Source organism: Elaeis guineensis, chromosome 8 (assembly GCF_000442705.2).
Source record: "Elaeis guineensis isolate ETL-2024a chromosome 8, EG11, whole genome shotgun sequence".
NCBI lineage: Eukaryota > Viridiplantae > Streptophyta > Magnoliopsida > Arecales > Arecaceae > Elaeis > Elaeis guineensis.
In genome coordinates, this window is record NC_026000.2 from 131,608,933 (window position 1) to 131,712,072 (window position 103,140).

At 38.0% G+C, this 103,140-nt stretch overlaps 2 protein-coding genes across 11 annotated transcripts; one reads left to right on the forward strand and one right to left on the reverse strand.

Annotated features, from left to right (window-relative positions):
• Positions 1 to 14,817: 14,817 nt before the first annotated feature.
• LOC105049603 (protein PELOTA 1) lies at positions 14,818 to 60,428 on the forward strand. 5 transcript variants are annotated; one of them, XR_012143208.1, is made up of 17 exons: positions 14,818 to 15,006; positions 15,100 to 15,182; positions 19,556 to 19,631; positions 26,114 to 26,188; positions 26,279 to 26,335; positions 32,103 to 32,148; positions 35,801 to 35,876; positions 38,729 to 38,804; positions 38,900 to 38,932; positions 39,022 to 39,090; positions 47,641 to 47,747; positions 53,098 to 53,170; positions 53,312 to 53,350; positions 56,505 to 56,599; positions 58,748 to 58,854; positions 59,539 to 59,640; positions 59,703 to 60,428. XR_012143208.1 is itself a non-coding variant. In XM_073261641.1 (16 exons), the coding sequence occupies exons 1-16, from the start codon at positions 14,956 to 14,958 to the stop codon at positions 59,541 to 59,543; spliced, it is 1,068 nt and encodes a 355-aa protein (XP_073117742.1). In that variant the 5' UTR covers positions 14,818 to 14,955; the 3' UTR covers positions 59,544 to 60,428. The 5 variants fall into 5 exon arrangements, 3 of the variants coding, with proteins under 3 accessions (XP_073117742.1, XP_010927613.1, XP_073117741.1); XR_012143209.1 differs by having other exon boundaries at positions 59,728 to 60,428; XM_073261641.1 differs by having other exon boundaries at positions 59,539 to 60,428.
• A 7,574-nt stretch (positions 60,429 to 68,002) lies between these two features.
• On the reverse strand, positions 68,003 to 87,118 carry LOC105049606 (uncharacterized). 6 transcript variants are annotated; one of them, XM_010929315.4, is made up of 6 exons: positions 86,661 to 87,100; positions 86,354 to 86,446; positions 72,463 to 73,804; positions 71,599 to 71,868; positions 69,451 to 69,606; positions 68,003 to 68,351 (listed from the first exon to the last, which is right to left on the reverse strand). In XM_010929315.4, exons 2-6 carry the CDS (start codon positions 86,359 to 86,361, stop codon positions 68,232 to 68,234), a joined length of 1,896 nt encoding a protein of 631 aa, XP_010927617.1. In that variant the 5' UTR covers positions 86,362 to 86,446; positions 86,661 to 87,100; the 3' UTR covers positions 68,003 to 68,231. The 6 variants fall into 6 exon arrangements, with proteins under 6 accessions (XP_010927617.1, XP_010927618.1, XP_073117859.1 ...); XM_010929316.4 differs by lacking the exon at positions 68,003 to 68,351 and adding an exon at positions 68,464 to 68,780 and having other exon boundaries at positions 86,661 to 87,111; XM_073261759.1 differs by lacking the exons at positions 68,003 to 68,351; positions 69,451 to 69,606 and adding exons at positions 70,415 to 70,583; positions 70,672 to 70,706 and having other exon boundaries at positions 86,661 to 87,118.
• Between the last annotated feature and the right edge of the window lie 16,022 nt (positions 87,119 to 103,140).

Sequence of the window (103,140 nt, forward strand, 5' to 3'; positions counted from 1 at the left end):
AGCACTCTGCTATCAAGCATTGCTTTGATGAGATATGGGTATAAGTGTCTCTCTGATCTGAGGCCGTCTCGGTGACTTGCAGGCAACTCATTGTGCTCTGGGGCCAGACTATCCGAATATCTAATTTGGTGATGAAAAATTTTTAGGTACAGTCAAGTACTTGTGAAGTTTGAGTGCAAGTCAATATGAAATGGATCACTCCAAGTAAAATTAGAGATGATATATCACTGTATTTCAATTCAATAAAATTTTGACCAAAATAATCTTAGTGAGGAGTCATAAGATTTTCGAGATTGAGACACAACGTGGATCACTCATCCAGGATTGACAGTTTTGCCTTAAATCATTCTTGAGCATCGAGAGTCATAGGGATGAATTATACGGTAACTATATCCATATAGGTTCTAGAGTGTTACTGGGCATACATTCGGCCTATCCGGACGTCGGATCCCATTGCTAGATGGTTACAACGATTGGTACAAGAATTATTCTTATACTACCGACTTAGGTTTGAACCTATGAAATCACACACATAGAAGTACCTATCTGATCAAATGATTGATCGATGATTATGAATCGTTAAAGGATTTAATCATCAATGTGATTGATGATTAATCCTGTGCAAAGATTGTAATAAATTATTTACTAATGGTTGGTAAATTAGAAGAATAATTAATTAACAATTTGGATTCCACGTAAGCTGTGGGAGGGGTGGGTTGACTAGGCATAAAATGTCATTTGGAATGATATTTTCTCAGATAGAAAATGTCATTCCAAATAATGCTTTTACTTTTTATATTAGTTTGATAAATAAGTTCAAAGATGCACTATTTTGATAAAAAAATTTTAAAAATACGTTAGTTTGGTAAAACTCTCTTACTCCTAATTTTTTGAAATTAAAAAAATTAAAAAACTAGTTTAATGAAGAAAAAAAAAAAGAGAGAGGGATACCCCTCCCTTTCCCTTCCTCAAAAATTAGTATCCCCTCTCCCTCGCTTTTCCTTGCTCTTTCTCAAAAACTAGTTAAAGACCTATGCATTGCACGGGGCCAGATGTACGAAAATAATTTTTCAAATATTGTTATCCTAATTTTCAGATATTACTGTATTCTTATTATTATTTAAATTATTATTAATAATAAATTAATATTTTAAAAATAATATTTTATTAATATTTTTAAAAATAATATTTTTAAAAATAATATTTTATTATTAATTTTTAAAATTATTTTTTAAAAAATAATATATAATTATATAAATAATATTTTTAATTAATAATAAAATATTATTTTTTAAAATAATAATAATATTATTATTTTGAAATTAATATTTTTTATTTTTAATTACTATTAATAATAAAATAATAATATTTTTTTCCTCCTTTCAAATATTTTTTCTTCTTTTCTCTTCCTCCCATCTCCCCCACCTACGTCCCCACAGTGTGAGACTCAGGTCACGGCCATCTGTGCTACCCCCATCGCAGCCCCACCCCACCGCCGTCTGTGTCAGATACATGAAATTTTTTTTTTGATGCTGCTATTTCTTATTATTATTTAAATTATTATTAATAATAAATTAATATTTTAAAAATAATATATTTATTATTATTTAAAAATAATTTTTTAAAATAATATTTATTATCAATTTTTATAATATTCTATTATTAATAATATTTTAAAAAATAATATTTTTATTATTATTTTAAAATTAATATTTTTCTTCTACTTCAAATTATTATTAATAATAAAATAATATTTTTTTTACCTTTTTCTTTTTTCTCCCCCTCTCTAAATATTTTTTAAATTAATATCTTAAAAAAATAATATTTTAAATTATTATTAATAATAAAATAATAATATATTTTTTCTCTCTCTTTCTAAATATTTTTTTCTTTTTTTTCATCCCTTCCCTTCCTCCCACCCTCCCCCTCTCCAAATATATTTTTTTAAAATTAATATTCTAAAAAAATAATATATTAAATTATTATTAATAATAAAATAATAATAGTTTTCTTCTTTTTTTCCTCCCTTTCCCAAATATTTTTTTTTCTCTCGACATGTGGCTTGTTGGGAGGGTTTTGACTTCTTAAGTTGGCAACACTATAATACTCTTCCATAGTATATTATACATATATGGATAAGAGTTATCCACTCATCGGTTGACCCATCATCAATAACTGTTAGGTGAGGTGATGAGCCAGTCGATGAGACCGCACCACCCACTAAAAATTACTGATCACGGAGATTTTTACATTTCTACCAAGGGAGTGTAGGGATCTGAAAAAATAGTGGGAGCCTAATTTACTTAAAAATAAAAATCCTAAATAAATTGGTTGAGTCTAATTACAAAATTTAAGTAAAAACTTTTGACTCTCTATAGGAAACATGTCTGCCTCAAACCCCCTGACCAAAATTTTAGACACCCATAGACTGACTGGATCCAATTTCAAGGACTGGTTGAGGAACTACAGAATTATTCTGAGTTTCAAAAAATTGACTCATGTCTTGGATCAGGACCCACCTGCCATACCAGGATCCAATTGATTTGGATTAGATCCAATTAGGTTCAAGAAAATCGTGCTAGCACACGATTGAGCCTAACTTTATCCTCGTATAATCTTTTCTGTCTCTACTGAGCCAAATGTGATTTGACTCATCCAGAGAACCTTGAAAAAAAATTTTTCAGTCTAAATAAAGCTTGTCCAGCTCAGAAAAGGCTTGTCTTAATTCATAAGATGAATTTAAGACAACACCTGCTAATTTCTAGCACCTGCCAATTTCATTTTAGGACATCTGTCAAAAGTTGACATATGGGTCTTAAACTGAAGAGGATTCATTGGAGGATTTTTGTGGAGTATCCACATGCTAAAACCTAATTAAATTAGGTGTCATAATCAGATTATGGCATGAGCCCAATTGGATTTAAGTGGGTGCCCCAAATGGATAAGAACCAAAGAGTCTCGATAAACATGGACTCTTTGGGGCCACCTTGATTGAGCTTATCCAATGTTGGTGCCAACTTAGGAGAGAGGGTGGGGGTTCTTATCTGATATGATCAGATGACATCACTCCATCAATTAATTTTTTTTAAATTTATTAAAATTTTCTGATTGGTTGAATGATGTGGCACTGCGCAGCATACAGGGTTTATATAAACCCTACCGTGCCTAGGGTTTCGTAGAAGAAATTGTCTTATGCACAAAACCCAATAGCTGCCACTCCCTCCCCTCTTTTCTATATCCTCCCTGCTCTCCTTCCTCCCCTCTTCACGTCCAAAGAGTTGGACGTCCATCTGGCAAAGATCCAAGGCATGGTGATGCCTGGAACAAAAGGCTGCAGGACATCTTCAACAGGCTGCTGCTCCAACTTCAAAAGGAGTTCTAAAGTACTTTCAAATCAGATAAAGATCTAATTTTTGGAGCATAGATTCATAAGAAAAAGATATTCCAGATCCTGCCTAAGTGAATACTGATAGAGATCAGGTGCTTGCGTGGCTACATCAGAACCTCGGGCTGTGCAGAGATCATCTACAGGGTAATTAGATTACCCTTGAGGTACTTCTTCTTTCATCATAGTTTTAGATTTAATTTTAGATTTTAAATATTAGATAATAAAATTAAATCTAGAGAGTTAGATCTAAAATATATAGGATAAATTTTTAAAAATTATTCCACTCCAGATTTGATGAAATCTGGAAGATCCTACGAGGAAAAGCGGTTTTCCCTCCCTTCAAGTGGTATCAGAGCCAGGTTGTTGGCTCTATTTCAGATCTATTTTAGATCTAATTTTAATTTATCTGATATTAAAAAAATTCAAATATCATATTAGATATGATAGGATCTAAAATTAAAATATTTAAAATTAAATCTAAGAAGATCTAACATGCATAAGATGCATGACTAGACTAGGATTAGTTGAATCCATGAATGATCTTAAGTTTAATATTTTAATGAGATTAAAATATGAATTAAATCTAATTTATTTTCTATTTTTTTAATATTATAAGTATTATAATTAGATCAAAAAATAAAAAATAAAATTTTAATTTTTTCATAAAATTGATCTGCAGCATGCCTAGACTAGTTGTAGAATTATTCTAGTAACTTGTCTAGAATAGATTTAATTTTGAATAGTTCAATTTAAATCTTATTTTTTAGATATTACATGTGCTATATTAGATCTGAAAGTATGTTAATTAGATTGATTTTTGATACATGAGATGTATGCAAAGCATGTATTAGTTAGATCTTAAATTGTATATGTAATATGTTAATTTAGATCTAACTAGTTTTGTAGTTAAATTTATATTTTTGATTAAGGTGTTCCTCATGGCTGTCCGGTCATAACAACAAAGTAAAGTTTTAAGACCCTCTCTTCCCATTCAATGGGATGTTCATATGACGTGTAGGGATGTCGCGCGTTCATCCTTAATCAGAAATCAAAACTTACTTTTCTGCAAAACCCTAGATCCTGAAATCCTATGATTTATTTTACATGCTTTGTTTATGAATCCAAACTTAATTAGTGAATTAAGCTTATGAAATTAAATTAGGTCTAAAATTGAGAATTTCAGATCTAAGATATTTTCATAAAATTGGATTCGGATTTGGGTAGCTCAATTAGGTCTAGCGGTTGATCAAACCGAATCAAGAGTTGGTTAGATGGGATTATGAAAGCTAATAATTGATCAGCCTAATAGGATTATGTCTGGGTCAAGATCGAATCACATTTAGATGTGACTCGATCAAGTTAAGACCTAATTTGGCTCAATGGTTAGAGTCTGGATTGTAGGCTAACCCAATTAGTTCTGGTTCGATAATTTGATGTCTAAGGTAAGTTGGAGAGTGTGACCGACTGATTTTTAATTGGGAGCTACTCGACTCGAATGCATTCTTGTCGAGTTAATGGCATATCCCTCCCATCGGTCTCACTTACCTAGCCATATGTGTCGACTTAGTTCTGATTAGAGGTGGCTAACAATTCGAGCTAATCCATGCCACTAGGTTAGTCATAATTGATATGACTATGTCAAGTCAAGTTTAATGAGACCTAAATAAATCTTTCTAAGAAAATATTAAGTCTAGATCTTCCACCATTGTGGATGTGCGGGCCCTTCCCGGGGTTGATTGTTCTCGGCTGGTTACAGTGGCTCAGTTACACTGGGAAGATGCAACCATGTCCATTAGGTATTGGATGCTACGGATTAGAGGATGGGTTGGGCTCAATATTTCGGATACAGTGAGGGACCCAATCAGGAATCTAGTTCGTGCAAATGGTGGGTTTGACTTAACTAAGGATTGGAGCAATATCCCAGACACAGTGAGCTTCATGAATTAGAGACCAAGTTTTGGGTGCACCATGATTAGAGAATCATTGGATAAGAGTTGTCCACTCATCGGTTGATCTATCATCAATAACTGTTAGGTGAGGTGATGAGCCAGTCGGTGAGACCGCACCACCCATTAAAAATCACTGATCACGGAGATTTTCACATCTCTACTAAGGGAGTGTAGGGATCTGAGAAAATAGTGGGAGCCTAATTTATTTAAAAATAAAAATTTTAAATAAATTGGTTGAGTCTGATTACAAAATCTAACTATAAACTTTTGACTCTCTATAGGAAACATGTCTGCCTCAAACCCCCTGACCAAAATTCTAGACACCCATAGACTGACTGGACCTAATTTCAAGGACTGATTGAGAAACTATAAAATTATTCTAGGTTTCAAAAAATTGACTCATGTCTTGGACCAGGATCCACCTGCCATACCAGCACGTCCGACTGCTGAACAGAGAGCATCTCTGAAAAAGTGGACGGATGATGATAACAAAGTAAGATACTACATGTTGAGTGCAATGTCTGATGACTTGCAGTGCCAATATGAGAATATTTTGACTACCCGCCAAATATTGGCTCACCTACAAGAGTTATTTGGTGAATAGAGTCGTGCGGCCAAGTATCAAGTCTGTCAAAGACTTTTCAAGGCCAAGATGCGTGATGGACAGTCAGTCCAAGATCATTGTTTAACAATGATCAAGGATCTTGAGGAGCTTGAGAAGCTCGGTATCATCTTAGATAAGGATTTTTAGATTGATGTGATCCTTCAGTCCTTGTTCGATGCATATGGTCAGTTCATCATGAACTTTCATATGCATAAGATGCAGTGTACCTTGGCCGAATTAATGAACATGCTGGTTATGGCTTAGCTTTCTATGAAGTGTTTAAAAGGCTCAGTTCTTACTGTGGAGTGGACTTCTTCCAAGAGAAAGTCTTTTGAAAAGAAAAAGAAGTCTGCGAAAAAGCAGAAGGTGGATGGAAAGAAGAGGAAGCGGAACTGTCCTCAGTACCTGGTCACCCTGAAGAACAAGAAGGATTGTCCTTCTGGAGGTATGCTCATTTTAGAATCTAATCTTACGGTTTCTTCTGCATCCAGTTGGGTGCTTGACTCTGGTTCTAGTGCTCATTTGTGTACTTTTATGCAGGGTCTTGAGGAGAGCAGGAGGTTGAGGGATGGGAAAATGATCCTACGCGTCGCGAATGGAGCAAGAGTTGCTGCTGTGGCCGTGAAAACCTACCCTCTGCGATTATCGTTAGGATTAGATTTTATTTTAAGAGACTGTTATTATGTGCCTGCAGCAAGCAGGAATTTGATTTCTGTTTCATGTTTAGCACAAGAAGGCCATGTGATTAGCTTTCATAAGGACCATTGTAATACTTTTTATGAAAATAATAAAGTTGCGGATGATTTTCTTATTAACAGTCTCTATCAGCTACATATTGATGTATCTGTATTTAATATTGAGCAAAATATGAATGCCATAGAAATTAAAAGGTCTAGAGATAGTCTAAATGATAAGTATCTGTGGTACCTAAGGCTAGGTCATATAGTAGAAGACAGAGTTAACAAATTGAAGAAATCTGGACTATTGAGTCCGTTGACTTTCGAGTCATATCCAGTTTGTGAATCATGCCTTCAAGGTAAAATGACCAAGCTTCCTTTTGTGCGACATGGAGAAAGGGCCACAGACCTACTTGCCCTAGTACATACGGATGTGTGCGGCCTATTTGATATGCCGGTTAGAGGCAACTACATCTACTTCATTACCTTTACCGATGATATGTCTAGGTACGGGTATGTGTTTATAATGAAACACAAGTCTGAAGCTTTTGAAAGGTTCAAAGAATTCAGACATGAGGTAGAAAAATAAACAGGAAAGCCTATTAAGGTTCTTCGATCAGATCGAGGAAGTGAATATCTTAGTCGGGAGTTCCTAAACTATCTTAAGGACAATGACATAGTCTCTCAATGGACTTCACCTGGAATGCCTCAACTCAACGAGATTTCAGAACGGAGAAATCGGACCCTATTAGATATGGTCCGTTCCATGATGAGCTTCACAAACCTCCTTGAGTTTCTTTGGGGACATTGTCTCATGATAGCAATTTATGTATTGAATAGGGTTTCTTCTAAAACCGTTCCTACCATACCATATGAGATATGGCATGGTAAGAAGCCAAGTCTGAATCATCTCAGAATTTGGGGTTGTCCAGCTCATATCAAGAGATAGCAGGCGGACAAGTTAGAGTTCAGATCTTTTAGATCTCGATTCATAGGATATCCTAAAGAGTCATTAGGATACTATTTCTATATTCTGGAAGATCACAATATGATTGTGAGTCAAAATACTATTTTTCTTGAAAAATAGTTTATTCAAGATGGTGGCATCGGAATAATAGTTAAGCTCAAGGAGAATGTCTCCCAAGAGCAACGAGCTCAAGAACCTGAGGAACCTAATCAATCAGAACCAGTCCCAACACAACCTCTTCCACCTCGTAGATCGACTAAAATTTTTCATCCTCTTGAAAGGTACTTAGGTACCATATAAGAGGAAGTAGAAGAAATATTCCTCACGAAAAATGGGGCTCATGGTGATGATCCCAAGATCTATGACGAGGCGATATCAGATATCGACTTCGAGAAATGGTTAGAGGCAATGAGATCAGAAATTGACTCGATGCACTCAAACCAAGTCTGGACCTTGGTAGATCCACCTGAAGGTATTGTACCTATTAAGTGTAAATGGATCTTCAAGAGAAAGATAGGTGCAGATGAGAATGTGGAGACATTCAAGGTTAGGCTCGTAGCGAAAGGTTATAGTTAATGCGAAGGCATTGACTATCAGGATACCTTTTCGCCCGTAGCCATACTAAAATCCATCCGCACATTGCTTGTTGTTACAGCCTATTTCGATTATGAAATATGATAGATGGATGTGAAAACGACGTTCTTAAATAGACATCTTGAGGAAGATATCTATATGGATCAGCCACTTGGTTTCACATCCAGTGATAATGATCACAAGATCTGTAAGCTGCAAAGGTCCATTTATGGACTTAAGCAAGTATCTCAGAGTTGGAATACTCGTTTCAATGATGTGATCAAAATATTTAGTTTCATCAAGAACGAGGAGGAACCATGTGTGTTCAAAAAGGTCAGTGGGAGCGCAGTTATCTTCCTCGTATTGTATGTAGATGACATCCTCCTAATTGGAAATGACATTCCCATGTTGACCTCAGTCAAAGTATGGTTGTCTAAGGAGTTCTCTATGAAAAATTTAGGAGAGGTATCCTTTATACTGGGTATTAAGGTCTATAGAGATAGACCAAATAGGATGCTCAGACTTTCACAGAAGATGTACATAGAGGAGGTGCTAAAAAGGTTTAGCATGGAAAACTCCAAAAGAGGTTTATTACCTTTTAGACATAGCATTCATCTCTCCAAGAAGATGTGCCCTAGCACACCTGAAGAGATTGAACGCATGAGCAAGATTCCTTATGCTTCGGCAATAGGGAGCCTCATGTATGCCATACTGTGTACACGACCTGATATAGCCCATGCTGTGAGTGTCACAAGCAGATATCAGTCGAATCCAGGCAAAGAGCACTGGACTTTTGTGAAATGTATCCTTAAGTACTTGAGAAGGACTAAGGATATGTTTCTAGTCTTTGAGAAGGAGAACTCCAGATTCAAGGATATACAGACTCAGACTTTATGTCTGATATAGATGATCAAAAGTCGACATCTGTGAGTCTGTTCATTTACAATAGTGGTGCAGTTAGCTGGAAGCATTTCAAACAGACGGTGATTGCTGATTCCACTATGTAGGCAGAATATATTACTGCATCGAAAGCTGCGAAGGAGGCATTCTGGTACAAGAAGTTTGCCGTAGAGCTTGGAGTGATGTCATCGGATGCCATACCTCTTTACTGCGACAATAATGATGCCATAGCTCTAGCTAAGGAGCCAAGGTCTCACCAGAAGTCCAAGCACATCGAGCGGCGATTCCATTTGATCCGTAATTACCTTAAAAAGGGTTATGTCGAGGTCATAAGAGTCAACTCCACAGATAATATGGCAGACCCACTGACTAAGCCATTGGGCCAATAGAAGATCGAAGCCCATCTTGAGAAGATGGGACTTAGATATGTAGCCAATTGGCATTAGGTCAAGTGGGAGTTTGTTAGATGTATGCCCTAGATGCCAGATTAGCTGACACATTCCTGTACAGATCTAAGGGTAAATTTATAATTTTTACTATAAATGAATAAAAGGATTGTTCTTCTATCACATTGTGTACATTGTGTCTGTGATACATCCTTTGAGTTAGTGGGAATGTAAATTCGTATTTTCAAATGTTGAAAATTTAAGGCATGAATTTACATAACTAACTCATAAACAACTCCTGACCATAGGATCATCACGAAGATGGTGATCGATCTGGAAGGTTGGTGTACGATCGCTTTCTTATGGTAGATGTGTCTTGAGTCTACGGTGTGGAGAGATCGGAGTGAGAGTACAGGTATTCATTGAGAACGAGAGTACTGAGCGTGACCATATCAAGCAGTCATAAGAAAGTCTACCTTCTCGTCGATGACTAGCTCGATGCTGCAGTTGTGTGTCTAGTTCTTTGATCTGAGGTGCATCGACAGTTCACCTTGAGTGTGTTATAGTTTGACTACACTATAACTCGGTCTCATAGTCATTCGAAATCCTGAGGTGTATGTTGGCTGTAGTATATTCATTGTAGGAACTAGGTTGCACCAAGATGGGATCTATCAACCTCGGTAGATGAGAGAAGTAGTCTTATGATAATTGAAAGATCGAGTTCTTAAGCCCATGGCCATGACAGAGTAAAATAATGAAAAAGAGTTTTCCATTAAGGTTTCACATCGGACTCGGATCGATCGATTAACTCATATGACTGATGTTGGGTTTGATGAGTTCACCTTAACCCTAATTCAGTCGGGACTCATGATAGAGGAACTCAATCACATAGATAACTGCATCGAGAGGTTCGTCTTCAGTTCTGATGGATTGCCATCACATACTGCTAGATGTCACTGATGGATTTTGAGAGCAATTAGAATGATATTGATGATCGATCATTCTAATTGTCTGAATCAGAAGAGTTCTGGTCCATCGAAAGGAGCTTCGATGATGTCGATGATGAGATCACGATATATCTCATTACCATACAGAATTAAACCTAACTGGCTCACACAAATAAGGGTTAGGATTTGGATGTCATCAATTGGGCTAACTCAATTGATTTGGATTAGATCCAATTAGGTTCAAAGAAATTATGCTAGCACACGATTGAGCCTTTCTCCTCGTGTAATCTTTTCTGTCTCTACTGAGCCAAATATGATTTGACTCATCCAGAGAATCTTGGAAAGATTTTTTTCAGTCTAAATAAAGCTTGTCCAGCTCAGAAAAGGCTTGTCTTAATTCATGAGATGAATTTAAGACAACACCTGCTAATTTCTAGCACCTGTCAATTTCATTTTATGACATCTATCAAAAGTTGACATATGGGTCTTAAACTGAAGAGGATTCATTGGAGGATTTTTGTGGAGTGTCCACATACCAAAACTCAATTAAATTGGATGCCATAATCAGATTATGGCATGAGTCCAATTGGATTTAAGTGGGTGCCCCAAATGGATAAGAACCAAAGAGTCCTGATAAACATGGACTCTTTAGCGCCACCTTGATTGAGCTTATCCAATGTTGGCACCAACTTAGGAGAGAGGATGGAAGTTCTTATCTGATGTGATCAGATGACATCACTCTACCAATCAAAAATTTTTCAAAATTTATTAGAATTTTCTGATTGGTTGAATGATGTGGCACTGTGCAGCATACAGGGTCTATATAAACCGTGCTGTGCCTAGGGTTTCGTGGAAGAAATTATTTTATGCACAAAACCCAATAGCTATTGCCCTCTCCTCTCTTTTCCATGTCCTCTCCTCTTCATGAGAGTTGGACATCCATCTGGCAAAGATCCAAGGCGTGGTGACACCTGGAACAGAAGGCTGCAGGACATCTTCGACAGGTTGCTGCTCCAACTTCAGAAGGAGTTTTGAAGCACTTTCAAATCAGATAAAGATCTAATTTTTAGAGCGTAGATTTACAAGAAGAAGATGTTTCAGATTCTGTCTGAGTGGATACCGGTAGAGGTCAAGCACTTGCGTGGCTACATCAGAACCTCGGGCTGTGTAGAGATCATCTACAGGGTAATTTGATTACCCTTGAGGTATTTCTTCTTTCATCATAGTTTTAGATTTAATTTTAGATTTTAAATATCAGATAATAAAATTAGATCTAGAGAATTAGATCTGAAATATGTAAGATAAATTTTTAAAAATTATTCCATCCCAGATTTGATGAAATCTGAAAGATCCTACGAGGAAAAATAGTTTTTCCTCCCTTCAGTAAGCGCATATCATCTCTGACCATTGGCGTGATGGCTCAGACATGGTATCGACCGATGGGGAGGGAGATGGGGGCGTGCTCAACCTATCAATATATGCCTGGTTTCTATCTTAAGAAACTCTTAATCGACCCCTACCTCTGGTCCTCCCATACTGATCGATGTGCTGTTCATCAGGTCGGTACGATGTGTCTCCTGGCTCATTCATCCTCTGTGATATAGACGCATCATCTATGGAGAGGTTGAAGTCCGAGAAGCCAGAGTATGAGGTGTACTGGGAATATGAAAAGATACTCAGATTATTTGTCGATGGCATATTCTAAAGTCATCTATCCTCTAAGACGACTCGCATAATATCGATAAGGCCATCCATGATATTGACAATTGCTCAGTCCTTGCATCCAACAGTGACCGAATGGAAGCCGCTCCTTACCGTATGATATAGTGACATGATCCTTTGAAATTGTCAGTATGAAAAAGAAAATAAATATTATTCATAAGTATACCAATAACAACATAACAAAATGAAACAAAAGTAAAATATACTTACGACAATGTCTATCATGCTATCCGAAGGACGGAACCTCATCTCGGGCCGCTCACTCATCAACTGCGAGATGAATCGCTTAGTGATGCTCTTGTACCATTGCAGATATAGATCATAATAATTCATTATGAAAAGCATGAGTGGACCAGCTACAATCAAATCCTCCCACTGCTCTTATGCATTAATATGCTCCCGATGTTCTCGAATCCAATTGCGGCGATGCCGCCCTTATCAATCCAAACGGTAGAGAGCGTCATGAGTGTCGCATGGTGGAGGACGTCTTGATGCATACTAAACTGTTGCATCATGTGCTCCGAATAATAGATCTCTACGATGTTGAAACAAATGAGAGGTGCGTATGTCCTCCATACATGCTAATCTAATCGGCATACTTCAGGCAATGCGGTCAATATCACTAGTGTGTAAGGCACCCACAGCATCTGATCGTCACGCTGCTGATTTAATAGATTCCTATATTATATGACTGTGTGCGGCACCGAATTGCTAATATCAGTCAGTTGAGTTATCCATTTGTCTAAAGTAAAGTCACTATATTATTGTGTAAAAACATGCAGTCATTTATCATATAAAATTAGTGCTACTAATTATATACCTACATTTCAATGGATCAGCCTGATCGTGCTGTACGCTACCAAATGGACCCTCAAAACTAGCATCATCCATATCTAATGGGACGTTCTGCTACATCACCTTTCACTATCGGCTAGTGGGCTTCTACTTTAGAAAGTACTCATTCTGACCGTCCGACATGTAATGCTCTCAGATCCAAAACTGAAGCAACACCAACAACCTTACTAATTTTTAACATAAATAATGTTCACTTATAAATAAATTATCAAAATAATTTTCTACTTGTGACTTGTTTGATTGGCTGGACCCAAAATCTTATGGGATTCGTGGCTCAACCACCAGAAGTATTGGATTATAAGCCGGTTAAGCTTATGTTTTCAAGCATCCGGGGCCACCTTTTGAGTGAGCTGGCCTAAATCTCATAAGAAAAAAAAATAATCTACTGAGATCATTTTTTTCTTCCTATAGGATTCAGACCAGCCCACTCAAAAGATGGCCCTGGATGCTTGAAAGCATAGACTTAACAGATTTGTAATCCAATACTTATGGTGGTTGGGCCATGAATCCCATTAGATTTTGGGCCCAGCCAACCAAATAAGCCCAAAATAAAAAATTATTTTAATAATTTATTTATAAATAAATATTATTTACATTAAATTGTCTTCCTCCTATACAAATTATCTTCTGTTATAAAAATATAAATTTATAATAAACATAAATTTATAATTCATATAAACATAAATTTATAAAAATATAAACATAAATTTATAAACATAAAAACATAAACATAAATTTATATTTATAAACATAAAAATATAATAAACATAAATTTATGTTTATAAACATAAATTTATAAACATAAAAATATAAAAATATAAATAAATATTATAAAAATAAATTTATAATTCATATAAAAAATTAAATCATAAAAATAAAAAAATACCTTCGTTTGTCTCTCTGGATAGGGGTGGGGTGGTGCACCGAGGACCACCGAGGACCGCCGATGGCGGTACATCAAGGAGGAGGAGGGGGGCAGGCCAAGAGAAGGAGGGAGGGTCGCTGGAGACCGAGAGGGAGAGGGAGGGGGGTTCTCACACCACGGACCGTCGAGAGGAGAAGTGAGGGGTGGCGGTACATCAGGGAGGAGGAGGAGAACGGGCCGAGAGGAGGAGGAGCAGCCGTCGGAGACGGAGAGGGAGAGAGGGGGTTCTCGCACCGAGAGGAGGGATGGCCATCGGGGACCGGCAGGGAGGGGGTTCGTTTGAGCCGAAGACCGAGAGGGAGAAGGGGGGTTCTAGCATTGAGATGGAGCGGGAGGCATTTGTGCCTGGGACCAAGAGGGAGCTAAGGGCATCTGTGTCAGGAATCGAGAGGGAGAGGCGGGGATCACGTGGGGAGGAAAGGGTGGGACCAAGAATTAGTTGGTTTTGATTTTTTTTTTCCTAAGTCACGAAGAGAAGAGGGGAGGGAGAGAGGGTGTTATGTGGGGCACTCTATGAGTCATCCTTCGGTAAGGTGACTCTATAAGTCGCTCTTCCATAAGGCGACTCTGTGAGTTATTTTTTGGTCAGGCGACTCTCATTGCTGACTCATCTCTCCATATGGCGTGGAAGGTGGTGAGTTGGTATCTAAAGTCGTTCTATCATAGGATAATTTTCTTCTAAACAATATTTTGATAAATATTTTTTAAAAAATATTATTTTAATATTTTAAAAAATAATTATATTTTAATAAAAAAATTATTATTTTTTTTAAATCCCATGATCCAAGCAAAGCGTAAGGACCACGACCAGTGGTTCGGCTCGGGTCGGTCCGGGCTATGGGTCAACTTTCAAAGCCGGTTCGAATCAAGCCGGTTTTAGGCCTAGTTTCTTTTTTTTAGGTAACAATTTTAGGCCCGGTTCAGCTCGGCACGGACTCGCGTCTCCGGCTTGAGGGTAGCGTTGTTCTTCCGGTACCTCCTCACCCTTCTCTCTTAACCCACCACTTGTAGTTCTCGATTTCTCTTGTTAGCATCAGGAGCGATTCTAAGAGACTTCTAGCGATGAAGCTCGTCCGCCGGGACCTAGTCCCCAATGGACCCGGCAGCGTTAAGGTAAATTAATATGTTATTCTTCTCTTCTCTTCGTCAAATCGAATTCTTAGTCGATTGATTATTTTCGGGAAAACGTAATTCTTGGGAATACAGGTCATCCCTGAGGAAGATGATGATATGTGGCATGCCTACAATCTGATTTGCGTTGGTGACAGTGTTCTAGCTGTTACGATCAGGTAGAATCTTGTCCACTTATTTATTTGTTTATTTTTTAAGATTTTATATTATATTGATTTGAAATGAGCAGTGCTCTGATTCTTGGTGGAGTGGATTATAGTAGTTCGTTATTGTTCTTGAAAAGTTTGGGTTTTTCTGATGTAATTGGTGATGAATTAGAGGAAAGTAGTTTGTCTTTAAAGCCCTAGCCCTAAGTTTCCTATGGTATTTTGCTTCAGTATCTAATTATTTCGATACAAGAGCCATGTGAAGAAATGTTACTCAATTTTTTTTTTTTTTGAAGCCTTAGATTTGATCCTACCTTGTGAGTGAGAATTTGTCAACGAACAACACGATGTACATCAGATTTTGTGAAAAAAATGTTCTAGGCGCATGACTTATCATGGACACGGAGAGGAGAATGGTCTATCCAGTCTTTGCTACTTCACCTTACGCATGAATTTGACAGGTAATCACAGGCAAAAATTGTTAGCAAGGCCAGGAGACTAAAAACTTTAAGAGCATTAGCAGTCTTATGCTTTGTTAAATCACCGAAGGGAGTTTTGAGAACTATAACTGAAATTTAACTCATAAGGGTTTTCTTAAGGTTGCTTTTGGTAAATGGCAGTCCATCCAGATTGCTGGTAATTTAAGGTGGTCATCTGGATTACTGCGTTTGGTATGCATTTTGGGTTGGTAATCCAGATTGCCTTCCATGAGGTAATCTGGATTATCAAGAGGAGGGGTGGCTATCCAGATTACCACTTCTTTGATAATTTTGTTATAAACTTTTTGGATGAAATTACCCTCATAAAAAAAAATCAAACAAAACCCAAAACCTCTTTTCCTTCGCGTGAAGCCGCTCCCTTCTCCCCTCAACCCCTTGCGTCACAAACCCTAGCCATCCAATCTTCGCCTCTCACATCGCCTCTGGTCAAGTCACTGCTGCTCAACTCGTCACTGGTGACCACTCTTTGGTTGGTAAGTCATATTTTTTCTTTTTTTTTTTTTGTATCACTATAGGCGGTAATCGCTTTGGCGTGGGTTGTCTCCATGAGCCACCGGATGGTGGAGCTGGATGAGGTGGTGCTGAGTGTGAGCCCGAGGATGCTGTGGCGGCTCTCACGGGTGGCGGACAAGAACGTCACCTCGACGAATCCCGCGATGAGCTCTTCTGTCGGTGAAATCCATGAGGCAGCGGGTGGTGCTACTGGTTGTCGACGGCCCCTAGGTTGTTGAAGGCGCGGCCGGTGGTCTTGTGGCGGGTTGTGATGAGCTTGCCGCAGGGATGCGGTGGAGTTCTGCCCAAAAGAGGTACTCGAGGAGGACGCGGTAGCGGAGGATGTCGGCGATGTCGGTAGTGGAGTGGCCGAGGTCGCCAGAGTGAAGGAGGTAGGCGTTGGGGACAGGGTGAGTGATGACCACCGAGAGAGGTCACCGGCCACCTGGGCTCGAGCTCTGTTTGAAGTCAGAGAGGTCTAGGTGTGGTGCGATGCTTTGGATTGGGAATTGTATAAGGGGAACGATGGGGAGAGATGATGATGGGGATATTATAATATATAATATATTTTTATTCTTTTATTATGAAAAATTAGAAATTTTGTGCATGGGTTGTGATCTGATTACTATGTGTCCCGAATAAATGCGACTCCAGCTGCATCAATCAAACCAAGCTGATGAATATATTTTAATTAAAAAGAACAAAAAATTGTGGTCCGTCGGCAGCGGCGAGGGCAGCGGTCTACGACGGTGGGGGGGCAGCGGTCGGCGGTGGGGGCTATGAGGGTGCCAGTCTGCGGTGGCGGCGGCGGCGGCGGCGATGACGGTCGGCAGCAAGGGCGGCAGTGGTAGTGGTCGATGGCCGGCGGGTAGGCACGTTGCTGTCCGGTAGCCACAATGCCAGGATGATGTTGAGTACAAGTCATAGTATATGGATTTTTAATAGATTTGACTTAGAGGTATTTTGGGAATTTGAATTCACATTACCAGTAATCTGGTTGTCATACCAACATGTCAATCAAGATTTTCAGTAATTTTATTGCAATATTATTTGTGCTTGCCAAACACAGTAATCAACATTACTGGCAATTTAATGATGGCAATCTATCTTAAAGACAATCTAGATTACCTTTCAAGATTGCCTGGCAATGCACCAAATGCGACCTTAGACTTAACATCTTGAAATTGACATGCTATATTTACAATAGGAAGCAGAGTTGCATTAGCAGGAGCCCAGATTTGTGACATTTGTCACATATGGGTCATTTAAGTTGTTCGTTGTTGGTGGCTCTAAAATTTCTCTTAGTTTTGATGGGTTACATCATTTCTTGGACATCAATCCACACCTGAAGTGACAAGCGTCACATCTCTGATACTTATGTTGATGTTTGTTTAAAACTTTAATCAGGATTAACCAAGATATGGATATTTTGCATCCAATAATGTTAATCCATTGATGCTAGGTTATTCCCAAATCCTCTTAAAGAACAAAATTCAACTTAAAAGCAAAAATTCCACTTCCCAAGAGTCTACATCTAATAAGTGCGATCAGTTGTTCCTAGGAACTAGGTAGGAGTAATAATGATACCCAAAATTCACATGGCCATTGTTATGATACTTTCAAGTTGCAACTCAACAGTGACTAACAACTCTTTTGTAGGACAGCTTAAAATACATCATGGTGTTCCAAGCACCATGTCTCATGTTTCTTTCGTTCAAATTTGAGAAATTTTTGCTTTAGAGTCTTTTACAGGGTCAATTTGAAACAGAGAGCTTCAGTTCTGATCTAATATGAACCTGAACTATCCTGAAATGCCTCATATACTAAGAGGTTACTTATGTGGTCTACTTAGTGGAAAAAGTCCACCTCATTGGTAACCTCAAGCACAAAAATGAACCCTGTAGTATCTTGAAGCATAAGCATGTGTGATGTTGCCTTAGATAAGATGATCTGCCAAATACTTGAGTTTGAATTGCCCAAGTAACACAAACCTAAAGTTTCACTTGGAAGTTCTAATTTGAGCTTCTACTTTGCAGAATGAACTCAACAAAAGAAAGCAGCAGAGAATATATTTAATTGCACAAACAAAACTTCATCATAGGAGCACATCTTTAATAAAAGGAAAAAAATCAAAGTCGTAAAATAGATAAAAGGAATCTGGCACAAGTCATTTATTTCTAGGACTTACTTAATGGAAATTAACATTTGATTAAAAACTCTAGATTGGATTATCGGTCCAAGTATAGAAGCAATATTAACTCTTGATGTTTAGTGCATTCTTATCTTATTTTACTGGGTAGTATCTATGTCCTTTTATATGGGGTCCATTACTATAATGTTAGGGAGTAAAAAAATGAAAGAAACAACATGAAAGAAAATACAGCGGACAATGTGCAGTGAAATAAAATGGAAATTGATGAAAAATATGGAAAACATAGTAAGAAATAGGAATCATATGTGATGAAAGTTTGTAGTTTTTGAAAAAGTTAAGGACGCTCTTGTCACATATAAGTGGCAGATTCTTGATAAAAAGGAAATAGGTTGTGCAAAAGCATGTTAACTAACAGGAAGCAGCATTTTCGGTACCAGACCATACCGATCGGTACTGGGTATCTGCACCAAGAACTTGTCTATATGGATATTGTACTGGTTGGGTATTGCCGTATTGGTACGGATGTTAAAATTGGTAGTGAAGAATTTGACATGAAGCTTACCTGAGAAAAGGATATAGCTGATGACAAATTTAAGCAGATTCCTGTTACTATATTTAGTAGATAAAAGTGCACTAACCTCAACATACTTCTTAAGTTCAAATCCAACCTTTATTATGGGAACTTACCATGTCAGATATGCAATTTCCTCTCTAAATTCTCATAACTTAGTTTGGTATGTATGTATACACACACACAATATAGCATGAGACCTAGGAACTTTTTTGCCTTAGATTCTACTTGACCTTTCTAGGGCTTATAGATTAGGAAGGGCTCTTAGGCTTCAGTCTTTGGGAACTCCTACCCTAATTTTTTATTTTTAGTTTACCACCAAATGGCTTTAATGGTCTGAACACTGATGAATGGAGCACTAGTGCTAACTTTACCATTGTTTAGGGTTTTAAACAATTTTGGAGTTGTTTTAAACGTTTCTACATGATTGTCTTCATATAATATAATGGTTGAATATTACTTATAGAAAGATGGCTGAAGTTCTGAAGCTTAAACAAACTTTAATGCCTAATGCCTGCTTCTTTGGAGTGTTGGATGTGCTGCTGTGGATTGCTTCCTATTATTTTAATATCTTGATAGCTTTAATTACTTTATTAGTGCTCAGTATATATGTGGAATGAATATGCCAAGTTCTTGTTTATATTCATCCATTTGTTCAACTATATGACAGAAAAGTTCTAAGAGAGAAAGCTTCTGGAGGGCGGGATGCTGAACGTGTTAAATTAAAACTGGAAATTAAAGTTGAGGTGAGATTAATATTATGCCTTTGAATAATTAAACATTACACAAGCAATGCATGGCCTGTTATGTATAAAAGTTAAAATTAATGTGCAAACAGTTGAGATTAGCTCATGGGAATTGGGGAAAGTGATTTTTACATATCATAATATAGGAGAATCAGAAGGGCTAAACTTTTAAGTACGTACAATGCACTGGACATATAATAAATAAAAGATAAAGATATTTTAAGAAATGTAGTTGATGCTTAAACTTATGAATTAACTAAAGGGGTTAATTTAGACATACTATCATAATTCATAACTCTAAGTCAATGAATCTTTGTGATGGGGATCTTTCCTACCTAAGGTCCATAGTCTCGGGACAAGGTATGGTTAGTATGGTAGGTTATGTACTCCATATCAAGACAAATTCTCGCATCCTTTTTTCTCACTTTTTATCATGGTACTTCCGAAAACTGGGTGGTACGGATAGGTAGTGAGTGCAATTGAGTAGTTGTGCTAAGTTCGAACTGGTATGGATTGTCTTCAGTACTTAAGCAGCAAATCAATCAGATTTCGCATTGGCTTGGCACAATATGCCTCAAACCAGGTAGTCTGGGTTGATTTCGTGGTCCTTATTCCTACAAATGATAGGAGTACTCTATTGGTTTAAATTGAGGTTTTAAATCCTATGGGACAGGGCTGTCCTAGTTTTCCTATGAAATGAGATGCACCACCGTTTCGTCCTGTCCCGATACTTGGGATAGAGGATGTCCCAAGATATCCCGATCGGGACACTGAGACAGTAGTAGGATGGCCCTATCTCGATGCATGGCATGGTATCTCATCCCGATATCCCGTGGGATGTCCTGCTGGGACTTGAATCCTTAGTTTAAATAGAGGGCTCAGGAGGGCCTTTGCTATGCAAGCTATGTGATGATGATATCGCTTGGTTAGAGGACAATTTGTCGATCATGGTTTCATGGATTAATAGCTTGACCTCGTTGTATAATGATGCTCATTTGGCGGTCCTTTGAGATGTTGCTAAAAGCTACACCTTCTTCAACTGGTCTAATATTTGTTGTAAGGGTGATCGGATTGTTGTTTAGTATGCCAATTATACTTGCTACTAGGTTGTTTTACCCAAGGATTTGGATTGTAGATATCTCGGGGGCATCAACCTAAGTTCCTTGGCTGATATTTGTGATTGTAGTTTTGAATGGATGAATTAGGGCGTGTGACCCTTTGTCTGCTATATATGTATATGTCGCATGTATGTGATTACATAACTATATTTCTATATCTACACTTTTTTTGCAGATTTATCCCTAAAATACTCTATGTTGCATATAAGTCCGATATTTTTGATATTTATGTAGAAGTCCTTGTAAAGATCTCTATTTGCAAACCCATCCTTCCACTAGTTTCTCTTGATCCAATCTTTGTTAAGACTAACTAGGGTTGTGTAATGACATAAATGCCCTTGACTTAAGAAGGTAAGGAGGCGCAAGACTTATTCTTCCTCGATCGGACATGTGTCTTGAGGCAAGCGAACTTCCCTTAGGTTAACCCTAGGGTTAGCAGGGGAAGAAGGAAGGGGTGGAGGAGCTAAGCATTGACATGGAGAAGCTGGGCTACGAGTTATTCTCCATTTCAAGAGAAAGTTCCTCTTTCACTACAACGACTACAAGCTCTGGGTCACCAAACCCTTCCCTACCATCCTTTACATTATTGTCACTGCCATGACCTTCAAGTACTAGAGGTGCAACGTCTGCATTCTTTGCATCAACGACAATGAGGATGGCAGCATGTGGGTGTTCTCCTAGGCAAGGCCTCGACAAATGTAGAGTAGGCCCTCCAGGTGCAAGTTCGGCATCCTTGACAACGACAGCTTTGACTACTTAGACATCCTCATCCATTGTCATGCCCATCTACAAGTGGCTTGATACAGAAATGAGATAGTGTCATTGGCTGATTGGATTGTTTTTTTGACAATTTTGATAATTTCTTTGTTATTTGTTAGTGTATGTGTGTTTGGATCAGGAAAGATGGTTCCTTTGATTTCTTTGTTGATTTTTGTTGGGTATTGCTTTGGGAATATAGGATTAGAGCTATAGGGAGAGCTAGCGTAGGACATATTGGTTCAATCAAAACCAAAACATTGTAGACTAGCTGGGAAAGATGTCTTTCATAATTTGTTTGTGCTTGGAACATGGAGGATGCTGGGGTGGTGGTAGTGGTGGTGTTCATGGACCCCAAAGACTGGCATCGCAGGGTAGTGTGGTTTTTGGTGGGGTCAGGGATGGCATCGAGTAGAGTGCAAGTGGGGATGGTCTATCGAGATCGGGGTCTTGAGAATGCTAGGGTGGGTGAGTATCGACAGGTTGGAGCAATTGAACATAGCGAAGGTGGTAGCGAATAGGATAATGTAAATGATGGAACCATAGGTAGAGGGGCTCAAGTTATGGGTTCATGGTTTAAGGATGGAGAAGTGAGGGTTAAGGGCAAAAATATCTTAAAGAAATGAAATTAGCACCTTTATGGAATAAAAGCAAAATACTCCATTTTCATCTAGTTAACTTGAGGGACGTATAAACAATAGGTTATAGGCAAGGTTTTTCGTATCGTGTCGAACCGACCGGTACATCCCGTATCGTACTGGATCGGCAGGGAACTGGCACGGTTTGGTTGGTAAATTTAGTACACCGGTGGTACCGAGAGAGAAAGAGAGAAAGTGAGAAAGAAAAAGAGAGGAGAGGGAGGGAGGCGGAAGCCGTCGGAGATCGACGGTGGCCCGTTGCGGTCGTCGGAGGACTTTCGAGCTCTGTATCGCCCGATAGGGCTTTCAAGAGAGCGAAAAAGAGAGAGAGTACTCGTGGGGGGGTGGGCGACCTACCGGATGGATGCTGCCTCTATCGCGAGGCCCTGGATGGTCGGCGAGCCCACGTCGACGGGCCTGAGGGCGGTCGAGCAGGAGGAGGGCCTTCGTGGCTCTGCCAGTCCGCCTCCTTCGAAACAAAACTGGGCCCATGGGAGGTTTTTTCTTTTTTGATTTAAAGACGTGAAGTCGGCAACCCAGTTGCTGACTTCACGATTTTTTTTTAAAAAAAAAAATTAGTGAAGTCGACAAGTGGTTGCCGACTTCACCTGTTGACAGATTTTTTTAAAAAAATCCGTGAAACAAGGGTCGATGACCCTGTTTTACGCCCGCGGCACTGTTCGTGTGGACTGCGTCGTCAGACGGCCACGGCGGCCAGTCGGACGTCGTCCGACGGCCCCTTCCCCTCCCTCCTTTTCTTTTTTCCTCCCTCTCTCTCTATTTGTCTCTCTTTCTTCCTTTTTCTTCTCCTGGTTCGGCTCCCGCTTCCTTCATCGGTTCGCCTCCGTTCGACATGGTATGAAACTGTACCGCTAGCTGGACGATACGGTCGGTGGTACCGGTTCAGCAAACCTTGGTTATAGGACTTCAAGGATCAAAATACAAAAATGAAAAAGAAATGGGCTAATATACAAATACAAAAGACTTCAAGGATGAATCTACAAAAAACCCTATATACATGTATTTATACATATGTATATGTGTATATATATTTTATCTATGTATATCTATATATGTATGTAAACATTTCAAGAAACTTCGGGTCATCCCTCAGGAATGACAAATCAAGTTAGGAATTGTGCAGTGGTGTTCTTTGCTAAAAACAAAAACGAGTCTTATATACTATTACATGTTTATCATCTCATTGATGGTTCGAGATTCCCTTATCAAATTATCTTATTGATACTTGGGGGCTAGGGTTGGTGAAAATTGACCTGACATGAAACACCAGCACTCAAGGTTTGCGGACTTGGTACCGAAATCCATATCGGTTGTCAATCGGTACCGTACCATACCGTATCGGATATAAAAAATAAAAAAAATCCATCTAACAGCAAAAAAAAAAAAAAAAAACGATCCTGAACCGTACCGAACTGGACCAAACCACCGGTATCAGGTTGTTCAGGCCGATACCATATCGAACCAACTGGTTCGGTCCGGTTCAGGCCATTTTTCGAAAATTCGATTTAAATCGGATCGGTTCCTTGTCGGTATAGTATGGTACAGGGTGTATCGGCCGGTTCGGATTGGTACGGAATATCATGCTTGTACTAATATGATCTAACTTAATTTTATTGGGGTTCGAGTCCCGGTTTTTTTAGTTTGGGGGTTAATTTTTTTCCACCTAGAAAATTTAAATTTGTTAGTTGAGTAAAAGCTTTGACTTGGCTTGGACATGAGGATAGAGTTTTATTTTGATTGGGAGGCCCAACTTGATGTCAAGTTCATTCGATTATGGGTCAAGGTTTCATTGTTATTCTCCTAGCTTGACCTAATCTGACCTAATTTATCACCATCACTACTAAAGTCTACCTTATCATCTTATCTTCAGGATTATGCTTATCATGTCAATGGTGGTTACATGTACCATGTTTCTCTTGGCCTGTACCATGCTTCTCTTGGCCTGTACCATGCTGATCTTGAGGGAGGGGGAGAAGGAGAAAATGAGAGAGGAAGAGAGAGAGAGAGAGGGAGGGCATACTGAATGGCCGTCACGATGATATAGGGGATGGAACTAATCCACCTCTTAGGAGACCATTCGAACTTGAGATCCTCTACTTGGATGGGGGGATTTGGGTGGTGAAGTCCGTTGGTGAGTGGGTGTGGCGCAGTTCCCAATCCCAATTTTAGGGTTTTGAATAGAAAGAGGAAAAGAGAGGCTAAGTTTTTGGATGGAGAGCGAGAGAGAGAGAGAGAAAGAGAGAGAGAGATGGGAGGAGCGAACCATCACTAGCGGAGATTAACGGAGCGAACCATTTTTATAACAAACCGGCCTAGTTTTATAATTGATTTGGGCTATAACTAAATCGAAGTGAATCCTTGAACCATTCCGACCTGGAATCAGTTTGGTAGGATATGGGCCGAACCGCCTGGTTCGGGATGGTTTGGCAAACCATGGTTTGCATGCCTTGTAAGCGATCACACGTGCCTTAGTGCCACCCATCCCTTGCTGCCATATAAGCACATGTACCTGAGCACGCGGTCCTTTTCCATGAACTTTGTATTATCTAAATTGATCTAAAGTGGAAACAAATATTGATCATCTTTTCTATTTGGCTATTTTATGTTGCCTTATGGGCAGCCACCAAATCACTTTTTGCATCACTTTTTGCTCCTCATCTCTAGTTTTAATGCCTTTCCTCTCTATTGTGGTGACTTTCTTTCCTTCCTAACTCTCCTCATTAGTTCCTTATATCTAATTGTTGGCTTTTTATTTTGCCTATTTGTCTACTTTCTGCAGACTGGCCCTATTACAATCCTAGTTGTGACATAATCTTCTACTATCTCTTTATTTTTTCCCTAAAAGATCTCTTTGCTCTCTTTTTTCTTGTTCCCCATCCAAGTCATATGTTGTATCCCATAGATTGTGAAAAGACATGTATGATTGGCTCAAAGTGTTATAGTTAGCTTATATTAGATTGTTTCTTTTTATAGACATGTTGTAGTTGCATTCCTTGGTGTTAAATAGGTAATACCGTAATAAAACCCAAGAGGGAAACTAAGGCTGATGCAAAACTAAACAAGAAAGAGTTGATAGAAACAATTGCGAAGGAATATTCCAAAATTCAAACCTCCCTTTTTACAGTATAAATTATGTTTGACTAATTCCTTTCCTTCTGTTTTTTTTTGATGAAAGGGAGGGGTTTACCCCCCACCGCCGAATGACCTTACCAACTCGACAAATTGACACCCATGACTAAATCCAGATTATTCGCAGTCCTTTATTACCATCAATGAAATATTTAAGCAAGTCTTATTTCATTACTTTTGGGTTGCACAAGCATAGACAAAACACACACGTGCGTCCATGGATATGTGCACAACCCTAAACCCTGTAGGGCCTATACACATGCACACACACATAAATATATTTTGAGTGCATTATGTTAAAGTTTATTGTATGATATATATATATATATATATATAGTTTAATTAAATCTATGATATAAGAGGCCTTTTATTACTTCTTATATGGTACTACCAAAGAAATTATTCCATTAATTTAACTTTCCTTAGCTAATCTTGCTTCTCTTATCTCTCTTATCTAAAATTGTCAATAACTTCCCCAACTTCAATCCATTTTTTCTTTAGGCTGTTTTTGTTTAGTTGCTGAAAGTAAAAACTGTATGTGCATTCTCTATCATTTTGCCTCTGCCTTGTTATGAATGCCGCATTTTTTGATTATGATCTCCATCCATTTGTTCTCATTCAGTTATTCCATCTTTTATATGATCAGTGACTGCATCACTAAGGAAGCTCCTGTTTATATTTTTCATTCTCAGATTAGCTTTCTAATTTCGTATGGCTATCCAAGCACATATTTTCCTTTTCTACATCCCATTATTTTTTTTCTTATCAATAACCATTTCTTGACAATTAAATATTGGCTCTAATTCATTGCACTTCTCAGTCTGTTGATTATGACAAGGAAGGGCCAGTATTGCGTATCCGAGGAAAGAATATTTTGGAGAATGAACATGTGAAGGTCAGTTAAGTTCTATATAAATTAAATGTAGTTACTTATGTAGGCACCATTAAGAAGAAGTGCCAGCAACTTTGTTTGTCCTAAATGCAGATTGGACAATTTCATACTCTAGAGATTGAGCCACATAGGCCTTTTGTGCTAAGGAAGGTAAACTCTCAATCATTAATCTCTCTGTCCAATAATCTTATTCAGCAAAGAGATATTATGAAATATAATGTTCTCTCTGCACCAAAGATAGTATTCTTTTTTTTTTTTTCTAGAAAAAATTCCACTTTTGTTTTCTTTAATCTATCCACTAAATTGAAATTCCATCTTTTTTTCTGACCTTTAACTTGACATTCACATTGCTCATTTAGCAATCTTCTTGATGTATTAATGTTAGAGCATCTTGCCATTGGAATGGATAAGCTATTAATCAAATGCAGTTGTTATTGCTTATTGCTTAAAGGACAAGATTCATTAACATTTGACAAAAAGATGAGCTGAAACATGTTCAGAGTTCAAATAGTGTTAAATGTCATAGTCTTTGGGGTCCATACTGTATTTTTTAATTAATATAAAATTATAAACTTAGACAGTAACTAATGAACTTCTAATGCCTAAATACATAACTGACTGCCATGAAGAAAATGATCCACATATATAATGTTCTTTTGTTGATATAAATTAATTTTACACTTTACACTTATTTATAATGGTTCATTATAAAAATACCTTGTATGGAATTACTTTAATTGCCAAAGTTTTTTCCTCGCGGAGTTAATTTCCAACAAATGTTAGTATGCAGATCATGTACTTGTGATCAAGCAACATCAGAGGCAAGTGGTAATTAGTCTTGGTCCAAGTTGCCTATCATGTTTGGATTCTAAGCATTTTTTCAAAGTTGATGAATGGGTGTTGAAGCTACCAAGCTTCTAGTTACAGTTTTGCTTGTTCTAACTTCCTCAAACCATTTTACTCTCTGATTTGGTATATTGAATGACCATTGAAATCTGGTCATGATATTTCATATGTTTTTTCTAGAATGATAACATCATTTTCAGCTGCACATATTCAATGGCATGGTTATATTCACATTTGCTTCGCACCTTGGTAAAACATTGATCTTAGGACAAGAATACTTTTAATCACATTGTTCCATACATTTATATGCCATGGTTTGATAATTATTTACCAATCTCCACTCAATCAGCGAACTACACGGTAAACGCCATAATGGCCTTTCTCTTTTAACTGTCTAGATAACCATTCTTCTAATGCTGGTATCTACTTATTGCAGCATGACATAGATATTCAATCTGGATAACTATTCTACTAATGTTTGTATCTACTTATTGGAGCATGACATAGATATTCTGGAATACATACTAATTTAGGAGGGTGACCTTCTTCATGAACAAGAATTTGATATCAAACCAAACAAATTGAGCAGGCAAGATGGGAGAAACAAACTACAAAACACTCAACTATACATAGTTACACACTAATTTAGGAGGGTGACCTTCTCGATGAACAAAACTTTGAAATCACCCAAACAATTTGAGTAGGCAAGTAGGAGGAAAAAACAACAAAACACTTAACCATGGCTGTGAATATGGCCACAGTCCTTGGCAGTGGCCCCTTGAAATGCCCAGGTAGAAATTCTAGGTGGCCTTGCAGGTGCCTGTAGTTAAAAAATTTTAGTAAATTAGTAAAATTTATATTATGACCTTATATAATGATGTATTGTATACTGTAATAAGCTTATTGTATAGGGTATGGGGAATCGATAGTTGGAGACACTCTCCGCATTGAGTGTTGATAATGAAGACTATACTATTTCTATACTGTAGGTATTAGTATGTGTATCAAATCTGTACTTAAAACCTTGATCAGAAAGACATGCATTTGGTTCATAGAAATCACATGAAAAACATCATATTCATTTATTACTACCCTAAATCACTTGAGAGTCGATAAATTCTGTAGTATACATGAAGAAACATGGCTAGAATTTGACGTGATAAATAATACATAGGTGCTTGCCTTGTAAAAACGGGTCGAACAGTGGTTAGATGCGCTTGTTTAGGTACCAATCTATGGGCTGGAAGGCATTAGGTGCCTATAGGGATGGAATTGGGCCCGGGCCGGCTGGAGGCCCATCGAGTGAGGTTGTCTTCGTGCGGGCTATGAATTAGGCCTGAAAGATTCTGGACCGGGTTTGGGCTTAAATATGGAGCGCACATGTTTTTCGTGTTGGGCTCAGGTGTATCATTGGTCTAGCTTGGGTCCAGCCCGAGTTCGAGCTCAGACGAGGCCTAGAATGGAGCCTGAATTTAGGTACTTATTTATGAACTGGTTAGAAAATAAGAATGTCATTTCCAATTATGCTATCAATTTTCTTTTCTGGTAAACATGTTTTTGATCATTAGATGTTTGTTAATATGAAGCTACCGCATTTCATCAAAAAAAAAAAAAAGGTGAAGCTACAGTATGAAAAATTCAAAGATTAAGCTTCAATTGGGTTTGCACTAGTCTAATTTTTAGCTTAGACGTGGGCTAGTTGAATCAGGTTCGATTTGGCCCAGGCTTGGGTTGGGGCCGGGCTCGGGCTGGAATTTGCCAGAAGTTTTGGGTCTAAGCTCCATCTCGAAGCCCCCCAAAAAAAATTTGGGCCAGGCTTGGGTAGGGGAGTAGCCTGGCCAATTTCTAGCCTAGATGCGAGGGTGTAGGAGTTGCCCAAGCTCCTAAGCGGGACTGCCTAGATGGTTGCTTGTTATGACGCTGCACCTAACCCATAGAATAGTTTAGGGACGTATTGCTTTCATTCAACTTGTTCACCGAAGGGTCCAATTCATGGGTTATTTATAGTAAGCGAGCCTAACACCTTCCTAAAAGAGACCAATTATACATTTTCATATTTTTTTGATTCATGAGATTATTACACAAAAATGAACAAAATTATTAGTTCAAGAGAAATATTTGATCTTGGATGATATGCCCCTCCTTGCCTTCCATATCAAGCTCTATGTCATATTGCAAATATAGCCCAATGGGTTAACAAGAGATCATGATAATGGAGATATTTAGATTCTCAAAAAATGGTTTTGATTTTTTACAACCTCTATAGTCTCTAGTTTAGGCAACCACTTGCCAAGGAAAAATCACAGACATTTTCAGTGGCTGCACATCAGGTTATTTAGCAATGATAGAGACCTCTAAAGTATCGGAGATATATATGATATGTCATAGAAGACGCCAAAAATATGCTAAGAACAAGATGCTAGTTAAAAGACGGTGACGTGATTGTTAAATCTTCAATAAGAAAGTGAAAGGAATTCAATTGAACGTGCATGTATGTGTGAATGCCTTTTAGTTTTTTTTCCCTCAATTGGTCTATACTGCTCTAAGACCTGGTAAGCTTTGCGGATGGTTAAGTCTTCAATAAGAAAATGAATGGAATAAAATTGAAGATGCATGTATATGGGCATGCCTTTTAGTTTTTTTCCTCGACTGCCATGAAATCGGGTAAGCTTTGTGGATCGGTTGTGTTTGATGGCAAGCCTTTATTTTTCCTAGCCAGGTTTAGTATAAATGGTTGGAATTTTATCTCTTTTTCCTTTAAAGATGCAAGTCTGCTTTGAGTTGGCACTTCAGTATATAAATTGAGGTTCAAGGATGGGTTAAATTCCTTGGATTAAATCTTGACTTCTTCCTTCTTTGTCTACTCTTTTCATGCCTGGTGGAAACTTGGAGGTTGCTCCCTGGTTGCATGAGTTTGAAACATGGAATTGATAAGGTAGCTGTTCAGAAACCCACCAATTAACCCACTGTCATTCGTATTAATGACCTCTCTGGCCCAAGTTTACCTTTGCTGGGAATTTGGCTCCATTTCATTGAGGATTTGTCAAGTCGACTATCAATTGTATTATATTCTGAACCTTTCATGGATCACACATTGATCTATCAATGGGCCTATATACTTGCTGGTTAAGGGTTTTCTGGTGCAGTGCATAACTGTGTATGTCAATCTTCCTTACTAATTAAATGAAGATGTATTGTGGTAAGGAGATTGTAAAGTTCTTAGAGTGGCCTGCGAACTTGTCATGGGAAAATATCCTGATTTTAGCTGTCTTCTAGTCCTCCATAGCAAAGTGCCGCGGCATTTGAATCTTCATAAGCACAAGTTTTTTCTTAAAACTTCATAATTCAAACCACTTAATTTAAAGATTATAAAGAATGCTAAAATAGTGGTTTTCATAGTATGGTGCTATGCTAAACGTGATAACTGAAATGTTTTTCGGTATACATGTAAATTTTATATGATGATTTCATTATAGTTTATTTTAAACCATCCCATGCTGTACCGTACCGGTAGAAAACTGGTCTGGTTCATGCGTGCAAAATGGCACGATGGAGTCTCAGAGGGAAGGAGAAGAAATAGAGGAAGAGGGAGAGGGGGGAGGGGACAGAGAGCAAGAGAGGGCCTCCGACAGTTGTCGGAGGCCATCTGAGCTCTGTCGAGCTCGATAATGGCGGAGGGAGGGAAGGAGAAAGAGAGGGAGACTAGGAGATCGGATTTGTCGAATCATCGGAGGGATGTCGACACTGATGCGACTTCTCCGACGGCTAGTGAGTGAGCGTCAAGGGTGCCCGAGACTAGCGAGCTAAGGACGGCCTCCGCCCTCCTCTCGTGCGGAATAGGGGTTCGTCCCTGTTTCATATTTTTTTTGGTTTTTAACGGACGAAGTCGACAACTTAATTGCGGACTTCACCTTATTTTTTTTAAAAAAAATTTGATTGAAATTAGTAAATTGTTGACAATTCAGTCGATTTTTTTATAAAAAGAAAATAAGATGAAATCGGTAACGTAGTTGTCGACTTCGCCCATTATGACCCCCCAAAAAAAAATCAAAAATCGAAATAGGGGCGAACCCTTGTTTCGAATCCTCCCTCCTTTGGCCTTGTCGCCCTTGGCTCTCTCGAGTTGGCTCGCCGGCCATTAGAGAGCTTGTGGCGGCATCGCCGTCGGTCCAGAGGCCTCGGAGGGCCTCTGATGATCTAGTGAGTTCTTCGTCTCTCTCTTCTTTCCTCCCTCTAGCCTTATCGAGCTCGGAAAGAGCTCCGATGCCCTCCATCGGAGGTCCTCTCTTCCTCTCCCTCTTCCCCTCCTCTCTTCCTCTCCTTCTCCCCCCTCTCTCTTCCTCTCTTTCATCTCCCTCTCCCCTTCTCTGTCATGTCTGTTCGCACCAGTCTGGTCTGATCCGAATCCATACCATCTCGTACCGTCGGTCGGCCGGCACGGATCCCAGTTCCAGCTCTGGGAACCTTGATATTAGGTGAATATGAAGTATACCAAATTGCTTAGTGACAAAATTATTGACCGGAAAAGAAAATTGTAATGAGAATTGAGATGGATTTTTTGCTTCCCATATTTGGTTTCTATGTCTGTCAGATTCTTAAATCTAATCTGCTTATTCTTTTGCCTAGTGCTACCCTAGAGAACGGAAACATGAGTTAATAATGCAACTTTGCTTGCTCTTTGGCAGATATATTCCAAGTGGTTTGTAATAACTTTCTAATTTTGTATTTGTTCCTTCTTCATTGTTTTTCGTATTGTTTCATCGAGCGGCTTGAGTGTAGAGTTTAAGTGCACCAATTGAGAGGAGAAAGAATATTCACATATTTCTAGAAGGAAACTTTCTTCAAATCCAGTCTTTATATAGGATTGAAGTGAAGGTTCTTTTTAGTTGTACTAGTCTATTGGCACTTGTTAATTGTTACTTGTTTACACTATTGCTTAGTGCATTCTTTTTTTTTAAGATTATCATTTGGACATTAATATGCAGATTAAGTGCCTTTGTTCTTTGTTTATCATGCTATACCTGAATTGCATTCCTTAATATAATTTTTATTTTTTCGATAAATCATCTAGGACATCTGGGATTCGATGGCACTTGATGTTCTCCAACAAGCATGTGGTATGCTATCTTTTAGTTAAATAAATGCCTCATGTATTTATGGATTTTCTCATTAAAGCTACTGTTCTTTCTTATGGTTTTCCCTTCATTGCTGTAAATAGGAGTACTAGCTGAATATACTTGATTGATTCACTGACATAATATTTCTATAGATTATGTAGCCTCACACTTAATTATTTATTTACACTTAAAGGTTGTTGGTTATTTCCCAGGTTCACAGCATGGAAGGTGATACCATCCTGAATCGCCCAGTTTGGGGCATATGGAACCATACTAAAGGTGGACTGGTGTGGTTTTGTCCAAGGTTGGGTGTGTCGGTACTAGGGCCCATACTGGTTGGCTAATGGTACAGTTTAGTATACCCCCATACCGTTCTGTGTCGGGCTTGAACTGACACAGCAGAGATAGTGGGGGAGAGGGAGAATCGGAGAGAGGAAAAGAAAGAGAGAGAGAAAGAGGGATGGGAGGGAGTGGGAGGGAAGGAGAGGGAGAGGGTGGGGAGGCCGGCGGTAGCTACCGGAGGACCATGGAGGCCCCTAGATGATCGAAGGAGCACCTCCACCCTCCTTCGGATCGAAACATGGGCGACTCACCCCTATTTTGATCTTTTTTATTTTTACTGGATTGAAATAGGTTGCTGACTTCGTAGTGAGTCAGCAAAAAATAAAAAAGATCAAATCGGGGGTGAGTCGCCCTTGTTTTGATTCGGAGGAGGGCGAAGCTGTTCTTCAATCATTCGGAGGCCTCCACGGCCCTCCAGTGGTCACCGCTGGCCTTTCAGCCCTCTTCCTCTCCCTTCCTCCCTCTCTCTCACTTTCTCCCTCTCTCCGAAAGAGGGCGGAGCTTCAGAGGCCTCGCTAGCCCTTCGGCATCCTCTGATGACCTCCTCAACCTTTCCTTCTCCTTTCGTCCCACTCTCCATCTCCTTTTTCCTCTCTTTCCTTCTTCCTCCCCCGATCCTTGCCGGTGCTTTGTCTCGAATGCTAGAATCATCCTGGTCAACCGTCTATATGGTTTGGCATGTCCTGAATTAGATAGTTTGGGATAGTTTCGTTGTCTATGGTTCCATCCCTCAATTCAAGAAATCCAGTGAGGAAGGGGGAGAGAGAGAAGGAAAGAAAGGAAAATAGAGAGGTAGGGAGAGGAGGGGAGAGAGAGGGAGGGGGAGAGAGAGGCTTTCGAGCTCCCATCTCCTTCAGCTGCATGAAAACAGGGACTCTGCCCTTGTTTCAAAATGAATTAAGAGCTCTACCCCTATTTTTCGATGTCAAAGCTCATGAGTAGAGGCTAGGTTTACTGAAATGGTACTAGAGATTAATACTGGTTGGTGGCTAGTCTAGTATGGTGCAGACCTGTACACTGCTGATCTGATGTGTATTGAATCAGAGAGAGGGAGAGGGAGTGGGGGAGAGGGAGGAAAGGGAGTGGGGGAGAGGGACCTATGGAGAGGGAGGAAGAGGGGGAGAGAGAGAGAAGAGGGGTCGATGATCACCGATGGAGAGGGGAGAGAGGGAGGAGAAAGAGAGGAGGGGGGTGGGCACTTGTCTCATCAGCAATGGTTGGTGTCGAAAGGAGGGGGGCTTGTCTCATCATCATCGGAACTTTGAGATTAGAACACGATCGAGAGAACTTGTAGGTGGAGAGAGAGAGAGAGACCAGGAGGGCTTACGTTGTTGGCGGCAGTCGGCGCTAAAAGAGATAGAGAGAAGGCAGGGGGACGCTCATTGTTCAAGAGAAATCGCCATGGGAGAGGACTTTTATAGGTTGAAATGATTTGCATGGTTGAACCATCCTGGGTTGGTGTTAGTTCGTTTCAATATGGTCTGAACTGCTTTGGTTTGGATCTCTTTCACATTTCCTGGGAGAGGCACGAACTATTGAATCTCATGGGGATGGTGGTGGTGGTGGTACCATGTGAGTGAAGGAGAGGGATATTGGAGAGGGCAAGAGAGGAGGTTGGAGAAGGATCTGAAGGGATGGCTGGAGTAGGATGGTCGGATTTAGGATTTGGAGATGAAGGGGAATGTGGATATCTAGAAAAGGGATATTTAGCTGGTCGACTTGCTGTTGACCTGCGGTTGAGCTGAAAACCCATGACTTGGTGACCAAGGTGGTTCAGTTGGAGTCACCGGGTTCAGCACATTGTGCCAATCTGATCTGCTGTTACACTGCTTATAAGTTATTACAGTGTCTTATCTCCACTGTTTGCACCCCTTATAACAGTGTCTACATCTCCACTTGCTTCGCAATTTCATTTAACTCTTTTTGCCTTTTGCAAGGATTAGTTCTCCATTATGATCTCTCGTAATCAATGGTAGTCTTGCTTTTAGTTATTAGTCCTTGAAGGATCCAGCATTGTTTTGTGCATGCCATCTAATCTCTACTCTCTAGTTTCTGTTGCTTAAGCTATTGGCGGTATATGTTTTTGTGGAATTATCAGGCCTATTTTCTTTTCAAAAGAGAATACAATCATAATCTCTAGTATCATATTTTATTCACTTTAGCTTGTGTAGGATAAGTTCAAAATTTTGGACGAGGATGAGCTAAATTTTCTTTGTTTATGATAAGCTAAATATCAATGAGGCTTATAGCTTGTACATGGGATTTTTGATTGTTGGTACATACCTAGATCATCTAGGAATGCTTTCTTGCATAAGTATTATAACTCTGGGAGTAGATAATGCAATTACATATGCATGCACCTACTTCGGGAAAAAAACAGAATTATGCCCTCTTTGAGACATGCAGGGTCCACTTGTAATGTGTCAATGAAGTGGGTGCGAACATATCTATTGTTGGAAGTTGGTGTGCCAATCATACTCACAAAATAATGTTTGCATGGGAAAGGTTGAAGAAACTTGAGGATGTGATGCTAAAATATGCATCAGTGGAAGTTGGCAGAGCTATGCACTAAAACTATCTTAGGTTGACATTGTTTCTGGGATAAAGCTACGACATGCAAGCTCTGAAGACTCTGAACTCTGAAGTTTGCTTTCGGTTTCAGTTCTGTTCAGGACTCAAGTTTCAATTTCAGCAGATTTGGTTTAAAAAAGGGAAAAATGAGAAAAAGTGAAGCAGTAGAAAAATATAGCATAATTATTGGATACATGGTTTTAATTATTGTATAGATGATTTTTATGTTATCAGGTGAAAGTATGAGACATTTAAATTTTTTTATTAATTATATAAAAATTCACTGAGAGTGTTAAAGAATGATGTTATGCCTCAATTTAAACTGTAATATGTTATTTAATTGTTGGAGGACAATCTAACTATATATGAATACACAAAGAAATTTGAAAGTAAAATTTACAGAATACAAGCACAAAAGTGCGTACAGAGATGAACTTTATATGAAGATTGCCATTATACCAAGTAGTGATTACCCAAACTAGCTTATAATCTATATAAAGTCTGCTCACAACATAACTGGTCAAAGGCCAAATCATGTCTTGGTGAATGTCTAGTTTGATCAAGCCTGTTGATGTTAGACTACTGATGACTTTTGATCGAAATTGATCAACCGTAGCTACTTTCCTTTTTCTTTTTTTGTGCTATTTGTGTTCAAAATCCTTTTTTGTGGCTTGTTTCTTTTGAGTAGCAAAGCAGATGCATGTTTACCTTCTAATAAATGTCATGGAACCAAATTTAGATCCTTCTGCAAGTGCTGATCTGGCTGTCATTTTGATGCAAGAAGGGCTGGCTCACTTGTTTCTCATTGGCAAAAGGTACTTGGTATCATAAGATACTTGTCATGAATTTAAAAAATAATACTTTAATATTTAATGGTTGTTACTCAATTTGGACATTCTGCAAGAAGTTTCTGCTCTCTATTTAATGGATTATGGCGTCATTGAGAATATGAGCAATCATTATTGAAAAGTTGTAAGATGTCATTTATTCCAGTGGCATCCAATTATTCTATGTTAATTCCATATTTTAATCAATGGTTTCTGTTATATGGTTGATCACAGTGCAAAACTGTTTGACAACATGTTACATATTGTAAATCTTCCTTGTGAAATTTGTATGTGGTTCATTCAATTTTGTTTGTTAAAACTATAGCTTTCCTTTGTCATGTTGTGCTAATCATGGTTAGGATTGTCTTCTAAATTTGCAACAACCTAAGACCTCACCCAAAAAGGCTACTTGAAAAATATTATTTGGGTTCCTTGGCCTTATGAAAGTACCCAAGATTACCTAGGGCATAGCCCATGTGGGACTAAACGTATGCCCTCATTGGTCCGCACATCCACCCCTCTATTTAAACCCTAGCATCCTTGCCAAGTAAGGATCAAAATTTATTCAAATCCAATCATAAGTACCATAAATCTAATTACAAATACCACGATCAACCCGTGGTCAACTCAAATGAGCCCATGCTGCAATATCCCCTAATTCATATGGGCCATGGGTTGGGTCTTAGTTTTGATACCATTTATAACAACCTAGGACCTCCCCCAAAAAGTCTCGCAGGAAAGACTTATTTGGGTTTTTTGGCCCTATGTAAGCATTCAAGATCTACTTAGCGCATAGCCAATGTGGGAACAAACACATGCCCGCATGGGTCCTCACAAAATTTTTGCTCTTTTAATGTGGCATCCCTACTGTAACTTTGTGTATCTTGTTTTATCTTCTGAGGTAGTATTGCCGCATCTTATGATGTAGAATACTTGGCAAAAACCCTTGTATCTGTAACTCAACTTGCAGACAACATAGGATGAACATGAGTAAATTACTGGGCATTTCATTCTTGCAAGTGTACTTTTATTCATTGGCATTTGTAAAGGAATTATGAGAACTATGATGTTTAGGAGATGTATTCAGAAGCCCAGTCCTGCTAGCTTTGGACTCCATCCTTGCTGCACATAGTTGATCAAATGCCACTCAAATTTCTCTAGGAATATAAGATGATCTCCATCCCATCCAAAGTGATATGAAAGAAATTGGGTAGTGCTGGGTGTTTAGTTTGTCCAGAACCCCAACCCATATGGCTTTGATAATGCACCTTAGAAACAGATGGTCACATCATCCACCAAAGTCTCCGTCTGTCTTCCTGTTCAGATATTCTCTAGTTTTGAGTCGGATCTTGAAGCTTAAATGTGGAAAGCTTTTGACTTTTAGAGGCATTGCCATTTTCCATAGAGCTTCTGCAAAGGGACATTGTAAGCCTTTGGAGCTTAAGAAGTTTCACAGAAAAGAAGTTGAGAACTTTTTGGAAACACTGTCCTTCCAGAGAATTGTATTAGAGTTTGTTAATTGTTTATGGTGTTCAGGAAGATCAAGCAGTTTGTTCAATTCCAAAGTAGCTTCAAATGGTAGAGGATGAATGACTTGGACTTTCCAAGTAGAGTGTCTCCTGTTACATTGTGAGGCAGAAGTGACCCAGTTCTTCTTTCAGCAATCATAGAGTTTGATGAAGAAATAGCAGAGGGTTAATTCTTCCAGTGAGGTATCTTCCCAGAATTTAACAAGGTTTTGATTACTGGTGTGACAGTGCAGCATCCCACTGACCCAAGTGTCAGGATAGAACCAGCCGAGAAATGTACTGGTAAGGGACATGACATCAACTGTTTTGAGTTGGATGGGACTCAGGGCATCTTGCTCCATGGAAAAACCAGGATGATGCCATCTCATGGTATTTAAAACCTTGGAATTTAACATCCAGCGTGTTAACCTGTTTGACACCGGATTCTGTTCTAGAAATGAGTCAAAGTGGAGACGGTGTTTTTCTATGTAAAAAAGTTTTTCTTGTAGGACCTTGCACCTATCTTGATTTTTTTTTTTTTTGGGGCATGCCAAGAGGATCTGGTTCTTCCAACTTGCGTTTACCAAGTGTCAGATTTGTCCACATTCCACAATCACTTACCATCAGAGACTGATTCGCTAGGACAAGGTCTTTGATTCCCAGATGACCATCTACTTTTCTTGTACAAGCTAACTTCTGGTTGACTAGGCAGGCCAGTCCAGTGGCTGAAATCCCAAAGTTATACACACCCCCTTCATATCTGATTTATAAATTATTTCTCTCTATTAATTTGTATTGAGGCCGTACTTTACAAGAAGACAAAAGATTCTGTAACTGAAATTTTCATGGAAGAGTGGTTAATTAGTTCTATTCCTTGCTTTTAGCTAGATTAAAAGTGGAACCTCCTAGTTTGAATATTGTTACCTGAGTATAATTCATTTAGGTTTTAAGTAGGAGTAATTATTTGATTTATGGCAACATTTTACTAATTGCTTCTTTGTAGTGCTTCGCGTCCCCCTCCACCCCCCCCACCCAAAAAAAAACAACCAAAAAATGTTCCATTGATGAAAATTTTATGAGAAATAATTTGATTGGTAACATTTCCAGATTTATATTGTGTCCATACGTACATCTTTACATTTATATATATGTGTGTCTACTTACACATTCATTGACATATGTGTACATACATCCACACACGTATACCATATTTATAGGCTCTACATAAATGATCTAGAAAAATTGGAGTAATATAGAGTAATTACTTTTTCATTATAATGTTTCTGTGCATTATAAATATTTCCTTATACAGTAATTATTGCCTTTGAACAGCATAACCACAACTCGCTCTCGCATAGAGACCTCGATTCCAAGGAAGCATGGTCCTGCTATTGCTGGTTATGAGTCGGTATGCTAGAACTTGTGTTTTCAGTTGTAGGCTGAAATTGTATGCTTGATACCATTAGAATCGCTTATCAAGTAAATTGACTGGTTCATTTATAGGCTTTGAAGAAATTTTTTGAGAATGTTTTACAGGTGAGTTTGGCTGAAAATACTTTTTTTCCTTTTACAAATTCTCATGTGCACAGCTTTTTGAGAACTGACATAAGAGGCATGATTCTTAGGCTTTGCTGAAGCATATTGATTTTAAAGTTGTTCGGTGTGTGGTAATTGCAAGCCCAGGCTTCACAAAGGTTCAATCCACTAACCTCTAAAGAACAGTTTTGTAACCTTTATTTACAATTACCTTGTTACTTATGGTTTCACAGTCTTAAGTGAATGTATGAAAACTTGAGCTGAATTTTATTACCTTTGCTCTCTGGAAATTCTTCCATCTGCTCATAAGAAGTGCAAAAGATAAGGTTTTGTGGTTGAGATGAATATGATGATTCTGCATGGTAATAGGATTATTGTCAAAATTATTCAGAATTATTCTTAGTTAAGGATGTTAGCATAGTCTGTAGCCTGTACGCTTAATATGATTTTCATTGCTTCATTTGCTGTTTGTTTATGTCCCTGCTGCTGGCAACCATTGAAACGCCCACGTATGTAGCAGTCACCTGGGATCTCAGAAACTTCAGTGCAGCATGAGCCAAATATACTAGTTAATGCACTGGTGACAATTTGGTATTCAGAAATTATCGAATATATTATGCCATGCATGATTTTATTGTTTAAACCAAGATATCTTGGTTCCTATTTCAAATTTGGATAGGAAAACTTTCTATTAGACTTTGACTTATCATTTGCTTTGGGAAAAAAAATCCCATTATTTTTGAGATGGATAACAATGCTATGTAGCTAAAAATGGAACAAAATTCATGACCTTACCAGGAAATATCTAAATAATAAAAAAAATACACTTAACTGTTGTCTTCAGCCATTATTAATTCTGTAAAAACATGTGGAGAGAACTGATGAATTGTTATCGTACCCTTTTTCCTTAATCTGAAGCATAATGAGTAATTTGATGGAAAAAAGTTGCGATACCTTTAGAATCGAAAGCATATTTAATTTTGTAAGCTTTTCAGCTGGGACAAGATACAAAAATGTTAGTATGGGTGCATCTGTGAATGGGATTATGGTCCATCAATTTTGAAAGTGGTAAATGGTCGATGGGAGCATGGGATTGTCCATGGCTAAGGAACTTAATGTAAAATTCTTAAAGATTAGAAAACCATATTTTTTGCAAGGATCTGCATGGAAAATGTATTTTTTGTTTTTACAATTTTTTTATATTTGCTGGTTCTATATGGAATCATAATATAACATGTTAAATTGCTCCAATACCACTTGATTTATCATGCCCCTGCCTGCAAGAATGGGCCAGAGACATGGCAAAGGACATTGCCTACAAGCATGCATGGCATCCATTTTGTGATTTGACCAATATTTCATGATAATATAGTAGATTCCATTAAGGCAGTTGGATAAAATCAGAACAACTACATTTCCAAATTTAATAATCAACAAGTCCAGAAAAGTTAATAAAAAACCACAAGAAATTCATTCGCAAGAATCTAATTTAAACAACTCCCCAAATGTTCAATGTAATCAAAGAATGAAATCTTAAAATAGATCCAACAATTGTACTAAGAAAATGAGGATAAGCTTCAAGTCTCCAACTATGTTGGGATTTATGTTCTTACGTCTAGTCATAGTCTCATAATGGTGCCCATCAGCCACTAGTTCTCTGGATCTTTACAGAAGAAATTGACCATATGATGAGCTCAACAGCCCAGTCAGTAATGAATACTTTAACTAGCTTTTTTAAGTAAAAAAATAAATTAATAAATTTTCTTGCTAACATTAAGTCTATAAGGCAAAATTATTATATGTTGATAAAAATTTATAATAAAAATATCTGGGTTTGCTCAAGTATTCATATTCATAAGAATAATTTAAAGTATCATATTTCAATTCAGAAACCTATAAGACCATTTATACGTTATAATAAAGCTAGAGCATTGTTGTTAAAGGCCTTAGGCGCACCTAGGTGCTAGGAGTTCCTGGAGTCTAGGTGCAAGGCGCAAGCGTGTGTCTGAGAGAAGTCAGATGCCAAAATAGAAAAATAGAAAACTAGCTATAGACAAGAATTTCAGTAAGTAAAAACTAGCATCCTGTTATTAAAAAATAAAAACAGAAAAAAAATCTAGCTATAGGCAAGAAGTCCAGTATGTAAAAACTAGCTCTAACCCAAAAATAATATGAAGGAGAAGAAGAATGACAAGAAGAATAAAAGGTTAGAGAGCAGACTCATGTGCTCTATTATGCTCTATTTTCGGGCCAGAAAACAGAGCATAACAGGGCATGTCAGAAGAAGAAAAAGAAGAAGAAGAGGACTGTAGGAGAGATAACTTACATGGTGTTAGGCGATGTGATGAGATGAAGGTGCTTTTTAGGTGATAAGATGAGATGAGATGGAGTTTGATGGAGATGCTTCAGCTTGTTGATTCTTTTAGGTGATTGCAAAAGCCTCATGTAGGTTTTTAAAGCCCGTTTGACTTTTAATGTTGTCTTTCCAATCCCTATTTACTATAGCTGACCTTTCCAATCTCTATTTACTATTACTGACCTTTCATATTTCTTAGAAACTAAAAATTAATACTTGCCAGAATCTTGTGTCTCTTGGATGCCTCATTGTGCCTCTGAACAATGCAAAGGTGTGCGCCTAAGGTGTCGAGGCAACAGCCTTTTTGCACCTGAGGCGCGCCCCTTAGGCGATGCCCTTGTGCCTAGCACCTTTTGCACTAGCGGCGTGCCTTCAATAACATTGAGCTAGAGAACCACATTTGATCCCTGTGGAATGAGCCAGAATACTACATTTATACCATGTGAAGTTGGCCAAAAAATTGCATTTATATCTTGTGGAATAGGTCAGAATAATGAGTTCTAGAATATTCAAAGTTCCAATGTAAAATCTCCATTGGCAGGGTCTAAAACATAATCAAGCTGATAGTACAAAATTTAATATGTATTAAATCTATTCATAAGTCGTTTAGATATCAAATTTTAAACACATATTGATATTTAACAAAAGATTTCTAAACAAAATATGCATAACATTTGGTAATCAAACTAAAAGTAATGCTTTCCATTTACAAATCTACTTTCCATTCAAAACACAATTGCATATAAAATTCAGAATTTGCACATTGGTCTTCTTATAATTTATTTGACATCAAATATTTTCAGATGCAAATCAATAGAAAGCTCTGGAAAAGGTGAATCATTACTTACCTTACGAGTGCATACAGTAAACAAGGCAACTAATCCTTAAAAGTCTCTCTATAACCTAATATTCTGTGAGTTATATTTTTTTCAAAATATGGTCATGATAACTTTTCAAAATTTAATTCTAAATTTTTGACACCTGTAGGACTTAGAGCCTAACAATTGCCCAACACCAACAAGATCCCTAAACCTGCATGGAATTAAGCAACTTCAATAATATAATGTAAAAATTAGTTTTTGCAAATTTATTTATAGAAATCATTATGTCAAGGGATATGCTAAATTAAGTTCTAGCCACCTTGTTATATTTTGAATTTCAGATTAATTTTTTTAGAGAAGATTTTCTTTTTAATTGCTGAAATATTATATGCAGTAATCTAATAAATAAATCTTTTATTTGATAGGAAATAAGTCCCTGAAATTTAATATACAGATATAATATCTACAAAAAGTTTAATACACTGAATTTAAGAATTTAAAACAGATTTTTGTTTCATTGGTATTAATTGTTGCAGAAATTACTTCATATATAATTCTTCTTCTTAAACAGGATAACTCATATATATACAATTGTTTCTGTATTAAAGTAATATGGAGAAAAGAAAAGAAGGAAAAAAAATATTTGCAGAAGTTTACAAGACATCAAGATCAATGTGTGCACAAAAAAAAGAAAGTGAAGAGTGTCTGGGTTTCTCATGCAAGAGAAAGAGAGAGAGCAACATGAGAGCAAGAAAGATGGAGGATGATGGGGTAGAGAGGGGGGGGGGGCATGGTATTAAGAGAGCAGCAGGGCCCTTATGTAATCTGAGTAGGACTTGGTTCACTTAATTAGGTGATCCAAGTCCCTTATGGACTCTCTATCTCTGTGTTTTTTGTGAACTGTATGTTACAAGGAGCATGCCAAAACATTTTAAAATGGAATTGATTGCCCCTGCGCACTTTCAAGATAGTCAAATGATGCTTTGGCTCTTGCAAGCTGGCAAATGGGTTATCCAATACAAATACATGGGGGCTATCCAATTCCAAATTTCACAATATATTACAAGAGAAATACCCTATAATGTAGGTAATGTTTTAATTAAAAGGGCAAAATGTTTGAAGCAAAACAGAAGTTCTAAAAGGAAACTGGAAGTCCTATATTTATTTGACCAAATGTAAATTCAATTTAATTATCAACAATCAGAATAACAGAAGAAGTAACTTGGCCAGTTGGCCTCTTGTTGTTAGGTTGTATAAGTTTTGGATTTAGTTGAGGTTGATTGAGTGTTGGTGTGCTTAATCTATTTATAATAAAAAAAGAAGAAAGGAGAGAGAACAATTGCTTAGCTTTTGTTCATACCATGTTATCCAGTTTTTTGTCGCAACCCCAGCAAGCTAAGTGACCTACTTTGACCATAATGTATTCTGTAAATGAGACATGAGAAATTGCATCACACAAAACATGGCTCTGCCAAGTCCTAATTGTGGCAACAGTTATGGTGAATCAATGGGCCGAATTCAATTAAATTTATCTGTTGGGAAAACACGATTCTCAATTTAAACATCAGTTATGTATAATCATGAAATAGATGGCCATTTAATCATACATAGTAAGCTAACTCTCATCCAAATTTAAGTTTTGTAGTTCACAACCTGAAATCATAACAAGGTTCACTTTATTCCATCATCTGTAGTGCACAAAATAATTCATTATAGAGACAAATATTGCACCTCTCAGTATAGGTACATAACAAAATTCTCTCTTTACTAATAAGACCGCTTCTATAACTACAAACCTTACCTTTAAATACACTTGGGAGAATTGAATACATTGGGATACACTTGGAAAAACTTGAATTAATTAAGTATAAATAGTTCAATACCAATTGATTAGTAACCATCTATCATACCCAAGATTTCAACACCAAGCCCCCTGTCATTTTTGCATCAGAATGGTACAATATAGGTATGGTACCAATACCAAATTCACATACCAAAACTAGCAGTAGTGTCAAAAAGAATGAAAACTTATCAGTATCATCCAGTATGTTCAGTATGGTCGGTATGCACCGTTATGGACTGATACGGACTAATATGGTTGGTACGCACTAGTGTGGATCATTTTGGCATTGGGGCACCGATATCGGTGCAAGTTTTGCATCAAGAATGGACCACATCATGCAATGGTATGGTCCCATTTTGGTGGTTTTGAATTCATGATTATACCTGTTGGTCAATGGTTTACTTATCCATAGGCCCATCAGCTAAGGGTTCACTTCAACCAACTATTATACAGACTGGCAGAGATTCATTGATGTTCCAACTATTATATAGTTTGCTAGGGTTTACATGAAACTACCTGTTATACCACTGGTTAAGGGTTCACTGATTCACCAGACCAGAAGGTTTATTTCCAGGTATAAGATTTCCACTTTTAAGCAATATAACAATTGCAAACATCTTGGGTGATATGTAATATGTTCAACAGTAATTTCTTTAATATAGTGAATATACATTCATTTAAGATAGCTCATATGATTCTGATAAGTTCATATGTCAAATAATTACTCCAACACTAAGATCAAGCTTTTAATCTCACTTTGTCACAAAAATATTAGGAAAAGATTAACAAAATCAGGAACTAGGATCACTTTGCTTTCAACCAAGATGGATGGCATTTAGGTTCTTTGTAATTAAACATTTAGTACACTTATGATGAATCCTGGTTCCATTAAGGCAGTCCTTTTGAAATGTTTATAGACAAAGAAGTTAAGGAAGTTAATTCAGAAAGCTGTACACCAGGAAAGCGATCATTTACGAAATTAATATATTAACTATATAAAGATAATTACTTAACAGATTTTTGTTCCAAAGCCTCCCGCTATACTTTTCTTGCTTCATTCTAACTGGTTCTTGTTCTTCTCTTCACTAGGTGCTCTTTATATAGGTTGCTGAATTTTTTCTGGAGTTACGAGAATGCTAGGAGGGCAGCATGCTTCTATTTGTAGCAGCCTCGTAAGCATGAGGTGGCTGTTCTTGGGAAGGATGAGGAGGAATTTTAAGAAACAAGCATGATCAGTTTAACAATAAGTATGAGATGGGAATTCAAGCATGTGGTGGCTGCTGGATAGAAAACATGAGGTGGCAGATTAAATAATGAAGCTTGATGTGGCAATGTGATAATAAGTACAAGGTGCCAGTTTCGAGCATGAGGTAGCAGCCTAATATGAGGAGGCAGTTAATTCAAAGAAACATGAGTGGCAGCAAGTTAATTTAAAGAAACATGAGTGGCAGAAAGTTTGAGATGGCTGCTGTCTAGAGAAAGCATGACGTGGTTGTGTAGCATTAGCAATTTAGTCTCGGATTTTTTCTACATACCTAGGTCTTATTAGTAAATTCTAGCTTTTACAAACTAATGTAATACCTGTACAAAAGATTCATTCCCATGTGAATCCTATGCACACATGTCAATAGTTGCTATGATGTAGTTAGCTCACCTATACAAAAGGTCCGTGGAATTGGAAGTAGGATCTGTGCCGGCTAGCTAGCAGTATGAGTTGATATGGATCCAGATCGGACCGAACTGATGCGAACTGACATAGAAGAGAAGAAAGAAACTGGAGAGGGAGAAAAGAGAGAGAGGGGAGGGAGAAGGGGGGAGGGAGGGAGAGGGTGGCTGGAGGAGACACCAGCGGTGGCCACAGGCAAGCTACCAACGTGCTTAGAGGGCCGCCAAAGCCTCTGCTTTCTCTGTCAAATCTTGGTTGAGAGAGAGGGGGGAGAGAGAAAAGGAGGGAAAGCTGACAGAGTGGCCACTGGATGGCGAATCACGGTTTGCATCTCTGCAGGCGTGAAACAAGGGCAATCGCCCTTATTTTTTCGCGAATTTTTTTTTTTAAAATTCCGACTACAGTAAAGTTGGCAATGGGCTTGCTGGCTTTACTGTTTCTCTGAATTTTTTAAAAAATTTCTGAAATAGTGAAGCTGGCAATGGGCTTGCCCCTTTTCATTATCGTTTTTTAAAAAAATGCAATGAACAGGGGCGGTCGCCCCTGTTCCCTGGTTGCAGCTCCGCCCACGCCTTTTTCACCGTTTGGTGGCCATAGCGGTCATTCGATGGCCTCTTCGTTGGCTGCTGCAACCTTCGGTACCGACACTCCTCCTCTCCATCTCTCTCGATTAAACATCCTATTGGACGACACCCTCCGCGCCTCTCTGACGGCATTGGTGGGCCACCGTCGGCCCTCTAGTGGCGGCGCCCCCTTTTTCCCTTCCCTCCTATCTCTCTCTTCCTCTCTTTCCCTCTCCCTCGTCTCGTGTTCCGATTTGGCCAGCCGAACCATCCTGGTTTGTGCCAGTACAGCTCGAAACGCCCTGAACTACTCGGTTTAGGATGGTTCGGTGAATACTGGTACTAGTGTATCGGGGTATTACGAGAAATTTGCATTTCCTTGAGAATACTGTCACAAAATTTTGCCCAAACTGATGTTCAATTTCGTTGTTAAGTTTAAACCATACACCATTCGAAACATGTTATGATTTACAGGAAGAAAAAGTAATAACACAGTTTTATATAAAATCCTATGTTTTTGAAGATATGTTAATCCTCAAAACATTAATCCTAAATACCAGGAAATTAAAGAATAAATATTTAATCTACATTGTATTGGGTTATAACTTCTTTTTATATTTGTTTGAAGTGGATGTAGAGTTAGCTTGCCTAGGTTTTGGGTTTGTCCAATTTTCCCTATAGTCCCATCAATTAACCTGGTTCAGCCAGAATGTATTATGTCAGAGGGAAGCATGGCTCCAGAAAATAGGTAATTAGGTATACATGAAGAATATGTTGGATTTGGTCCACGTTACCTTTTAAAGGCATATTGCTTGATGATCGAGCTAAGGGCTTTGAAATCTGGGTCAAACCCATGAAACTTGTGTGAAATGATTCTAAAAACCATGAAATAGATAATGCATAATTTAACATGTGCTTGATGAAAGACTAAATTTCCGACATTCTATGTCTTCTGTTTCCTGAGGGAAGCCATATGATTTTTTTTCTTTCCATAAATTCATCTTTTTGAAAACTTTATATATATATATATATATATATATATATATCACATAAATGCTTAACTGAGTTCACAAAGCTAAGCTTTTTCCCATAAATTGTTTGTGCATGCATACAATTGCTTGCTTGTACTATGAGGCTTTGGGGAATTTGAAATTTCTTATCACTTGATGCCTTGATGGTGCATGATGTACAATATAATGATCTATTTATCCTTCTAACCCTTGAACTAAAAGTCTCTGTAAGTTGCCATGATCTCAATGATGCTTGATATGTATTCAGCTAAATGCCTTCATTCCCTCCTTTTATAGCTATGGATCAAAAATTCATTAACATGTATATTATTTGTGCTTCAAGATTGAAGTAAAGGTGACAGACGCATAGAATGTTTGGGCATGCATTACTATAGGTACTAGGTACTTTCTTAAGCATGTTTGTTCTGATTATTTTTTCTTTCAATTAGGATCAATTTCGTGATTACTTACTTTTAGAAGCAGAACGACGACAATTAAGATCAATCATTGAGAACAAATCACGTCTAATTCTTGCACATTCAACATCTGGTTACAAGTGAGTTCTCTGGCTATGTTTTTCAAATAATGATACCTGTAAATTGATTAACATTATACATATAATATCTTGTTTTGTTGTTCCAGGTAATCTCATATTAAACTGTATATTGATCTCCTTTCATCATTCCTCAACGACAATAGCTTGCCTTCTGATCTAATTTTAGCCTTAATTTATTTTATCTCACTGGATGAAGTTATAGAAGCAATGTTTGAATGCTCTGAATTGAATGTGTAGTTGTTGCATTTGCCAGTTGGAGTCATTACATCAAAGTGGTGAAATTGTTTACATCATGTGAGGTTATCTCCTTCAACCTCTTAGTGTGTTATATATTAGTAACTAGCATTCAAGAGAACCCCTAAGGACAGGAGGAATGGTTCATTAAAAAGGAAGTCGAAGAATTAACAGTTATGCCATACAAAGTCGTGACCAAAAAGAGTCATTTAAACTGACATTTCAAGAATTTTCTTGTTTTCCTTTTATATACCTGATGTAAGTCTTGGTGGAACTTTTTCTTCTCCTTTGTTCTTTGTTCTTTCCTTGTCTTCTCAATTTTAAATTATAGTTCCTCTTTCCTTCTTTTTCTCACTCTCCTCTTATCTCTCATGTATACCTTTCCTCCTGTGGATATGAGGATAATGGCACTTGATGTGTCGTATTAGTGTCCAAGGAAGCTCTTTTTCTTCCTTTGTTGCATATGAATTTCTATGCTTCCTACCTTTCTGTCTCATTCTTGTTTTGTATCAATTGGCATTAGAGTAGGTTTCTTCATCTGAGGAGAAAAAATCATCAAGACAAGAAAATTGGATGGAGTGCCCTTTCAATTGCCCAGTGAAAACCTTTAAACTTGGGATGAGTTTGCTCCAACCATAAGAGAATCAATGTGCAACCATTGCATTTAAAATTATTAGTCATTATGCCAAAGTGTTGAAGTTTGTTTATGTAATGAGAGGTTTCCCATGCAGTTTTGTGTCATTAACTAATCTATGAGAGTCATCACTCATTGAGGATAGGAGTGATGGGTTGATAAGTACAAAATCATAGTCATAAGTATTTAAAGGTCATGGTCATTAGAGAGTCACTGAAGTAATATTTCCAGAGTTTGGAGCTTTCTTGCTTAGTAGTGGTGTTCACTCTTTCTCCATTCCTCTTCTATTCTCTTTTTTTTTTTTCATCTATGTTCTCTCTGTAGTTCTGGTTCTTCTTTCCTTCTTGGAGAACAAGTGAATTTTCATGGACAAACCAAGTAATTAATGACATTCTTCTATAATCAAACCACTTATTTATTTTGGCTCGTCTGAATCCCGCATGAGGAATTGAGATGAAACTATGAATTTGAGTTTTGAGCTAGACATTTCAAAAATAGTTTTTTAAATGAATGCACTCAAATCTGTAAAAAATAAGATCGTAATTGCTAACCAAGAAACATTACTAAACTGACTAGTACATTTTGATTGAAATGACAAAGGATGCATCATTTCTCCAACGACCACATAATGCACATGTAATTTTAAATATTGAGCTAATTTTGGTGTATTTTTCTTAAAAAAAAATTAGGTTTTAGCAGGTCTTAGTTGATTCTTATTCTCTTCTAATTTCTAAAGTTTTTCCCATTCATAAAGGTCGATGTCAAGCTGAGCACTATAGAAGATACTCAAGCTTCACTGAGTCATTCATTCCTTGATACATAATGCCAGTACCAGTATATGCGAGAAGCTTGGTGATCTAAATAGAAATCTTGGGTCTTAATCTATCATTCTTTAGGTGGCTGTTAGTCTTGGGCAGTCACCTACCTGTCCTTGAGTTCTTAGCATTTTGATAACCATATAAATATATGGTCTATCCACTTAGCAGGATCTTTGATGGAACCCCATCTTCAAGCTTCCGACTTGTCCAGGTGTCACATGCCATTTGTGAAAATACCTTAAACAATTAAGTATATTAATATTTCATATCTTGATAGTTTAGGCCTAAACTCTGTCCAAGCAAATAAGAGTCTCTTATTTTATCCACGGGTTATCCTTTTAACAATGAGGGGCAGTTTCAAGATTTCAAAACCTGCTATTTATGATACACATGAATCTCACTTATACATACTACGATTACTCAGACCATCACAAGATAATTTGTGTCAAAACCAAATTAAGACTTGTCTCATAGAACCATTGAAGGTCAATCTTCCTTTTGAGTTGAATTCAAATTGCCCTAATTTGAGAGGGGCATGACTAGGTCCCTCAAACCCTTATCAAACTGGATATGATCACAAACCTGGGCCCAAATCGAGCTAGATCGTCTGCTATATAAACTTGTACTGCCTGATAATTGTTGTACCATACTTTATCAGTAAGGTACCAAGGTTTGATGTGGCTTGAGGGCTGAACTGGCCTATACCAGGTGGAACCGACCAGTACTACTCAGTCACATATTATGCTGACTGGTATTGCCCAGTTTTGGCTAATACTATTGCTTGGTGTGAGAAAAGGGTCTCTTCACCATGTGTCAGTATGAGGGGTGTATCATATCGTTTCCTGACCTTGTGTCAGTATGAGGGGTGTATCATGTCATATCTTGACTCTATGTTGGTGTGTGGAATGTATGTGTGGTATTGGATTCTTAAGGTACCCATATTGTACCTAGTACCAGTGATGAACCTTGAGCCAAATTGTCTAAGGATTATCATATAAGAGGGTTCAAGCATGAGCTTTTTCCATAATTAAGCTCCAATAAAGCTCCTGTTTGAATCAATCATGATTTCTATATGAACACATGTTTGATTAAGTTAGCTTCAAGAATGAATCCAATCTTGTTGGGCAACCCATGATATGATTGGGTTTATACAGAGATGGTTCTTGTGTTGGACCTTTGATTGCATTCCATTATACAACTGCATGTGTACCCATCAGTTCTTTCCATGTCAATTTTTTTTGGTACAAACAATGTCAAATTACAATAATTCCTTTATGATAATTTTTTTCAGTTTGAAGTGTTCATGTATTTATAAACTATACTGAATGTTTCGAGAATTTGAACATAAAACTACCTTGATGCCTGTATATCAGGGACATTTCAGTCATTTTATGCTGATCTTTAAATAGTCGAGGTAGAACCCTGGGTTACGCAAAGCATAGGGACAATCCAATAACCCTAGATAGAGCAGAACCCATCCACTTTTATTCATTTATGCATGTCTATGACAATGATGTAGCCAAAGGTGTAATCATTGATGGCACATATTTATTTATTGTTACATTATATCTCAGAGGGATATTTAATTTTCAGCCAGCTTAGTTGGAGGTTGCTTGCTAAGTATGAGCACAATTGATTATAGTTCAGGCAAGGAGCCTAAGAAACGTAGTGCTCACATCAACATTATATTTCAGATCAAGTGACTCTCCCTTAAGAGTTTAGCCTCTGTTTTGTGGGGATGCACACACTTCCTGCATAAGTGCTATGCCGCTCTTGGTTCCTCATGTACTGCAATCGCCCTTCAAAACTCCCTGAAATTCATATAGGCCAATATTGCTTTCTTCTACTTTTGATCACTAATTATGTAGACATGTAAGGAAGAAGTAAATTTGACCCTTTTTTCTCGTAAGAACCTGTATGGACCTAAATGATTTTCTCCTAAACAAGCTGGAACTAGAACATGTTGTAGTCATTTGAAGATCTTGAACTATCCCATGGTCAAAGGTTTAAAACATTTTCGTTCTAGATAAAGATGAGTCATGTTTCTTACTTGTCATGTCTAAAACTAAAAGGTTATTAATGCTTGGCACTAAGATACTTTCTTGAAGTGATAGAATAGATATTTATTTTAATTGAGTCAATTGTTGTCTTAATGTATAGAAGATGACACCTGAGGTTTTGAAACTGCCTAAGCATTGGCCCCCTTAAACGCTTGCACAAAATGCCCAGCAATTAGGGGTGCATGGAATAAAGTCAATTAAAAATTAATAAATTGTTATACTTTCATATATAGAATCATCAATAGCCTTATATGATCCAATAACCATATGTACATGTATTTCATTTATAAAAGACATATCAAAGAACATCATATTATAAAATAGTTAGGTCATGAATTATTTAAGTGATGCAACAATGCAATGTTTACTACATCACTTTTACCATATATGATAAAAGTTTTTTATCCGGTGATCTTGAATATCTAAAACTTCCTATAAATATTACATGATCTAGCATCAATTAGTATCTATAGGGACATATTAAGATATATAGTTAATAACTATAATGCATTTAATAACATGAGGATCAAGGTGCAAGCATAAGACAATGGCAGCCCCTAGGCAGCCAGGCATCTGCCTAGGGGCATTTGTACAGCTGCATTGCCTACATGCCTGAAGATCATCACCTTGGCAGTTGGGTTATCAAGGCATGTAAGTGACTGCTTTTTACAGCCTTGATGACCGTGCTTGCAGGACTGACCTGTACTGGCTGGCATGGTACTAGTAGGGTGTGCAGGCTTGGTACATCCCTACCAACACATGGTACAGCTGCTATCTTGACTCCAACAGCGTCTTGTGTATTGCTAGTACAGGGTTCCATACCAAGACAAAATCTTGGATGACACTATCTTATTTGTACTAACATTGCAAGAAGATTAATTTACAAAGACATGACTGGTGTATGTCAAATATGCATCAAGTCTATCACTTACCCATCATTTGATAAATAAGAAAGTACTTTTAACATAATCAAGGGTGTTGTATGTATCTTTTTGATGCTAGTCTATGCCATCTTGGCCTGTTGTTGTGTGCATCACTTTGACATGCATTATACAGGTTTACATCCCTGAATTTATGTTTGTAAATTGGGAAAAAAATTGACAGAATCTTGATGGAATTTGAAATTCTCATTCATTAATATACTATAAATAGGCAGTAACACGATGAAATAACTCAAATAAGTAATTCATATTTCTGTTAGACATTTTGTATATTTCCCTTTGGAGATCTTTTTTAAGTTTGCATATTCTATGTTTCATAGGAGATCTTCTTGGTTTTGTGAGATCATACTTGAGGAGGCACAAATACTTCATTGTTGAGATCTTCTTGGTTTTGTGAGATCATACTTGAGGGGGCACAAATACCTCATTGTTGATCCTATTCTCATGTACGTGTATTTGGAAATGGTTGCTTGGTCTGTTTTTTTTATCTGTTTCCTTTCTCCTCCTGAGCCATTGGGTGTAAGATATATTGTGGTTGCCTTGGAATGAATAATAATGTGGTTACACATTCCTATATTCCTTTTAAACTGTTTTACTTGAATATTCTAAAAGAGTACTTTTTTACCATTTTCCATGCTGATTCTTCATTATTCTTGAGCATAGGCATAGTTTGAAGGAGGTTTTGGATGCCCCAAGTGTCATGACCTTGATCAAAGATACAAAAGCAGCACAAGAAGTAATGTGATCTCCTAAGACTACTATGTGTTCTGTGTTGCCTATTTAATTATCTGTGATTTATCTATGTTAACTAATGTGGTCATGTATTTTATCACGTTGTAGTTCCAATGCCTTTTTCCTTTGTGCCTTTTCCTTTCAGGTCCGGGCCTTGAAGGATTTCTTCAATATGCTTTCAACTGTAAGTTTCTATATTTAATGCAATTACTAATTTTAACAACAAATTCTTGATTTACACATGTAATTAAAGTACAATTGCCTATAAATATAGAATACAGTAACCAAGACTGTTAATTTTGATCTTGAACCACACAACATGCATCTCTTGTAACCTAGTATATGCTCTTTTTGGAGGACTAAGAGGAACATGCAAAGAGAAATGGAGGATACAAGAAGTCAGCTTGCCTTCGATGATTATTACTATTTTTTTCTTTTTGATGAAAAGGGAGGCCAAAATCCACCCAATATGTTTTATTAAGGTGAGTTAAAAGCTTAAGTACAGAGGGTAAGTTTGGCATGAAGCGATACTTGGGATAGGACAAAAAGGATAAACATATCCCTTTCTCGACTGAGGTTTGTCCTATAAGGAATGAAAGACAAATAGGACAAACACAAAGATCGATAACCAAATGTTATCTCTGAACGGTTCTTTTTCATGCTGTTTCACATTGAGGGGGCTACATATGAGGCGATGTCCCCCCTCGATTAGCCCTCATCTGTTTCTAAGTTCCTCTAGCTTTTGTGATCAACTCCTGCATATCCTTCCAAAAATGATTCCTTGAAAGCATTGTCCAGCTCTCCGGAAGGAGGAATATTTGTTGCTTGACTGTGTTGAGCGAGGAGGCTTCAAATAGGAATATTCGATTGTTCCGCTTCATCCACAAAACCCAGTACACAGTGGCTATCATACAATTCCATGCGTTTTTGCTGGTTATGTTGGTTGTGTTTCTTTCCCTGGTTAACCACAATAATTAAATTGTATTTGGTGCAAAATTTGGAACTGTGCTGTGTGTGAGCTGCTGCCAGATTGATGTAGCAAATGCATAGTGAGCAAAAAGGTGATCCATTGTTTCTTCATCTGATCCACAAAGAAAACAAAATGGTGGTGCATTCTAGCTCCTCTTTTTTAGATTCTCTACTGTGAGGATTTTATCATTGAAAACCAAGCAGTTAAAAACTTGACCTTTTCCAGTAAAGTCAGCCTCCAAATGATCCTTGCAAATGCAGAGAGAATCCCTCCATGACTAAAGAATCTATAGCACTCTTTGACTCTGAAATTTTTTGAATGGCTCCATTTCCGTGTGATGTAATCCTCTTTCATGGTGATTTGAAGTGAGTCTCATACTGACCTTAGAATCTCAAGCTCTTCTATGCCTTTCTGGTTGAGATTATTAGTGGTCCTATTCTCTTTTTGCAGATCCTGCACAAAATCCACCACTGAAATGAATGGGTTGTTGTGTAGGAGAAAGGTGTTTGGCAGAAGATTTTTAAGAGGCTGGCTTGTTAGCCATCTATCCAGCCAAAATGCAATTTGTCTCCCACTACCCAATCTAAAGGATATGCTGGAAAAGAAAAGAGATCTTAATTTGAAGAAGCTTCAACATGAGGGGGATGCCCTTTGAAGATTGTCGTTGCTTAGTTGACTTGGAGCTTTTCTGGTGAGATGGAGTTTTTGAATGATTTTCCTCCAAATTCTATCATTCTCTTGAAAATATCTCCACCATCTTTTGAGGAGAAGACGTTTGTTTTGTAATTTCAAATCTATAACTCCCAATCCTCCAAATTCTTTAGGTCGGCATACTTATGACCAACTGACCAAACAATTCCCTCCCGAGCATGCTTTGCTTCCTCACCACACAAAGTTTCTCCTCTTCTTGTCTATTTCCTTGATCACCTTGGCTGGTATTGATAATGATGACATCCAATATAAAGGTATGGCACTGAGAACAAAGTTAACCAATTCAATTCTACCTGCTATGGTTAATACCTTCCCCTTCCATGCTGCCAGCTTCTTGTCAATTTTTTCTAGAAGGGAGTTCCATTCTGTGGTGTCGTTCTCGGTTCTCTGTGATGAAGAGGGAATCCAAGATATTTGATAGGAAATTGAGTCACTGTACAACCAATTAACTTGGCATACCAATTGCTTGTATAGTCATCAATGGCAATTCCAATCATAGAGGACTTTTCGAAGTTTATCTTCAAACCTAAGAGAAGTTCAAAAGAGTATATAATCAACTTGAGATTGGCTGCATGTTTTTTGCTGGCATTATAGAAAATGAGCGTGTCATCTGCGAACTGTAAGCTGTGAATATCTTCCATGACTTCTTTTGATCCTATGCCAGCAATCAGGTCATTTGCCGCAGCTGTTTCGAGCATTCTTTCTAAGACGTGCAACAATGATGAACAACATAGGTGACAATGGATCACCCTATTTGAGGCCTTTTCTAGCCATAATCTATTTGCTTGGTTCACCGTTAATGATGAGAGCCATTCTACTGGTCTCCAGGCTATTCTTGATCCAATTACACCATTTTGGTCCAAATCCTCTTATTTTCATTAGAGATAAAAGGAAGTTCCAGTTGATATTATCAAAAGCCTTCTCAAAATCTATTTTATAGAGCAGCCCTTTTGATCTTGATCTCTTATAGAAGGAGATGATCTCTGATGCGTTCAGGTAGCAATCATCTATTTGTCTTCCTTCTATAAATGCAGACTGGTTTGGTGAGGCTAATGAATCCTGAAGTTTTGATAGCCTTAGACTGAGTGTCTTTGAGAAAATTTTTAATAATCCATTGAGCAGACAAATTGGGATATAATCCTTCACTCATAGATTTTCTTCCTTCTTCGGTACGATAACAATATAAGAATAGTTTAGTCTGTGAAGATTAATGGTTCCTGTGTAAATCCCTTTGAACAGCTCACAAACCTCCCCTTTAATGATTATTGATGCACACAAATGCGCACATGCAAAGCGCACACACATGCATACATGTGCAAATGCATGCTGGCATGCACACGTGCGTGCTCATACACATCTTTTTAGTTTACTTCTGGCTCTATCTAGGCAAATTGACTTGCTTTATATTCCTATTTGTTATCTTACTGTTCTTTTTGCTTAAGTCTTGAAAACTGAAACCAGTATAAATTGCAGTTGTTCAAATATATCTATAATATATTGGAAGTACTATGTCATAAGTATGTAAACAGGCTGCTATGTTCGAAATCCTATTTCTTGTATGATAAATTTTTGCATGGTATTTTTAAAATTTCTTCTAATTCATTGGATCTAGACCTATTTTCTGAAATCTGATGTCAAAATAATTGGGTATTTTTAGGATGCTGCTCGTGCTTGTTATGGGCCTAAGCATGTTGAGGTTGCACATGAGCGCATGGCTATCCAAACTCTTCTGATCACAGATAGTCTTTTTAAGTAAGCATTTATTTTATTTTAGCTAAGTGAACCTCCATCTATAAAATTATTGGCTTTTGAATCTATTTTACATGTTCCCTTGCAATTGTAGTGTTAAACTGTACTTTAGAAATGTGGGGTTTGGTAAACTCTTTCGAGCTTCAGTCTGATTCAATGCTATACATTTAGTGTACTATTCAAAATCAAATGAAGAATATTAATATTTATAGGCTTTTCCAATGAAACAAATTAGGCAACTACATTATTACTTTTTTCACTATAATTTTCTCCCTCATGTTTTTTATTTAGAGGTGGTAATGTATCAGGTCATGTTGGGCTTGGGTAGGAACAAATTCAAGTTGAGTCAAAAAAACCCCTCAACCGATACACAACCAATTTATTATCAGGTTGTGAAGAATAAACTCATGCCTAGCCCAATCTTTATATGGACCTAAACTTAGCGGAGTCGAATAGCTAGAAGCTCGAGCTCGACTTGACTCAAAATACCCGAACTCAAAACTCGGCTCGAGATCGACCGAGCCTTAATATCCCAAGCTCGAACTTGGCTCGATAAAAAATAGGTAGAGATTGACTCGACTTGAATATCAACCGAGTTATACTCGAGCTCGAAGTCGAGTTTTAGCCTACTAATAATATATGTATTAATATATAATATTATAAATAAAAATAATATTATTAAAAATATATATAAATTCGAGTAGGCTCGCGAGCTTTTGAGCCGAGTATCCTGCTATTCGAGCTCAATAATAATCGATCGAGTCGAGCATGAGTAGCTCGACTCGTTTGCACCCCTACCTAAACCAACTAGCCTATCCATTTTTTTGCATGGACCTGTACCTGAGAAATAAACACAAACTAGGGCTAGAAAGAGGGGATCTATGGTTAAATGTCTAGAAAAAGTTTGTATTGGGTTTGAAAACTTGATCCCTCTAGATTCCAACTTCCAACCTCATTTGAAAATGATGGAAGAAAGATGAGTAAACCCATAGTTTGTTACCTATCCTTCTGATAAATCTCTTTTAAGTCGGGACTCTTTACTATATTGTAAACAAGTCCCTACCGCCTCTATTTCTCTTAGCATCATCTTTTCTGCTATGTAAAATAAGGGCCATTTTTCTTCAAACCAATGTAAACTCAAGGTTCATTGAACCGTACTGCTGCTCATATCGATTGACGACCCGCACAGGCGCACAGTATGGTATGAGTTGTACCATGCCATGCCGGGATGTATCGAATTTTATTTTTTCAATTTTGAACTGAAATTGGCAAATAGTTTGTAGGCCTCACTTTTTTGTTGATTTCGAATTGAAATCGGCACATGGTTTGCCGACTTCACTTAATTGAAATTAGCAATCCTGATCCACGAGCCTAGAAGGCTTTCAAGCCCTCTCTCTCTCTCTTCCCCCCCTCTCTCTCTTCCGCTCTTTCCATCCCTCTCTTCTTCCAGAGGCGTGGTAAGGGTCCATTTTGAATTGAATGAATGAAATGTTCTCGTAACCGACCGGTCCGATCCGGTGCACCTCAAACCGGACAATTTGGCATAGTTCAACAGATCTTGCTCAATAATTTGTTTTGTCAGTAGAAATTAAGATTTGGCCAAGATGTCAACATAAAATAGCCATTGAAATCAAGGGGAATAAAACTTTCAGTCAACAGAGATTACACATAAAGCATCAGTCAATCTAGGGGATGGACCTCAATGTTCCCTATTGAATATATGTCACAAAAAACTTGTTGAGTCAGCTTGGTATTTGTGAAGAAAGGAAATAATTCTAACCCTTTATTTAGTAAAAAAATGATCATACAGGGATTAATTTAGATAATTGGCATGCATTGCGTTAGGCTGGCAATGCAGAATACCTTATCTGTAAGAAAAAAAGACTAATGGAGCTTTGTTTCACTAGTTTTCGGCAATGATGCGTGTCAAACTAAGCATCTATAGTTGCAACTTGCAAGCTTCTTGTCTGATAATATGGATTACAACTAGTGGGTTTTTCTTAATTTCGGCAGTCATAAATTTCTGGTCTTGAAGACTTCCATTATATTCTTCCGTTTATTATTTAATCATTTATTGTATGTGGTCCTTTATTGCTCACAAGTCCATGTTTCTTGACTATATATGGAGTAAGTTAATTGTTTTATTTCCAGAAATTCTGATGTATCAACAAGGCAAAAATACATTAAATTGGTTGAGTCAGTCAAAGATTCTGGTGGCACTGTTCACATATTTTCTTCGATGCATGTATCTGGAGAACGTGAGTATATTTTCCTATTTCTCCTTTTCTCTCACTATTGTTTCTTCAAGATATTCTGCAACCTCCAGGGGACAGATAGTGCTGTGAGAAAAGTTTAGTAGTTTCTTTCAGCATTATACTTTGAGAAGGCTCATTTAGGATTGAATGAACTTTAATGGAATCCATAGTGCGAACAGGGTGTTTTGCAGGTTATATAGATTGTTATAAGAAGCACAATTTCTTCAAATTTAATTTCCAAATTTGTGATCAAACAGAACTGGCACAACTGACTGGAATTGCTGCTATCCTTCGCTTTCCATTACCGGATTTGGAAGACATTGAGATGTGATGGATCTCAGTATTGATTTTAAGAGATGGATGTCACATTCTTGCTCCCACCAGCAACTCTATACTCAGTTCAAAATCTTCCCAGCAATCAGCATCCAGCACACCGCTATGGAATGAAAATAACTTTTATAGATATGCCATCAATGTTTATCTTCAACTCTGAAATAGTGGAGAGTAGTGTAAAGAAAGCAACCCATGCTATTCTGCTTGTGTACTCACTATGTGGCTAAATCAGAAAATGCATTCTCATGCTAACAGCTAGAGAAGAACTATGGCGCCACCTTTGTGCATTTTTTTTTTTTTAAACTTTTATTGAAGATGGGTGGTTTGAGTGATTTCCTATATTTACAATTTCAGCTTGAAGGAGAATCCTGCACTTGGTTCAATTTCTTTACAGTAAGCTTCGTTAGGGTTTCAAAATGGACATAAAGCTTTCAAAATTTATTACAGGCGCACAAGGTACATTTGCATTACACTTTCGATATACAAGCTGACCTATTGGTATTAACAATCTGCTGTAGTTCCTATGGTATCTGTGATTGCCAGCTACAATCTCCTTTGAGAGTAGCCGCAAAAGCTGCCAGCCTACCTGCTGCTTGACTCATTGGTGATAAGTTGTGGTGTGGGTCAGCCAGAACACATGGTCTTCTAGCCAACAGCCACATGTCTGCAAGAGAGGGTAGAGGGAGACATCCCAGAGGAAATCCATGCTGGCTCCAGCAAAGGACCGTCATCACGAAGTTACCTAGTTAGATAACTGTTGCCGGAACCAAGAATTCACCTGCTTTAAGGCTGCCATGGGCATGGTGTTCTCCGAGCAGGGGGGTGCTGATGCAGTAAAAGTTTTCAAATGGAGGTCGATGAAGCAGTGTGGTAGTCGGTTAGGAGGTAGTGATATCTCCAGCAACCAAAGGTCTAGAAAAGGCATGGACGTTGTACTTCTGAACCGTGAATTCAGACAGGTCACCAAGATGTCCTCTCACACAAGATTGGTTTGGCAAAAGAAATTTTTTGTTGTTTAGATTTTCTAAGCTTTCCCACATAGGGCTTCTGTGGACACTAGGGACTCGGTTATTTTCCCTTCATTTTGAGAGGAGACTACCCCTTTTTCCTTAAAGTGGGCTAGGAAATTAACTAAAGGCTTCCTCAACTTTTTCTTTCAGCATTACTGGTGTCATTTCTCTCTGAATATTCCTGTCCGGATGTTTAACAAACTAGCTGAAATTATAATATCATTCTGACAATCAGGTAGGTACTGGAGAAACTTGGTGGCTGTACAGATATCATTTATTTACTGTGTTATGACTAGAGCATACAAAGGCATCTAACCAAAAAGGGGCCTTTGTTTTCTCCTCTGCTTGGTTAATCGAGCCTTGTTGCACTAGAATTAGACAGCTCAAGCCAATTTGGTCCTGTTGTCTTTAACATTGCTCTGTGTCAGAAAAGCCAGACGGTAAACAGTTCACAGTGTCCAACCCAGCAGGTCGACCAAGCACTGATATTCACAATAAATTAAAGGAATCAGGCAATATTTTTAGCTGTTACTGTAAATGATGTACATAAATAATTGGAATGCTTACATACGAAATGAAAGATCCCAGCTCTTATATGCTTCAAACAGAAACTGATATATCTGCCAACCATTTCTGAAGCCGGTAATGCACCTCGAAACCCATTGCTTGATTTGCTTCCAGTGATGCTTCTTTTCCTTCTTTTTGGTAAGATATCTTGCCAGTTTCAGTCCTAAAAACATCATTTGCCGTCTAGCATCTTCTTGTTGGGAGAAGGAAAGCATTCTTTGGGTTGCCCAAACAATTCATTTGAAAACGGAGAGGATGCACTATTTGGCTTCAATTTTGCCCAATAAATGAAAAGCCTAACAGTTTTCCTGTGAGCCTTCACACTGAAGAAATTCATGGGCACTGAAATTTGTACCCTCAGTAGCTGCCTCATCTGGCAGTGGCAGTTGCTTGTCCAGCATAATACTGCAAGCAGTGGCCAAGTATGTGTAATTGTTGCAGCGCTTCTCGGTTGAAAACAAATAACCCAGACACCTGAATCATGTGAATTATATGGCTTCACTGATAATTTTGAAATTTCACTCCCGTCGTTGATTGCGATAAATGATACAGCATGGATGCAGTTAAGAGAATGTGCAAGAAATAATACCATGCTTTGAGTGACTAGTGTTCTCTACCATCTGAAATGTCCAATTTCCTTCTGCTTTTCCTTGTTGGAACATTGGAAAGATCCAACCATTCCTTGCAGAAGTACAGCATCAGTATGATCGACAAAAGAAGTTTGGTAGGGCATTCTAGCTAGCAAATTGACACGCCATGGCCGGTAGGTGAGCTTATTGTTAGGTGACACTTGCTCCATTCTAGACATGCGAAAATATGTCGGCAGGTGAGCTTACATGGTTTGCATGTTAAAGTGAAGCATATTAACCTGCCTCTTGCATCACCTTATTGTTGATTTCTCTTAAGTAATGGATCTAAAGGAGAGTTTATTGAGCTGCATAACAAGCTCAGAAGCTAATAGCTCACATTGGTGGTAGCATTTCATGGGACAACTTTTTGGGGTCTTCTGAGTGACAAGAGACAACTAGGCCACTTGTCTTTTATTTTTGTTTTTTAAGTAGGCCACTTGTTTGGTCAATAGTCACTGCAGCACTGTTACATCCACCACCCAAAGAGCACAAAGTTCTCCTTTTGGCTGCATTATAGCATTTCCATAGTCAGGAAATATTTTGTGATTTTTGTCTTTAGCTAAGTGGATTGACCCTCTCTCTCACAGACTCCAACAGTTACCCTGATCAATGGTTTAGTTGGGCGAGGTTCAGGGTTCCAATCCATGCTTTTGAGTGAACAGGATTTGACTAAAGCAGTGTCCAAATGTATCAAAATTGTGGCATGTAGCAATTCATATAGCAATTTCCTACTAGAAATAATCCATTATAGTTCATGATATATAAAAAAGCAACTTCCTACCGAAAGTAGTCCACATTGTAGTCCATGATATCTTCAAGATTGCTTCTAATAACACAGAAATTTTAGAACATAGTTGTTTTTTTCCTCCAGCAAAAGGTGGAATATTTTGTTTCTGTTTATGAAATGAAAAAGAATGATGACAATTGAAGGACTAAACACAGAAAGCTACAAACAAACAATTCCACTCCCCCATTGGCAGTCCATGGAACAAAATCGTGTAGCAGAATGATTAGCTCTATTGCAAATCACAATTCACCATTTCATCACTTGATTATCATAGGTGTACTCTGAAAAATTTGAAGAAATCTCAAATTTACATGTCTGTTAAATGATAAAAAAATAACTCTGAAACTCTATCAATTGTATTTAAGCTAGATCAAGGAATAAGTAGGAAGGGGAAAATTTCAGAACATGACTCATGACATGGACATCATCTTTCTTCTCTACGAGATCTTTCTATAGATTCCTGAACCGTGGGGGAATGACTTACCCTTGTGCTTTAGCCCTTGGAAAGTCAAGGCCCCAATGAAGGATAAATAGTTTGTGTGTCTAGCTATCAAAAACAGGAGACACACTAAGAAAAGATGACCAGTATGAATGGGATTTGCTCTTTCCGACAATTCTCAGGAAACCATCGATACTCTCTTGTTGCTGTGTCCATTTATGAAGCAACTCTGATCGATATTGTTGAAAACATTGGAAGTAAGAGGTAGACTGGGCTCCTTTCTTAAATCCCTTTGGTTGATGGAAAGAAAGCTAAGTAGGATATGGGATAATTTGGTTAGAAAGGACTCAAGGAATCTTCCTGAACAAATGATCCACTACGAAGGCTATTTTGTCCTCTTTCTTTATTCTTCCATCCCATTGGGACTCCATTATTTAGGGATGATACTAAACTTCACATACTATCTTCCCTCATTGGCCCTTGGTATAATATTTCTCCTCCAACAAATTTTTGTGGTCTCTGCCCTCCCTCTTTTCCTTCCAAGGAAAAAGAGACTCAGATGGAATTCCATCTTGTTTCTACTAAAGAAATGTAACCAAGACACAAAAGAATGATGAAAGATTAAAGGACTAAAACCACAGCTACTGAAAGAAACATAATTTTTTCACTCTTCAATAACCTATGAAACAAAATCATGTAGCATATTGATTAGCTTCATATTGAGCCATTTCATTGTTGGATACAAAAACTGAAATCTCACTCTTACATGCATGTTGAGGTTTAACAAGTTAGCTTAAATAAATCTCAAGGAACACTGCAGCAGTTCTGGATAAGATCATGGGCAGCATCACTGTCTACCTTGTTGGATTCCATTGCATGAGGCCACCATCTTCTGAATCCACAGCCTTCCCCACTAAGACCAGGGACTGGATTTGGAAAAAGGTCAAATGGAGCCCCAAAAGTAGCACAATGGATTCAATGGTAAAGTCCAGAAAGTGGATTTGGGTAAAGGTCAAATAGAGCCCCAAAAGAAGCACATGCACTTGACTTTGCCAACATGCAACAATGTAGAACCTCTCCCTTCCCCACACTTGGAATTCCCACATCTTTGTGGGTAGGCTCCATCCCTTAATTTCTATTTAGTTCTAGTTCTGCAGTGGCAAGACCTCTCACCAGAATGCTGGTAGCCAAAAGAATATGCTTACACACTGAAGCAGTGGCCAGGGAAGCAGATGGTTGGTCTTTCACATCACCTCATGTAGATTAGGAGAGGTGGGGGTGCACCATTGAGAAGGTCCAAATGCACTAGTGAATTATTTATGTTGTGTGTTTGCTGGGGTTCCTTTTACCTTTAACCCTTGGGCTTCTTATTTATATGTAGGAGGCAAGGGGTCACTTAGGCAAAGGGCATCCAGGTGAAGGAGAGATCATCAAGGCTAATGGGAGAAGAGAGAGAGTACAGCCTCACTCTCATGATGGTGGGGTGATGGAGAGCTGTACCCTCTCCCTTCTTCTCTTGGCTTTTGATGAAGGCAATATGTCAGTATTGCATGGCATTGTTGTTCTTAATTTTCTTTCGTTAGATATCTATCTTTCGACTCCTGCATGAATATAAATGAAACAAGCAAGCTGTTGCTCTGTTTTTTGGTCTCACCAGCTTTGATGAGCTTCAACCCATATTGTGATTGTTCGCGATTGTTTACAGCTTATATCACAACACTTACAATTTATGTTCATGTTCTCTTCTTTTCTTTTTTGGATTCCTTTTTTTTCTTTTTTTGGTTACTAAACAAAGAGCAGCTTATTTGTCTAGGTAAGATCAAGAGGGAATGGCTCTTCTCATTGTTGTTTTATTGGACCTTTAAAGGCCTCTTGAATAAGAAAATCAAGTGGCAAGTAAGTTAGATTTCTTTGAAGCACCTTTTATCCTGATTTTCATTTTTCTTTTTCAGTTTGAAAGTACTCATAATACTGGACCAGGATGGAGTGGATGGTTCCTCTGAACTTTTCTTTCTCCGAGGAGATGGATTGGAGCATATGATATACCCAAGGTTGGGGATCAGCATTTGGATGTATAGTAAAACATGGGTCATCATTTCAACATACGATGCATCCAGCCACCAAGTTGGCCATGTAGACAATGGTTTTGGCTTAGTGAATGGAAAAAATAATAAGTGTAATAGGCAAAGGAGGACGACCATCTCCAATGCCATGAAATCTACACTAGATTCTGGCGGTTAATCACCTTAGGTTCGTCTATCCCTCAAAATACCTCTTACACAAGATCAGCCTAATTTCCACCACTGAAGTCATGAACATGGATTCAATCTCTATCAATATAGTCCTTTGTTTATTTTATTCACTTCAAACAGAATCAGATGCATTTCTGGATATAAGTATATGAATAATGATGCTTTAATAGTTTCTTGTTTTCTGTAAGGCAAAATTCTTGTAACATAAGAGAATATTATGTCGAAAAATCTAGGGAATTTGTTTTAGTTCTGTATCGGCTAAACCATACTCTTTTCTTGGTTGCTATGGATTCAATATATAGGGAATACTCAACTTCCAAAAGTTCAGTGCAGGTTTAATGAAATAATTTTTCTTACTTTTGAGGAAAGAGTTTAATGAATGAGTACAAGAATGATATAATTCTTCCATGAGATGTTAATTAGGTGCAATCTTGGTGGTCTTTTTCTTCAATAAGAGTCAATCAAAATAAGTGTATCCTTCATTTCATGTCTTCACACAATGCCTAACATTTTAATGAACTTTGTTTAGGGATACCTTCATCCAGGCATCCCCCAAGAAAGGATGCAGTGGCAAAAAACAATTTGATGACAACCGGACTCCAAAAAAATCTTAGTAAAACTGAACTGGAGTACGGATATCTCAAACATGATGATACATTGCCGAAGCACAAAGCTTTCAACTTCTAGATTTTAGGAGGACACGACAGCAAGTTCAATTGCTCAATGTACCATTGACTTCTCATGCAAAGTATAAAAACCAAGGATTCAAACTTCACAGGTAAGGACATTTTTTTACTATTACACTAGGATTTGGAGAGCTAAGGAGGACCTTTCTAGCAGATTGTCTTTTCTTTATCTAGCTAAATAAAGGAGCTTAAACCTTTCATTTCATAGTTGTCGATATCTACTTTGCGTGAGGCAATTGATTTATCCATCATACGTCTATAACCTAATAGTGTGTCAAGCTTACCTGACATTTAGATTTTCTTGATGAACATAATGATGCTAGATATCACTTGACCTAATAAGGCCATTTCAAGTATTATATTGATTTTAAGTTTCTATAACATCCTTGAAACGACACTAACAAAATTTTCTTACTCAGAAGAGCATTACTGTTATCATTAACTGTGGACATCGTAGCCATGCAGCCTTAAGATTTGAGATCTTCCCTATTAACAGATTTGAGAAGAGGCTGGATGGTTGGAGAGGTGCTTTTTTATCCATTGCTGGTCGTTCTACTTTGATTAATGTTCACCGAGTATCTTCTCCAGAGAGGTTCGGACATGATCGTGGGCTTCTCTTGCCTCTTGCCTAACAGCATTAAAAAAAAAAGAAAAGAAAAAAGAAAAATGCAAATATAAAGAGGAAGGGGGTCTAGGAGTTAAAAAAAAAAAAAAAAAAAAAAAAGCTGAAGTGAGTATGGCACCGCTGAGTAAAATGGTGTTGGTGCTATTTGACTGTGTGTTCTCCATGCAGGAAGATAATTAAGAGCATATAGACGGCAGAAGTGGCGGACCCAGGAGAAAGAAGCCCTTTCTGAAATGATTTAAACAACTTGTACTCACAAAAAAAAGAATAACCACTCATATTCTGATCCAAGATCATGCCTTAACCCATTCTAATTTGTTTCGACCCAAATAAAACTCCATCTTCATGAACCATTAGCAGGTAGGATCAGCCCAACTACTAGGCAATACAAGTTTGCATTTTGTACTGAAATGAAAGTTGCAAAGGTTTTGTGAATCACTTTTCTTTTGTCACGAGTAAAGCTCAAACCTCCACCTTTTTGGACCCAAGGTCCAGCGGCTAGGATTGGAGGAAATGTTGCACGTGCTCTCCTCAGCCATCAATTTAAGTTTTAGCGATTCCTATTTGCCAAGAATTAGGTCATTAGACGAGTCTGGTAACTGTTGACTATTACATCAACAAACTTCAATCAAAAGCAAATTTGGAGGTTTTGTTCCATTCCCTAATTTTATCACATTTGTAACAAGTGATGGGAGTCAGATTTGCATCAAGTGATTGCAGACGACACTTAAATTGCAACTACAAATAGCTCCAATCCAGCAATAAACTACAGAACTTCAACAACCGAAGAGACATTACATATTTAAAGAGCACCTGAGAAAATGTAGGAATGTACACATTAAAGGTGCACTGCTTTACCACATGAGCCTTTCAAAAAAAAAAAAAAAAGTGGAAGTAAGACAAATCATAATATAAAAAAAAGTCATCCAACAAGAGATTGGCAGAAAATTGACAAGAGCTTAGGGAGCGAATCTTATTCATTCCTCTGACGGTAAAATATGTCAGAATAACCAAACAACTTTAAGATGCCAATACACCCCCTGGTCGAATTTTCATTAATTGAAGTACAAGTGTGGGATGGGGAAAAAAGTCGAGTACTTTATGGTCAACATAAAATTGGAGTATACAACATTAAAGGCACGAAGAAATAAAATTAAGTATAAGCCTATAGTTTAAAAAGCATGATTTTAAGACACAGGGACAGAAAGGAAACAAAAGAAAACAAAAATAACAAACCAGACAAGAATATGATTTACATTCCATCCTAGAATTAGAAATAGGACCCTTTCACTGATCTGACCAGCCTATCTAGAGCTCTGCAAAAGGATGTCAGTCTAGTAGATAAAAATGAACTGAACAGCTAAACTTACAAGATGATGATAAGCTAAGTGAATTCATAGAAATTCACATGTGAAAAAGATTGTGGCTGCTAAGTCATCTATTCTGATAAAGGCATGCTGACAAAGCTACCATATGCATGAAGCTAGGAGAAGAACAAGTTCTCACCGACCAACAGGTTCTATGAGATGGTCCTTGGCAAAGCAAAAGCAAACTGAGAAAAAAAATAAGTAATTTTTCTTTTTCCTTTTTGGAGAAAGAATAACTTGTGACCATACTCCTAAGTGACGAATCCCCAAAAAAATAAAAATAGAGGGAAGCAAAATAGACTACGCAGCACATCTAAAGATACTGCAATCCTTGATACCATTCAATGCTAATCATATGGTCTTACAATAGTCAGAGTTAGAAAGCCAATTGGTAAAGAAACCATATGAGGATAACTCTTGATGAAAAACAATATAACTTAAGAGAAGTATATGATATGCAGAAATCAGGCTTTTGTATATTTTATTCCATTTTATTGTCCCACTCATCCTGAGCACAGCAAAAAGGAATAAATTGGGGAAAGCAACTACGAAAAATACAAGGGAAAAAATTTTGCCAGAAAGGAAACTTCCACAAAATCATATCAAGATAAACTTGTACATTGGCTTTATGCTGTCAAAATTTTTTGGACGTAAAGAAACAGACTGTAAGGGAACCCCTTTTTTCCTAAGGAGCCATAAGTCCTTCAATTGTATATAAAAGAGACTGTGCCCAGTCAGACCTGAATAATAACGTCTGTAGCGTCTGCATCACATCATAATCCGGATCCAGCTTACGCTGCCAGCCCTACAAAAAAAAAAAAAGAAAACCTACAATTTAATTAAATCTGTCCTGGAGAAATTTCTAATTGTGAGAAAAACCAACAAATTTCCAGTTCATCGGTCAGAGAAATATCAAATCAATTGAAACATGTCTTCTTATGCCTTGAAGAGGAGCCCAATGCCTGAAACTAGATTAAAAAAACCAAAACATTCACAGACCCAAGTTTGAGAACCAAAATTACATTCATTTTATCTATATACTATTTCAGCTTGGTATATGCATGACAGCAAAGAAAAAGGGCAGTCTACTGCACGAGGCTCCCGCCATTGCGGGGTCTGGGGAGGGTCAAATAATATGCAGCCTCATCCCCATGTGCCAAGAAGCTATTTCCGTGTTTCATACTCGTGACCTCCAAGTCACAGTTGAGCAGCCTAACATTTTCACCCTCTTTGCCTGACAAAAAAGAGCTGGTGCCAATTGGTATAAGCAATGAAATCGTTGGAGAACTTAGAACCATTTAAACAATACCAGGTCCTATAAGAGACAAATATATATCAAATATGTTTTAGAAGTCCTTTTCAGATAAAACTGAAATGCCAAAATAGTGCTCAATTGTATAGCCTCTTGTGGTATGTAACTAGTTTGTATGTAAGATATGATCACACAAAGTAAAACTCAATAAAACTAATGATTTATGGGTATGGAACTAATAGAATTATATGAACCACAAAACTATTAAATGCAAGGTGTTAGCTAGGTCATCTCAACTTCCCAATGTGTGTGAAGGCACAGACACCGAATTGGATTCTGTAAAAGAAAAATTTTGAACACTGTAATTAAAAAGCTCGCCTAAAACAGGATCTCAGAAAAGAGACATTTGAAATCTGATGATAAAAAAAGCTCACTTAAAACAAAGTCTACCTAATGCAATTAATTCAGGTGTTAGGAAACAGTCATGTTAAAGAAGGTTCCATACAGATCATTTGATGCTGGAATTATTTGGTTATTGCATCACTTTTTTCAGAAATTGAAATTCATAAATACTAGATATCCTAGATAGAAAGACAAGCCCAGATAGACATTAACCACCAATGATGCAAATGACCTTAACAAAAGAGATTACCTCAAGAACCAAAGTTGTGACCATTACAGTGCAAACATTGCCGTCGATGTTGACTTTATGGCGTCGGACTTGCTCAAGCAATTGGTGCATGCACTCAGCTGGGTGAACAGATTCACCTTCAGCAGTTCCCCAAAAGGTGAACGACTTCTCCACTTCCTGCTCACAGCATAACTGAAGATAAGTCTCAAAACAGGACTAATTTCACACACATGCATGCACACATATGCACAGTAAGAAAGTGATGCCGTAGAAGATGACAACTCATAAAAGCAATATATATCAAATCTCTTTCGCATTTCATCTGCAGACTGTAGTATTGGTTAATGACAAAGAAACAAGGATGCTATCTAAATCAAGAAGTTGAGTGCCATAGGCATGGGGAATAACAGCTATTGATCAGCATAGCATGCGCATAACCATGCTGTACTGACACATATGTCAAGCCATGCCAAAACACAAAAAAGAAAAAGAAAATGCATTAGAATTCCCTTTTGACTTGGTACTACATGACACCGAGTCGTATCAACATGCATCCAACCAACACTAGTCGGTACAAGCCATTTCTACTCAATACCGAGTGACATGCCTGGTACTCAGTCTCAGATCCCCACACCTTAACACCCCCCACACCCCCCCCCCCAAAACAAACCCTACAAAATCAACTATAAAGAAAGCACCTTCTCTAAGTGGTCAGGTAAACAATGATTAATGGTAAAAACTCAGAGGAAATTTTTTGAAGGCAATGACATTGATGTGCGATTATATAGAGTGTGGAGGCACAGAATACAAGCATTGCATGGATGACATTGTTAAAGTAGATGAGTTGTAAAATTAGGACTAACAAGCTGTGATGGAAAGGTCATATGTATTGTGTACCATAGATCAATGACATAGGAACATATCTTCTAAAGGGTTTTGTTATTGTTCATGTACATGAAACTAAGGTGGTGTTTTCTGACCTGCAATTAGGCAAGTTGCAAGTCAATTTGCTTCAAGTGGCTTGCCGGTGCACACTTGCAAACTTCTGGTTGCCTGGAAGCCACTTCAATTGCAAGCAACTGACTTGCAACTTTTGGCCCTTTTGCTGCAAATTTGGTTGTAATTGCACTTGCAGCCTCTCTGGTTAGTCTGACCTCCCACCCATCTCATCCTTGCAACTTTTGGCCCTTTTGCTGCAAATTTGGTTGTAATTGCACTTGCAGCCTCTCTGGTTAGTCTGACCTCCCACCCATCTCATCCTCTTCAAGCGCACATCCCTTCTATTAGTATAATAAACACTATATTAATATTTAATATATCAATATGACAATATGACACTACACTAATATTATATAGAAACACTAAGTCATATATTCATAATGTAATGCATTATATAACAATGATAAATGACATGCAGTATATTAATACTATTATATCGTATCATTAAAATAATGCATCTGTGGTGGTATCTTAAAGTAGATGGGCCTCTTAAAGTGGGCATCTTGGAAAGGAAAAGTCTCAGTCTCAAAGTTCAGATGATTTGTTGCTAGAATAGGGTGAGTTGAACTAGAAATAAAAGGTTTCGAAAGATAAGGTAATCAGTGCATTCTATTTTTTATGATCACTACAACAAGATGATTCAAAATGAAAAGGTGTTAGTGTTACAGGTTGGGGTGGTTGAAGACAAATTACTGCAACATAAGAGTCAGTGTGACTAGGATTCTTTTGCAGATAACTTTGCTTGAATCAAATTTCATTATTTATGCGCTTGTCAAGTGATAATAGTTCAGGTTCTTTAGCGAATGGCAGAGTAGTTCTACTGAGAAAGAATTCAGATGATAATATCTCATATCTATCTATACTCCAAATGCCTTAGACAATATAATATCACTTCATATGTTCAATGTACTCTCTAAAGGTAACCACATGGTCCCACATAGTTTCTTTATTGACAAGCAAATTGACTCTAGTACATTAATAATTTTCAAATTAATTTAATTAATCAAATAAATCCCATGTTTCTACAGGTTTATGAAAATTAAGTGGAATAAAAAGAGCCAAAGTACATAAATGGCCAGTATCAAACTGATAAAAGAATGGTATATAAAGCACTATTACAGGAGATGAATTTCATGCCCCTAATGAAACTAGGTTATAATCAACCAGTACCTCTACAAAAGCCTTTGGATTTGGACAATTTTGTTGTTTTGATAACCTCAGGGTGCACTCTGCTGCAGTACGGCCATCTCTAAGAGCAACAGCCTTGAAGAAGTCCAACAAATTTACACGATCATTGCTGGAAAGCTCAGCAGTCATGCCTACATCAAGGAAAACGACATGAGGCCTTGACTTAAAGAGCCCTTTATTTGTACGCTTGGATTGAGATACTCGAACGAGGATATTGCCAGGATGCATATCCGCATGTACAAAATTGTCCACCTGAAGAAAAATGGCAATTCAGAAATCTGCGATAACACAGAAGATGGATACCCCTATTTTACGATATCCATCAAGTCAAAAAGAGGATTCAGCATAAAAAAATGTTGTCCCTGGTGCAGAAAACATGAAAAGTACAAATATGCAAAGAGTTCAGTTGAAAGGGAAGCATGCTGAAAGATTGACAGAAATATAGTTAAAGGTAATAATCCTATGGTCGTATGATTAATGTGTTAAAATGAGATTGCATGCCTTACACTTTTTGTAAGCCTTCCTTATGATGTGCTTACAAGGCAAGCCCTTCACAATTTCAATTTGAAATTTCATAAAGAATGTGACAGGTATAAGAAGCTTTCAAGCTAAATTGCTCTTTGATAGGTAAACTTATTTCTAGGAAGGGAAGGCAGAAACTAGGCCTTATACCATTAAGATAGATCAGCTATGAAGCACAATTTTAAACCAAAAGGCACCAAAAAGGCTTTCCCAGAACTATTTATACAAAGCATGATATGCATGTATCTCCAGTTAAATCTATGACTTCACTTTCTAATTGAAAAGATATAAGAAAAATCTTAATAAAAGTAAATAAAAATATACCAGAAGCATCTTCAGGAGTGCATGGGTCCCGATGTGAGCAAGAGCACTTTTAAGTCGATCATGTCCTTCAAGCTCATCAACATAATGAGAAACACTTTCTCCATGCTCATATGTCTCCACCAAAACAGCAGGATGCACTAGTGGATAAAGAGGCTTTGGGAAAGAAACATCCTTCCACCTGCGGAAGTTGTAAATGAAACGGCTCAAATGGGCAGCTTCCCTAGCAAGATCAACTTGAGACATCATGAAAACCGCGAACTGTTGCACACTTTCATCCAGGCGCAACCACTTTAATGCAGGAATGAACATAGAGATTTTGGCCAGCACATTAATGATCGTGAAATCCCTCCTAATTGACTCGCCAACACCAGGATGTCTCACTTTTACAGCAACTACAACACGCTTGACCTGTTGACCAGGATATCGAAATCTCAAGAAAGCTCGATGTACCTGGGCAACACTTCCTGATGCCACAGGTTCCTCCTCAAAATTCTCGAAAACATCAGTGAGCTTGCGACTGAATGCTTTTTCAACGATTTTCTTTGTGTAGGCAAAGCTATGCGCAGGTGCTTTGCTGTGGAGCTTTGTCAACTCAGCACAAAGATCACCAGGGAAGAGATCTGGGCGTGTAGCTGCCCACTGACCCCATTTTATAAATGCAGGACCTGCTCTTTCTAAAGTACGATGCACAAGATGGAGCCATGTTTTCCTATACTGCATGCCAAAACTCTCTGCAAATGGAGCCATTACCATCATAGGCGAGAATAGAATTGCCAAATAGACTGCTCTTAGAAATAAAATAAAACACTCAAAAATTGAAAAAATTAAAGAAGTGAGATAAACATGGCCATCTTGTGCTCGTGTGTAAAGGGAATTCCTAGATGGAATGTACTCCCCATCTGCCCATGCTGTCTTACTCCATGCCATCTCTCCAGCAATAAATGCAAGGACACTGGGAACTAAATGAGATCTACAAACAGCCAAGCTCATGGCACAAGAAATCCTACTGACTGATGGAGAGGCAATTCCTCTATAAAAGCATATCATGGAAAGCCTTTTCCAAGCAACTTGGGCATGATGTCTCACGGAACTGCTGGCTGAAAGGAATGCTAGCTTCTTCACATGGCTGATCTCATTTAAGTTTTCTTTAGCTTTATAGAGTGTAAACGAAGTATTTTGTCTACTAGAAAACTTGTACTGTGAAAAGGCTCTGCATGATATAGATAAATCATCTGTAAAAGGTGATCTATGATTGTGAATTGTAGAACAGGCTGAACAGCGGGGTTTTGGATCCACTCGAAAAGAATACCCAATCCTCTTGATCATTCCAAAAGCCAAAAACCTGCAATTATAGAAAGGATATTAGCACCATATCATAGAACTTTAAGAATGTGTGAATATAATTACTAACTTGCACCAGAAAAATACAGTAAGTTACCATACAAGTAAAATGATACGTCCATTATGTTATCATACCTTGTTAACATCCCAATAAATAGATAAACAAAATAACACAAGATGTGTTGATGGTGATCAACAGAGTCAGAGCGCATTCTCAACTTGGATGTCTTACCATACACTCTCTACAGTCCATTCTGTTTTCAATCATGCAAAGGTAAAAAAAAAAAAATCTATTAAACACAAAATTGTATGTTTTTAAGCGTTTTGAATGCCGTAGATTGTGATTAAATATTTGAAAATCAAAATTGATTCTGCACTGGCTGGTGGTGATGATAGAAATAACACCACATTTAACCATAATTACTGCTATTGGACTGGTCACCGTGCCTGACTAATCTTGGCAAAGTGACAAATGGCTAATGAGAAGAACAGAGATGTGCAACGGGTTCTATCCAGGATATGCTTTGCTAAAATTAGAGATCTGAACCATGATGTATGGAGGTTGCATTATCATTATTAGCTTGGTAGGATCTGATCTTCCTGATGCCACCTCAATCTAATCAGTTAGATTAAACAAAGGGCATTAAAGTGAGAGTTGTATCATTTTCTTCGTAAAGCAGTCTGTGTCAGTATTTTAAGGACAAAGGTTTAGCAGTCAGAGCCCAGAGATGAAGACAGGGCACCTACACAAAGATTAATTTCATGAAGTATAAAATTACAGATCATGGTGCCAGAAAAGGTGTTTATATTTATTTATCAGAACCTGTGTCAAATTTTTATTTCTTAAATCACCATAGTCGATTAATCAAGTTCATGTGATCAAAGAACAACAGTGTAATGAAATTTGAACTTGATATGAAGTTGTTAAGAACCAAGAGAGCAAACAATTAGGACTCCATGGATCAAATTAGAAACTCAAACAAACTTTACCTCAAATATGGACTTCCTTCAGTCAAGAAAACCTGAGACTTGCTCTATAGTTAAGGGGGAAGAAGCTACTTTAGTCAAGTGGACCCTATGGTGTGCATGGTCTTGTTTAACTTTTATGAAGTTGAACTGCTATATGTAGTAAGGTATAGGCTACCTTGTGATTTCATGTCTTCATCCAAAATTGAGGAGATTCACTACAACACCGAAGAAACCTAGGAGCTTTCTCCAATATAATTCAGAATAGAATTCAGTTCAGACCAAAATCAAGAGGTCATTTCACTTTTGATTACCAAGAAATAGTTTTAAAAATATGTAATCTATAACTTTCAGATGATGTTGAGGCCAGCTGTAGTGTATTATGTGCTGAGAGCATACAAGATCATACAAAAAGATGAGTTGGCATGGAAGAAAATTATACATCATGTTGGTGTTCAGATGATCCTGGTAGAATTATATCTGGCTGGTTGATGGAGGAGAGATATGGAATGGATTATGTCTGCGATGCAGAGTGGTAGTAAAGAATAAGAGCGTACTTGAACAGCTGACATAAACCTGGGGTGTTAGGAATTATTCATGAATCAACATTTTAGACTCAAATATTTATCTGAATTTCGTTTTTGCGGAGCTCCTTTCATCTGCTAGTGAAGAACAGTGTCAGCAGTCAGAACTGCTGCCAGATTTAAACATCTGCAAGAATCTATGAACCAGTGGGGGTCATTTAGCACAGAAATGCTGAAAAAAATAAGGTGGAAGAGTAGAAGAAAGAATGAGAAGAAAAGTAAGGGAAAAACAAGAGAATAAGAAATGAGAAGGCCTGGGTCAGAGAAAATCACTCCAACATAAAAACTGTGTACTAGTCAATAATAATATCTGAAAAAGCCGGTTATTCAAACCAGCGTTTGCCATACCGTGCCAAACCGGCCGGTACACCCCGTATCGTACCGAACCGGCGGGGAACCGGCATGATTTGGCCGATAAATTCGGTACACCGGCGGTATGGAAGGAAAAAAGAGAGAAAGTGAGAAAGAGAGAGAGAGAAGGAGAGGGAGGGAGGTGGGAGCCGCCGGAGGCCGGCGGTGGCCGACTGCGGTTGTCGGAGGACTTCCGAGCCCCATATCGCCTAATAGGGCTTTCAAGAGAATGAGAAAGAGAGAGAGAGAGCGCTCGGAGGGGGGAGGGACCTACTGGACGGACGGCGCCTCCGTCGCGAGGCCCTCGATGGCTGGCAAGCTGACGCCGACGGCCTGAGGGCGGTGGCGCAGGCGAAGCCCCTCCGCGGCTCCGCCCCTTTCTTCTTTTTCAAAACAGATGGTCTGTTTCGATTTTTTTTTATTTTAAACTCATGAAGTCGGCAATGCAGTTGCCGACTTAATGAATTTTTTTAAAAAAAAATAAAAATCATGAAGCCGGCAAACTATTTGCCGGCTTCACTTAAAACTATCTTTTTTAAAAAAATCGCAAAACAGGGGCAACGCCCCTGTTTCACGCCCGTGGCGCCGCGCGCAAGGACTGCGCCCTCCGACGGCCAGCCGGAGGCCGTCCAGCAGCCCCACCGGCTCCTCCATCTTTTTCTTTCTTCCTCCTCTTTCTCTATTTCTCTCTCTTTCTCTCTTTTTCTTCTTCCGGTTCGGGTTGTCTTCGTCGGTTCGGTACGGTACGATACGAAACCGTACCGTCGGTCGGCCGATACAGCCGGCGGTACCGGTTCAGCATACCTTGACTCAGACCTTTAATAGGTTTAGCTAGTTATCAGACATGCCCCAATTAAATTTCCCAAATCAAGAAGTAAAATGGCCACTTAATTGACTACCAATAGGACCCAAAGAATAAGAAATTGATGGAAATCCTAAGTTGCCCTTACACATTTACACTAGACATTGGCACAAATCCAGATTTGATTAGATTTCCTTAAATTGTTGATTTGATTTGAAATCCCTATTTGATTAGGATTTTCTTAATTTGCTAATTTAATTTGATTTGACTATCCTTATTTACAGGATTCTATATTTATTTTGGGTATTTCCTTATTTTGTTAAGATGTGTTGCTTAATTTTGCTACTTTCCAATCGTGAGATTGTAAGCCTATAAATACAGGCTTGTAACATATCATTGAGACGTTTGATTGATTGAGAATTGAAGTAATTTACAAAAGTTTCTGCATATCTTCTTTGATTGTTCATCCTAAATTTCTTCTCTTCCCTATCATCTGTTTTCTTCCTCTTCTTCTGTTTTGGTTCGGCGTCAATTGGTATCAGAGCAAAACCGCGATCCACAATCGTTGTTTGCTTCACATAAATAACTCACCACCATTGCTGCCACAGAACTTTGGAACCCTTGCCGCCACTGGAATCGTCAATAGCCCTCACCATCGCCATCATCAATTTCGGAAGGTTTCCATCCTTCGTCACCAGAATCCAAGCCTCCACCGCTGATCATCGACTTATCTTCATCATCGCCATTCTTCGACTCTTGTTGCATCCGAAAGGCCCACACTCTTCTCTCTCTGCTATCGCCATTGCTCCTAAGGCTAATCCGAACTCAAGTCCAAATCTGTACTTGCAACCAGATCCGAATCCAACCTAGTTTAAATCTCCAGATTCGAATCCAACCGGACCAAGAAAAGAGAGAGAATCTATTTGCTGTCCATTCTGAGAATTTTGTAACTTCATCAATCTCTTTCAAGTACGCACTTTTGGGTCTTTAGAAACTCGGACACAAGGTACGCTTTCTCCATACTTAAAATCTGTAACTAGTTCCATATTAATTGGTAAACTAGCAAAAAATAGCAAAGGAGTCCAAGTAAACCACTAAAACCTATTTGCCTTTCCTTTTATTCAAAATCCTGCTTGCTTGCACCATATTCACTTAGATTTTTAGAATTTCTTCATTCTATTTTCTTGCATAAAAATAATTAACTTCTCACATATCACTTCACATAGTTGCAGTCATTAATTTCATGATTTTTTTGCAAGAATAACATAGCAGTTGGAGGATCATTACTCGTTGCAATTTGAGTTCAAAAACCAGCATTCATCTTTTTCACTCAAACTTCTCAAACCATACATTGCTGAGATTGAAATCACCATTACCATTCGAAACCTCTCCGACCCCAAGACGCATTGGACAAGCGGGTCAACACTCTTGAACATAAAGTTGATACATTCCTAACATCCATAGACTAATTTCGAGAAGAGATGATTAAACAATTTTCCTAATTACAAGTTGCTTTAGGTAAACATCATCCTGAGGGTAGCTCTCCAGTTTCCCTGAATGTTGAGCATGTTGGTAGCATAAGTAATAGACATAACCCCATAGGGACTTGAGATACTAACTCAAGCTTGCTACCTACTCCTATTCTTCCATTGCACCATGTTGGGACTCCTATTATTTGGGGGGGGGGGGGGGCACGATACATTAGGAGGAGATTTGCCCTTGCTACAAATCACCCTCAAGTTGCCTATCACAGATGACTCCCGCCTGAGTTAAGACACGTAGAAGAGGATGAACCTTATCTAGAGGATGATGTAGGAGCCTATCCCAAGCCTCGAAATTTTCATGCTAGGCACCATGATGGAAATCACGAGAGACCGCAAAGGCACTCCCCTCCTCGATACCACCACAATTAGTAGGGATAATATCCTGATAATTCAAGGGATATCACTAAGAGGATAAAGATTGAGGCCCCTAGTTTTAATGGCAAACTAGATCCCAATATCTTCTTAGACTGATTAGCAAATATGGAGGATTTCTTGGAGTGGTATGATATGACCGATAGTCAGCAAGCTCGTTGGCTCTGCCAAGCGGTATTGGCATGGAGTGCAGATGAACCTAGTACGTCTATGACGAGATTCTACAAACTCTTAAGTTGAAATGACAGAGAAATCGAGAGATAAGTATATCCCCACATATTATAGAGATGGAACAAATACTCATGCTTAGACAACTATCTTCCAGTATAACTGAATACTTGTCTAAGTTTGAGGAGCAACTCACCAGATGTGATATCGACGAGCAACCATGGATGTTAGTCACTCAATTTATCACTGGACTGAGGCCAAAAATTAAAAGAGAGGTTAGCCTTTATTCATCTGATTCTCTTGAGGAGGCCTATCACAAGGCCTTAAAAATTGAAAAGTTTCACAAGATGCCCACTCAGAGGTGCACAACTTCTCAAACCGGGGAGTCATCTCAATCTAGAGTCACTAGAAATCCTTTCTTTGGCCTCGTTGCTTCTAAGGGAAGTAACAGTCTCACTCAGAGGACCTCAGCATATCAGGATAGAGATGCCAGTGTTACCAACCCTCACTATAATATCTCTGACATTGAGTGCCATAACTATCATGATAAGGGTCATATCACAGCCCGATGTTCTCATCGTACTCTGATTTTAGATCATGACACTGAAAACCTATCAGCTGAGGATGACATCCAAGATTTTGATAAGCATGTCTTCGAGTACGAGGATGACGAGGAAGGACAAAGTAGTGATGACAAATTTTGTAGGATCGTGAGGTGTATTTTGTCTATCTCAATGAGCACAGATGAATGGAAGCGCACTTGCATTTTTCACATTTATATAAAATGTGGGGATGCAGTGTGCAAAGTCATTACTGATGGAGGGAGTTGTATGAATGTGCTTTTAAAGTCAACTCTTGGAAAGCTAAGTTGTAGTTTGAACCACACCCCCAACCATTCATAGTGGCAAGGATTGACAGGACTTCCGTACCAGTTACTGAACGATGTTTGGTTTCCCTACAGATGGATGATCACTCGGATAAAATCTAATATGACATCCTTCCTATGGATGTATCCCATGTCTTGTTAGGTCAACCTTGATTATATGATCTAAATGTCACTCATTATGGGCGAGATAACACTTATGTGTTGAGGTTTAAAGGTAAAACCATATGGCTTCAACCCACCAAACCCTCTAAGTTGGATAAGAAGATAGCACCTCGGACTCCAACACCCATTACCTCTTCACATGCTTCAAGTTCTCCTTCTAATGCACATGCTTCGAGTTTTTCCTCTCCTCAGCGAGTTGGAAAGAAATGCCTCTATCTTTTGACTCAGTGAATTTGAGAAAGAAGACAAAAAGTCAGACGTTTTAGCTTTAATAGCCAAAGAGGTTTTACAAGGGTCATCTCAGTTACGAGTTGACCTTCCTCCAAAGGTCAACTAGTTGTTGCATAAATTTAAAGATGTGACACCTGAGGAACTTCTTAGTGAGCTACCATCTATAAGGGATATACAGCATGCCTTTAATCTGGTCCCAGGATCCCAGCTGCCTAATTTGCCTTTTTATAGGATGAAGCCCAAAGAAATGATAGAGATCAATCGGCAAGTTGATAGCCTTTTGAAGAAAGACTTTGTTCAGCCTAGTCTTAGTCTCTGTATTGTTCCTGCTCTCTTGACTCCTAAAAAGGATGGCTCTTGACGAATGTAGATTGATAGCCAGGCTATCAATAAGATTACCATCAAGTAGAAGTTTTCCATCCCTAGGTTGGAAGACATGCTGGACTTTTTGGTCAAGGCTAAATGGTTCACCAAGATTGACCTATGCCAGGGATACCACCAGTCTGGATTAGACCAAGAGATGAGTGGAAGACAGCCTTCAAAAACCAAGATTGGTTGAATGAGTGGTTAGTTGTGCCCTTTGGATTATCTAATGCAAGAAATTCCGTACCGACCTGAACTGATCGATACACCCTGTATCGAGTCAGACAGACTGGGAATCAAGACGGTTCGATCGGAAAAAATGGTATACCGAAGGAGGGAGAGGAAAAGGGAAGGAGAGGGAGAGGGAAAGAGAGGAAGAGAGTGAGAGAACAGACACCGTCGAAGGCCGACAGTGGCCCGCTATAGCTGTTGGAGGGCCGCAAAAGCCTCTGTGGCTCAACTGTTATCCGATAGAACTTTTAAACAAGCGACAAAGAGAAAGAGAGAAAGAAAGAGGGAGAGCGACGTACCGAAAGGAAGCGCAGCCGTTGGAGGGGCCGTTGGAGTTTGCTAGATGACCACCGTGGCCACAGGATGGCGGAAACCACATGGACGGAGCCGCGGCCGTGGAACAAGGGCGACAGTCCTTGTTCCTTCTTTGTGTTTTTTTAAAAATAGCGATGAATGGTGAAGCCAGCAATCAATTTGCCGACTTCACTTAAATAAAACCGACAAATCCATTGCTGAGTTCACTTTTTGAGTTGTTTTTTAAAAAATAAAAAATAGTGAAGTCGACAAATGGTTTGCCAGCTTTATACTTTTTCGGATTTTTTTAAAAAAAATATCTGTGAAACAGGGGCATCGTCCCTGTTTCACACCAGTGATGCTGCACGTGTGGAGTGCACCGTCTGACAGCCAGTCAGAGGCTGCCCGACGGCTATCTCTTCTTTTCTTTTTCCCCCTCTCTATTTCTCTCTCTTTTTTCCTCCTCTCCATTCACTTCCTTTACGTGTGTCAGTTCGTGTTAGTCTGATCCGGTACAGACCCGTACCGATTCATACTACCGATCAGCCGGCACGGATTCTGGTATCAAGTCCACGAATCTTGATATAATGCTTCTAGCACTTTCATGAGGATTATGACTCAGATTTTAAAGCCATTTATAAACAGATTCTTGGTGGTATATTTTGATATCCTGAGCTATAATGAAACCAAAGAAGAGCATTTTGAGTCACATTCATTCGGTTTTTTTGACATTAAGAGTAGAAAAGTTATATGTCAATCTCAAAAAATACATTTTCATGCAGACTCAAGTTCTCTTCTTAGCATTCATCACGGCACAAGGCATTTCAGCTGACCCTGAGAAAGTGAGAGCTATTAGAGAGTGGCCCGAACCAAAGACTCTTTCTAAGATTCGTAGTTTTCATGAGTTAGCCACCTTTTATAGATGATTCATTAAAAATTTTAGTACCATTATGACTCCCATCATTGATAGCATGAAGAAAGGAGAGTTCAAATGGACTGACACTGCATGCACAGCCTTTAGAGAGATTCTACAAAAGATGATTGAGGCACCTGTTCTGAGTCATCCTGACTTTTTTAAACTCTTTGAGGTTGCTTGTGATGCATCTTGAGTAGGCATTAGAGGTGTTTTGAGTCAAGATGGACATCCAGTCGCATATTTCAACGAAAAACTCAATAAAGCTAAACAGAGGTATTCCACCTATGACAAGAAGTTTTATAATATTGTGTTGTCTCTAAGGTACTACTTATTACCTCAAGAATTTGTGTTGTACTCTAACCATCATGCACTCAAAGTACCTATACTCATAGAAAAAGTTGAGTGCCAGGCATGCCCGATGGACTGAGTTCCTCCAAAAGTACACATTTATCCTTAACCATCATCCAAGGGTTGAGAACAAGCCATCTGATGCACTTAGTCAGATGGTACATCTCTCGCATACTATGAGTACTGAGGTGGTAGTGTTTGAGAGATTGAAGAATATGCACACCACTTGTCCTAATTTTGGACTTATATACCATGAGATCATCAATGGTAATCATCGTGACCATGTAGATTCTCTCATCAAAGATGGTTATATATTTAGAGGTTTTAGGCTATACATTCTTTACACTTCATTTAGAGATTTTATTGTTTGGAAGTTGCATGCTAGTGGTCTCGTTGGTCATTTTGGATGTGATAAGACTATAGCCATGTCAGAGGATTGATTTTATTGACCTTTTTTAAAGAAAGATGTTATTCGGATTGTGTCCCATTGTCGCACTTATCAGTTAGCTAAGGCTAGAAAAACAAACACTAGTTTGTACATACCATCTTCTGTTCCACACACACCTTAGCAAGATCTTAGCATGGACTTTATTCTCGAATTGCCTAGGACTGTTAGATGTCATGATTCCATCTTAGTTGTTGTGGATAGATTTTTCAAGATGGCCCATTTCATACCTTGTGTGAAGACAACTGACACCTCACATGTCGCTAAGTTGTTCTTCCGCAAGATTGTTCGACCGTATGGCTTACCTTCTTCCATAGTGTCTGATAGGGATGTCAAGTTTGTTAGCTATTTTGGAAGACACTTTAGACGTTATTTGGGATAATATTGAAGTTTTCATCTGCTTTCCATCCCCAGACTAATGGACAGATTGACGTTGTTAATCATAATCCAGAGGATTTGCTTAGATGCCTTATGAAAAAAAAATAAGAAACTGGGACTTGTTATCTGCTGCTGAGTTTGCCTATAACAACTCTATTAATAAGTTCACTGGTAAATCTCTTTTTCAGATTGTCCATGGTTTAGCCCCTCGCCAACCCATTGACCTTGTGCCCTTACCCCATGATTTTCTTCCTTCTGAATCTGTAGAGTCCTTTGCTCACTATATTCGAGATCTTCACGCTGAAATCAAGCGTAAGATTGCAATGAGCAATGAGATTTATAAACTTATTACTGATGTTCACCACAAAAATCAGGATTTTAATGAGGATGATTATGTAATGGTGCATGTACGTCCTAAGCGCTACCTTAAACATTCTTTCAAGAAATTGCATGCTAGTCTCTAGACCTTTTCGTATCATTCGTAAATTGAGATCTAATGCTTATTTGCTTGATTTACCTTCTTATATGACTATTAGTCATGTTTCTAATGTGGAGAATTTATTTTCTTATCGAGGTACTTTCGAGCCTTTCAAAGTGTTTACAGGTATTCCTATAGGTGGAGGTCGAACTTCTTCTACACCTATCTATAAGCTTCCACTGGTTCATCGGTCAGCCCGAGAGTAGATTGAGAGTGTTATTGAGAATGAGATTGTTGGTTCGACACATTGTGGATTCCAGCACTACCTAGTGCACTGGAAGGGATGTCTATCTCTAATGCTACTTGGATTACTGAGGAGAAGTTTCGTCGTCTCGATCCTGATCTTTTGGAGTCATACTAATATCATAACTCGTTAGAGTCAAGTTCTTTTCAATCGGAGAGAAATGATGGAAATCTTAAGCCATCCTTACGCGTTTACACTAAGCATGGGCGCAAATACAGATTTGATTAGGATTTTCTTAAATTACTGATTTGATTTGAAATCTTGATTTGATTAGAATTTTCTTAATTTGCTGATTTGATTTGATTTAATTTTTCTTATTTACAGTATTCTATATTTATTTTGGATATTTCTTGTTTTGTTAAAATGTGTTGCTTAATTTTGCTACTTTCCAATTGAGAATTTTAAACCTATAAATACAAGCTTGTAAGATATCATTGGGATGTTTGATTGATTGAGAATTGAAATAATTTACAGAATTTCCTACCTATCTTCTCTGATCGCTCGTCCTAAATTTCTTCTCTTACCTTTGTTCTATCATCTGTCTTCTTCCTCTTCTTCTATTTTGGTTCGGCATCAAAAATATACCCCAAGCAACAGTCAATATGCAAGTACATGAATAGCACAAGTTGAAGAAAATAATGGAGATGACATTGAAATGAGTATGGTTTATTTCTCATTTTAACAATCCTTTTGGCTAGAATTTATTTCTTGTTTTAGGAATCTTATTGACAGTCGATCAAGTGACTTTTATTTCTTAGTTTGTGAATCCCAGTAGGGTAAGGTCACTAATTATTTTAACATATTGAAAGTCTTGCTTGCCAGCTATTATAGAGATTATTAATTGATTTGTTTGCAGTTTCTTCTCTGCATTCCCATGCTAGATTAGATTCTTGCTGTCAATCAGATCTCAGATTAGTTTTAAGACTTTTATACTGGCTAGCTGAAAGAAGATCCTGGAAAAAATGCATGAACTCTATAGTCTATATAAAAATTCAGATTGAAGAAATCCAACAATCTATTGGTGGTATCCTTGCAAAATTTGGAGAAATTAGATACAGGATAAATTGGATCAATGATCTGGAGAGAAAACCAGTTCGTGTGATGTGATGGGATTTTTGAAGTGTCTAGAGCAAGGTGAAACTGAAACATTCTCCTATTTCATTAGAAGGTAGGGTGTTGAATTCTCTGACAAAGAAAACAGTCTTCTAATTTTGTTCCATAAAGTTCAGGAAGCAACATGCTGAAATCATAAATCCTAGAAGACATGTTGAAGCTTTACAAAATCGAGGAAAACACCTTGGTTTTCAAATATGATATGCAGGTTGACTAACTTTTTATTCAAAGTCAGCAACAAGTGAACAACAAGTAAACCCAAATACAATCCAAGTCAGCACTAGGTTAAGTCCAATCAGTACCTGATAAAACCCAATTGCACTAATTTTTCAACCATGTGCTTCTTCAATAAATGTTTTAATGGATATGAAGAAGTGCTTAAGGGGGAAAAAACAGAAAAGAAAAAAAAAACTTCAAAGAAAGTGGTTGAGAATAAATTTTAGAAAAGCAGAAGTGACATACATGCCTTTTGCCCTATTTGGAAGGTGGAATGGTCAATTTGTGGATGAGAATGAAGGAGAGAAATTCATTATGATGGGTCCAGCTTGAGGTTTCTCTTGTGTCTAATTTTTGGGATAAGATGAATCATTTCTAAGATGATTCAAGTTATTCTAGAAAAATAGAAATTGCAGAATCAAGAGAAACCTAATCTCCTCCTTCCGCTGTCTTTCTGAGCAGGAGATCCCCCTAGTTGGGAGATACCATTGGACAATCCCTTCCATCATTCAAGAAGCTCCCTCATGTTTTGGGGTAGGCTCAAAAGAATGAAACCAAAGATTTGTGGGTAAAAAGAAAAATCAACAAAGATAACACCCAAAACAAATGAACGCTAGCACACAATGGCACCATAAACAATCAATTGACAGAACAGTATAAAGGCAAATGGCGCCACTATATAAAACAAAATCATACTGATTAAAATCTTGACAACGGTGACTTTGCACTCAAACAAGAGACAAATCGTTCTTTGAGGCTATGACACTGTTCGTTGTTTCATCTTCCTCTCACTCCAGAGTTAAGAAGTTCTTTCCATAACGTACTAATATATCCACTTCCATGGTCTTCACAAGCAAACATGATTGGGATAGAGAAACTGGTAATACATAAAGGACAATGAAAAGGAAGAACCATCTACTGAGCAGAAGAACAAAGTTTAGATTGAAAAATGTCTTCTCCTTCTTCTTTTTCTTTTTTTTTTTTTTTTTCAATGCTTGAAAAGAAGGCATTTTTACCAGGAGGCGAATAGTCCTGCTGATTGGATTGCCTCCTTTGTTGCAGAGGATTCGAGCAAGATTTTGTAGACCGATGCCCAGAGCACCCCTATTTCTTTTCATGATATTTTATTTTTTGACTTTTTTATTGTAGTCATACTAGAGTTACTAGACTATGATTGCTCCGCCTTATCACCAAAAAAAAAAAAAAAATGAAAGAAAGATTACATAGCGGTCATGGAAACAGCTTGCCTTCAACATAACTATAAAATGTCTGGCCAACTACCACTTTCAACATAAACAAGCTAGTTTTTAAAACTCATGTTTGATTCCACATGATGAAATAGCAACCAACTTGCTGACGATTCTTGACTTCGCATTATTCTTATATCCATTCCAGAATGACAGGACGCAAGAAATAGCAGGATAATGTCCATCTTGTAAAAAGAAATTTGGAACTGACCTTGCCATCAAGTTCTTCTCCAGAAACAACCTCCGATTCACCAACCAAACTCCCTCCAACTGTCAGCTTAAACCTCCAACGTAATGGGAAGGGCTGAAATAAGATGCAACATATCTTATTACAAAAGATTTCCAGTATTTAACACAAAACCAAATCAGGATATAAAAGTTTCTTCCATGATCTCCATATAGCTATCGCCTGCAAGAAAGAAGTAGGGGTTTTCGCTTTCTTCTCTCTTTCTCTGCAGGGCTCTTTTGTTCATCAAATGACGAAAACCTAAAATTTATATGTCGAAATCACGACGAACCTTTGCTTTCCTAATCAACAGCAACCTCCTCGATGGCGGAGCGGGCGGTTCCAGAATCGGAATCCTCGGGAAGCCATCAGAACTCCACCGACGAGGTATCGGGCGACATAAAAGATCTCAGAATGACGCCCACGCGCGTCCGAAAGAGAGGAAGGACGGAGAGGAGGAGGTGGATCGGATTCCTCCCTCCAAATAGGAGAAAGTAAAGGGCGAGCCGAGGAGGGAAACTGAGATCAAGAATTAGGGTTAGGGTTAGCGTTCCGAGAAAGAGGGAGGGAGAGATAGGAGGGAAGAGAGGAGCTGATCGGAAGAGAAACCCCGCGCGACGCGGGGAGCAATGTGGGAGGTAAGTTTGGGGGAGAGAGAGAGAGAGAGAGAGAGAGAGAGAGAGAGGCGGAAATTATCCGGGCGCCGTGAGTCCACGAGCTCGCGCGAGGATACGATATCCCCGTGGAGCGGCGAAGGCCGGTCAAAACGAGCGAGCGAGAGAGCGAGCCGGACGTCACGAGTTGGGCTTCAGGGTCAACGAGCTTTAGTTAAAATTAGCTCAGCTCTTTCATGTTCAGCTAAAGTACTAAATTAGGAGTAACAGACCTACGGATTTGAGATTTGTAGAAATATTAGCTTTATTTCTTTTTGTAGCAGCTGTTGCTTTTCAATTAATTTATCTAACTGAATTATCCTGATATAGTGCAAGATTGAAATTAACACGGATACATATTATGTATTACATGTGCTTAAATTAATCAATACGCTTGTTTTGTCCAGATACCTAGTCGGTGCATATGTGAACCAACTAGTGCAAATGCACAAATAGGTAGATGATTTTGTAGATAAAGAAGTGCTTTTTAAGTGTAACCGGCACATTTAGACCGATCAATGTATACATTAAGGGTGCATACTTCTTGATTACCCAACACATACATTCGAGAGTGTGATGGTGATTTAGTCAAGGTCAATTCAGTCAGGAAATTAAAAGAAAAAAAATGAGAGTGCATTTGGTTATACTTTTTTATTTTTGATTTTTGATTTTTAAAAAATATTTTTTATTTTTTTATTTTTGTTATTAAGTAAAAATAAAAAAGTAAAAAGAATGTTTGATAATTACATTGCTATAAAATAAAAAATAACGTTTGGGGACGGCAGGTGAAAATCTCAATTAGAGAGAAAGATTCAGAAAGAGAGAAAGAAGGAGGTTGGGAGCTCGACGAGGGAGAAAGATTCCGACTCTTTACTTTTTGGTTTAGCATTTTAAATGTACGGAAGCAAAAAAAAAAAAAAAAAACAGAAAAGCAAGTTTTGGAAAGCAAAAAAATTTTACTTTGCATATAAAGCAATTATTTTGATTTTTTTTATTTTTTTTATTTTTGCTTTTCACGGTGTTACTAAACATTGTTTTTTGATTTTTACTTTTTAAAAATTAAAAAATAAAAAAATACTTTTTTAATGGCGAACCAAATGCACCCCAAGAGTGCGTTTGGTTACATTTTTTTATTTTTGATTTTTAATTTTTAAAAAATATTTTTTATTTTTTTTATTTTTACTATTGAGTAAAAGTAAAAAAATAAAAAGTAACTATATTACTATAAAGCAAAAAATAATATTTAGGGATGACAGGTGAAGAGCTCGACGATGAAGAAGGGTTCGAGAAGAGAGGGAGAAGGGGGTGGAGAGATAAAGAGCTCGACAAGGGAGAAGTGTTCGAGCTCTTTATTTTTTGATTTGACGTTTTAGATGTGGGGAAGCAAAAAAAAGCAGAAAAATAAGTTTTGAAAAGCAAAAAATTTTTGTTTTGCATATAAAATAATTATTTTAATTTTTTTATTTTAATTTTTTACTTTTTATAGTGTTATCAAATATTATTTTTTAATTTTTATTTTTTTTAAAATTAAAAAATAAAAAAATATATTTTTTTAATAACTAACCAAATGCATCCTAAGTATTTTCATAGAACAAAATAAAAAAGTTGTTTTGCCATCTAAAAAATTTCCTGGGAAAAAAACCGTCGATATAGTTTGACCAATTGAAGAAGAAGGTCCTAATCTTCTTCACATGCTCCATCACCTTCCCTTGTCCACCTCAACCTTCCTCCATTGCACTTCATCATCCTTTATTGACTAGTTGCTAATAATAATTGGAACCACAAGTAGGTTTGGCCAATCATTATTCATATTTGGTCCCAATTTAGTTAAGGTAAGTTTGATTTGATTTTGAGACTATGGATTGGGTATGAGACAAAATACGACTCAACTGAGAAAACTGAGTTGGCCCTCTATTGTATATTTCTTGCTTAATATGTACCTGACTCAAGTCACTCAACTTATATGCTAACTGAGTTAAAATGGAACAAATATGGGATGATAGGACCATTTTCTATAATTTATGCAACTTAAAAATTTATGGATTTAAAATTCATAAACCTTTTGCCTTCCATCTATTTGCCATATTTAGATTTGTAGATTGGCCATCGAGTTGTTTTTTTTCTATGTTAAAGGTTTAATTGGAATTGAATTATGTTTTTGTTCAATAGCCTTAGTCATACAAATCCATGTTAACATATTTGTAAATATTTCTAAATTGTTTTTCATATTATGATTGGATATTTCAATTTCAATCATAATATGAACAACCATGTTGAGACCTTTTCAAATTTTTATTTATTCCGACTTATTCATACATCATTTAATAATGTGGTGGTTAGACCTTTTATTCTATCTACTAGTCCATCTATTGCCACGTGCATTATTGTCATATTTTGATTATTGGCACGTGCAAAGGCCATCAAAACCACTTATGTATTAAGTGTATGATACTTAAACCGTCTTGCTATCCTTATATCGCATGAATTTTATGCACTACTATAACACGCATCTCCTATCATGTTTTGTATGTCGGGCTCTAGTTCTCCATTGCAAACAGTGGATCTTAATTGCTAGTTTCCCCCTTTTGTACTGGAGAAAAAAAAAAAAGAAAGAAGAAGAAAGAAAACTATACTGCTAGTTCATGTATATTTTTCATGCAAATAGATTCATCTAATTGGACTCAAACAATTCAAATTTGTGTAATATCTCATACCATTGAGCTATTTATAAACTATTCTAATTTCCTTTTGTTTTAGATCTATTACACAATTGATGTTTTAGAAGCATCAAGATAAACAACTATTTGTTAAAAAAAATATTTTTGGTTTCAAACGGGGTATCCACGGTAAATAACTGTCTAACATACAGCTTGAAAAAAAAAAAGAGAAGAAAAAAAATCCAAACATATCAAAAAGATTGTTTGTCCAAAGAGTCAAATAAAAATACTAGGAATGGCTTTTTAGGAAGCAGATCCAACACCAAACATGCCCTCAAACCCCAAATTTTAGTGCAATATCCTTAGGATATGTAAATATTATCCTATAATATATATATATATATACATATGAAATTCTATAGAACAAAAAATCTTAATTAGTTTAGTGATTTGAACCTCCACCTTCTATCTCCCATGTCCCAGTTTTTCCTCTTTTTTTTTTTTCTTTTTCTCTCACTTTCAATTAATGTAATGTTATTAAATTTATTTTTATTTATTTATTTATTTATTTTAATTTATATATTGAACCCTCAAGGCGAAAATTCTGACTACGCCACTGCTTTTAGCCCTAGCTCAAGCATCACTCATAAGTCTAATTCGACCAGGTCCATATATTGGGCGACCCAATATAGACATAGCCTGTCCCTGGCCCTACCAGGAGATCTAAAGGTAGGGAAAGAAAAAGTTGAAACCAACCATTAGTTAACATATATGGTTTTATACTCCGTCCCATGGAACCATTCACTTTCCATGCAGATGGATGGAAGAAAGGTTGTATTTGGTAGCTGGCAATCTTTTCAGATTGTCGGCAATTTAATATGGGCCCATCATATTACTGCATTTGGTATGTTTTTTGAGTGGTATATGGATTGCCTTCAAGAGGAGTGGCTATCTAGATTACCATCGACTTGGTAATGTTGCAATAATTTTTTAGACGAAACTATCCTCAAAAAAATTATCGTGCCTTTTCTTCCCATGACGCTTTCCTTCTCTTCTCCCTTCACCCTCTAGCATCACAAGCCCTAGCCACCCAAACCTCCATCTCTTGCATCCCCTCAAGTCAAATCATCACCGTTTGGTCTGCTCTAGTCATCACCGGTGACCTCTTCCCATAGTGCCGGTAAGTAATCTTTTTTTCTTTCTTTCTGGTCACTATTTTTTTTCTTTTTTTTGGATGCATTGTCTCCATGAGCCCTAGTGCTTTTTTTTTGGGGGGGGATGGGTTGTCTTCATGAGCACTGATCGGTGGTGTGCATACCAACAAACCACCCTGAGCCGAGGGTGCTCGTACCGACAGGCGGTGGAGCTGGATGAGGCGGTAGTGGTGAAGCAAAAATTCAGTGCAGGGGCAAAATGGTAATTTTAAATTTTTTTCAAAATTACTATTTTACAGTGAAATTATTAATTAATCTCATTAATTAATATTAATTAACCCTACACTAGGATCTAAATATGATATAACAGCATGCATTTAAATTTAAAATTCAAATTTGAAACAGTAAACTTTTTACTGTACTGTGTTCAGAACACATCACCTTTTGCGGGTAGTCGATCACCGCAATCTGATCACCGTCGGAGGGCTCTGATCATCACGTCATAGCCACACTAGTGTCTGGCCTCTGCGGATCATCCACACGAAGCTCCCGTCTGATCGGCTCCTCACGAATGCTAGTTCGTGATTTCACCCTTTTGATGGCTGATATTGATCGAACTCCTTCGATCGATGTGTGCCGACTCCTCGGATGCTCCATATCATCTGTATGATTTGTTGAGAGGCTGATGGATCTCTTTCTGAAATTTGATGGACTCATGACACTCGTGGCACACCAATCTCACTTCCCGAACCCTAGGTAGAAACCCTAGGGTACACACCAAAAACCCTGCGCCCAATTTTCTTTCTTTTCTTTTTTTTTTTCTTTCGGAAGGTTTTGGACCTTCACCTCATGCACAAGGCTTCCTCACGTCCCACTTTCTTTCTCAGAATTTTTCTACGCACGCCCCAGCTCCCTATCTCTTTTAAAACAGTTCAAAACGTGTCTTATCCGCGTGAGAGGATAAAGACAAGTGGTTACACATTTGAATTCAAATCAAATTTGAATTCAAATGAAAACCAACTCATCCCTATCCACTTGTGGCATGAGAAGAGAAGGGCATGGACTCTTTGTGCGTGGAAAGGTTTCATGAGAAACTCTTTCTCGTGTGAATTATGTGGCGCACAAGATGGATAAGCTTGAAGGCAAAAGAGATAAGTTATCCATTCAAATTCAAACACGCTTTGAATTTGAATGGTTAACTAATCAGCTTTATCCATCCATATGGTGCACAAAAGTGGGCGTGAGAAGGGCATTGCGTGAGAAAAAATTCATGAGAAGTTTCTTCTCGTGAATTCAAATGGGCGCAGAGATTTAAGGTGGTGCACGGATTCAAATTCGAATGGTGGTTTGATCTTAATTGAACCAACCTAATCAAAATAGGTTAAGCACAATTAGACTAAATTAAATCCAACTTAATTAGACTTAATTAAGCTCAATAAAATATTAATCAAATCAGAAATTGACTAAGCCCAACCCCTGATCAAATCAGGGACCAAACCATCTCGACGATTAGGTCAACTCTTAACCTAATCGGGTCAAACCCAACTGAATCCAATTCAATTGGACTTGATCCAAAAATAATTACTCAATCAAATTGAGTTAATTAGTGATCAAATTACTAATAAAATCTCTCATAATTATTGAGTCCAAATCCGATGGGCAATCGGGTATCAAAGTTCATCAATATGAAACCTTGATCGAAGAGTTCAAATTTCAAATTCAAAATTTGAAATTCAAAATTTTGACCCCGGTACCCAAAATGTATGGAACTCATGATCAGAGAATCCTAATTCTCAATCATAGAGTCCCAGACACATAAGACTCATAATCAGCCATCAGATCAGAAAGGAATTTCTAATGTATGTGACCCCACAGGTTCGAACCTAAGTCGGTAGCATAGGAACCAATTCCTGTACTAATCGAAGTGATCATCTAGCAATGGTACCCGACGATCGGATAGGTCGAATAGTCACAATCGCAACATTCAGAACCTACGTGAATATGGTTACCGTATAATTCATCCCTTTTGACCCCTGTGTTTAGGATGACTCAGGGTTAAACTGTTAACCCTGATGAGATCATCCGAATCGTGCTCAACTCAATTAGTCCTGTGACTCCTCACTAGGACTACCCTGGCCAAGGTTTTACTAAATTGAAACAAGACTGTACACAGCTCCTAAACTGGAGTGGTCAATCCCATCTTGACACACGCACTGACAAGTCAAGTACTTGACTACACCCAGCAGCCTTCCGTCACTGAATTAGAAATTCGGGTAGTCCAGTGCCTAAGTGCAGTGAGTTGCTTGCAAGTCACTGTGGCGGTCTCAGGTCGGAGGGATATTTATATCCATATCCCATTGGAGCAAATCTTGACAGCAGAAATAGCTCCGGAGTCGGTCACGTTCAGTGCAGATGTACCATTACATCTCACCTGTATGCCATACCAGTATCTCCACACTCCTTGATTATGAGGACAACCAACTCATATGGCACACAACGACCTATGCTCGATAAACGTTGTCGTCCTTGGTAACAACGTATCATTTGGTCGCGAACAGGTTTAAGGACTAAGCGACAAATCTTCATTTGTCGAGTCTAAATAGTCCTAAGGACTTCACCACAACACAGGAGTTCATTAGAAGATGAAACATTTGTGATGAAAAAATACCAAAATAACTTTTATTTAATTATAATCCATGTACTAATACAAAAGGAGCACAACCATCAACAGGCTGACGATTGACTTTGGGACACTATTCCCAACAATCTTCCACTTGGCCTAAAGCCAATCGGTGCAGTATCTAATACCCATCTTCGACTTGTAGTCGTTGAACTCCTTCACCGCAATGGCTTTAGTGAATGGGTCGGTCAGGTTCTCCTTCCCATTGATCTTCTAAAGATCAACGTCACCTCGATCCACGATCTCCCGGATGAGATGGTAGCAGCGCAGAATATGCTTCGTCCGCTGGTGTGCCTTCGGTTCCTTCGCCTGAGCAATGGCTCCAGAGCTGTCACAGTAGAGCAAAACTGGACCAACAAAGGAAGGTACTACTCTGAGCTCGGTGATGAATTTTCTCAGCCACACCACTTCTTTGGCAGCATCTAATGCAGCAATATACTCTGCCTCGCATACTGAATCAGCCACAGTGTGCTGCTTAGAACTCTTCCAGCAGACAGCCCCACCATTAAGGGTAAAAATAAATCCTGACACATTCTTGCTGTCATCGCGATCAGACTGGAAACTAGAGTCTGTAAACCCTATAACTCTCAAGTCCGATTCACCATATACAAGCCACTGGTCTTTAGTATTTCTTAAATACTTCAGGATGATTTTAACAACCTTCCAGTGATTCTCCCCTGGATCAGATTGGTATCTACTCACTACCCCTAGTGAGTATGCCACATCTGGTCGTGTACATGTCATGGCGTACATGATAGATCCTACTGTCGAAGCATATGAAATCCTATCCATATGCTCTCTCTCTTGAGGTGTTGTCGGACAATTTCTTTTCGAGAGAGAAATTTCATGGCCTATCGATAGATAGCCTTTCTTGGAATTCTCCATGCTGAACCTTTTCAGCATAGTATCAATGTACGTGGACTGGGATAAGCCAAGTAACCTTTTGGATCTATCCCTATAGATCTTCATCCCTAGGATGTAGGAAGCTTCTCCCAGATCCTTCATGGAGAACTGTGACGACAGCCAAATCTTTATTCCCTATAATGCAGGGACATCATTTTCGATTAAGAGAATATCATCCACATACAATACAAAAAATACTACTACTGGACCATTAGCCCACTTATAAATGCAGGGCTTTTCTCCGTTCTTAACGAAGCCATACGTTTTGATTGTCCTATCAAAACGTATGTTCCAACTCCGAGATGCCTGCTTAAGTCCATAAATGGATATTTGTAGCTTGCATACCTTAGACTCATCTGTGGATGTGAACCCTTCAGGTTGTATTATATACACCTCTTCGTCCAGCTCTCCATTTAGGAAAGCTGTCTTCACATCCATCTGCCAGATTTTATAGTCTAGATGGGCAGCTATCGCAAGCATAATCCGAATGGATTTAAGCATTGCCACAGGAGAAAACGTCTCGTCATAGTCTATACCATAACATTGACGATATCCCTTGGTAACCAGACGGGCTTTATAGGTCTCTACTTTTTCGTCTGCGCCCCTCTTCCTCTTGAAGACCCACTTACACCCTATGGGTTTCACTCCTTCGGGTGAGTCAACCAATGTCCACACATTATTGACCTTCATGGACTCCATTTCGGATTTCATGGCCTCTAGCCATTTTTCAGAGTCAGATCTCTACATTGCATCCATGTAGGTGATCGGATCCTCATCGTTTTCATCAAGTTCGACAGGATCGCCATCCCGGATCAAGAAACCATAGTATCTGTCCGGTTGATGTGGTACTCTACCAGACCACCTTAAGGGTGCATAATCAATGGGCTCCGGATCTGATCTAATCAAATCCGGTTCAGGTTCAGTAACATGTGTTGGTTTTTTCACCTGTCGAACTTCGTCAAGTTCGACCTTAGAGGCAACAGCTCCTTCACTAAGGAACTCCTTTTCTAAAAAGATTGTCTTAAGGCTGAGAAACACCTTTTGCTCATCAGCAAGGTAGAAATAATATCATTTGGTCTCTTTTGGGTACCCTATAAAATTACACTTGTCAGACCTAGGTCCAAGATTGTCTGTAATTAAATGTTTAATATAAGCCGGACACCCCCAAACCCTAAGGTGCAAGAGTACTGGCTTACGTCCTATCCATATCTCATATGGCGTTTTGGCTACAGACTTACTCGAAACTCTATTTAGAAGGTAACAAGCCGATTCGAGTGCATATCCCCAGAGGAAGATCGGCAGACCAGCAAACCCCATCATGGATCGAACCATGTCCAATAAGGTCCGATTCCTCCTTTCAGACACACCATTATGCTGTGGTGTTCCAGGAGGAGTCCACTGAAAGAGAATCTCATTCTCCCCTAGATATGTTAGAAACTCATTGGAAAGGTATTCACCTCCTCGATCAGATCGAAGAATTTTAATACACTTTTCAGTTTGTTTTTCTACCTCATTTCGAAATAGTTTGAACATTTCAAACGACTCCGACTTATGCTTCATTAAGTAGACATATCTATACCTCGATAGGTCGTCTGTGAAGGTTATGAAGTAGAAATATCTACCTCTTGCACTTGAGCTCATAAGTCCACATACATCAGAATGTACCAGACCCAAGAGTTCACTGGCTCGCTCATTTTTTCTAGTAAAAGGTGACTTGGTCATCTTTCCAAGAAGACAAGACTCACAGGTTGGAAGTGATTCACAATCACCAAGTTCAAGAATTTCTTCTTGAGCCAACCTGTTTATCATGTTCTTATTGATATGACCTAGCCTACAGTGCCAAAGGTAGACTTCTGACACATTATCTATCTAGGACGTTTACCAAAGTTTTGAACCACATTAACAGACTGTGATAGTAAGTAAATTTTATTATTTAATTGTCTAACAAATATTGTAACACCATTCAAAATGATATTGCAAATATTTTTTTTTATTAAAAAATCATAACCGTACATGGCCAAAAGGCCTACAGAAATAATATTTAATAAAAAGCTTGGACAATAGTGACATTCACTCAGAATTACATTACGAGAATTGATTACAAGACTCATGATTCCTAAAGCTAGAACTGAAACTTTGCTTCCATCTCCAACGTTCAGGAACCTCTCGCCTTCATCAAATCTCCTACTGACCTGCAGACCCTGCATCGAATTACAAATATGATAAGGGCTTCCGGTATCCAATACCCAGGCAGTAGTATCACAAATGAAAAAGTTGTAAGGAGTTATCATATAATTACCTTGCTTCTTCTTCGGCCTGTTCGGGTCCAGGGAGGCAATGTATTGAGGACAGTTCCTCTTCCAATGCCCCTGCTTCTTGCAAAAGAAGCACTCCGCCTGGCTCTGATCGGGCTTGCGCTTCTTGGTCTGACCCTATGCAACCGTCCCAGCATGAGGCTGCACCTTCTTGTTCTTCTTCTTCTTGTTCTTCTTCCCCTTCCCAAAGGGTCGACGACGAGAAGAAGACCCTCCCATTACATTCACCGACTCCTTATGGAGCTGGTGATCCTTCTCAAAGTTCTGCAGCAACCCCAACAACCCGTGGTAGTTTACTGCAGGCTTTGTCATTCGAAAATGAGTAAGGAATGGGAGGAAAGACTTGGGCAAAGAATTAAGGATCGCATCCTTACCGAGCTACTCATGCAGAGGAAAACCCAATTTGCTCAAGCGCTCAATCATCTCGATCATGTACAGTATATGATCAGTGACTGAGGCCCCATCCCTCATCCGAGCATTAAAAATGGCACAACTAGTTTTGTGCCTTTCAACGTCGTCAGACGTACCAAAGGAGTCGTTCAACATTTGAAGCATCTCCTGTGGCTGGGTGTTCTCAAACCTGCGGTTGAACTCGTCATTCATTGCTGCCAGCATAATACATCGGACGGTAGTGCGGTCATTGAGCCACTTCTAGTAAGTGTCTCGGATCGCCTTACTAGCGTTCGGAGCTGGCTCCTCAGGTGCTGGATCTATTACTACATAAAAGATCCGCTCATGCTCAAGGACGATTTTTAATTTTCGATACCAGCTATCGAAATTAGGTCCCATGAGCTTGTCATTATCTAATAATGACCGAAGCGACAGGGTAGTGGCCATAGCTATATAAAGGAAAATCAGACCTCTATTAGTACATAAATTAATACTAAAGACTTGAACTTTAGTCTAAAATTTTTTTCAATATTTTTACGAACTGGTAGCCTCAACCTCCAATTCGAAGAATTACTTTAATTCCTTAATGGGTACTAGAATCCACACAGACTACACACGAGCCCAACTTTGGTTGGTCAACCCATGTGCATCTATGGGTAGGTTCTTAACCAGTTGTTTCTCTAAATAATTTCTAGTAATTGATTTTACCCCAGAACCTAATCAGTAGGCTTTGGCCTCCATTGAAAAGATCTGGTTAGGTCCAACCATTAACATGACTTAATTTGGTGAATCAGACCAATAAATGATCAGGCCCGACTTTGGCTGGCCAACCTAACCACCATCAGAAAAACTCAACCAAATTATCATATTATGAATGATAATTCCATTAGCCAATGAGCACCAGGCCTTTGGGCCTCCAATGATCATTGAACTAATGGACTCATTATCACTCACTTAATGGGAGGCATTGACTTAGTTATCATTATAACTTAATCATTTTAGGGACCTAATAATTTTTGAGAATTTTATTAAAGGATAGTAGAGAAGAAATCATTCAGTCAATTTCAATCCTCCCACTGACTTCACCAAGTCAGATTAAAAAGGATTTAATTAAAGCTGGCATTAGGAGCACCTAAATCAGTCACACTGATTTACTTAATGATATGGGTGAGCTCTAATCACTAAGTGATCTAATCAAAATCTAACTTACCAGATTGGCCAGGTAAGTGAGATCAGTGGTGAGGATTTGCCATTAACTCGTCAATGATCGAATCAATGCGAGTAGCTCCCGCTTAAAAATCACTGGTCAAAACTATCGAACTTACCTTAGACACCAACCGGTTCATTAGTCTTAATTTTGATCAACTTAGTAAATAGGGCTCCACCGCGTAGCCATGAATTAAGTCCATCTTGATCTAGATAAAGACATGGACCCATTCAACTACAACTATTGAAGTTGAGTCTAGAGTATCCTTGACCTAATCTAATTTAACTTTTGATTAGATTTGATCAATTACTCTATTTAGTCTATTTTTAAGCTAACCTTAGGTCTAATCCAATTATGAACCTAATTCATCTAACCCATTGACCCACAAGTTTATGCAATTGTCTTAGGTCTTAATTCACAATTTTAGACCTACTAGACAACACTTAATTCTTTTAATTAAGTACTTGGGCTAATGGATCAGGGTTTGACATTTCGAAAATAATTTTTAAATTTTGAAAGATTTTATTTTCTGTTCACCAAATGTGTTGACTCATTTCACAAACGGATCAGCACAATTCATAAACAGCAATCCTATTGCTCATTTCATAACAAAAAATAACTCAAAATAAATCATAAATTTTTTTTTAGATCTAATCTAACACATTCATGATAAATTTTATAATTAAGTCCTTTCACTGCTTTATCGGCATGGGATATAATTGCATCGGCACCCCTACCGTCATAGGAGACCCCATCGAATGGAAAGAGAGGGCCTTTAAACTCTACTTTTCTCCTATGACCGGACAGCCATGGCAACCAACCCAATTAGATTACTTGCTATTTGGATCAAGTATATCTAAATATATCAATTTCAAAATTTAAATTTTGAATTTTAAATTTCAAATTTTAAATTTTAAATTTTAAATTTGAGATTTCAACCAAATTTCAAATTTCGAATTTTCAATCTTTGAATTTTAAATTTTGAATTTCAAATTTCAAATTTTGAATTTTGAATTTCAAATTTCAAATTTGAGATTTCAACCAAATTTTAAATTTCAAATTTTCAATCTTTGAATTTTAAATTTTGAATTTTGAATTTCAAATTTCAAATTTGAAATTTCAAACAAATTTTAAATTTTAAATTTCAAATTTTAAAATTTAAATTTCAAAATTTAAATTTCAAATTTTGAATTTCAAATTTGAACTTATAGATTACACTTTAATCTACGCATGCATATGTATATCATATTCTAGAACCATGCTCTGATACCATTTTGAAGCAAAAATTCAGTGCAGGGGCAAAATGATAATTTTAAAACTTTTCAAAATTACTATTTTACAGCAGAATTATTAATTAATCTCATTAATTAATACTAATTAACCCTACACTAGGATCTAAATATAATACAACAGCATGCATTTAAATTTAAAATTCAAATTTGAAATAGTAAAATTTTTACTGTACTGTGTTCAGAACACATCACCTTTTGCGGGTAGTCACCGCAATCTGATCACCATCGGAGAGCTCTGATCATCACGTCACAGCCATACTAGTGTCTAGCCTCTGTGGATCATCCACACGAAGCTCCCGTCTGATCGACTCCTCACGAATGCTAGTTCGTGATTTTATCCTTTTGATGGTTGATATTGATTGAACTCCTTCGATCGATGTGTGCCGACTCCTCGGATACTCCAGATCATCTGCACGATTGGTTGAGAGACTAATGGATCTCTTCCTAAAATTTGGTGGACTCACGACACTCGTGGCACACCAATCTCACTTCCCGAACCCTAGGTAGAAACCCTAGGGTACACACCAAAAACTCTGCACCCAATTTTCTTTCTTTTCTTTTTTTTTTTTTCTCTCGAAAGGTTTTGGACCTTCACCTCACATACAAGGCTTCCTCACGCCCCACTTTCTTTCTCAGAATTTTTTTACGCACGCTCCAGCTCCCTATCTCTTTTAAAACAGTTCAAAACGTGTCTTATCCGCGTGAGAGGATAAAGACAAGTGGTTACACATTTGAATTCAAATCAAATTTGAATTCAAATGAAAACCAACTCATCCCTATCCACTTGTGGCATGAGAAGAGAAGGGTGTGGACTCTTTGTGCGTGGAAAAATTTTATGAGAAACTCTTTCTCGTGTGAATTATGTGGCGCACAAGATGGATAAGCTTGAAGGCAAAAAAGATAAGTTATCCATTCAAATTCAAACATGCTTTGAATTTGAATGGTTAACTAATCAGCTTTATCCATCCATATGGTGCACAAAAGTGGGCGTGAGAAGGGCTTTGCGTGAGAAAATTCACGAGAAGTTTCTTCTCGTGAATTCAAATGGGCGCAGAGATTTAAGGTGGTGCAGGGATTCAAATTCGAATGGTGGTTTGATCTTAATTGAACCAACCTAATCAAAATAGGTTAAGCACAATTAGACTAAATTAAACCTAACTTAATTAGGCTTAATTAGGCTCAATAAAATTCTAATCAAATCAGAAATTGACTAAGCCCAATCCCTGATCAAATCAAGGACCAAACCATCTCGATGATTAGGTCAACTCTTAACCTAATCGGGTCAAACCCAACTGAATCCAATTCAATTGGACTTGATCCAAAAATAATTACTCAATCAAATTGAGTTAATTAGCGATCAAATCACTAATAAAATCTCTCATAATTATTGAGTCCAAATTCGATGGGCAATCGGATATCAAAGTCCATCAATATGAAATCTTGATCGAAGAGTTCAAATTTCAAATTCAAAATTTAAAATTCAAAATTTTGACCCCGATACCCAAAATGTATGGAACTCATGATCAGAGAATCCTAATTCTCAATCATAGAGTCCCAGACACATAAGACTCATAATCAGCCATCAGATCAGAAAGGAACCTCTAATGTGTGTGACCCCGCAGGTTCGAACCTAAGCCGGTAGCACAGGAACCAATTTCTGTACTAATCAAAGTGACCATCTAGCAATGGTATCCGACGATCGGATAGGTCGAATAGTCGCAATCGCAATATTCAGAACCTACGTGAATATGGTTAACGTATAATTCATCCCTTTTGACCCATGTATTTAGGACGACTCGAGGTTAAACTGTCGACCCTAATGAGATCATCCAAATCGTGCTCAACTCAATTAGTCCTGTGACTCCTCACTAGGACTACTCTGACCAAAATTTTGCTAAATTGAAATACGACTGTACACAGCTCCTAAACTGGAGTGGTCAATCCCATCTTGACACACGCACCGACAAGTCAAGTACTTGACTACACCCAGCAGCCTTCTGTCATTGAATTAGAAATTCAGGTAGTCCAGTGCCTAAGTACAGTGAGTTGCTTGCAAGTCACCGTGACGGTCTCAGGTCGGAGGGACATTTATATCCATATCCCATCGGAGCAAATCTTGACAGTAGAAATAGCTCCGGAGTCGGTCACGTTCAGTGCAGATGTACCATTACATCTCACCTGTATGCCATACCAGTGTCTCCATACTCCTTGATTATGAGGACAACCAACCCATATGGCACACAACGACCTATGCTCGATAAACGTTGTCGTCCTTGGTAACAACGTATCATTTGGTCACGAACAGATTTAAGGACTAAGCGACAAATCCTCCTTTGTCGAGTCTAAATAGTCCTAAGGACTTCACCACAATACAGGAGTTCATTAGAAGATGAAATATTTATGATGAAAAAATATCAAAATAACTTTTATTTATTTATAATTCATGTACTAATATAAAAAGAGTACAACCATCAACAGACTGACGATTGGCTTTGGGACACTATTTCCAACAAGTGGGGTGTGAGCTCAAGGATGCCCTGCTTTTACGGGTGGTGGACGAGACTCCAGTGAGGGTGGAGTTGAAGGTGGGGGATGCGGGCATGACAGAGGCAGGAGAAGAGGGTTGATGAGTGTGGTGAGGACAGGAAGGTCGGGAGAGACACCGTCCGTCAGTGTCAAGGAGGTGCAGATACGGGCGGGAGAAGGGGGAGGTCGATGAGGGCGGGAGGAGGGAGAGGTCAGGGGAGGTCGATGAGGGTGGGAGAAGGGGGAGGTCGGGAGAGATGCTGTCGACATTGAGGAGGGGAAGGAGAGGGTGTGTAGGGTTGCGGCTGCGACAGAGGTGGGAGAAAGGAAGGAGAAGTCGGAAGGTGGTTTTGTTGTTCGGATTGTGATGTTGGTGGGTTTTTTTGGGGGGGTTGGTAAAAGGGTGGGACCGTGGGAAGGATTTTGTTGTGGTCATGGAGATAGGGCCATGGGGATACTGGGATCGTAGAAGTTAGAAGAGAATGGGAGGTGAGATAAGAGGAAGGAGAAGGGAGGAATGATACTGATTTTTGTTGAGAGAGTTTTGCTGCATTCCTACAACTCAATAGCTATTGTTTGGACTCAATTTGTTTCATAATTTTTTTATTTATCTTTATATTTTAACATAAAATTTGCTGAAATATTTTTTTATGATAATACTATGATTTAGATAGATCAATTGCCAGAGGAGTTGCTTTCAAAATTATCATCTATCATTGCAATGTACATCAATCTTTATAGGGCCATTGTTTCGTTAACTGGTATATTATATACATATTATACTTATTTATTGATAAGAAGAATAAACAAGAGAAGAAGAATTGATCTTGGTGAGTATGATAGACACAAGATTAAAAAAATTAGTTTAAGGAGGATTATACTTGATTCTGAGTTGGAATGTATAGAAAATGCACGTATGGATAAGAGAAGTTTTCATGTATTATGTGATATGTTACAAACTACTGGGAGATTATCGAGTACCAAAAATATATATA

Coding starts and splice junctions, on each gene's coding strand:
- LOC105049606 (XM_010929315.4), bottom strand. Junction 71,869..72,462: donor CACTCCTGAAGATGCTTCTG/GTATATTTTTAT, acceptor ATTTTTCTTCAG/GTGGACAATTTTGTACATGC. Junction 69,607..71,598: donor ATCCAAAGGCTTTTGTAGAG/GTACTGGTTGAT, acceptor TGCTGTGAGCAG/GAAGTGGAGAAGTCGTTCAC.
- LOC105049603 (XM_010929311.3), top strand. CDS start 14,956: ATGAAGCTCGTCCGCCGGGACCTAGTCCCCAATGGACCCGGCAGCGTT. Junction 15,007..15,099: donor ATGGACCCGGCAGCGTTAAG/GTAAATTAATAT, acceptor TTGGGAATACAG/GTCATCCCTGAGGAAGATGA. Junction 38,933..39,021: donor TTTTTGAGAATGTTTTACAG/GTGAGTTTGGCT, acceptor CATGATTCTTAG/GCTTTGCTGAAGCATATTGA.